The sequence below is a fragment of the Crinia signifera genome, chromosome 2 (genome assembly GCF_055691185.1).
Source record: "Crinia signifera chromosome 2, ASM5569118v1, whole genome shotgun sequence".
NCBI classification, from domain to species: domain Eukaryota; kingdom Metazoa; phylum Chordata; class Amphibia; order Anura; family Myobatrachidae; genus Crinia; species Crinia signifera.
In genome coordinates, this window is record NC_139218.1 from 313,542,512 (window position 1) to 313,672,064 (window position 129,553).

Here is a 129,553-nt window from a genome sequence, read left to right on the forward strand (position 1 = left end):
AAAAGCACAACAAGATATACTTAACATGGAACGCAGCGAGACACTGACAGTAAAAGACAAAAACAAAACCACAGACAACAGTAAAATACTCTTCATCACCCAATACAACCAAGCAGCTGACCCCCTCAAAAAATTCTAAACAGACATTGGCACATCCTGTGCCAAGACCCGGACCTCACTACGCACGTACAAAACAAACTGACAGTAGTATTCAGAAAAGCCCCTGACCTAAAACTAAAACTGACTAAAAACCACCTAAAACCCACATCCATCACACAGACGACCCTGACCATCAGTAAGGGCTTCTTTTACTGTGGGAGATGCTCAGGATGCAAGCAATGCACAGACTTGACTACCAAAAAAACAAATGACTTGGCATTCCACAACAATAGACAGCACATTCGTACATAGGGAACACTTCACATGCAATACCACAGGTGTCATATACCTATTGAGATGTCCCTGCAATCTAGAGTATGTGGGGAGAACCGTTCGGTCTTTGAGTGCCAGACTGTATGAGCATGTGAGGAACATAAAAAGAGGTTTCGATCAGCACAGTGTATCCTCTCATTTCAAAGCCAAACATCACTGCAATCCCAAGGGTTTGCAATTCACCATTATAGAAGCACCCAAGAAAAATTAAAGGGGAGGGGACTTTGCTCAACAACTTGACAGAAGAGAATTATTTTGGATTTTCCAACTGCAGACACTAGCACCCAAAGGGCTGAACATAGACTTTAATCTGGGGACAGTCTCCAGATGATATATGGCATCACCCAGAGAGTAACCACCAGAATACCACATCATCACCAAAGGGGACACATATACACCCTTTAGAGAGATCACTGCCACATCTGTATACCTACACAGATAGCACAGAATTAATACACTGTCCTTAACAACAAATGGTCGACATGGTGTGTCAACAGCTTATGCACACCATGTCGATAATGAACCTCCATAAACAATCCCAGGGCTGCACTCAGAAGGACCAACATATGCACACACAGCATTGAGATTTTCGCTGTACAGAAAACAGACATAGAACTCCATCCAATGAGGTGATCACACGGCCATTCTGACGGACAGCTCCTGGAACCCATGGCCACCACCCACTATGGGGGAGTGACCAACAACCCCTATAAACACGGCTCACCAGCAACACAATGTATCCTTGAGAAAGGCCCCACAAGGGCAGAAACGCGTTGGATCACACACCACAGTATCATCCTCCAAGTCTCCTCCCATCCGGGAGTCGAGCCCACCCTGCTCCACCAACCAGCTCACACTTCCGACTACGCGATCCCCACAGAACCCAGAAGTGCGGCTGTTTGCTGTAGAAGCGGCGTGGATCGACAGTCGGCGTCCTCCCCTGAAACAGATGCCGGTAAAGTCTCCAGGCCGTGGACAACACCGAAGGACCCTCCAGACGGGAGAAGAACCAGCGGGTATCAGGTACGCGCACGGTGCACCGCCGGAGGTGCTTGGGACGCCAGCCTTCGACGACACCCTGTCACCTTCCTTGACCCAGGACTGTCCTCCCCCTTCATGGGCATCCAGTGTTACCACCCCTCCATTTCAGTCTGGGACTATCTGGGCACTGCCCAACCCAGAACTACCAGACTGTTCTTCCCCTACCCCCCCCCCCATTTGCCCCCACCCACCACCACCCCCTCCTCACCCAGACTGTGCATTTCCCTACAGGTGACTGTGCTATCAGCCCGCTGTGTCCTTTAGCCCTGCCTCGGCTATCAACAGCTGCTGCAACACAGATCATACCAGTACAGTCATTTTGTGCACCTTTTTCAATAAATACTATTTTATTTTTACTACTGGCTCACAGACTTGTCTGTTACAGTACGCACACAGTACCCATATATCACACCATATGTATGACAGGGCCTGGTCACCAAGTATTAGCTATAATTCTCTGAGTTGGGACCCACTCGACACAGCAGCCGGCAAATTTAGGTTTGAGCGCCACCATCAACCAATACCAGTATATAAAAAAATGTAAAGCCATATTCAAATTTTAATTCTGCCCACTAAATTTCCCTAGGGAGGGATGAATGTTCCCTGAAGGGAGGGAATGTTCCCTGAAGGGAGGGATCAATGTTAGTGTTAGACTGTGGGAGGCCACAGCCTAACACTAACATTCATCCCTCCCTTCAGCCTTACCCTAATATCCCCCACCTCCACAGCCTAACCCTAACCCTTTCCATAGTGCAGTAGTTTTTAAACTATTTTATACAGTATCCCGGTACCCTAGAGCAGGCATGGCCAAAGTCGGGCCCGGGGGCCAATTGCGGCCTGCCCTGTCATTTCAAGCGGCCCACAGCCTCCAGCTGGAAGCGGGCAGAGCATCATATGTGGGAAGCACAGCACAGGACACTAAAGGTGGGGCCCCGGCGAGCGCGCCTTTACCTTGCTGTCTGCTGCAGTGAGGAGGTGCCGGTCGCCACATTCAGATGTGTTTGGCGTCCTACCCCTGCTGCTGCAATCGTATATCACCCTACTCCACAATCACAGTGACAGCAGTGTTTAGGGAGGGGGGCAGCAAGGGGGAAGCTTGCTCCCGTAACATGCAGAGTGGAGGAGGGCAGCAGTGGGAGCCCAAGCATCTCCTGTCTTTGCAGTGCCTGCTTTGCCTCTCCTTCCTCTGGCTCACACGAGGGGCTTGGAAACATACAGAGAAGGGAGGGGGCAGAGTGGGGGACACACAATGAATGGACATTAAGAGAAGGGGGCAGGCTGGGGGACAGAGTGAATGGGTGCAGAGTGGGGAACATACAGTGTATGGGGGACATACAGTGAAGGAGCGGCAGGCTGGGGGACATACAGTGAATGGGGCAGGCTGGGGGGAATACAGTGAAGGGGCAGGCTGGGGGACATAGAGTGAATGGGGGCAGAGTGGGGGACCATTCTGATGTGATTAATAAGTCAAAGAATGTCAGGCTGAATGGTCGGCCCCCACACATTTACACTTCACCAAATCTGGCCCTCGTCGCAAAAAGTTTAGACACCCCTGCCCTAGAGTAACATTATTTTTTTTACAGCACCCCTAGTCCAAAAGTTTCTTATTGAAGAATTTAGAGAAAGTGTTAAATTAAATAATTTTTCTTTAAGGAGGTTATTTTGGTTCACTCTTTCTGACAAATTCCTTCTTAGATGGCCAAAACCATGTGCACTGCAGGTGGGGCAAATATAACATGTGCAGAGAGAATTAGATTTGGGTGGGGTTTTACTTCAAAGTGAAATCTATATTGCAGTGTAAAAATAAAGGAGTCCATATTTTTCCTGCACAGAAAAAAAAATAACTCACCCAAATCTAATTATCTGCACATTTTACATCTGCCCCCTGCAGTGCACATGGTTTTGTCCATCTAAGAAGGAATTTGTCAGAAAGAGTGAACCAAAATAAACCCCTAAGTGTCATCCTTAGGGTCAGTTATGTGGTGACAGGGCTGCCACTAGGAATTTTGGGTCCCGGGACTGATTACTGCTCTCATCTCCCCACTCATCTCCCACCCTCCCTTAACTTACAGTCAGACTTAGCAGGTCCCAAAGCACATGCTTCTTCAATGCAGGACTCTGGCAGCCAATTAAAATGCAGCACTGGCTGGTGAGCCAATCAGAGCTTGTGTACTGGCAGCCACTCTGGTAGGCTATCAGTACACAAGCTCTGATTGGCTCAAAAGCCGGTGCATTTTAATTGGATGCCAGCGTCCTGCATTGAAGAAGCCTGTGCTTCGGGACCAGCTGAGTGAGAATCGATTGCAGCACAGCGCAGGCAGCATACAGTGGAGGGTTGCTGTGGGCAAAATGAGCTGCCCGGCCTGTGTGGTGAGGGACAGGTTTTGCTTCTGTTTGTCCACATATTTTATGATTGGCAGCCATCAACACTGGTTTCTCTTATCACATTGACTATAATTAATTTTAATTGGTCCTAGACCACTAATCTGTGTCACCCATGCAAGTGTCCCAAGGCACCATAGGGTGCCACAGCACACAGTTTTGGAACCACTGCCCTAGTGCCTAATCTCAACCCAGTATTTACAGATGGGATCTGTTGTAATTCTTTTTGTTGGGATTCCACTGTCAGTCTACTGACCAGGGCCTACAGTGGATGAGGCGTAGCGAGGGCGGTGCCGGTGGAGCACCAGATCCGGGCGCAGGAAGGTATCATGGCGCCAGAGCTGCGCCGGCACCGCCAACTCGCCCGCTCCCCTGCGCTCTCTCTGCCGCGCCGCCGCCATCTCCCTCGCTGGCTCCCGGCGAGTCCCTGATGTGTCTGGGAGACCGTGACACGGTGCTATTTAAAATTCACCTCTCCCGCTGGACCGCTAGCCAATAGGCGCTTGCGGTCCAGCAGCCAATCAACTGGTGGCTGCTGGACCGCGAGCCCCTATTGGCTAGCGCGGTCCAGCGGGAGATGTTAATTTAAATTAGCAGTGAACGTCTCCCAGCCAGGCATCCCAGGCATAGGCGTGCGCACGGGGGGGGGGGGACTAGCCGCAGCCCGGAGCTGCACGGTGTCATCGAGCCCGGAGCCGCGCGGTGTGTGGGGTGGGGACTAGCCGCAGCCCGGAGCCACATCATGAGGACACCTGCCCATAGCCTCACCATGAATGGGGGAGAAGACCCACTGCTGACGCCTTTGCTTCGCACAGGGAGGAGGAGCCGCTGCCATTGTCTTATGAAGGAGAGAAAGTAATGGTGAGCATCCCAGCATCTGTTTGTCTTTGCCCCCAACTCTTCCCTCTGTCTATGCTGCCCCTTCATCCATCTGTCAGTCTGTCCCCCAACATGGTACTTTGTCCCCATCTGTCTATGCTCCCCTTGATCCATCCAACTGTGCTCCCCCTCCCCTCATCCATCTTTCTATCTATGTTGTTCTATCTGTCCATCTTTTCCCCCCCTGTCTGTCCTGTGCCGTATAATATGTAATGGGCATTACAGTGTGTCAAATAATGTGTAATGGGAATCATGTGTGTCAAATAATGTGTAATGGGCATCACAGTGTGAGGCGCAACATCTAATGGGCATCACGGTGTGAGGCATAATGTGTAATGGGCATCATGGTGTAAGGCGCAATGTGTAATTGGCATCACAGTGTGGGGCGCGGCGTGTAATAGGCATTATGGTGTGTGGCATAATGTATAATGGGCATTATACTATGTAATGTCTGTGTGACGTTTAATAGGCATTACGGTTTGTTATATAGTATGTAATGGGCATCATGTGTGACCTTATGTGTAATTGGCATCACAGCATGTGGCTTTATGTGCAATGGGCATTACGGTGAGTGGTATAATGTTAGGCCGCGTCCCCTTTTTGCCACGCAAGAGCCCTGCCTACTATAAATCGGGGGGGGGGCGAAACATGCCCTTGCGCCAGGCACTGTGGCACCTAGCTACACTGCTATACAGTGGTAGTAGAAAGATGGTGACTTCAACGTTTCGACTAAGAGGCTAATTACATACAAAAACTTGATGCTTAAAAAGCAGCTGTATTAAATAACACTTTGAAGTGTTTTTGCCAGAATTTCACATATGTTAATAGACAGAGCTGGCCAAACTGGTCCTTGAGATTTACTAGCACTTCATGTTCACTTCAAGACCCCTTGATATACCTGTAAATGTATAGTAATACTGCGTGTGCATGCGTTATAAGGTTCCAGATTTCTAACAGCAATGCACTGTAGAAAATATAACATACTGTAGTCTTGTGCAGTATAAATTAACATATATACATAATTTGAATGTACAGTCTGGAAGCCGATCCCAATGGAAGAGGTGCAGTGGTGCCCACCAGGGGTTACTCCTGTATCACTGGGGCCAGTCTGATGCTGTCCACAGGTGGTAAGGAAAACATGAGCTCTTGGTGGATCGCAAGGCCTGCTTTGGCTAAAACCTACACTAGGAGTCGATTTACTAACCCTTGGAGAGAGAGATAAAGTACCTGATAATCCGCTCCTAACTGCCATGTAACTGGCGGTGAAATGAAAGGAGGGTGGTTGGTTGGTACGTTAACGCAGTCCATTTTATCTCTCCCAGAGTGTAAATATAGGAGAAGACCACATATGCTTATCATAATAAGTTTCTATAAGTGAGGAATAGAGATAGAACTCCTTATCGTGGCAAATGTTATGTTCACCACACCACTTGTGGTATATTCAAACAGTGAGGCTCGCAGCTAAATGCAGCGGGCTCCCTGCATTAGCCGCGAGCCTCACTGTTTGGGGGAATTCTCATTGTCCTCTGACAGTGAGGGTTCCCCTGGAACATTGAATACGGTGAGCGGCCGTCACGGGCATTAAATACGGCCTGTATCTTGGCAGATGTTATGTTCACCACACTCTGGGCCAGATGTATCAAGCTTCAAAATGTGAAAAAATGGAGAGTGATAAACAGCCAGCCAATCAGCTCCTACCTGTTATGTTACAAGCGAAGTTTAAAAAATAACAGGTATGAGCTGATTGGCTGGTTGTTTATCACTCTCCATTTTATCACTTCTGAAGCTTGATACATCTGGTCTTAAAACTCATTTGGCACCCTGTGTTTCCAACTGGTATCACTTATATTCAACCCAAAATTGTCAGCAGTTCCCGAAGACAAACTTTTGCCTCCAACAGTGTTTGAAATCTCAAAGTGACAAAATAAAAATGGTCATAACATTTTCAATACAATTGTATGGTACCCTAGTGAAAATAAATTGGGACAAGGGTCAATTCTGACACATTCAGAAAACGTAATGCAACAAAGTTGAATATTTGCTTTTAGGCTACCTACAAAAACTGATCCTGACTGAAGGCATTCATTCACATAAATGTTTTAAATGAGTCCCATTCTATTGAAATGTCCAGTACAAATTGATGCAGAAGCAATGTCTGGGAACATTTCAGTAGCATTTTCAATATGTGACCCATGAACTGCGGAACTAATGGTCTTTGTGCTTTCATAAAATGAATGTTTCTGGTCCAGCTAGCGACAGATTGCACAGCTCTGACACAGAATCGCATATTTTCCACAAATTCAAAAGAAATTCTACACTTTGCTACTGCCTACAAAAACAGTAACATTGTGTACTTTCATTACCGTTACCCTGAGCCTGTTCTTGAAAATGTATGAGCAATGTAGGATATGACAGTTCTGAAACTTAAGGCAACACATCTAGGACTGTATTCAGGTCTGTTCGTTTTGGCAGTGTGTTTGCACGGGGACTGATGCTTTGCTACTCTGCATATGCACATGTGTATACGCAGGGTGCGTGCAATACTTGGATCGCTGGGTGCACGCACCCAGGACAGTGGGTGGGGGGCAGAGAGGGGCATGGGGAAGCAGGAAGCCCCATTAGCATATGTGAACGCCCATGAGAACGCTCCGCATTATGCAAATGCAGTTGTTTAACGTTGGCACCGGGGGCGGGCAGCTGACATCACCGGATGTTTTTTACATATGCGACTAACCATATATAAAAAGATATAGGTGGTTCAATTGATTTTGTGTGCTTTTTATTATTAAATGACCACATTTTATTCTAAGTATCTCATTGGTGTATTAACGCTACTTTTTCTTCTTTTTTTCTTGGACAGTAGAATGAGGTCTACAATTATTTGATAAAGGTCTTAAATATGCCCATACAAATCAACTAAAATGGAGAAATTTGAGGAAGAATTACTTCACAGAAAGGGTAGTAGATAAGTGGAATAGCCTCCCATCAGTGGTGGTAGAGGCAAATACAGTAGTACAAATTAAACATGCTTGGGATAGACATATTGATATCCTTACAAAGAAATAAGAAACAAATATGGTTTGAGGTAACATGTTTAAAAAAGGGGCAGACTAGATGGGCCAAGTGGTTCTTATCTGCCGTCAAATTCTATGTTTCTGTTTTTAACTCAACAAATTTCACACCTAATTAGATCTACACAACTTCACGCGTTGTTGTGAACACTGTACCAGCATCAGCCAAATCAAATCAAGATACTTCTATAGATATATATATAGACATGTATAAACACACCAATCTTAAACATCCTTCCACCTTCTATCCAGGACATATGAGAGGCACCCAATTAGACACATTTGTAAAAATGGTGGAGAAGGACATTGAAAAAATACCGACACACAAAACAACACACAATCTTAAAAGAAAAAAAACCTACAGCATTGCAGGAATTACAGGACAATAATTCAATAATTGTAAAATCTGATGATAAAGGTGGAGGGATGGTTATCTTGAACAAAAGTGATTACCTTACAGAGGCGCACCGAATACTGGACAAACACAACCAAACCACTCAGTTTCAGAAAGAATTATAATACATTAATACAAAAATGTCTACACACAGAAATTCTCAGTGAACAAGAATACAAATATATACAGTATACAGTATATATATATATATATATATATATATATATATATACATACACAAACAACACCTAGTCTCACAAGACACATACATGTCAGTGGAACAATGAAAATTCATTACAGACAGCATCAAATTCATACTCCAACATAATTATGTATGGTTGGGGACCAATTCTATTTACAGACCACAGGTACAGCAATGGGAACAAGATTCACCCCCAGCTATGCAAACCTCTTCATGAGCTAGTGGGAGGACCAACAGATATGGGAGAATGGCATGCTGGGGGAGAATCTCTTGCTCTTTAAATGGTACTGTATATAGATGACGTGAATTTATCTGGCGAGGAAGTGAAGCATCACTCATCGAGTTCATCACCTACATTAACAAGAACAGAAACAATATTAGTTTCCCAAGTGAATACAGTAGGGACAGCATTGAATTCCTTGATCTTACCATTTACATAGACAATTCAGAGATACATACCAAGACATTTAGAAAAAAAGTGGATGTGAATAGTTACATCCTTAATTCGAGCGGCATCATCCTAACTGGCTTTAAGCCATTCCAAAGGGACAATTCATCAGACTAAGAAGAATTTGCTCAAAGATAGACTAGTACAAAATACAGGGGCATGCATTGAAGACACAATTTAAAGAGAAAAAATACTCTGAAAATGAGGTAGAACTGGCTCTTGAACTAGAACACAACATGAAATACCATTTATTACTGGTTATTCACAACAAGCTAACACCTTACGGAGCATCATAAACAAACATTGGCCACTTTTCACAGAAGATGAAACCTTAGTGGACATTCTTCCCCAGAAACCAAAATTGATATATAGAAAAGCAGCTGACATTAAGATGAAGTTGGTACACAATCACATCCCCCAAACTGAATGGTTCAAACCATGATTAATAACCCCAAACAACAGAATGTTTTTTATTACTGCGGCACTTGTATGAGATGCAATAACTCTGGGGAACAAACTTATAACACATTTTACATCTACCCAGACCAATGAATCTTACAACATCAAAAACAGATTAACATGTCGCACTATTGCCCTTATTCAGATCTGATCGCAGTACAAATTTGTTCTCAAATGGGCAAAACCATGTTCACTGCAGGTGGGGCAGATGTAACATGTGCAGAGAGAGTTAAATTTAGGTGGGGTGTATTGAAACTGAAATCTAAATTGCAGTGTAAAAATAACGCAGCCAGTATTTACGCTGCACAGAAACAAAATAACTCACACAAATCTAACACTCTCTATACATGTTACTCTGCAGTGCACATGGTTTTTCCCATTTTGAGAACAAATTTGTACTGCGCCCAGATCTAAATAGGCCTTAGTGCGAAACGTATGTGAGGAGGGTGTGTGGTGGACAGCGATCCAGCTCAAGCCACACACACTCCACACCAAAACCGCCAGACTGCCTATGACGCCGCCACTGTGACTGGACTCGGGCACAAACCCTGAGCACCGCTGTGACAGTGCTGGGGGGACAGCGGCCGGGTCCACTCTGGTTGGCTGCCGGGCCATGAGTCCCGATTGGCTTACAAATTGGCGCCATATTTTAAATGGCCACCAGCGTCCAGACTCCGGAGGTGGAGAAGACTGCGCTGCAGCCCCGAGCAGTGGTATGATCCCCCCCCCATCAACTCCCCCTCCTAGCAGAGCCATACTCTCACACTCTCTTTATTTTAAACATAATATACATAATATACATAACATATTTACATAAAGGGGGGGGACACCAATACTTAACTTGCCTCTGGGCAACTGATACAAACTTACGCCACTGACCATAGGGTCCCTCAGGAGTCCGAAGCTGGGGCCAACGTCCACACAATGGTGTGGCTTTTGCATTCAGCATTGCGGATTACAGCTGCAGTCATTGGGCCTCCCAATAGTCAATTCATCAGCAGCAGCCTTGCAATAGCAGCTGTAACAAAAGTCATTACTGCTTAGCATCCACTTCTAAAGCATCCCCAGTATCTGTCCTTAACTAAATGTCATGATTTCTGTATACGGCTAATAACAGATACGATATAGCATTAAAATAAATACTATGCCAATCATATAACCGCGTGAACAAATAATGTTTACACAACTGTATGTATATGACTAAGGGCTTGCCTCACAGCATAGCTGTCATACACCACATCCCATCACTCCCTAACATCCCATAGGCAGGAGCCTAGTTTCCTTAATTATAACTGCAGCCCTGGGACTATTTCCCTATCTCAGTGATGGCATTTCAGCTGTAGATTTCTGTTTATTAAACAATTCTCTGTACTTGTTTCCTAGCACGGCCACAATCGTAAGTAATCGTGTCCCTTAATTAAGGGACACGATTACCCCGATGGACCCGATTTCTTTTGAAATCAGGTCCATTTTGCCGGCTAGGAAACAAAAATCGGGGGCATCGCGTCGGTCGGGACCATTAACATTGGTCCCGACGCGACCGACGCGATGCCCCCGATATTTGCATTGACTTCAATGTTAAAAAAAATTTTAACATTGAAATCTTGTCGGGAACGGTAAAATATCGGGGGCATCGCGTCGGTCGGGACCATTAACATTGGTCCCGACGCGATGCGACGCGATGCACCCGATTTTTACATAGGATTCAATGTTAAAAAAAATTTTAACATTGAAATGGTGTAAAAATGTAAAAAAATGTGAAATGGGTCAATATGACCCATTTCACATTATAAATGTCCCCGTCGTCGCCCCACGATAGACGCCAACCCGAAGCGTGGCGAGCGCAGCGAGCCCGCGAGGGGCGGCGGTACGCGTCCTCCGACCTTTTCATGCCCTACTATCCACTAGGGCGTGGAGTGAGAATAGAATAGTGTGGCGAGCGCAGCGAGCCACCGAGCCCGAAGCGTGGCGAGCGGACGCGGATACCTTCACAGGTAAACGCGTCCCTTCGCGGGCTTCACAGGTGTCCGTGGCGACGCGGACACCTGTGAAGCCCGCGAAGGGACGCGATTACCTGTGAAGGTATCCGCGTCCCCTCGCGGGGCTCGCTACGCTCGCCACGCTTCGGGCTCGGTGGCTCGCTGCGCTCGCCACACTATTCTATTCTCACTCCACGCCCTAGTGGATAGTAGGGCATGAAAAGGTCGGAGGACGCGTACCGCCGCCCCTCGCGGGCTCGCTGCGCTCGCCACGCTTCGGGTTGCCGTCTATCGTGGGGCGCTGTGTAGGCGCTTGAATTTGGGGGGGTTTGGAATTTTTTTCATTCAATCCAATGTAAAATTGGGTCCCAGGGACCCAATTTACATTGGATTTAATGAAAAAATCGGGTCAAAAATCGGTCGGTCGCGTCGATCGCATCGCATGCGACCAAATCGCATGCGATGCGATCGACCCGATTTTTTTCAGCACGACCACCCCGATCTTAATCGGTGTGGCCGTGCTAGGAAACAAGTACCCAATTCTCCTTTGACTTTGTAGACAAGAAATAGCACATAATACGATTTATTTAATCTCACTGGCCCATCCACAATCATAGGCGTGCGCAGCACATTTTATTAGGGGGTGCACCGTCAAAGGAGTTTTTATAGCTCAACCTATGGTGTCATCCATCATCTTTTGGCACTCGCTACAATATAGAAAGTCTCTTAGCCGCACCATAATCTCCTGCCTATTTCATTTTTCATCTTCTAATTACTCTGTGTAACAGTACATGCAAACACAGTCATAAACATATATGGATGACGCAGGTATTTAGTGATATGACAATGGTCTAGTTCAATTAACAATGCAAACACACATATAATTGATTGATGGGCGCTTCTTTAAATGGAATACAGTTCTAAAAAGCAAAAGTCTTTGGTTAAGGGTATTGATAGTATTGTTAGCAGCAGAGGTATTCATAAGGGTGGGCACAGCATTAGGGGGTGCCTGTGCACCCCTAACACTCAATGTGCGCACACCTATGTCCACAATGATATTATTTGTACTGTCCCTCTGGCACCATTCCTCCCTATGCCACTCTACTATAGATGGGTGGCCATTACTGTAATTTATATAATGTGACTGTAGACTACTCGATCATGTGTCTATGACCTTCAACTAACATAGAACAAGCTCATCAGAAATGACTATATAATTCTTCAGCAAATGCACAAAAGTAGATGTATTTGCTGAAAGAAAAACAGATGTGGGAGCATAACATGCAAACAGAAATGACACACTTGACAGTGTGTGGGGGATTTCATTGCATATGCATAGCTGGCTGTGTTGCCTTGTTCTCGGATTTATGAAGATTTGTGAAGTTCTAAGCATTTGCCAGTGGTAACACCAAAGGGTACATCTCACATAGATGTATCACAGGCATCATGTTAAAATATGTTACTTTCTTGAATCAATAATTCTAGTACACTAATTACTTGATCTGTGTGGGTGGATATTTTCTTCTCTTTCCCCCAACTACAAAGACAAAAAGGATTTATTAATAACTAAATATAGACTTTACTTATTGGCAACACTTCTGATTTGCGGTCTTGCAGATGATATAATATATTCAGTAAAATGATCAGTTTAGATAAACTTAAACAATAATTTGTCTAGAAAAAAAATCAACATGTTACATTGATTCAGGAAAACAGACTCAAACAAATGAAAAAATAACTGTTCCAATTTTACCTAAAATGAGACAAACTTTTATTCGTAACATAAATGATCCAACATTAAACAGATTTATTTTTTATGCATTAATAAAAGTTGTGTTCATACATAAGTCAATGTGCAACACTAAATTACTCATTAGAGCCTGAGCCAGTAGCAGTGGCGTCACTTACCTTTTGGACACAAAAGGGGGTGTGGCTTCATGGGAGGGGCATGGCTGAGCTCCCGCTTTGATCACACCAGGGGTTTGGGAGATGCAGGCTGCTCCCAGAGATATATATTTTAATTCTTTCTAGACCAAAGTGAATGAATTGTCTACACACAGGTGATAACAATCTACTCATTAGATAGGTACATGGACCAGTCACAAAGTGCATTACCTGTGAAAGAGTTGTTTTTAAAAAGTACAATAGTTATACATTGCTAACCCACAAAGTAGGACATATAACTCTGAATGGACTAGACCAGGACCCTCATGGATGCAGTTTCCATTTAGGATGTCTTTGGAACTTTATCCAGTCAAGCACACCATGGAACTGGTGAGCATTGATCATCTTCTCTTACATTAGACATCATCGATTGTCCCTCAAATTTGGTCTGGCAAAAACAATATGTTACACACACCAGGGAGTGTTGATGAAGGGTTTTCCTGGGGTACGCCTGGAGTGTGAAGGCACAGATGAAAGGGAAGGACCACTAGGGGTACCGGACAGCAGGTCTTCAGCCGAGGGGCCTCTGGACATCTTCTGGGTAGCCACCCAGGTCTAAGTCCACAGAGCACACAAGCGAGCCTTCTTGCCAATAACAGCCCTTTTCCCATAAGACTGTAAACTTCTACCGGTACTTGTATGCCGCCTGGTCTTACGTCGGCAAGTGGCAGTGTAGACTTAACCCCAAGGGCCCCGGGCAGCTTCCGGTAGGGAGCAGCAAGCATGGAACTACACTGCCTACAAGAACTAACCTAAAACTAAATGACAGGACTTGGAGACAAGGGGTACAAAAAGCAAGAACTGGGATACATAAACTCTGGCAAGTAAGTTGCAAAGACCAATAACAAGAATAAAGGCAAATACAGGAAATCAAGACAAGGACTAATGGGCCCCATACATCAGCAATCACAATTAATGGATTTCCAGATCCAGGGATTTTTGGCCAGATAAATGGATTTTACAATCTATCTGACTTGCCCACACATTACAGATTTATTTCAGTGATCGGCAGATTTTTCCATCTAAAGATTGCATCTTCATATCTGGAAATTGCCCAATCGATTGCTGTTCATAATGTAAATAGATGAAGAAGACGAATTGGGAATGCCCACACATATAAAAAAGATCCGCAGATAATACCAGATTATTAAACATGTTTAAAAACCTGATTAAGCAATCGATTGGCGATTTTGATTGGGATTGCCAAAAGGGGGAGCCCACACATCTAAAATTAATTGTGGCAATCATCTCCATATCTGAAAATTGTCACAATTAATTGCTGATGTATGGGGCCCTTAACAGTGATAACTAAGGTATATACATACACAGAATAGTGTGGCCTAATGCCACGGCCTAAGCACAGGCCCTAACTGGGAAGCTAACCTCACACAACTAATAAGGAATGTCTGCTAATCTCCCTGCCAATAAAGAGTATAACAAAAAGCTAGATAGTACTTGCTTTGCAGGGGAAAGGGAATAAGCAGCCTGGAGGTAGCCAGAGGTAACTTCCCAGGATTCAGGTATCAAGGGATAAACCAGCAGGACCAGATTCAGGAATCAAACGGTAACCAGCAAAGTGAGAGCAGTCTCAAAATACTTCTATAACCGGCATTGGAGCAGCCCAAATGAATCCCTTATCAAGGCTGCTTCCTGTGTGTCCACCCCTGATTAGTAACAGAGAGCAGCTGCATGCTGCCACAGGTGTACTGGCTAATTACCTCCCTGCTGCTGTCTGGCTTCCCCGTTGCTTAGGCAACCGCTGGGGAAGAGGTGCTGCTGGCAGGGAGAGACATGCTGAGCGTCTAGCAACTGTTGCCATGACGCCGCCCCGGACCGGAAGTTCAGGACCGGCAGAGACGCATCGTCCCGGCTGATTAGCAATGCCCAGGACCAGGGCTGCAGGACCCGGCTGCGTCGGGCAAGCGCCGCTAATGCGGCCTCTAACACAATAGTAACAAGACATTCCTGAATACATATACAAATAGTTCTTTATTTTACAACCAAGGGATTTTATTTTACAACCAGAACTATTTGTTTGAACGAAGTCTACGTCTTATTCTGGAAATCGACAAAATAACTTCTATACAAAGTGTGATCATTGCATCTTGTGAATTTAATAATTATAGTTATTGGCTAGGTGATACCGAACAGAGTGCACTCTGATAACCCCATTGTTTCTATACTTGTACTTGGGTTCTCACTAACAGGAGAGCCTTATCAGAGGGGCAGCTGGTTATTTAATAGAATTAGCGCAGAACGGATGTCATACTGTTTATATATATATATATATATATATATATCCTCCACCCATGCTGACATGGGTGCAGGAAGCAGAGGCATTATTCCTACAGGCATAAGCGGGAACCCTGGAGACAGTACACAGCCAGCGGCCAGACACAGAGGGCTGATATTCCTGACCGGATACTAGTCTTCCTCTACACTTTAATATAATGATACGAACAAGGACATGCATATCGCTAACTTTCAGTCCACTCGTAAGTACTGTGGATATTTCAATTTGAGAGGAGGGGGTAATTATAAATGAAAAGCCTAATCAAGGGGTACGGGAGAGAAAAAAGGTTGGGAACTGTTGCGTTAGACATGACTGACTACGCTAACTATGCTGGTCACGGGAACACGAGGCCAATTCTGAAAGGGACTCTACGCTAAGTACGTAACTGCCGCCATGAACCTAAACAAGTACTGATTATTGTAATTCTGGGCCAGTTGCACTAAGCTTCAAAAGTGATAAAATGAAGAGTGATAAACAGCCAGCCAATCAGCTCATAATTGCCATGTCACAGGCTGTGTTTGAAAAATGACAGGTAGGAGCTGAGTGGCTGGTTATCACTCTCCATTTTATCACTTTTTGAAGCTTAGTGCCCTTAATCAGTTACTGCATCTCTATAAGAATCTTGCTAGAATATGTCACTGGACTGAACCACTGGAATGAAATGTCAGACTGCTATGCACGGCTAGCTATTCCCTGTACTTTATATGCTACTGCAAATCCTTTTATGAGGGGAAGGACTTTTCATTACAGCAGGCAAGCTGTCACTCTCATAACAGTCTGTGCATGATATCCAGGATTACGAGTCTTGGACACAGACCTTAAAGTACTACTGTATATAGTGTGTATGTAATAATGTCTCACATAATATTCCTCGGTCCACAATATGTGATGCACTTAAAAACCTTAGCATTGTTTGCTCAATTCCACAGTCTATATTCATTACATAATGTAAATGACCTACTCTAAATATGGTTATTGTAATAAATGAATTATTCTTCACATTTACACCAGAATGACTAATTATGAAGTATTTATTTCACTGGAATTTACCCCCATCTGGTCTCTGGGTATAGATTTTTTATATATATATATATATATATATATATATATATATATATATATATATATAATTTCACTGTTACCAACCTGATTTACAGTCCTCGCTGAGTGCGCTCTCCCCATCTCTCTCTCTCTCTCAGAGTATATAAATATATACTCTGAGAGAGAATATAAATATATGTGGAGCTTGCCCTCCCCACTAGCATTGTGCAGTAACCATCATCTCCCTGGAGCTTGCCACTCACTTGAAAACCTGAGGCTGATTAGCTGGGGTCACTGAAGAGTTCATGTCCTTCTCAAGCACATGAGATTATGTGTATGAGCTGATTTCAGTCATTACTCATATAAACATGTACAATATTATACTTAAGATAGATTTATTATGAAACCAGTATTTAAAGCACACATACAGTATAAGCTACACACAGCAGCACAATGAGTGAATACCTGAACAGAAAACACATATTTACACAAATGCTACAATTATGTGTTGTTGCTATATACATTTGCTGTACTATTGCATATTTATATAATTTCTAAGTTTCCTCTTCAAGAAAAGCCGAGGGAAGAGAAAACGCAGGGCACTTTTGAGGGTGGAATGGAATGTTTTTGTCATTAGGACCCACCCCCAACATAGGGAAACACCCAAAATTCGCAGATCAGCGATGAGGGGCGGATCTAAATGACACAATTGCATACACTCCAACATGACCCATTCCACTAGGTACACAATGCTCTGCTCCTGGACTTCCCTCTTACTGAATGATTGCCATCACCTGTGTTAAAACACCTTCCTCATCAATTAACTAGTACAACACAGGTGATTGCAATCATCCAGTAATCAGAGGGAAATCCATGAGTAGAGCATTCTGTCCCTCCTGGAGAGGGTCATGTTGGGAGGTATGGCTATAGTTTTTTCTCCATTTCCAAAACAGTTTTTGGCAAACTTATTAGAATTAGGGAGAATTGGTGAGATCTTGTGATAACTACAAATACTGAATATGTATTTATATAGTCTACAAAAATATCCCTACTAATATATAAAAACAAAACCTGTTTGTTGCTCAATTACAACCAAACCTTTGAATTTATTGAATTGGCTGGGTTAGAACATAGGCTCTATATTTTCCCATTGTCCCACTCACATTTCCCATTGCTAGGTGCTCGGTATCTACCACCCACAGCACAAAATAGGGAGAAATGTGGTGCCTTCGTTTAGTCAGTATCAAATAGAAAAATAGACCGTGCAGACAAGTCTATCTTAGCTATCTCGCCTGTAGAATGCTTTTTGCCTAAAACCAAATTGCGAGATATTGTAGTCTAAATCTAAAGTACATCTAAAAGTGCAGTTTGCCAAAATCAAATAGTAAAATTTGCATGGAATCGAACCTGAATTGTACCGTGTGTCCACACCTTTAGTCTGGAATTGCTTACATCAGTGTTACAGAATGGATTAGCTGCACATCGTAAAAGCCACAATGTTTGTGGCTCACAGTATGTCAGCATCTGTGTTCAACATGTGCAGGAGAGTGCTGCAATAAACATGTCATGTCTATTGATTCCTGTTAATAATAGATAGTCTGCAGCCATACATTAACTTTGATATACTGTACTGTCTGAGACCACAATTCATAACAGCTGTCAGACCTCACAATGCAGATAATGCTCCACAATGCAAGCACATTCTTAGTAGATACTGGGATCTGTTTTAGCACTGCAGTCTAGCAGATTACTTGCAGCTGCAGGAAAACACTATTCTGCCACCCAGGCTTGCTGTTCACATCGACTTTTAGAGGTACTGGTTTACCAACTTTAATGTTCCTGAGCAGCTCAGACATAGTCACACAGACCACATAATGAGGAGATACTGTATGCAGTGCAGTCAGATACACAGCTATTTACACATGCCAGTTAAGGCATAGACCTTTTTACGTTGTTCAAATCTTTACAGTAAAAATATTACTTTATATGTCAATGTGTTTGCAAACAAAATCTTACCTCCCAACATGACCCTCTCCACATAGGCGAATCTAGAATTATGGTAATGGATGGTCCCAGATCCAGACATAACAGCAGGGGGACCTTTGCGCGGCGCAGCCACGCTGCAAAAAGGGGGCATGGCCTCATGGGAAGGAGGCGTGGCCTCACAAAAAGGGGTGTGGTATTTCACTTTAGACCATACACAGTAATGCCCATTACACATTTTAGAAAACTCCATAATACCCATTACACATAAAGCCACACGCCGTAATGCCAATTACACATAAGGCCACACACCATAATGCCCATTACACATTATGCCACACATCATGATGCCCATTACATACTATATGACAAACCGTATTGCCCATTACTTATTTGCCACATACGTGCTCATTGCTAGGGGGTTCTTGCTTGATGGCACCATAGTAGCCATTACACATGATGCCGCACACCATAGTACCCATTACACATGATGCCGCGCACCATAGTACCCATTACACATGATGCCGCGCACCATAGTACCCATTACACATGATGCTGCACACATAATGTCCATTACACATGATGCTGCACACATAATGCCCCTTACACATGATGCTGCACACATAATGCCCCTTACACATTAAGCCACACATTATGCGTAATGCCCCCACATACCGCCACTTGTAGCGTCCCTTAAGCAATGCCCCCAAAAGTGCCACTTACTGTAAATTTTTATATGAGCCTTCGCTGCTGCTGCAGGGAGAGATGGAGAGCGGTGCAGCTGCTTCTATGGGGAGAGGAGCAGAGCGCAGAGCAGAGCATGCTCCCACTCCCCTCCTGGTGTCCCCTCTAGCCGAGTGGACATTTGAAATATTGTGCGCGCTGTTGTTGTGCGTGACATCGGGGGAGCACGCCGGGCGCAGGCACCACATGATTAAAGGGGGGGCGGGCTGAGGTGAAAGCGGGGAGAAGAATTGGAGCGGAAGCTGCAGGGATAACAGTCATTGACAGCTGGGCAGAGAGCAGGGGGCTGCCCGGCTGTATTCAGAGCACTGCAGGTCACGGCTATTTGAAATAATACCCCTTTCACAACAGAAAATGCAGGGAATATGGTCCCAGGATCATGCAAGGACATTCCCAGGCTGACCCCTTATACTCCAGCCTAGTCCCTGCATTTTCTGGTGTGAGGGGGAGAGACAACCACTCCCCTCTCCCTACCCCCCTTTAACCAACCAGCTATATCTTCGGAACCAACTGACCCATTTACATGAGACCAGTATCATATTAAAGGACTTTTGAGTTGGCTTCGAATGATCCCATGAAACTGGGCTGTTTGGTTCCAGAAAAATCTGGCCTCAAAGAACATAAACAGTCATGAAATTACATTTAAGAAATAAAAAAAAAAAAACGGTTTAACCTCAATATCCCTGGAACCAATTAACCCATATGGATCCAGCCTGGTATCAGATTGAAGGCCCAGCGATTTGGGTTAGACTGAGATCAACCTCGAGCTTCAGTGATGCCGAAGGGGTAACTGGCAGCCGTTGAACTGGGTGGGGGTCGGAATTAGCGGGTCCCATGTTATCCTATAGGGAAAACGTTCCAGCTTTGCCTGGCAGTATCTCTGGTTCCCAGGGGGCTAGAGACACGGGGCTGGGCTCGTTGGAAAGCCCCCTCCCTCAGCTACAAAATGGGTGATCCGGTGCACCCCCGGACCACCCCCTAGATTCGTCTATGCCTCTCCAGGTGGGACGCCATGCTCTGTTTCTGGACTTTCCTGGTAATGTACGATTGCTATCACCTGTTTAAAACAGGTTAATGGATAAGAAAGGTGCTTTATCACAGGTGATGGCAATCATACATTAAGAGAGAAGTCCTGGAATAGAGTATTCTGTCCCTCCTGGAGAGGGTCATGTTGGGAGGTATAAAAAATCCCCTTTAACTTCCATTCTAAAGACATTTTGGTCACGATCTTGCCCGAGCAATGGCTCACACTACAGCTAGTAAGAATATAAATCTAAAATAAAATATCCGGTATCACCAAAAAAACACATATTCCACAGAGTATGGCATTACTAGTTTTAGCACTGCCGAATACTCTTGAATAATGGGGAAGTAATTGTGTTCTTGATTGACAATTATGTACAGTATATTTGACCATCACTGTCTGAGGCACAAACAAAACGGGATACATGCACCAAGATTCCCCCCAGATGTCACAAGAGTGATGTTATTTTAAACCTAATGTGCCTCTTCGTTTACATGGATACTGCTGATCCAGAGCACCTTCAGGTTTATGTACAACTCCTCATTATAATGGCTATGGGTGCATATATTAACTTCCTGCATAAGTAATGGAACAATTCTGTGCCAATGAATATGTATGGGTATATGTGATTCAATGCTGTCAGCAAATACTTCAATTAAATACAGACAAAGAATGTTTCATAGGGATAAAAATATCACTACTGACCATAAAGAGTGTTATTCACTAAAGGGCAGAAAGACAAAAACTGCACAAGTTCACAGATTTCAAAATACTCTAGAGATATTACTGACAGCTTTGGAGCCTGCAAATAACATGGTGCTCAAATACACAGCTACATGTTTTTTGCTCTTTAGGAAATGAAGAGAACATCAACACAGTTACAATTGCACTTAATATTGCTTTCCATCCCAGTCTGACAAAGACGAGTGATGGCTATTTAATCTGTTCACTATTTCAGGTTGTATGGAAATATTACAAACAAACTAAGAATTGGAAATGACATTTCATTCATTCATTCATTCAATTTTCTGTTAATCTCACTTATTTTACTTCACTGAGAATAAAGAATGTCCATCTGTATGGTCTAATGATAGCAATGGTACAGTAAGCAGAAGCTGTATTTTATACTTGCACACCTATACAGGTTAAGGTTAGGTAAGGGGGTGAGGGTTAGGCATTAGCAGGGGAATTAGGCCCCTTTCACACACACACCGGCAGATGCTGGGCGCCGAAAAAACACACGGCCAAGAAGCCATGCCATACACAGAAGTTTATAATGGTCGGGATGGCCACAGCCCGGCAACCGTCCTTTCCAGTAGTGACAGCCTGCTGCAACCGGATGGCCGGGCCGTGACCGTCCCGTGTAAATGGACACAATCCTGTCCATTATTGTGCAGGGCGTGGCTTTTGTCCTTGTGTTGTTTTGCTGCCCGGCAGGAGCCGGAGCGTGTGAAAGGAGCCTTAAGCTGTGTGCACAAGGGGGTGATTTCAGCACATATTGCCAGTGATTTCATGTGCTTTGGGAAATAAATCGCCGGGAGTGTGCGCCCGTTGCCAGCCCTTCATGGTCGCTGGTCGCAGGAGCATGCTCCTCCGATTATAGCTAAAAACTGCTGGTCGCTGGTGCACAATGCACTGTGCACCAGCGGCCAGCGATTTTTAGCCAAAATGAGGTAGAGACAGAATGAGACAGAATAGCTTGCAATTTTCAGCCAAAATCTCTGGTCGCTGAAGAAAACAGTGCACTGAGCAATATATTGCTGAGCGATTTTAAGCCAAAATCGCTCAGCGACCAAATCGCACCATGTGTACACAGCTTTAGGGTTAGGCTGCAGGGGGGAGGAGCTTAAAGTCTGGCAGTATTTAAACACTACCTAGCTATGGCTGGTTTAGGGTGCGAGGTATGAAAGTTAGAGTTAGGCATTAATGGGGAGGCAGATTTTTGGTTGGTAACCTGATCACTGAATCTTGATTAGTTTGGTTAGCAGCCGCACTCTTGGATGACTGTCTCCGTTTGGTTCATAAAGTTTTGTTGGGGGGGGGGGGGGGGGGGTTGCCGCGCTCTTAATGGGGAGGGTTTAGGGTTAGACTGCAGGGGGATGGTTAGCCCACAGAAGTAATAATGTCCATTACAGGTGGACTACAAGTCCCAACAAGCATGTCCCAACATACCAGCACTTGGATAACCAAAAGTGCCACCATACCTGCTGGACTGGCATCTGTAGTTCCTCTGCAAAGGCATTATTAATAAAAAATGCAGGCAGAAATCCCCATTTCTACCTGAATCCTGCAGTAACACTACATAAAACCATCCACAAGTAAATACTGATTCTGTCTATATTTCAATTTTATTGGTACTTTTGCATTACGTTTTTCACATCGTCTCAAAACTAACACACATTAAGACACACATGCACAGAGAGTAAAATCTGATAGTACACTCGTCTCCATTCTCATTATTTACACTTGATTAGGCGAGTGAGGTTTTTTGTGTTTTAAACGTTACTTATTGATTTCTACTGGAGAAGGGGACAAGAATGGCTACGAGGGACATAGGTTAGTATGTATGTGAATATAAGTCTAGTGAACAAGAGAGCTCTACTTTTAATGTTTGGGTGTACTGTCTCTATTGCAATAATTGTTTTAATAGTGGGACTACAGGCTGTTTACTACCCTGCATGCACGTGTTTGTGGTTGCTGGGACCTGTAGTTCCACAAGTAAAAACTATTTATTCTTAGATAAAACAAAAATAGGAGACACAAGTCACAGGGTGCAACAAAATAGTGGTGAACTTATGCATATGGGTATAATATTATATATAATGATAAAAGTGGTTAATACATTTCTTCATTAAATAAGTAGACTTTCAAGATAACCGTGGTATGCTTATTTTGATGAGTGTTCCTTCTTAAGGCATGATGATTCAAAACATAAAGCAAACACATAGAACAAAGGGGGTGTGGCTTGCAAATGCAAGCTCCTTTAATAGACAAATCCATGTGCACTGCAGGTGGGGCAGATGTCACAAGTGCAGAGAGAGTTACATAAGGGTGAGTTATTTTGTTTCTGTGCAGGGTAAATACTGGCTGCATTATTTTTACACTGCAATTTAGATTTCAGTTTGAACACATTTACGATTTACGTTGTTTCAACGAATCTTGGTAATTTTCCGTGTTGAAGTTGTGCCTGAGGAAATCCCTTCTCAGTTTAGTCAATGGTCTGTTTGTCCATACATGTCTAGTATTTTTCATGTTAATTTCGAACATTACCGAGATGCATTTTATGGCCATGAATGGCAATTGGAATGAACATGAATGAAAGTTACATCGAAGAGTTTACTGTACTGCTGAATTTTATTTCCATTTTGTGAGCATAAATAATGCTTGGATTGTTGGAAGGTGAATGGGGTTATATAATCTTTAGCACATTTTCATCATACCTTCCAGTAACACAAAGAGCACACGACAGCCTGAAAATGTCACAGAGTAAAAATGTGACACACCAGAATGGACTGAATATATTCTCTCCCACTGAGAATAGCTGATGGTATATAAATGTCACCTTGTAAGTCAGAGAAAAATAAGACACTTGTCAAAGGGTTCAGGAAATGGACAACAAACTCACTGACACCATACCTATAGCTGTTTCCAGGCTGGTCACACTGCTTCTAAAGGATGGCAAAAGGAGAACCTTGAGTCTTAAGTCTCTAAATAAAGCTGTCCATACACTACTTCAATGCATTGCAGCAGTTTATGGTCATCCGATCCCCTTGAGCCGCCCAGGACCATCCCGGATGCGGTCGTTCCACATGCGATGTAATGCATGCGACCCCATTCCCTGCCACCTGGAGGGGTTTCGAGTTGGAGGTCAGACAGGCAGCAGGTCCGACCTCCTGATCTGAACCGATGCGCACGGGACCAGATTGGATTTCACACACATGAGTTTTTGTTCGACTTCACCTGCTCTGTCAAAATCGGGCCAAAATCGCATAGTGCCTTAAAGGTGTGTTGCGCATCGGGATCGGGTGCTGCATAGTATGGTGTGATTTGCACTATGTGCTTTGCGATTTTGACTATATAATCAAAATCGACAGCACAAACGCAAAGTGTGTACATAGCATAAGTCTTTACTGTGTTAACGTAGAAAGATAGGAAGAAGAGATGTAGGTTGCGCTCAGAGCAGCTCGCTATTAAAGTTACAGTAAGAAGGGTAACACAACACCCTTTGAATTAGAATGTGAGAAAGTGTAACTGTGACTTAGATAGTGAGCGCTGTAATCAAAATAGTAGTACTCCCCTGTTTTGATGGTCCTTTGTAACGCTCCTCAGTAGTCGTAAGGGAGCCGTATATGCAAGAGAAGAATTTATGGAGACACTTCGTGTAATCCTGATAGGTTAATTTCAGTGTTTATACATTCAGTCGGGAATAACCCCTTATTCTAGTGCATATAGATTTGATAGAAATGATTTCGGGGAGTTATCCCCTTTCTAATAACTCACAAGTGTCGGAGTTAATCAAGCGTGTCACAAGATTCTTGGTCTGCTTTGTCCAGGTTATGGATAAAGATGGTTCATATGCCACAACTAGGGTAATATAGTTTGACTTTTATTACATAATGTTAAAATACCAAGTGTAAAACAAGTGGGGTACTCATCTTAGGGGTTCGCAGAGGTCAGCTGAGAGATGGAAATAGCCAGGAAGAAACGGGGCCCCGTTCCCTGGAATGGTCAGTAGTCCTCTGTCCCAAAACGATGAGGTTCCCCAAAAAGGTCAGTCAGCACCAACGTGTTTCGATCTGCAATCAGATCTTTTTCAAGGTGTTGCTGCCTGACTGAGCTGCAGGGTTTAAATACCCTTTCTGTGATTGATTATTATCTAGTAAGTGCAGACGTGAGTTCTTTATATACCATTATTAAGCACGATCAGGGTATAAAAGCTATAAAAACCTCCCTGGAAAAGTCGGAACTAGAACCACAACTACAAGAGTTCATTTTAGAAGCAATTTTATTCATTTTACAACATAATTATTTCATTTTTAAAGGGAATTTTTATCTCCAAAGTACAGGCACGGCCATGGGCACCAGGTTTGCCACCAGCTACGTGAATATCTTTATGGGCTGCTGGGAAAATTAAGTAATCTGGGAGGAAAACCCATATGAGGCAAACCTGGTGTCCTGGTCGCGTTATATCGATGATATTATTTTTATTTGGAAGGGAGATGAGGGAAACCTGCAGTCATTTTGTAATTATTTAAATAATAATATATATAACCTCAAACTCACCTTCATGATTAACAAAACAAGTATCGACTATCTAGATCTCACGATATACATCAAAGATGGTAACATTTGCACCAAAACTTTCCAAAAACCGACAGATTCCAGTACATACATCTATGCTGATAGTTGCCACCATGTGAACTGGCTTTCAAACATCCCCAATGGCCAGTTTAAACGCTTGAAGAGAAATTGCACAGAAATGGAAATTTACAACACACAGGCTTCAGAAATGAAGAAATCTTTCCAAAGTTGTGGATATAAAGAAGAAGATATAGAAAAAGGAATGAGGGCAGCACAAGAAGTAGAAAGACAAGAATTACTACAACCAAAAATAAAAAAGCAGACAAATTCTGACTAATGCTCAACACTATGAGATAGAAAAATTGTTTAAGAAACACTGGTCTATCATTCAGAAAGACCCGATCATCGGGCCCCTAGTGCCAAAGAAGCCCAAACACATCTATAGAAAAGCAGCAAACATAAAAGACAAGCTGGTTCGGAGCCTACATATGGGAGACCAAACGAGGCATAGTTACAACAGATCTAAGGGCTTCTATAGATGTGGACTTTGCATGGGGTGCAAAAACACAACCGCACCTTCAACATCAAAGATAGAATCTCTAATTATCAATGAACAAGAAATCAAAATAACCGAATTCATTACATGCAACACAGCAAGTGTTGTATATGCAATAAAATGCTCCTGTAATAAGTGGTATATTGGGCGAACCTCCCGCCCTTTAAAAACACGTATTGCAGAACATCTCAGGAATATTAAAAAAGGACTAGTAGCACACCCACTGGCAGCTCACTTCAAAAAAGAGCATAATTGTTCAACTCGTAATATTCTAGGATTCTGGGGGATAAAGCAAGTGCAAACCACTGAAAGAGATACAAATCTGGCGAAACGTCTTGCACAAAAGGAAATGCAGTGCATATACAATTACAAAACTTTAGAACCCATAGGTCTCAACACGGATTTCGAACTAAAATGGTTCCTTTGATCTTTTAGCATTTTTATTTTCTCTCACCTTCTTCACAAAAAAATTTTTTTTACCTCTTCCACACCGTTTTTAATGATTAATTATAAGCACTAGATCACTTTCTAATTTAATACAAAAATATATATATGTTTCTCTTTAAATTAGGAAAGATCTCCTTGGTATCCAAACAGGACACTGCCAAATGCATTATTTATTTTGTTTAGGAAACATCCCAATCCAGTTTGACAAGCAGAAGATGGCTAATATGATAACATCGGAGTGATACGGCCAACCAAAAGATGTCCGCCGGGAAAGAAATGAACACACAAATCAGCCAACCAAAAGATGTCCGTGGGGAAAAAGACCGGAGGAAGAAACAAACACATAAACCAACCACAAGATGGCCGCGACATCCATGACAACAAGGACGCTATGCCCAGGACCAATGAGAGGGAGAGAACAAACAGACGGCACGGAGAATACATTACTTCCGCCAGAAACAAGATGGCCGCCGGCCGGGACTTCAGCAATAGTACGCCGCCCGGGAAAGAGCATAAAGTAAAGTGACACACAGAAGAACATGGAGCGGTTACGCTCTCTACATCCCGCCCACAATATACACAGTTGGGAGTAATTTTCAAACACAGAAAGGGTATTTAAACCCTGCAGCTCAGTCAGGCAGCAACACCTTGAAAAAGATCTGATTGCAGATTGAAACGCGTTGGTGCTGACTGACCTTTTTGGGGGACCTCATAGTTTTGGGACAGAGGACTACTGACCATTCCAGGGAACGGGGCCCTGTTTCTTCCTGGCTATTTCCAACTCTCAGCTGACCTCTGCGAACCCCTAAGATGAGTACCCCATTTGTTTTACAATTGGTATTTTAACATTATGTAATAAAAGTCAAACTATTTTACCCTAGTTGTGGCATATGAACCATCTTTATCCATAACCTGGACAAAGCAGACCAAGAATCTTGTGACACGCTTGATTAACTCCGACACTTGTGAGTTATTAGAAAGGGGATAACTCCCCGAAATCATTTCTATCAAATCTATATGCACTAGAATAAGGGGTTATTCCCGACTGAATGTATAAACACTGAAATTAACCTATCAGGATTACACGAAGTGTCTCTATAAATTCTTCTCTTGCATATACGGCTCCCTTAAGACTACTGAGGAGCGTAACAAAGGACCATCAAAACAGGGGAGTACTACTATTTTGATTACAGCGCTCACTATCTAAGTCACAGTTACACTTTCTCACATTTACTTTGTTAACGCTAGTCGCCTTACCTTATACTGGTCTACGGACATTTCATTTAAATGAACACAAAAATGTTGTCCATTTTCTTTGACGGACTTTGAGGTAACATTACATTCAATAATGCTTTCTTTTTCATTTTCATTTTTAAGATATACAATATAATGTAGGTTAGCTTGTGAAAAGCAGAGCTGCCGACAGGGGGGTGCTGTGGGTACAGCTGTCCCGGGCAGCTCATTTTGCCCACTACAACCCTCCGCTGTGCTGCCTGCACTGGGTGCACTGAATGAAGCACAGGCTTCTTTAATGCAGGACACCGGCGGCCAATTAAAATGCTGCACCAGCTTTAGAGCCAATCAGAGCAGCTGCAGGTACATGAGCTCTGATTGGCTCACCAGCCGGTCCTGCATTCAAGAAGCCTGTGCTTTCGGACCTGCTGAGTCGGGCAGTAAGTTGAAGGGAGGGGGAGATGAGGGGACCCGGACTGGAAATCAGTCCCGGGCCCCAAAATTCCTAGTGGCAGCCCTGGTGAAAAGAACAACCTTATGATGTCATACAGTGTAGATCAAGCTGTATTAGTAGTGTACACAAAAATGTCATCATTCCTTGGAGCTCTGTCACCTGCATAAAACACCCGTGTTGTTATACTTTCTTGGAACGCTGTAGTGATTCTCTAGACCTCATATTTTATACTAATCATTGTATATGATTCTGTATTGGTTTGATGTTAAAAGGTTTTTTTTTCTTTAATGCCTGAATTATACAGAACTGATCCAAGGGATGCATTTTATTCAATACTCACACTACACATTTTTACACCACTGACTTCTGGCAGAATATGCAGTAATCATAGAGGACTACTTGCTGAGAGGAGTAGAAGCTTCACAACAATCAGCTATAAATAGATACACACTGGTAGCTCGAGTATCTAATAAAACATAGTCAGGGACTTCTACAGTATGTTTTGAGCTACAACACTGTTTTGTAGTTACCAAACTACTTTTGCTAAGTTGCTCAGTTTCTCACAAACAAGTGACTCATGGTACAGATTTCTTCAGAGTTCTGTTTAAAAAGAGACCAGTGGACAGCAATAGACTATAAAAATATATTCCATGAGAAATTACCAATTGATATACCTGTGTACTAAAAAGGGGATTTTGTACTTACCGTTAAATCCTTTTCTCAGACTCCATAGGTGACACTGGAGAGTTACAGTGGGGAATAGAAGGCGACCACAGGGAGCTTGGGCACTTTAGAATAAATTAACAGTGACTAACTCCTCCCCTTCTACTTCCTCTCCTAGGCAGTCTAGGTATGTGCCCGGAGGGAGCTGGAAGAAAGGAAAAACAACACACTTCCGAGAGGAGGTCAAACATAACATAACAAGTCACACACACACTCACATAGAGTGAAAATATATTTTGAAGGACAGCATTCATAACAGAATGAACCCAACCTTAAAAAACTTGGTAAAACTCAGAATTCAGACTAAGTATAACAGTCACTTATCCTCAGGTTATTGAAACAACCTGAAACAAAACAGTAAAAGGAGAGACAGCGTCGGGTGGGCGTCCAGTGTCACCTATGGAGTCTGAGAAAAGGATTTAACGGTAAGTACAAAATCCCCTTTTCTCTTTCCTCCACTAGGTGACACTGGAGAGTTACAGTGGGGACGTCCCAGAGCTCCCAACAAGGGTGGGATGACGCTGAGAGCCCCTTAACACAGAACGGCCAAACCGCGAAGCAGTTGCCGCAAAAGTGTCAAACTTGTAAAAGCGGACAAAGGTCCTCTGACCAGACCACGTAGCCGCTCTACATAGATCCTGTATAGAAACTCCACGGGCAGCCGCCCAGGAGGTACCCACCGACCTTGTAGAATGGGCAGAAATCGAAGAAGGTGGCACCCTAGAGGAAGCCACATAAGCTTGACGAATTGTCAATCTGATCCACCTGGCCAGGGCCTGCTTGGAAGTGGACCAACCAGGACGCAAGGAGTCATAGAGGACAAATAAAGCATCCGACTTACGTACAGACTCTGTTCTGGCCACGTAAATGCGCAAGGCCCGGACCACGTCCAGCGCTCTAGACTCCTGTGAGTCCTCCCGAAAGGCCGGCACCACAATAGGTTGGTTAATGTGGAATGCCGAGACCACCTTTGGGAGAAACACACTAGAGGTGCGCAGCTCCGCTCTATCCTCGTGGAAACGCAAGAAGGGTGGCTTACAAGAGAGAGCACTCAGCTCCGACACCCTTCTAGCCGAAGCCAAGGCCAACAGTAGGACAGTCTTCCAAGTGACGTATTTTAGTTCACCTCCTCCATGGGTTCAAATACAGAGGACTGGAGAAACGCCAGAACCCATGGAGCAGTAGGAGGCCTGAAGGGAGGTTGCAGCCGCAACACCCCCTGGAAGAAAGTCTGTACCTGAGGAAGAAGAGCCAGCCTCCTCTGGAAAAAAATGGAGAGGGCGGATACTTGAACCTTCAAGGACCCCAGCCGGAGTCCTGAAGACAAGCCCTTCTGCAAGAACAGCAGTAATCTGGCCAATTTGAAGTTCACAGGAGAGACCCTCCTGGATTCGCACCAGGCCACATAGGCCCTCCAGATGCGGTGGTAATGCACCGAGGTAACCTGCTTTCTAGCTCCTATCATGGTTGGAATCACCGCCTGCGGGATCCCTGCTTTCCTCAGGATGGACCTCTCAACAGCCATGCCGTCAAATGTAGATGCTGTAAGTTGGGACAGGTGAACGGACCCTGTGTTAGCAGGTCGTCGCAGAGAGGCAGGGGCCATGGTTCGTCTACTAACAGGCTTGTTAGAACCGTGTACCACGACCGGCGCGGCCAGTCTGGAGCGATGAACAGCACTGTCACCGACTCCCGTCGGATTCTCTGCAGAACCCGAGGGATGAGAGGTACTGGAGGGAAGATGTAAAGGAACTGATCCGTCCAGGGTGCCGTGAGAGCGTCCACTGCCACTGCCTGTGGATCTCTTGTCCGAGCGCAGTATCGGGGCAACTGGTGGTTGTGTCTGGAGGCCATCATGTCTATCTGCGTACAACCCCACCGACGAGTCAAGGTCTGGAAGACCTGAGATAGAAAACAAAATATTTTGAGCGCTGTGGGCCAGTGTTTGCGTGCTGTGTGCAAATGGCTGCCCTCTGGGAGGGGGTTGCCGCCCCCAAAAGGGTTAAAAGTAAGAAGAAAATTACCAGTGGGCGCCTCTTGCACACAAATATGACAATTTATTAAATAGAAATATCATACAAAAATTAATTTAAAACTATGGACACAAAATATACACAAAAGATAATGACATAAGCATAAAAAAGTTAAAAAACATGTGCAATAATGACAGCTGATTTAATATGGTGTATAGTTACCAAGTCCCGGTATGTTTATTTCCCTTTCATATGCGCATATGAAGCCAGGTGCTAATGTCCCGATTTAGGAGGTAAAGATACCAGCGCTCTGTGGGAGTAAATAAAAACTGTAGAATCTCCCAACAGGGTATTTGTAATCCACAGCGGGGGTTTGAACGGCTTTGTAGCAGCAGAAGGAAAATTGATGAGCCGATGCAGTCGACACTTTTGTGTCGATGGAGACGACAGCCACAAATCTTGCTTGCGGGCAGATAATCTGCAGCAGATCCCAATTGGGGAGAAAGAATGCGCCAATGCCCCCACGCCTGACAGTGTCAGATGGTGACAGAGCAGCTGTACCGGCCAGACAGCCAAGTACGAGCCGCTGGACACTATGTCGGGCGGAGGCTGTTAGAGATGGGAGTCTCGTGCGCTCTGCTGTGAGCGTGACAGCCGTAAGCCGCAAGATGTTGTGGTGGCTGTGTGTCGTCTTCGGTGACACACCACTGTTGTGCTTGTGAGAAGATACCAGGGACCGAGGTAAGCTGAATATCGTGGAGCTCAGTACATGAGAGGTTCCTCCAGGTCCACTGGCTCAATGGTGGCAACAGGGCTCCTATTCAAGACGCGTTTCGCCGCGCTACGGCAGCTTTTTTCAATTGAGGATGGAAGATACAGCTGAGTGGGCTGGTCTTATACCTGGCTAGGTGTTATGCACAGGTGTGTATGGCCAATTATTCGTGGCTTCACTATTGGCGGCTTCATTTCCATGTCTCACATTGTAGGTCAGCTGGAGAGATCATTATAGCCTTTTGGCATAGCTGTTTTATGCACAATATCGGTATACTATATTAGCCCATGTATATGTATAAAATATAATAAACATACAAATATTTTCAGAATATAGAAAAAATAAAAAATAATAAGTAAAAATAAAAATAAAAATAAATATAAAATTAAAAATAAACATGAAAAGATGGGTATACACAAATATATGCATATTTTAGTTCTTAAAAGCGTGCATTCCGCTTCCCACTGTATTTAAATGTGTCTCTAGAGTTTATACATTCAATAAGTTTGAGAAAAGCTACACTGACAGACTATTCCTAGAGTGGTTCATCGTGGAGAAAACACCCTTTGATAAAAATGAGTTGCTTTGTATATAACTATATTTATATTATTTGTCACAATAATCCTTCCATTGGTTAAGAAAAAGGGCCAAACAGAACATTGCTAAAGAGCAATATTATATTAACCCATTTGGGCTAGTCCCCAGACAATTTGTTACTATAGATCAGATGCATATCAGACATATCAGACAGGACAAGGGAAATGATGAGAGAAAAAAAAAAAAATCAATCAGCCCAGTGTGGGTATTATCAAAATAATAAATAATAATAAATAAATAACGCGATCTTTAATATTAATGATATAATGTACTAGTAGAGATTACATCACAAAAAGGAAGAACATACATGTGTACAAAAATGAGTGTACACATTTATGTATGCAACCAGAAACAATATTTAAATATATATGTTTTCAAAAAATAATAATAGATAGGTACTCGATATATCAAAAAATCATGTATATATAAATACACCTACTTTGGTGTAGGGGGGCACATACACACCAAGAACGTGTTAGATAGAGTACTCCCTATTCATAATAATACATAAAGTAAATAATGGGGAACATGAACCCCACCATGATGATACATTGAATAAATAATGGGGCACATGAACCCCACCATTAGAACAATCATGTTACAAATGAATCCTGAGCCCATCCCGACATTATAACAAAGTAGATGCCGGTGTGGTAGAAGTTAGTTTATTTGGAATACACATGAGAGAGAGCTAGAGGAGAGAGCCCGAAAATCATTCATTATTTTGATAGAGCATTTTTATCTTTTCTTTAGTGTTCTTCATTTGGCACGGTAGCACTGAATCAGTTAATAATTTCGTTATGCACCTTAATAATAATACTTATGGTTTATCCTTCACTCACTCACACCATCCTACACATATGAGTTTTCTTGATGTCACGGTGGAGGTGGTAGAGGGAGTTTTAGCAGTTGCCGGCTATAAAAAGCCAGTTGACGTTTGTAGCTTTATCCCCTACTCCAGCAATCACAAAAAAAGCTGGCTTAACAACGTCCCAAAAAGTCAAATACTTAGGATAAGACGCAACTGCACATCGGACATTAAATTTTCAGAGCAAATGAGCAGCCTTTTGGAGGAATTCAAAAAACGCGAGTACCCCCAACTTGTTCTTACTGAGGCTCTGGAGTACGCTGGTACCCTAAACCGTAACGAGATCATTGCCAACAGCAATAAACAAGGTCCCAATAGTAGAGCCAAAAAGGTGGACAAATTCAAAAATGGAGATAAAAATAAACTATGTTTTATCTCCAAATACAATGTAGCTGCCAATAAAATTTCTAACATCATAAAGAAAAATTATAAACTCCTCAGCACTGACCCGATACTTAGTGCCAATCTAGAAAAAGAACCAACCATTATATTTAAACGTGCACGTAATTTAAAAAACATCTTGGCACCCAGCTTTTTTAGGGGTTTCGTAGAGAATAAAAGTGGGACCATACAAAGTACAATTATAGGACCAAAGATTACTGGTTTCTTTAGATGCAATCATACTCAATGTATGACTTGCAAGCATGTAGTGAATAAAACCCAGAAAATCACAGCGTCAAATCATGACAAAACTTACAATATAGAGACTTTTATTAATTGCACGACTAATTATGTAATTTTTTTATTAATATGTCCATGTAACACCTACTATGTAGGACGTACTATTCGCCCCCTCAAGACTAGAGTCTTAGAACACAGAAGGAACATAGTGAAGAAAATTACTAACCACAGTGTTCCCCGCCACTTTGCAGAACACCATGGTGGGGACCCCGTGGGTCTCAAAGTGATAGGTTTGGAGCATATAGCTCACACCAGCCGTGGAGGAGACCGCTTCAGGACTCTGTGTCGCCAAGAGGCGGCATGGATCCTGAAGCTACAGACTCTTAAGCCCCACGGTATGAATGAGACCATAGATCTGGAATTTATCTAAATTCACAAATAAAATCACATATTGTGACCTCAGTGTAATACCCTTATAGAATTTATAAATATATAAAAATAAGAATAAAAACATCTCCACTGAAAATTGAAGATGAATTAAGAATTAATAATTAAAAATTAAAAATCAAAAAATTAAAAATTAAAATCTCTTAAAACCTTAAAATTTTTCACCCTAAAAGCGCACACATAAAAATAAAAAAATAAAAATATATATAAAAATATTAAAATTGATAATAAAAAAACACTAAAGAAAAGATAAAAATGCTCTATCAAAATAATGAATGATTTTCGGGCTCTCTCCTCTAGCTCTCTCTCTCATGTGTATCCCAAATAAACTAACTTCTACCACACCGGCATCTACTTTGTTATAATGTCGGGATGGGCTCAGGATTCATTTGTAACATGATTGTTCTAATGGTGGGGTTCATGTGCCCCATTATTTATTCAATGTATCATCATGGTGGGGTTCATGTGCCCCATTATTTACTTTATGTATTATTATGAATAGGGAGTACTCTATCTAACACGTTCTTGGTGTGTATGTGCCCCCCTACACCAAAGTAGGTGTATTTATATATACATGATTTTTTGATATATCGAGTACCTATCTATTATTATTTTTGAAAACATATATATTTAAATATTGTTTCTGGTTGCATACATAAATGTGTACACTCATTTTTGTACACATGTATGTTCTTCCTTTTTGTGATGTAATCTCTACTAGTACATTATATCATTAATATTAAAGATCGCGTTATTTATTTATTATTATTTATTATTTTGATAATACCCACACTGGGCTGATTGTTTTTTTTTCTCTCATCATTTCCCTTGTCCTGTCTGATATGCATCTGATCTATAGTAACAAATTGTCTGGGGACTAGCCCAAATGGGTTAATATATTATTGCTCTTTAGCAATGTTCTGTTTGGCCCTTTTTCTTAACCAATGGAAGGATTATTGTGACAAATAATATAAATATAGTTATATACAAAGCAACTCATTTTTATCAAAGGGTGTTTTCTCCACGATGAACCACTCTAGGAATAGTCTGTCAGTGTAGCTTTTCTCAAACTTATTGAATGTATGAACTCTAGAGACACATTTAAATACAGTGGGAAGCGGAATGCACGCTTTTAAGAACTAAAATATGCATATATTTGTGTATACCCATCTTTTCATGTTTATTTTTATTTTTTTGTGTGCGCTTTTTTTTTATTTTTATATTTTTATTTTTACATATTATTTTTTATTTTTTCTATATTCTGAAAATATTTGTATGTTTATTATATTTTATACATATACATGGGCTAATATAGTATACCGATATTGTGCATAAAACAGCTATGCCAAAAGGCTATAATGATCTCTCCAGCTGACCTACAATGTGAGACATGGAAATGAAGCCGCCAATAGTGAAGCCACGAATAATTGGCCATACACACCTGTGCATAACACCTAGCCAGGTATAAGACCAGCCCACTCAGCTGTATCTTCCATCCTCAATTGAAAAAGCTGCCGTAGCGCGGCGAAACGCATCTTGAATAGGAGCCCTGTTGCCGCCATTGAGCCAGTGGACCTGGAGGAACCTCTCATACTGAGCTCCACGATATTCAGCTTACCTCGGTCCCTGGTATCTTCTCACAAGCGCAACAGTGGTGTGTCACCGAAGACGACACACAGCCACCACAACATCTTGCGGCTTACGGCTGTCACGCTCACAGCAGAGCGCACGAGACTCCCATCTCTAGCAGCCTCCGCCCGACATAGTGTCCAGAGGCTCGTACTTGGCTGTCTGGCCGGTACAGCTGCTCTGTCACCATCTGACACTGTCAGGCGTGGGGGCATTGGCACATTCTTTCTCCCCAATTGGGATCTGCTTCAGATTATCTGCCCGCAAGCAAGATTTGTGGCTGTCGTCTCCATCGACACAAAAGTGTCGGATGTCATTATTGCACATGTTTTTTAACTTTTTTATGCTTATGTCATTATCTTTTGTGTATATTTTGTGTCCATAGTTTTAAATTAATTTTTGTATGATATTTCTATTTAATAAATTGTCATATTTGTGTGCAAGAGGCGCCCACTGGTAATTTTCTTCTTCCTGGAAGACCTGAGGGTTCAGACACCACTCTCCGTGGTGGACGTCTCGGCGGCTGAGGTAGTCTGCCTCCCAGTTTTCCACGCCTGGTATGAAAATGGCAGACACGGCCCCTGCGTGCTCCTGCACCCAGCAAAGAATCCTCTACACCTCTCTCATTGCTGCACGGCTGCGGGTGCCTCCCTGCTTGTTTATGTAAGCCACAGCCGTGGCATTATCCGACTGCACCCTGATGTCCTTGTTCCGGAGGACCACTTCCGCCTGGAGCAGGGCATAATACACTGCTCGCAGTTCCAGTACATTGATGGACATCTGTGCTTCCTCCGGGGTCCACAGTCCCTGGAAGTGGAGGCCCAGCGTGACCGCTCCCCAACCCCTGAGGCTGGCGTCCGTGGTGAGGAGTGTCCAATTGTGTATGGCGAACCTCCGCCCCTCCTGCAGGTTGCTGGAGTTGAGCCACCACGCCAATGATGCTCGAGCCTGATGGGAGAGAGAGATTCGCTGCTGTAGAAACAGGTGTGAACCTGTCCACTGGCGGAGCAGACACAGATGGAAGGGGCGAGATCGAAACCGCCCGTACTGCACCGCCTCGAACGTGGCCACCATCTTTCCCAGCAGCCTTGTGCAAAGGAGAACTGTGACTGTTCGATGCTGCAGCACCAGTCGAACCGCTTCCTGCAGGGACAAGATCTTGTCCATGGGAAGAAATACCCTTCTCTGGACCGTGTCCAGAGTCATCCCTAGCAACAGAATCCTCTGCGATGGGGTCAGCTGTGACTTCTGGATGTTGAGCATCCAGCCATGGGACTCCAGAGTCTGACGTGTCAGGTGGATGTTGTGCAGAAGGACCTCCCTGGACGGAGCCTTCAACAGAAGGTCGTCCAAGTAAGGGACAATTGTAACTCCCTGAGCCCTGAGTATCTCCATCATGACAGCCATCACTTTGGTAAACACCCGGGGCGCAGAGGAGGCCGAATGGGAGGGCTCGGAACTGCAGGTGATAGTTCTGGACAGCAAACCGCAGGTATGCCTGGTGAGGGGGCCAGATGGGGATATGCAGGTATGCATCTTTGATATCGATGGATACAAGAAACTCCCCTGGTTCCAGGCCTGCAATGACAGACTGCAGTGACTCCATCTTGAAGCGAGTGAACCGCAGGAAGGGATTGAGCTGCTTTAAGTTCAAGATGGGTCTTACTGAGCCGTCCGGCTTGGGAACCAGAAAAAGGCTGGAATAAAATCCCTTTGCCTTTTCCGGTTCCGGGACCGGGATAACCACCCCTAAATCCTTGAGCTTCTGAATGGCGGCCTGCAAGGCCCTGCCTTTCTCCTGTGAAGCTGGCAAACCTGTGGGAAAAAAACGTTGAGGAGGAGGCAACAAGAAATCTATCTTGTAGCCTACTGCTACCAGGTCCTTTACCCATGCGTCCTGGCATGAACCGGCCCAAACCTGATGGTAAAACAGCAGCCGGCCCCCCACCCTGTGTTCTGGATAGGAGCTGGGAGAGTCATGCCGAGGGCTTGGAGGTAACCTTTGCATCCAGGATTGGAGCGCTGGCTGAACCTCTGCCTCTTCCTTGGAAGCCTCTGGAGCTAGTAGCCGCTCCCCTAGACCTACCCCTGAATCTGGGGGTGGGCCGAAATGACCGAAAGGACTGCCCTCCAGTAGTAGGAAATGACCTACGCGGAGGAGGAGCTGCAGTGGGCAGGAACTGAGACTTACCCCCTGTAGCCTGTGAAATCATTTTGTCCAGCTCTGGACCAAAGAGGGCCTCACCAGCAAAGGGTAATGCTTCCACCGCTTTCTTGGAATCGGCATCTGCATTCCATTGTCTTAACCAAAGAGTACGGCGAGCAGAAACTGAGAGGGCAGAGATACGAGCCGCAAGCATACAAACATCTGAAGAGGCTTCTACCAAGTAACCTGCAGCCTCCCGTATGTGTTCCACTAAGAGCAACATATCACTTGCCCCTGGGTCTAGAGAAGAGGCCACTTGGGATGCCCATACCTCCATGGCCCTATTGACCCAACATCCCACTTGTGCTGGGCGTTGTAAAAGACCTGCGGCTGAATAAATGTTCTTCAGAGCACTCTCTAACCGCCTATCAGACACATCTTTAAGGGTAGAGGCTCCTGGAATGGGCAACACTGTCTTTTTGGACAAGCGTGATACCGAAGAAACAACAGCAGGTGGCGTCTCACATGCCTTCCTAGCATCCTTTGGAAAAGGATAGGCAGTGAAAAATCTCTGAGACACCTGAAACTTTTTGTCTGGGTGTAACCAAGCCTTTTGCAAGTGTTCATCCAGCTCCTCTGAGGCTGGGAAATATGCAGACTGTTTCTGCTTTTTAGCAAACACTGAGGGACGTGCAGCAGGTCTCACCTCCTCTGTGACATTGAGGGTTAACCTGACTGCTTGTATTAAGTCCTCTAAACCCTGAGAGGGGACATCAGTGTCCTGTATAAGCGGAGCCTCAGGCTCAGCATCGGGCTGAGCATCAGGGTCATGAAATTCACCCTCCTCTAGAGCTGGCATGTCATCATCTGTATCATCTAACAGAGGGACCTGAGGAAACATCCTATTAGCAGAAGCCAGTCTAGGGGGAGGGGGTGTAGAGGAGTCTGCATGCAATGCTCTAGACAGACTCTCCACAGCAGAAGTTAACTCTGCCTGCTGATCCCTGGCTGCATCCCTATCTTGTCTGGCCGAAGATAACTCAGAAGCTAGCTGAGAAATCACTGTAGACAACTGGGAAGCCCATACAGGTATATCCTGCCCCGATGTTGAAGGGGTGGGGGCTGGGGATGCAGCACATGAGGGACATAAAATGGCGCCCTCCGCGTGTGGCGCGAATTTATTGCTGCACTTCTTGCAAGCAATCTTTTTACCAGCCATCATACACTCAGCAATCTTACACAGAAAGGAGAGAAAGATGGAAAAACTGGACAGGAGAGGAGGTATAGAAAAAAGGCAGAGTCTGCCACAAGCCCGATACGCGCACTGTATATAAATATAACTTGCGCCGGCTAAGGGACCTTTTTGGACACAGTCCAAGCCGCCCTGACCTCCTATGTCCCGCTGTGACTCACTGAACCAGGGTCACCGGCACTTCCAGACACCTCGAGGGAGCCGCGGATCACGCTGCTGCTTCAATGGCTGCCGCTCCTACAAAGAAGGAGGAAGCGGAAGTACCCAGCATGCCGCGCTCTCGCTCCTCAGTAATGGCGCTGTATCTAAAAGTGCGCTGCCACGGCATTTTACACTGAATCCCCCGCTAGCGGGGGATCAGCGCTATACTTACCCCTGCCTTAGCTGTCGGGTGCGGCATGCTAACAGGTCCTCGAGGCGCGCTGCAAGCAGCGGCGACGGGGCCTCAGGATTTGTGGATCCTGTAGCCAGGTACTGGAGGCAAGCTGCATGCAGCTGCGACCGGACCCGCCGACAGCGCCCGCGTCGCAGGCAGGTAGGGACAGGGAGCTACCTGCCTGTCCTCTTGCTGATTGTAGCATCATTTACATTAAAAAATATATAAAGCTCAGGAGTGAGCCTTGAACGCACCCAGCTCCCGCAGGGCACATGCTAAGACTGCCTAGGAGAGGAAGTAGAAGGGGAGGAGTTAGTCACTGTTAATTTATTCTAAAGTGCCCAAGCTCCCTGTGGTCGCCTTCTATTCCCCACTGTAACTCTCCAGTGTCACCTAGTGGAGGAAAGAGAAAGCCATAAATACTCTGAATTTACCATTGCCAGGTCTTATAAACCGTTGTTCTGTGTTCTACCCCAAGCTCACACAGCAGGAGAACTGTGAGATATACAGGAAGCTAGTGCAGTCTGGAGGCTTAAATTTGAAGGTGAAATGGAAAGTCAAGAAGTATAGGGCTCACTTTCCTGATGGCTTATTCTATGTTAACAGCTCAAAAGATTGGAAGACAACGTAACCAACACAGATCCAGACACAGATAAAGTGAAATCTCACCATGTGTATGCACCTTAATTGTTTGATTACTACCACGCATCCTCCGACCTTTTCATACCACTATCCACATCGACGTGGAGTTTATTTTATATAGTGTGGCGAGGGGACGCGGATTACTTTACCATGTATTCCGCGTCCGCTCGCCACGCTTCGGGCTCGGTGGCTTGCTGCACTATATAAAATCATATTTAATATTTAAATGGCTGGTGCTTCCTAACACTGGCAACTTTATCTTTTCCCTTGCCCCATGCTCCTATCTGTAGATCTGTTCCCAATACATACTTCATTGCGGTTCCACCACCCGCTTAACTTTGGATTACAAAACCCCACAATATTGTGAGGACACTTCCACACACCATCCTCCAGCGGCTTTACAATCCTGCAAGGTACATGGACACCCTCAATATCGGCTCCACTCCATAGCAGATCCTTCTTGGGGAATCAAGTTTCTCTTGGCATCAAAGAGTACAATAGGAATAAGCGGGGCTCCAATAAGTATGATGCCTCTTTAATTGTCCTTGTTTTTACATGTTTTTAATGTTAATACTAAAGTGCACTTGTTTACCTCATATATTTTTATTGAGTTTTATGCAGTGTTTCTGAGACAAAATTAATAGAATATAACTTGTAATACCCAATTGATCCCATTATTATTACACAGTATCATAATATTATAGTTATTGTTATCTTATAATTATTTTATAGCGTTCCACTATTCTTTGTTTGTTTTTCTCTTTCTCAATAATGGAATTGACCTTCCCCAGTGGGAGCTGCTTGGCACACCACCCCAGGAGGGGCCTGTTTTTTTTTGCCGGTTGACAAATACGTTTTCCACATGTACAAGGCTTTATATTTTACAGTATTAATGCCATATACTCTCATGGGATACGGTCATTAGGTCTACAACAACTAGGTTGACAAGCATTGGGTCGACACCACTAGGTTGACATGCAGCAAGGCCGACATGGCATTAGGCCGACAGTCAAAAGGTCGACATGAGGTTTTTCACAGTTTTTTGTGCCGACAGGTGGTATTTCCTGCCCTACCATCCACTAGGGTGTGGTGGGAGAATAAAAAGTGTGCCAAGCGTAGGGAGGTACTGTGCCCAAACGCGAAGCGAGGGGATGCAGTCCATGTCGACTGTCTCGACATTCGGGTAAAAAAATAGTGAAAAACCCCATATCGACCTTTTGACTGTCGAATGGTCGTGTCGAGCTAATGTCATGTCGAGCTAGACCCATGTTGACCCAATGCTTGTCGACCTAGCTGTTATAGACCAAACGATCCACATCCACTCTCATATTGATATTTAAGTGCAAAATTGTAAGCAAATCTTTGGAATCGCTCTGGTACATAAAGAAGCACTGTGATATCTTCAGTATGAAGAAATATTATTTTGGAAATTACACTAGTCTAGGGAATGGTTTATACCATAAATAAGATGGTTTTCCTACAATTTTGTTAGTGCTAACATTTCAGGATTGTTATACTGTAAGGTCTGAGCGATTATGGGAAAAATCGCTGGGCTGAAAATCACTCACTGCATACACACTGAGCGATTTTCTCTGGGGTGGACGGCTTTCCATAGCAGGATGCTATGTAAAGTTATCCACACCATCACTCATCTGCTGGTAACTACAGTCCTGTAGTTTTTACTTCCTGTCCTGTAGTTTTTACTTCCTAAGGCAGTGATTCTCAAGCTCGATCCTCCAGACCCCACACAGTTCACGTTTTCCAGGTCACCCAACAGGAGCACAGGTGCACTCATTACGTACTAACACATTTTAAAAGATCCACAGGTGGAGCTAATTATTTCACTTGATTCTGTGAGACCTACACTGTATGGCAGGGCTGGGCAACACCGGCCCTCCAGATGTTAGTGAACTACACATCCCAGGATGCTTTGCATTCGTTTTGCTATGTGGCCATGCTGAAACTGATGCAAGGCATGCTGGGATGTGTAGTTCATCAACATCTGGAGGGCTGTGTTGCCCAGCCCTGCTGTATGGGGTTCTGAGGACAGACTTTGAGAACCTGTGACCTAAGGAATGAGAACCAGATATTATTAAGGAGCGAGAATGAGAGATTATTACTACCTAAAGAGCGAGAACCAGAGATTAGTACTACCGAAGGAGCGAGAACCAGAGATTATTACTACCGAAGGAGCGAGAACCAGAGATTAGTACTACCGAAGGAGCGAGAACCAGAGATTAGTACTACCGCAGGAGCGAGAACCAGAGATTATTACTACCGAAGGAGCGAGAACCAGAGATTATTACTACCGAAGGAGCGAGAACCAGAGATTATTACTACCGAAGGAGCGAGAACCAGAGATTATTACTACCGAAGGAGCGAGAACCAGAGATTATTACTACCTAAGGAGCGAGAACAAGAGATTAATACTACCTAAGGATCGAGAACCAGAGATTATTACTACCGAAGGAGCGAGAACCAGAGATTATTACTACCGAAGGAGTGAGAACCAGAGATTATTACTACCTAAGGAGCGAGAACCAGAGATTATTACTACCTAAGGATCGAGAACAAGAGATTATTACTACCTAAGGATCGAGAACAAGAGATTACTACTACCTAAGGAGCGAGAACCAGAGATTAATACTACCTAAGGAGTGAGAACAAGAGATTAATACTACCTAAGGATCGAGAACAAGAGATTATTACTACCTAAATAGTGAGAACCAGAGATTATTACTACCTAAAGAGCGAGAATCAGAGATTATTACTACCTAAGGATGCAGCTAAAGAAATTATCCAGTTTTTTTTTCCAAATCTTAAACTCATTTTTTGTTGCCTCTATATTCATGGAACACTATGCACATGAACAGATTATACTGGAGATAAATCAAAATAACATGAAATAATCATTGTAGACACTTGCTTGCTTGACATTTGCATCAAAATAATCTTTGCCAGAATTTTAGCAAGCCTTTTTTTGTTTGAGCAGAAGTGCTGTGTAGAAATCACTTCATAATTAGGGTTTGTGTTTTTCACATTTTAATAACTATCATGTTTAATAAAATATAAGGTTTGCCTATTATATTCACATGATTACAGAGCAGAAAGGTGATTTTTATTGTACATTTTATAGCTCAGCTGCTGTCTAGATTTTACTATAGTTAACAACCAGCACATGCAAATCCATAAAGGGAAAGCAATATTTATGTTTTATCCAAGCTTTATACATTTAAGCTTTTTAACAGTATTCCATATCTATATGCAGTGTGGATTGATTCGTTATAATATTTCTGCAGGTGTTACAGTAATACTTGTATGATTGTGTCAGGACACAAGGAACAGGGACAGCTATTATAACCACTTCATTAGATTAATTCACTGGAAAATAAACAAGCTCCTCCCTAGTAACAATATGCAAATTTGCATATCTACTTACATCTAAGTATTACATTTGCATAGCTTTGATTTTAGCTAATAATTTATCCTCTGAACAAATTTTATTTCCAAAAACGACATTATTGCAATGCAAATGCTCTGTAACAGCCTCCATCACCATGTTTGGTTACTCAGTAAAAGATCAGTAGCCTTTACAGGAATTCGGTACTTATGTAATATCTGGGCTCCCGTTTTTCTTATGAGACTGCGTGCGCTCGCCACGCTTCGGGCGCGGTGGCTCGCCACACTATATAAAATCAACTCCATGCGTAGTTGGATAGTAGGGGTATGAAAAAATGGGGTGCATTTAACATGGGAGCCCAGATAATACATAAGTACCAGGAATTCAAATGTTTTCCAAAAACCACACATTTTACTAATGCTGTGTACACACGGGGGCTATAGGGGCTGAAATCGCTGGAAATATGGTCGCTGGCGACCATATTGCCAGTGATTGGGAGTGTGCCCCGGCGATAAATCGCCAGGTGCGCGCTCCCGTTTTCAGACGCTTTCTAAATCGCTGGTCACAGGAGCTTGCATTCATGATTTTTCATAAAAAAAAAACTATTTTAGATTTGAATATTGACTTTTACATTTCAAAGTTACATGATTTGACCTTGAATATAAAAAAGTGTACTTCTAACTTTTGTGTAAATAAAATATGTTATACAGTTAAATAAAATCTCTCTTTGGTGTAAGTAGTGCCTTTGGGAGAATAAACAAAAAATAAATTATTTACAACATTATTTTGCACCATTCATGCACTAACCATTCAGCTGCTAACTTCAGACCTGTCTTGTACTGATAAAAAATAAATAAATTAATTCTGTCTCTTTCTGTGTTCAGCTCAGTCTGGCTTCTGCATTGAGAACTAGTGATAAATAGGACACATGCTGATTTCACACCGCAAAACCTGCTTAGACCCGGTATTTAATAAGTTTCTTAAAATGGGTCAGAGCAAGTAAAACCCCTTGCACGCTGCATGTAAATACCGGGTCTCAAGCAGGTTTGCGGTGTGAAAGCAGTTGGCGGAGAATAGGACACACAGTAGCTATGAGATGAGTGCAGTGCGGGTCCCGCTCATTACATATGCGCATTTATAATAACCTGGTCCCACTCATTACATATACGCATAAGTATTGAGTGGGTCCCGCTCATTACATATGCACATATATAATAAGCGGGTCCTGCTTATTAAATATTCACTGCGCTGGGTCCCACTCATTATATATGCAAAGAGTGCTCACTGCTACCTGAGTCCTAAATACCGGTTCAGAGCCGTTCACACTGTATAAAAAAAAAACGGCTCTGAACCATGTAGGACTCTGCTTTTTACCCGTTGGCAAATACCGGTTTTATGTAACCGGTAAATGCAGACTGGCGCTTTCACACTGCAGCTCCATTTTAAAAGGCTAAAAAAAATTGGCAATGTACCAGTTAAGAGCTGCAGTGTGAAAGGGGTATAAGACTTTTTACTCCTGTTCCCAAAGGTATCCCAAAATGAAACATACTTTATGTACAAAAAAAATTTTAAATGCACTTTTTTAGATATTCAAGGTGAAAAGTAACATCATGTAACATTTAAATGTAGAAGCCAATATTTAAATCTAAAGCTATTTTTTATGAAAGCGATGGCACCTTAGTTTCAAAATTAGACCAACATGAAAGTCTACCACAATTAGAAGCAAAGTTATGCTGATGAATAGAGACAGGATTATATGCAACATAAAAAGCTTGAAATATGCATGAAAAATACTTAAAATATGCATGAAAAGTGTTTAAATATGCTACATTAATAATAAAAAAAGTAATTTTAACTTATTTATTTAAAAATCAGCATACAATCAGTTGCAAATAAACCTCAAAAATAGGCCGGCAGCATCTGCAGATGTCTAGTGCTGTACACAGGATTATTTTTCTTCCCGGCTGCTACAGCAGACTGTAGCGTCCTAGGCTCTTCTGGCATTAACTACACGGACCCTTGTCTCGAGCGCCAATGGATCAAATGTCAGCGTAGCGTGTGAGGGCAGAGCAGTGGAAGGTTTCCTCCCTGCACCGCATACTCATTGCGACATGGCATTTCTCTGTCTCTTGGTGTAAAGTCCCAGGCAAAGTTCAGGAGCTTCGTAACAGCATCCGCCCCGACTGACTTTTATCAACATGGATTGGCAGCCTAGAGCAGTGTACATCCAAGGTTCCCCACAGTGCGCACATATTGCCCCAGCCTGCACACTCTACCACTATCTGGCCAGCAGCAGCAGGGCAAAGCAGTGCTGTGACTCGCGGGTGGAAAGGGGGCGGAGCCTAAAACATGCACCATCACTCGATTTTAGGTAAAATATGCAATAACCAGTGAGAATGGGCAAAATATGCAAATGCGTATAAACCTGTCTCTACTGATGAATATTTTCCTTTGATATTGCAAGCATAAATTTTACAAATCTTGTCTTGTTTGCAACCCTGTTGCATGAACACTATCACTGAGGGCTAACATTTTACATATTAAAGTAACTTTGCCATCTATTATCCTACCAAATTTCATGAAAATCTGAGACGGTCCACTTGAAGTTACTTTTTATGTGATGATTTGGCATGGTATGACCCCAAAGCACATTATCAGTATGCCTCCGGTCATTCATGCATTCCCAAAACTTGTGCAGATACAGACATTGCCCCAGGTGCCTCTTCCATGTAAAAACCTCTATGCACCTGTTTTGGGACCTATTCACAGTTGTTGTTGGATGCCCTGAAAAATTAACTCAGAGACTGTGGGACATGGAATTGCAGACAGCTATGGAGAAATCAGGATGTAACTGCTCCTGGCTGGAGGGAATAGAATTAATTCAGTCTTGGAAATGTTAAGTTTGAGGTAGCGAGAAGACATCCAAGATGAGATAGCAGAGAGACATTCAGAGACATGGGCCAAAACCACTGGTGACAACTCTGGGGTTGATAGATTTGAGTGTCATCCGCATACAAGTGATAGTGGTATCCGAAAGAGCTGATTCCTTTGCCAAGAAATAAGGTATAGATTGAGAAGAGCAGAGGACCTAAAACTGAGCCCTGCGGTACTCCAACTGACAGAGGTAATGAAGAGGTGGTAGCAGAGAAGCGAACACTGAAAGAGCGATTAGATAGGTAGGATGAGAACCAGGAAACAACTGTATCATTTAGATCTAGGGAGTGTAGTGTTTGTATGAGGAGAGAGTGGTCAACAGTGTCAAAAGCAGCAGAGAGATCAAGAATGAGTAGTGAGTAATGGCCTTTAGACTTAGCGGTTTCCAGATTAGTCAGTGCTGTGCCAGTGGACAATCTGACTGAAGTGGGTCCAATAAGTTGTGGGAGCTGAGAGATAGGACGGTAGTTAGAGAGAGTTAGCGTCAAAATTGTGTTTTTTCAGAATGGGAGTAATCACTGCATGTTTGAACAGAGAAGGAAATATACCTGTAGCAAGGGAGAGATTGCAGATTTTAGTTAAGGTTGGGATGAGAACAGGAGAAAGAATTTTACTGACTTTTGAGGGTACATCAAGAGGAGAGGTAGTAGAGTAGGAGGATGAGAAAAGTTTTGATACTACTTCTTCAAAGGAAAAAGTGCCAGAGGGCTCAGGTAAGGAATGGAGTAGGTCACTGGTTGCATTTGAGCACAGGTCTTCAACCTGTGGCCCTCCAGATGTTGTGAAACTACATGTCCCAGCATGCCCTGACAGTTTTGGCATGCTCTTATAGGAAAAAATGTGGCAATGCATGTTGGAATATGTAGTTTCACAACATCTGGAGGGCCACAGGTTGAAGACCCATGCATTAGAGCAAACCATCTCATACCGGATGTTATCAATGTTGTCCTTAAAGTAGGAGGCAAGTTCTTGTGGAGGGGGTGAGGGAGGGTATAGAAGCGATTTGAAAATGTATTAAAAAGTTGCTTGGGGTTGGACCATGCAAAGAGATAATAGATTGGAAGTACATTTGTTTGGCAGTGTCCAAAGCATTAGGTAGTGGAAGGCAGTCTTACTGAGGAAGTCACCCAGACTCTGAGATTTACACCACTGACGTTTTACTTTACGGGACTGATTATGTAGTTTTCTTGTTAATTTGGAGTGCCACGGCTGGCATCTAAGCCTGGGTGGGGTGTAATGGGAAGCTGCGGCCACTTCATTGAGGGCTGTTTCTAGTGTCTGGTACAGGTGGGAAACAGCAGAATCAGGAGAGATACATGTAGAAATTGGTGCGAGCTGTTGTTGCAGAGAGGTGGAAAGTTGTGGAAAATTAATAGTGTTAGTATTTCTGTGGGTTAGAGTAGGCATGCATGATTTCAGTGACAGTGAGCTTGGAGTAACGGAGGAAAGCGAGAGCGTAATGAGATTGTGATCAGAGAGAGGGAAGAGAGTGTAAGTGAAGTCAGAGACTGAACACAGCCTGGAAAAAACAAGGTCAAGTCATGAGTAGAGGAGTCAGACCACTGTGAGAGGCCGAGAGAGGAGGTTCGGGAGAGGAGCTTGGAAGCATGCAGAGATTGTGGACTGTCAAGAGATATTGAAGTAACCCAGAATGACTGTGGAGATGTCCAAAGATAGGGGGGGAGCCAGGCAGAGAAATCATCCTGAAATTTAGATTTGGGTAGTCCAGGTTGACACGCATGGAAAAAGGGGAAAAAATCCTAATATAGGGAATTTAACAAATTATGTGAATGAGTGAAGGAACTGGTGGTAGAACAGAGTATGTGAAGGATTAGGACAGTAATATACCTATCCCACCTCCTCTACTGTCACCAGGCCTGGGGGTCTGTGTGAATGAAGCGCAACGGAATCTGCTGCACTATATAAGAAATTAAATAAGAAACTGTAAATAAATGACACCGTTTGTGATGAAAGATGTGCTAAAAATCATGGGAATTCCAGGCGACACAATGTAATGTCATTGTAATGTTAAAATACAGTAGAAATAAGAAAACTTAAAGTGGGAACTGAACCCTAAAGGCACCGCGCATGGTACGCTGTCACTTTAGCCACTAGGGCATGCAGCATGCTGTATCAGAAGCCTGTAAGCTCATTCACAACTGGTGCAGGTGAGTGGCAGTGTATACAATACACTACAGTACATGCATGGTGGAGCTTTACAGTGAGCTTGGGATAAGTGGGACTGAATGGCATTAGAAATGCTTTTCCAAAATGATCTTACTGTGTAAAATGCTGTACAAGCATCTCTTCTGCAAAGAAGTGGTTTCTTTATGTTTCCAATGCAGCTGAGTAAAAGTATACAGATGAAAGTTTGGTCTAAGCGTAACTATGGAGACAGTTGGGGGGCATGGCTTGGTGCAACATGGAGCAGCAGCAGCAGTACATTGTAGCTCTCAAGACTACCCCTGGAAAAATCTGGTAGTCCAATGAGTAAAATGTATCCCCCTTTGCGTGGTACCCCTATACTTTCCTTGGTGGTTGTCTGGCTCTGGGCATGAGCAAGGTGGGAATTGGTGTGCGAGCTCTGTCCTTCTGGCGGGCAAGCAGTAGTGTTTGCTGCCGAAGCTGTTTCCCTGTGATGTGGAAGGGACCCCGCCTGCTTGCCCGGCGCTTGTGGCTGCAGCAGTTAGGAGTGGTAGAAGAGGAGCAAGAACTGAGGGGATTGTGCACAGGACTGCTCACTGCTCTGAGCTTAGGGCAGTGAAAGATTGTAGTCTCCCTGAACTGGTGGAATCTGGAGGAGAATCAGCTGGCTGTGAGTACTCCCTTGTGGAATATAGTGGAGGTGCCAATATAAATATCTGCGAGACATTGATTAAACTTGGAGTTTAAACCCAAGGAGATAATATAACACTAGGGTACAAAAGTTTGTTAAAACAGCACATTACCTGTACATGGCCATTTCTCCAGTTGTCCGTTACACAGGTACTGCCTTGAATTGGTACAATACGGCATATAGACTCTGTTTAACACAATCTATCCTTTACATTCCGGTAAATGTGTATATGATTGAAATAGCTACTATTGCTCTGGAGGCTTGTTAACCCAACCCCAGACATGGTACGTGGACACCTTGGCCGCTATTGCGCAGCCGGTTAGCTCTTTCACAACTGATAGTTAGCATCTCTTCCGTCAAAAAAAACACAGTGACTATTACATTTAAAAAGGATTTTCAGCCGCCAATGCACCTTAACCAGCAGCCTGGGTTCCAGGCTAGGGTATGTAAAGCATTCCCTTAACCACTATGTTGGAGCTGTTAATTAACAGTATAAAGTGATCCTGGAGCCTGGCGTTTATTTGTAAGGCAGGTGCTTGTTGAATTTAATAAAGTACGCAATATTGTTGTATTAAAGGAACTGTATTTACTGTACTGTGCCACTTGTCAGGCCTTGCTACATTACCTGTACATTGTATTCTGTAGTGCCATGTCCATCCACAGCTACTTTGCACTCTACTGTATATATTAGTGGAGCAATGACTGCCCAGTGCTGAAGCAGAGTAATGACATGCTTTGGATCCTCTTATACCTTAGTGAGCCTTAACCCCTTCAGTGGCACTCCCGAGAATTTTCTGGGTTTTGCTCCAGTGCGCAGACTGGAAAAAACTGAAAATTCTCGGGAGTGCCACTGCCTGCGCTCGCTCCCGCCGGGCAGCGCCACTGAGCTGAGCTCAGCGCTGCACTCAGCTTTAGCGGCTGCCCAGCTCCTGCTACGAGCCCTGCCTTGTGCGGGTTGACCTCGTAACGTCATGCCGCACACAGCCGGGGGCAGCGGCTGATGGACTGTCCAGCGGCGCTGCACGGACCCGGGGTTGCAGTGGTGGGGTTTTTCCTTTAGGGAGCGCTCCCCAGAAGAAGAAAAAAAAAAAAACACCACTGAAGGGTGTAAAATGTGCCTTTTTGCAGATGACACAAAGGTATGCAACAGGGTAGACACACCAGGAGGGGTAAAACAAATGATTGATGATCTAGGTAGATTAGAGGAATGGTCAAGAGCATGGCAACTACAGTTTAATGCCAAAAAATGCAAAATCATGCACTTGGGTTGCAAAAATCCAAAGACTAAATATAGTATAAATGGCACTATAATGGAAACTACTGAGGAAGAGAGGGATCTAGGTGTCACTATTTAAGGGGACTTAAAGGCAGGTAGGTACTGTAACAAAGCAATGAAGAAGGCAAGTCAGATGCTTGGTTGCATAGGGAGAGGTATCAGCAGTAGAAAGAAAGAAGTAATAATGCCACTGTATAGGTCATTGGTACGACCTCATCTAGAGTATTGTGTTCAGTTCTGGAGGCCATATCTCCAGAAGGATATAAATACATTAGAGACTGTACAAAGAAGGGCAACTAAAATGGTGCATGGCCTACATCACAAAACGTACCAGGAAAGACTAAAAGATCTTAATATGTATACTTTAGAGCAGAGAAGGGAAAGGGGGGACATGATAGAAACTTTCAAATATATCAAGGGTTTTAACAAGGTACAGGTGGGAGACATTCTTCACAGGAAGAGGAGCCACAGAACACAAGGACATGCACTGAAACTAGAGGGAGGAAGATTCAGGGGAAATGTGAGGAAGAATTACTTCACAGAAAGAGTAGTAGATAAGTGGAATAGCCTCCCATCAGAGGTGGTAGAGGCAAATACAGTAGTACAATTTAAACATGCTTGGGATAGGCATATTGATATCCTTACAAAAAAATAAGGATCAAATATGGTTTGAGGTAACATGTTTAAAAAAGGGGCAGACTAGATGGGCCAAGTGGTTCTTATCTGCCGTCAAATTCTATGTTTCTATAAGGGGTTAATGTGCCATTCTTATGGCACGACTGGGATACCCGATTGGTGTGATTGCAGCAATGATAAGCGTGACTACATCTGTATATAAATAAATAAGTACATCTTAAAAAGTCAAAATATATAGTAACTGCCAAGCATTTAAAAACTAATTAGATTTGTCATAGGAGGAGATTTTTCAAATCCTGGAGAATGGTTAAGTACCGTATATACTCGAGTATAAGTCGACCCGAATATAAGCCGAGGCACCTAATTTTACAACAAAAAAACTGGTAAAACATATTGACTCAAGCGGGACCCTCACTCGAGTATAAGCCGAGGGGGGCTTTTTCAGCATAAAAAATGCTCTGAAAAAGTAGGCTTATACTCGAGTATATATGGTAATAACCAGCCAGCTCTTGCTGTGCTAGAAAAGTGTCAGAAGATTTGTTGGTATTTCCTCTCCAAGATGATAAACCTTACCACAATGAAATCCAAAGACACGGACCTACTGAAAACTGGTGTATATTCTGAAAAATCCACAACTAAAAGACCATTTACACTTCCGAAATTTTAAAAAAACAAACAATGAAACGGCATTATAAAACATGTATATATTTTACTTTACAATATCCATGAAACAAAGAAATAAAAAAAATAAATGGTGGCAGAGTTCATCGCAAAACAAAAGATCATAGTATTATAATAAATCAGTAATTTCCAGGATTTAAGAAGCACAAGGTTCTGGTTGCTTGTTTGTTACAGTAAGTTTGCAATCAGCCTTTTCCTGGTTTAATCCCGATGTTTTTCGCTTAAAAAGACGTAAGCTTAACCTCAGAAGTTCGCTGTCAACCAACGGAGGATTGGTGTAAGTCTGTTTCACAGTTCCCTGGTGGAGGGAGGGAAGGACAAAGATAACAATTGTATCAAATGTATTACAATAATCTATAGTAGACCACAATCACAATATTGTGAGGCAGGAATATGAAATCAAAAGATTAACTTACCTTCTCATTTTGTACAAGCTGCTTGCGGATTGCCAAGTCTCTTCTAGAACACAGAGCTTTACAACACGGTCCAAGATTACTCAGTAAGGCAGCTCGCTCTTGCCTTCTTAACAGTGCAGCCATGTTCAACGCTCCCAGCTCATGCTCAAACAAATTTTCAGCTTCTACAAGTACAGTATGTACAATTTAAGTGCTGAAGTCAAAAACAGATTAGCAGAGAACAAAACTTTTTTTTTTAATGATAACATCTATTATGCAAGCCTAATAATTAAATGAGAGTAACGCTGTGCTCAATCTGATCATCAATACCAATCATTTACACATTTCATTTAGGTCAATAGAATACAGAGACCTCTTTAATGGAATGACCTTGCCTATAAATGCTTGTATATTACTGTAGGGCCATACAAAGACCCACATAAAGACAGCAAGTGTCAATTTCATAGAAAACTACACAACTTGACTGAAAGCAGATTATCAAAATGATTTCCCCCAAATTATGGTTAAATTTAACGCTTTATACAATTCAAGTGCTTATAAATTCTACTGAAAATAAATGAAACATTAATATCTTCATGAATGCTTAAAATAACCAGAAATCTTTAACTGTGTGCATTACCACTCTAAAGAGGCATACACACCTTGAGATGTGTGCAAACATTTTGTGCTGGGCAATTTAGGGTGGGCAATTTCCTGGTGTCTAGATCACCCAGGCACATGCAGCAATCTGTGCTAAGCGATACTGCTGAGCAATTTAGTTAAGCAACACAAGAGGAAGGCTCACAGGGAGAGGCAGGGGAGTGAATCACAGGGAGAGGCCTATAGGGAGAGGCAGGGGAGTGGCCTATAGGGAGAGGCAGGAGATTGGCTCACAGGTACAGGCAGGAAAGTGGTTAAAGAGCTCTAGATCGTTCATTCTGTACACAAGGAGCAATGTGAATTTATGGGGCCTACAAAGAGTGTGATTTCAGCTCATTTACTAATTTATCTGACTAGATCACTTAGAAAATTACACTACATTAATCTGTGTGTAGGGGCCATAGTGATGCGCAGCCGGGTGATGAAGATTCTGCATGCTGGAAATACCTAGTCAGATCGCCAGTCAGGGCCTACCGACAAAAAGCACCACAATGATCCCAAACACTGTTAGGCAACGGCACACACCAAACCACAGCGGCCTCCCATCTGAGTGGCTGTGTGAATTCTCCCAGCCAATCGACGTCTGGCCAGTCATTTAAAAATATTCAGCAACCGCATCCTGCCCCGCCACCCAGCAAAATGCGGCTACAAGCTCTCAGCCGCTGCTCGGAAGGACCCCGCTGTCCGCCACTACGAGCTGACCACCTCCCGCCACTAGGAGCTGTCCGGACCATGACGCACGGGGAGGGAGGTCCCAGTTCGGGTCGCCAGCAGGTCCGACCACCGGCCCAGGTCCGATGTGCACGGGTCCGTGCATCGGACCTGAGCGGACATCAAACTTAGCAGATTTCAGGACCCGATTCGTCGGAATAGGCTCAGTGTATGGCCACCTTAAGACTACGGAGTTTAACATGCAACTTAATAAATGAAAGGAGGCATGTTGTAGACAATAGCAGTAGAGTTAATTTCACAACAAGAAAACATACCATTAGGCTTTTCTATAGCTTGTTGGCAAGTGTCTTTGACCTTAAGGAAAAGGTCAGGTCCTGCTAGACGTTTTGAAATGCCAACTCGCAGTAACACAGCAGCAGGCGTGAATTTTAAGAGAGCAGCACCAGATTCCCGTGGTTCCTTCACCTGCTTGGGCATCAAACTAGACCAATCTACATCAATTACATCCAGAGGATCTGTAAAAAGAACAAACATGATTAGAGTTCAACTTCATTGCTAAAATTGTATTTTGGGTCTTATCCGATCAATCCTTTTCTCTTAATTCTGTGGGGGAGACTAGAGAAACACTGGTGTGTAGATGTTGTTAGAAGAGTCTGGGAACTAAACATTAAAGTTTGACCGTTCAGGCTGCTCCTCCCCCATACTCTACCTCCTGCCCTGAATGACCAGATAACACTGACAACACCCAACAGACAGAGTATCGGAGAAGAGGAAGCAAACAAGGCACCCAAATATGCATTCAGTGTGAACCCAGTGGGCTTGAACCACCAAACACAAAAGCCAGGCTCATAAGGGCTGAAGTCCAGGATTAGCCAAATGACTGCGTTGAGTGGGCTGCTACCAAGTCAAGAACTGGCATGTCTGCTTGGAATCAGGCCAACCACACTTGCTGAAATCATAGAGCACAAACAGAATTGGAAAAGCCTTGGACCTGCGCACATAAACATGGACAGACCCCCATTACTTCCAATGAGATAAGAGTGGGCACCACTAATTGCCCACTGGAAGAAAGGTCCACAAGCTCATGGTTGATCTGAAACGGAGACTGTACGTACCCTGTCCTTATGGAGACAGAAGGCTGAAACATCCTATCAGGCACCATCCCCTCATGGGATTTTGGTTTAACACTCACCGCCAGTAGAATAAAGTTGGGGGCAAATCAGCATTTGCGCAAGTGTTGGCATGCCCCATAGTTAAAGGGAGTGTCACAAAACCACACCCCCTTCCAATTGACCACTCCGCTCTGCCCCATTTGGCACCATACCTTGCAGCCACCGTACAGTAAACACTGTGAGAGGGCAGAGACATGTACAATGAGGGAATAGAGAAAGGACAGGAGCCTGGAAAAAGATGCGTGATCTAGCTCATGATGAAACACCAAGCAAAGAAGCTTGCCCAACCTTACCAGAATTAAGTATACTGAAAAAAAGCAAGCATGGTACGAACACCACCATCTAAAAAAACAGTAAAAGAGTAAAATCCAGATATGGGAACCGACCTGAAGTGAGAAGGTCCAGCCTAAAAAAACACCAAAGGGAGAACTGCATACCAGGCACTACTTAATCAATCTGGAGCAGCTTCTCCTAGCCCCTGTTCTGGACACTGTGTCCATCCAAGGACAGGCCTGCCAACGTGCGTGGTGAATACCTAGGCGCACTGCTAGCCACAAAAAAAACAAAGAACGAAGATCCCTTTGGAAATGAGTGTCAACAATTTAAGCTACATTTACCAGATATCTTCTCATCATCCTGCTGGTCTTCCTTCTTTTCAGCTGAATCAGCTAGAATCTCATCAAGCTCATCATCACTGATTGGCTCATACTCTTCCCCAGCAGCAGAGTCTACAGACTGAACATCTTCAAGTTTGGAAAACTCCTCTTCTGCACCTGTAAATGCGTAAACAGTGGTCACTGAGGTAATGGCTGCAAGCATTCAATTCCAGGTGTACCTAAATGCTACATTTACTATGAAGGTAATCATTTTCAATACATAACACAATGCACAAAAACAAAGACAGGGAAAACAGTGGTTGATACGAAGTGCACAATACAACTGTTTTAAGTATTGAATCTATATAACTGCTCATGTCCCATTAACACCAATATAGAGTACTAGTAAAAAATAAATTGCCTGTATGAAAGATAGACCATCATTAAATTATCTGGTTTAAGCAGTGGATGAAGTGAGGTGCCCACAGGCAGTGTCATGTTAACCTCTGACTGGACTGTCCTCAGAACTGTTAGAGGAGACAGAAAACAAGGTACAGATCTCTCTCTCCTGGAAGGAAAGGACTCTACCAGTCCTGAAACATCCCTCAAAGAACCCACTGTCCATTTGGTGTTTTTTGTAAGACAGGGTTGTTACTGCTCAAAACTGAAAAAAAAAAAAACAGATACCTAGGTAGCTGTTGGGGCGCCTGTATGAGTTGTTAGGCCAGCAGCAATCTAGAGAAGGGATTGTCAGTCCCTGTAGGTAAAAAATAAAATGGAGTGTGGATTGCGCTAGATTGATGGCAGAAGAACAAGGTTGATAGTGTAAATGAAAATATTTTAATTAATACATATAACACTCTTAAAATTGGCATGATTTAAATGATTAAAATAATTGGAAATAACAGGTGGATTTGAAAAGGCTGCTTCCAGTTATAGTAACGTCACCTTGGTGAGAGTCCACAGTAGATATGGGAGGGGGAGAATTTCCTCCAGACTGTTAGTGTGGTGTCCCTTATAGAACTTCCTCCAAACAATAGGTGGGGGTGGCGTTCCTCCCGGTTGGAATATCTGAAGTTGTAGGTAGTCCACTGGGTGACCTGGGTGGGTACTTTAGAGAGGTGGCTTGCCTTCAAATTGGTAGTACCATACCCCGGTGTCACACGAAAGATAGATTGTGGTCTGGTTCTCCGTTTTGGCTACTTGGGTGGAATTTCTCAGGAGTGGGGGGTGACGTCAGCAACCAGCAGTGGCTGGTTGCCTGGGCCAACGCGTTTCGCTGCTGGGTGTAGCTATTTCAAGCTTGAAACAGCTGCACCCAGCAGCGAAACGCGTTGGCCCAGGCAACCAGCCACTGCACCCTTTATACTGCTGTTCCAGACGTCACCCCCCACTCCTGAGAAATTCCACCCAAGTAGCCAAAATGGAGAACCAGACCAAAATCGATCTTTCGTGTGACACCGGAGTATGGTACTACCAATTTGAAGGCAAGCCACCTCTCTAAAGTACCCACCCAGGTCACCCAGTGGACTACCTACAACTTCAGATATTCCAACCGGGAGGAATGCCACCCCCCCCCTATTGTTTGGAGGAAGTTCTATAAGGGACACCACACTAACAGTCTGGAGGAAATTCTCCCTCTCCCATATCTATTGTGGACTCTCACCAAGGTGACGTTACTATAACTGGAAGCAGCCTTTTCAAATCCACCTGTTATTTCCAATTATTTTATTCATTTAAATCATGCCAATTTTAGTGTTATATGTATTAATTAAAATATTTTAATTTACACTATCAACCTTGTTCTGCCATCAATCTAGTGCAATCCACACTCCATTTTATTTATTATTATTTATTATTTGTTACTGCTCAAACCAGAATATTTAAAAAAAAAAAAAAAAAAAACCTCAATGACAGCTGTGCAAATTAAACAAAATACTAAAATGAGTTCCCAGTAATCCAATATCTATAGGAGACGTATGCCAAAATTAAAGGCGCACCTGTAAGGACACAAATCGTCAAAGCTTGGGATGCCAATCCAGTAGCATTTTTTCAATCGTGGGAATTGGGAGAGGGCGGAGAGGGGGTTCCGGCACCTAGTCATGCTCTGCTAGCCGAACCCCAAGAAGCGTCTGATTGGGTGCACAGGTGCTACCCGGCATTAGACTGTGCGTGCGCAGTCTAATACCGAAATCCCAGACATTTTGGGGTTAAATGCCATGATCCCACCAATCCCAGGATTGGCCACCCTAGTCACAGCAATCCGGAACACAGAGTATCTCTACTAATAGTGGCTCAAATTCTCTTATCAATATATATTTATTTACCAGTCTAACCTGGGTCATTTCTTACGTTATTTAATTGCTCCTCCAGCATTTCTATCTCTGGCACATTCACTTCTTTAATACTACTATATGCTAGGGTTCCACAAAAGTATCCAGTCCTCATCTTTTGGTATAATTTACTTATCTACACTAATGTATACTCAATCTAACCTTCCTCCCCTGACTTCTCCATCCCTTTCATCTACTACTATTTGTTACTGACTAGTACCCTGATATCTTCACAAGGATGATTACCTGAAGATAAATATGATAAATAATTTGTTTACCCTCCCTACAGTCTTTCCACCCCTCTCCTCAAATATTCCTTGCCATAATCACAACCAGTCTCTAATTCCAACATGCGTTATATATGTTTCATCCAATCGTTCCTGAGCCAGCCATATCCACCTTTTCTTACTATAGATGCAACCAAAACTGTTATCCATTCACACCACTGACTCAAATCACTTATGTTTTATTCCCCTTCCAACTATTCTTCTAGATTCAACCCATTCTAAACAAGTTAGCAACATTGCTCTTCCATTTCACTGCTACCACTCTACAGATCTCTACACTAGCTACCCATATTCTAAAGAAAGTCATTCAAATTGCTCTTACCTAACTAGACACTCAAAATCTCTACCTTGGAATACTCTTATCCTTAACATGCATCTTGCCTCTTATAACAATTGGTCATGCCTGCCTATAGTTTTACTGTCCCTTAACACATCACATCAGACCATACCCAAAGTCTTCACATTTCTAAATGTTTTTTAAAAGCACCATTTCTTACAGTATGCCCAACACTAGAACAACTGTCCTAATTTCCACTATTGTTTATATTCAGCTGTGACCTTCTACTAGAAGATTCTAAACTAATGAGCTGTACCCTCCTCCATCCTTTGTTCTAATGTCTGGGTTTATGTTGTATACCCTTGTATGTGTTAAGCGGACTACACACGGGGAGATGCTAGATCGCTCAACACACAAGACTGCACAGCGATCTAGTGAGATCGCTTACAAAATGGCCGGGGATCGCTACATGTGTAGGTCCATTTAGTTTAAGTAAGCCCTATTTTCCATTCCAACTGATACTGTAGACAATAATAATACATTATGAAGAATAAATGCACACCCATCTAGTGAATGGGAATGTTCCTTAGTAGTTCGTTTTATAGACCTCTCTGCAACCAGAACTCGTCTATCCATACAATTGATTTGATACCAGTTATTGTGCACTATCCCTATACTAGGTGCAAAATAGTGTGCACTAGCCTTATACTAGGTGCAAAATAGTGTTTACTAGCCTTATACTAGGTGCAAAATAGTGTGCACTAGCCTTATACTAGGTGCAAAATAGTGTGCACTAGCCTTATACTAGGTGCAAAATAGTGTGCACTAGCCTTATACTAGGTGCAAAATATGCATCACACTGCATGGCCTGTTCTGTTAACACTCCCTTGCTGACTGAATGAAAATAACCATTTACAACCCTGTCAGGCCCCAGTTGCCACAAACAAGTTCAATTACGGTTCATAAGTGAGTTTTGTATGTGTGAAAAAAATTCCTGGGGTAAGTCATAGCCTATTCTCCAGTATTTCTGTGACACACAATTTAAAGAAAATCGCGGTACGCTATTCCATTCAGTCACGTCATCATATGGAGTCAAAACAACTTGTGTACAAGGACACATCTGTAGGTGTTAAGAACTGACCAACCACCAGGAGCATACAAAGGATTTTCAATCTAGGGGAGGCAAACATGATAAAAAGCCACCAGGAGAAAAAGCTTTCCAAAACCAAACCATACCAAACTACACATTACTCTAATGCAGTGGTTCCCAACCTGGGGTACTCTGCAGACCAGTTGGGGGTACTTGTAAATAATATTGGTAATGGCAGAAGAAGTAGTTTTCTGATGGCAGAAGAAGTCTCCCATTGCCATGGAGATGAACCACGTTGCATCCCTTCCGGTTCCATCTGCACATCATCAGTGAACTCAGACATCAGCGATCTTCTGCTCCATGTTGACATGGGTGGAGGAAGCAGCAGCATTAATCCTACAGATGTTAGCGGTACCTCCGGAGACAGTTCACAGCCTGCGGCCATACACAGAGGGGCACAATTCCTGACTGTATACTCTTTCACTACTCCTTAATATAAGGACACGAATAACGCTCACTGCCACTCCACTCGTAAGTACTGTGGATATTTCAAATTGAAAGGAGGGGGTACTCAAGAATGAAAAGCCTAATTAAGGGGTACAGGATAGAAAAAAGGTTGGAAACCACTGCTCTAATGCAATAGATTTAAACTTACCATCTGAGCTTTCAGCTTTTTCTACTTTCCGGTTAGTGATCAGATCTTGAAGGCTTTCGTTGTCCTTCTCTAATCTCTCCAAAGTAGTGGTGTTTCGACTGGTGTTATCGTAACCTTTGTCATTATCTCTGTCCTTTGGGTCACTACGTTTTTGCTCTACTATTAATGGGACATCAAGAAGTCGGACTCGTTCTTTCTCTATATTATCAGGGATCAATTTTTCTCTTTCCCTTTCAAAGTCTCTCCTTCTGTCTCTTTCCCTTTCTCTCTCCCGGTCTCTTATTCGCTCACGCTCTCTATTTCGTGGCCAGTCTTTTTCGGCATCTCTGTCCCAATCTCGCGGTCTTACATCTCTCCTCTCACGCTCTCGGTCCTTCTCACGCTCCCTCTCATGTTCGAATCGCTCTCTTTCAGGTGCTCTTTCCCGGCTGTCAAATGACCCAGATCTGGAATGTACTTGGCGATCTGACTCTGGAGAACTTCTTCTGGAACCACTCCTTGAGTCCCTACAATCTATTAACAGAGATCAATTAGTTGTTGATAGTTCTAGCACTACAGAAACATTATGTACTGTGAGATACAACTGGCAAAGATTGCACTATATGAGAGATACAACCGTTATCTGTTGAAAGTGTAAATGATCTCAAATGCTTTTGCATGTCAAATATAAGAATGTACATGACAATAACAAATTATAACAGACCAAATATTGACAAATCGCAACTGTATATTATGGAGGTCACAGTAGTTAGACACAATAGGACAGGCATGGGCTACCTGTGGCTCTCCAGTTTTTGTGAAACTACAAGTCCCAACATGACCTGTCTTACTGCATCAACAGTTGAAGCATCAACTTCTAAATGTAGAACTCATTCACACCAGGAAAAGCAATCAATAGAGGATTAGAAGAGTTGCTAGAGCATACTTACATACTCTGTTGCAGGAGACCACCAATTTTTTTGGGTAGCCCCTCGCACTCCAAGAAGAGTGGGTACCCACTTCCTAGTGAGCAGGATAGGAAGATAAGGCCAAAAATGTAGCTCCATATGGAGGGTGTGGGTCAAGAATGATATGAATTGCCATCATTTGCAGGCTTTACCTTGGCATAACCGGGACCTTATGAAGTGGAAGACAGGCTCAGCCCCCTGAAGCACCCTGCTGCTTTCCCTCTCTAGGCTTTTCCCGGAGAGGGGTATATAAAAAAAAAAAAACCTCTGTATTTCTAGGGCATTTACTGATTCAGAGACTCCATTTATAGCAGTATGTCAAACGCGACACCAATATAAGCAGCATTTGAATAATTTGTTTGACGTTACCTTAAATATGACTATAATAATATCCAGTGGTAAACATTTAAATAAGAAACAGAACAGTTGACACTAAGGCACCAGGAGAAATGAGAACTACTGTACTATAAGCATTCATTTTAAGTTGATTTAGTTTAATAAACCCATCATTAGTATTCCTATGTGCTTTAAACAGCATTTCTCTGTCTCAAAGACACATATACATAGACCAGTGGTTTTTAAACTCTGTCCTCAGGACCCCAAACAGTTCGCATTTTCCAGGTCACCTGCCAGGTGCACTTATTACTGACTTATACATTTTAAAAAAGATCCACAGGTGGAGCTAATTATTTCAAAAGATTCAGTGAGGAGACCTGCAAAACATGCACTGTGTGGGGTATGGAGAACCTAGACAAAAAACTTAAACAATTGATATTATAGTTTTAAGATTACCACCATTATCCTACCATTCCTAAATAATTCTCTTACAAGTGGACCACTCTCCCTAGTAGACTAGTGGGTGAACTACACACCTGTATGCCGTGTTGAGTTTTGTGGCTGCAACCCGACTGCATGTCCTGTATGTGGAATGTACAAAATACAGCTTAACAAATGAATGATAAGACATGCAAAAATTGAATCACACTTACAAGGCCCATACGGACCAAAATTAGATCAATCGATTTTTCTGAGAAGAGTGTTATGCTGCTTATATGGTGTTAACATTTGTATTTACTTCAAGTTTCAATATTAAAAATCACATCTCGTGGTAACAAATTGTAGCATAAGAATGATATATGATCATCTCCATATTAAAATGGTAATAAAACTAATTCTGAGGATAGTGTGAGTAATTAGACTTCATAGAAGATTAATGACTATAGCTTAAATGACGTGGTTGACTAATGACATCTTTAGTTTCAAGTGTTGAGCCAAAACAAAATAACTTACATGGAAAATTTCTAAATTACCTGATGAAGTGCTGCGACTAGGTTCTCCTCTCTTCAGTTGATCGATTCTAGATTTGCGCTCTCCAGGGGGTTCAATGCTTTTATTTCGTTCTCTCTCTCTGGAGCTGCCATGCAATATTCTTTTCCTAGCAGTCTGATCTTCGCTTCGGTGAACAGAATCTATGGAAGGTGACCGCAGGCGACTGGATGTACGACTTTGGTTGCTACAAATGCTGCTGCTACGTTTCTGTTCGGTGAGCTTGCGTGCAGGTGGCTCATCCACTATCAAAGGTCGTGGCTCCTCTTTCTCGGTTTTAACCTTCGTAGGCTTTTTGATGGTTTCTTCTGGGATTTTGTCTGGAATGAAAGCTTCTGCTCTTTCAGGGACGTCTTCATCTGACCAGTCACTGAATGTGGTTTCTTTTTCTTGGACTGTTTCGACCACTATCTTTTCTGGTATCACCTCTGGAATTTCTTCTTTGACTACTGCAACAACTGCAACTGGAGCGACAATAGCGGGAGGTGTCCGAGGGCCTTTCTTTTTCTTACTAAGTTGGACAACCTCTTCGTCAGATACATCAGAATCGCCTTTCTTTCGCTTTTTCTCTAAAGTTTTCTTTTTTTGGACCTTTTTGGGTGAAAACACTTTTATTTCTTCCGGTGGAGGCTCTGGAGCAATTTTTTCAACCACAGTTTCTTCCTCTTTCTTTTTCTTTGCAGTTTTCTTTAGCATTTTCTTCTTTGTTTTATCCTCATGCAGTTTGTCAGTAATCTCTTTTTCCTCTGGTTTATGCGGAACCGTGCTATCCGCATCTTTTGTCTTTGAAATATCAGAATCTATTAAGTGCTCCCTCTGTTTTTCTATTGTAGACACTCGCTCTTTAGTTTCTGGCTCTTCATAACGCCTTGATCCATCTTTCCTATCAGTCTTTCGTTCCTCCTCCTTCCACCGAGTCGGCCTTTCCTCTGTTGTGTGTGCCGGGCTTAGAGAACGAGAGTCTTGTGGTTTGACAACCTGACTTAGAAGTCTGTGTTTCTCATCTACAATCAAAGCACATAAAACACGGTTATAATTTCCACACAAAGCAGTGCAATATTTTAGTGCAAAAACAACATTTTGTGCCATAAACCATAGCAGCCATACATTCACTTTTAAATGTCTGTTTGCACTAAACTGCTAAACCCCCATTGTAGATTTGCTGCTTTGTGCTACATCACATTACTTTTTGCAACATGGCCTTTAATATGTTCCATATAGCCTAGGGAGAAGGAGATCTCGCACGGTATTACCATGTTGACAGATGGCAGACTGTCCACTATTTTTTAACTCCATAAAACCGTTTCGCATTTGTTATATAATGTTGTTGTTGAAAAATGTTGTGTATAAAAAGGTTATATTTCCTACATAAAGGTAAACCGTACAGGTCATTATGATGAATAAAATGTTTGCTTGGCAATTTTCACATTTTTGGGGGGACAAATTTACTTGGCACTCAGAGAGTTAACTTATAGAAAGGTTTTCCCAAACCAGACAGAAAGGAACCTGTAACCATACCCCCCAGGGCTATCACTCTGATGATGAAACACAGTGCAGATTGGCAGACCTAACTGCTAGCTTATGCTGCTTTCCCACTGCCAAGCCGTTTAAATAACCGGTATTTTTAAACTGTATTTAAAACAGTATTAGCTTTCACATTGCAGTAGATTACCGGTTTAAATACAGTTTAAGTACCATTCACATTGCAGTAATACCGTTTAAACCCCTCGTGTCCCCTGGTACCTGTCCTGCCCCCCCGTACCTGCCAGCTGGTACCCCAGTGCCCCCTCCTCCTGCATGATGCTTTCAGCAATCAGTCTGGGACCTGCCGATTATGCCCGCTGCCTACCATGCTGCCCCACTGCAAGGTACTAGCTGCAAGGTACCAGGGGGGGGGGGGAGCAAGCTAACAGCTGGCAGTTACGGGGGGGGGGGGGGGGGGTAGGACAGGTACCAGGGGAGGGGGGAAGACTAGTGTAGGATCTTAAATACCGTTTAAGAGGCATTCCCAGTGCCTAAAAAACTGCTTTGAAACGTGTAGGACTCTGCTTTTTAAACGTGTTGAAATACCAGTTATCTGCAGCCTTAAACATTTAGAAAGGGGGAAAAAACGGCAATATACCGTATAAGACCTGCAGTGGGAAAGGGGCATTAGGGAGCACTGCTCCTAAACCTGCCCATCTAACCCAGCATCAACAATGGAGTATACCCCAGATGTATACATAAAACATATTTTAAGCGCATTCTGCAAAGAAACCATAGACAAAATTATAAGTCTAAACTTTGAAACAAAAACATTCCTTGTTAAGTTCGGACGAATATTGACAATTCCAAAAAGTACCCTCAACAGACCATAGGTTTACAAAATAAATACAGAACATGCGAGGTGTGTGAACATAATTGGGGTTTCATCTAACAAGAAAGCGGATATCAGGAATATCCCAGAGTCAAATCTGTCAATTCCCACTGTATTTAGATTCAGAGTGCAAGGCGTCTATTAGTGTCAACAGATAGGAGAGATCAGTGACAGCTTGCACTACAAAGAAACTTTTTGACATGCTTTAGCAGTCGCCAGTCTTGATCTAGGAGATATATTTGACAATGGAGAATGCATGACAGATCTTGATTTGAATGTACCAGTTAGCACGAGTGGCCGAAATGGCCAAACTCACGCATTCATAAGGGCACACATACATAATGTAGACACTACACAGCCAAATGTAATAACTTTTTGTTTTAGTTAAGATCTTTTTATTCTTACTCTTCTCATCAGCACTGTTATAAGTATCACTCTCGGGAGAGTGATCTCTTCTGCGTTTTGGGGACGGACGCGGGCTTGGGCTGCTTTCATTTCTGTGTCGCTTCCTAGAAGTGAAAAATATTTATGTATATTTCATTCATTTTACAATATATGAATAAAACTACAAGGCAACGCTGTTAAAATGACAAAGCTGCAATATATAGATTTGCACAAAAGGGTGTGATCCTATACTGCTCAACAAATTTTGTATTAGCATTAGAATCATATTAGGTTGTAAATATAGAATCTGACTGCAGCATCATTTTATTCTAGAAAACCAAAAGCTTATATCAAAGGAAATAGTTATTATTAGTAGGACTGATATATGTAGCATTCATTGGAGTGTGAATAGGAGCATTAGTGGAAATTGCTGTGCATTCCTAATTATAAACATAGTTCTTTACAAAAGACAGAGGAAGAACAGTAGTAATTAAATAATCCCTATTACTCACGGCTTTCCTCAGCTAGGCATAATACAGCAAGATGTGCTCCAGTAACTCAGTGACACACCAACAAAATGATATTGCTTTGTAAGGACAACTGTCTGGTTAAGACAATTCTTGTAACAAATGAAAGATTATTCTTATGTTGATTCAATTTGCATTTGCTTCTCTATGGAACATACATACAAGTATGTTTTGGGGTTTTGCTGGGTTCCACAATCTGCATTTTAATTTCTTGTTCTTCTCACTTAACTTTTGAATTTGTTTGCTGTAGCTACTTACATGAAATTAAGGGATACATATGGATGCTAGTCTCTCAAAGGTGGGAATCTCCATAGGATCAGATAAGTATACTTACCCTTCCCTCTGCTCCTCATTAACCCAAACCCTCCCCCAATGCAGCTTAACCCTACCCCCACCCCACCCAACATCCTAACCCTCCCTTCGAAGGGGTGTAATCAATGCGGACGGCGAGGGGGTTAAATGGCGGGGGATCAGCGTTAACAAGCGATCCTCGCTGTTTAACCCTCGTGCCAGCCGCTCATCCTATTCATTGGGCAGTATTCAATGCCGCTGATTTGCCGCTTTTCACAGTGGATGTGTCCTATTTTCGTGCTCCCTGGCAAATTTTTTGACTGGAAAAGTAATTTGCCCTATTCAACGTTCAAAATTCGCCGATGGTGAACAGTGAATGACGGCCAATTCGCCGTCTGTTAGTCACCGTAATTCGCTGCTGTTTTCCAATGGATTTTTCACTGTGATTCGCTGTGTATTCAATGCTAGAATGGCTAATTGCTTTCAGCGTGATTTTCGCTGTGCTTCATCGTGTAGCAATCGCCATCTTTTTAAGGTGAACTGGGATGTTATCTTTTAAAATATAGGATTTTTTTTTTATTTGGTATTCAATATTTTTTTCTGTGAAGGGGCATGCTATTTTTATTCATGAATATATCAAAAAAAAATTTTTTTTTTTTTACACATAAGCCAGCAGGGGGCCGGGAGCCGCTCATTACATATTCATATATTTGATTCACACTGCTCCCTCATTACATATGCGCAGCTACTGCTGCCTGTGTCCCCGGGAGCCCTACTCCCCCCTACTACTTGAATACCGCCCAATGCGGCAGGATTCCCCCAAACAGCGAGGCTCACGGCTATTGCAGGGAGCCTCGATGTTGTAGCGACTGCATACACTGTTTCCCCCTCGCTCCAAAAACCTAGCGAGAGGGGAAACGATGTGTGCAGGGGTCAGTTGAATACTGACCCTGCGAGCTGTGACAGCGAGCAGGCAGCACTGCTCACTGTCACAGCTCGCATAAACCATTGAATACACCCCTGAGTGTCTAAACCTAATCCCTTATCCGGGCAGCCTAAAATAGCCTCCACTTCTAAAGGCGCACGGAAGCCTGTCCCACATACTCACGATCAGTATGTTAACTGTCTGGTATTCCGGGATCAGCCTCCTGACCCGTTTAATGCTCCGCGACCAGCTTTCTGAAGGAAGTCGGGATGCCCATGTCGGTATACTGAAAGCCAACATTCTGACTGCATCCCGAAATAACTTCTACAATGGCCACATGGAGCAGACAAATTGGTACTTTTGTATTAGCCAGGCGCCCGGTACGTAGTTAGCGTAGCAGCGCTGTCAGAAGTAGCGTAGTGTTCCCGCAAGCGACCCTTTCAGAATTAGCACGTGCGCCTCATGCATAAAGTACGTCCTATGCACAATAAAGGAGGCATTTTGAAACCCCCAGTATCCACGCCAGCCCGAAGCGTGGCAAGCGCAGCGAACCTTGCGAGGGGACGCATTATGCGTCCTCCCGACCTGTTCATACCCCCACTATCCACGTCGGCGTGGAGTTGATTTTAAAAAGTGTGGCGAAAGGACGTGGATTACTTCACGGGTTCTGCGTCTGCTCGCCACTCTTCGAGCTCCCCACACTTTTTAAAATCAACTCCACACCGACGTGGATAGTGGGGGTATGAACAGGTCAGGAGGACGCGTAACGCGTCCGCTCACCACGCTTCAGGCTGGCATGGATACTGGGGGTTTGAAAAATGCCTCCTTTATTGTGCACAGGACGCACTTTATGCATGAGGCGCACGTGTTAATAATTACTGATACGCAGGAGCATTTGAGATGCACCTGCATCTCAGACAGCTGGAGTGCCTCTCCGCCAGTGCCCGCATGATCCCCTCTCTGCCGGCGTCTGCCAGCGCAGGGGATCTGGCGGTTACCGGCGCTGTGTGAGAGGCGCTCACTAGGCTTGGCATGGACGCCGGGGACAGAGCCGGGCTGCCGTGGAGTCACTACGCTAGGCAGCCGTTGGCTGCGGCGTCACTACGCTAGGCAGCTGTTGGACTCCGCCGACAGCGTAGCTTAGCCTATGCCTGCGTATGTATGCTAATTGGGCGCCCGGCTAATACACAAGTACCGACAAATTAACCCCTTCCCGACATTTGACGTACATGTACGTCATGGTCGGGAAGTACTTCCCGACATTTGACGTACATGTACGTCATGGCTTCTAACTGTCACTGCGTCTATAGACGCGGTGACAGTTAGGAGATGTCTGCTGTCCCTGACAGCAGACATCCCCCCTCGCCGCCCAGGGGGGGCAGGGGTGCCCCCCCCCCCGGTCGGCGATCGCTGTGATTGGCTGTTCAAATCTGAACAGCCATTCACAGCGTTTCCTGTGTTACCGGCGGCTAAGCCGCTCGGTAACACAGGGATCGGTGGTGATCGGTGCTGTTAAGTACAGCACCGATCACCACCGATGAGCAGCACCCCCCTCCCACCCACCCGGCACTCACCCGGCCCGGCAGCAGGCTCACCCGGCGGCGGCAGCGTCAGGAGCGCACGCAGCGGCAGGAGCGCACGCACCCCCCCCCCCTGCCTCAGCAGCAGCATGAGCTGCATAAAAAGTTAAAAAAAATAATGATAATGAACTGAATTATATATATATATATATATATGTGTGTATATATATATATATGTGTATATATATATATATATATATATATATATATATATATATATATATATACATATATATATATGTATGTATATATATATATATATATATATATATATATATATATATATATATATACATACATACATATATACATACATACATACATACATATATATATATACATACATATATATATATATACATACATATATATATACATACATATATATATATACATACATACATATATATATATATATATATATACACACATACATACATACATACATACATACACACACACACACACACACATATATAAAGATATTCCCGACATATGACGTATATATACGTCATGGTCGGGAGGTACTTCCCGACCGAAGACGTATATATACGTCATGGTTTTAAACTGTCACCGCGTCTATAGACGCGGTGACAGTTTGGAGATGTCTGCTGTCCCTGACAGCAGACATCCCCCCTCGCGGCGATCGCTGCGATTGGCTGTTCAAATGTGAACAGCCAATTGCAGCGTTTTCTGTGTTACCGGCGGCTAAGCCGCTCGGTAACACAGTGATCGGTGGTGATCGGTGCTGTTAAGTACAGCACCGATCACCACCGATCGCCAGCCCCCCCCCCCCTCCCACCCGGCAGCCCCCCTCCCTCCCACCCACCCGGCTGCCGCAGCGCCAGCACCCCTTCCACCCCCCCGCCAGCCGCAGCGCCAGCCCCCCTCCCAAAGCTGGTGACCAAAATGGGGTCACTTGTGGGGGGGTTCCACTGTATTGGTGCTTCGGGGGTCTTGCTAATGCGACATAGCACCCACCATTCATTCCACCACCAAATATCACTCCTTCCCTTCTGAGTCCTGCCATGCACCCAACTGGTATTTTTTGGTCACATGTGAGGCATTGCCGTACTCGGGAGAAATTGGGGCACAGATTTTGGGGTGCTTTGTCTCCTTCATTCCTTCTGAAAATGAAAAATTTTAAACCAGAACTGCATTTTTCTGTAAAAAATTAAATTTTTTTACACAAAAATGCAGATCTGGCTCAAAATTTTTCATTTTCACAAGGAATGAAGGAGACAAAGCACCCCAAAATCTGTGCCCCAATTTCTCCCGAGTACGGCAATGCCTCACATGTGACCAAAAAATACCAGTTGGGTGCATGGCAGGACTCAGAAGGGAAGGAGTGATATTTGGATTTTGCAGCACAGATTCTGGTTGAATGACCCCCGAAACACCCATACAGTGGAACCCCCCCACAAGTGACCCCATTTTGCAAACTACACCCTTCAGGGAATTCATCAAGGGGTATAGTGTACATTTCAAACCCCCAGGGGTTTCACCAATTTTGATACAACTGGGCTGTGAAAATGAAAAATTAATTTTTTTCATTTTCACTGCCCAGTTGTACCACAATTGGTGAAACCCCTGGGGGTTTGAAATGTACACTATACCCCTAGATGAATTCCCTGAAGGGTGTAGTTTGCAAAATGGGGTCACTTGTGGGGGGGTTCCTAACTTTTAGCATCTTATGGTGCCTAGAAACCTACATGGTGCCTAAAAAATAATCTCATAAAAAGGAGGCTCCAAAATCAAGTAGGTGCTCCTTCTATTATGAAGCCTGTGGTTTGGTCACCGTGCACACTAGGGCCACATATAGGATATTTATGAAAACCAAAGAATTGGGGGAATCAATTTTTAGTCACATTTCTCTAGTAAAATCTGCTGTAAAAATGAAATTTTGAAATTTCACCTACACTTTGTTTTAATTCCTGTGAAACACCTAAAGGGTTAACAAACTTCCAAAATGCTGTTTTGAATACTGTGAGGGGTGCAGTTTTTGAAATGGCATCATTTATGGGGGTGTTTCACATACAAGTCCCTCAAAGTCACATCAGAACTGAACTGGTCCCTAAAAAAATCAGTGTTTGAAATTTTCTTGAAAATTTGAGAATTTGCTATTCATATTTTAAGCCTCCTAGTGTCCAAAAAAATGAAAATGAGGTTGAAATAATGATGGCAACATAAAGTATACATATGGTCTATGTTAGTTATTAACTATTTTGAGTGGTAAGATTATTTGTCTCACAAGCAGAAAATTTAACATTTTGCAAATCGCAAAATTTTCCATTTTTTTACGACATTTTGGTATTTTTCACAAAAAACCACAGACTGTATCGACCAAAATTTACCACTAACTTGAAGTACAATGTGTCATGAGAAAACAATCTCAAAATCACTGGGATAAGTAAAAGCAAAAAAAAAGTTATACCCACTTAATGATACATGTCAGATTTGAAAAAAAGGGCTCTGTCAGGAACGCAAAAACTGGCTCTGTCAGGAAGGGGTTAATACTGTTATCTGCAGGGTATGCGAATAAGGCTTTGTTCTTAGTGCCTCCCCCTGATGAGGCGAGAGTTCTCTTCCCAAGTGGAACCATCACAGTGGCTGCAGGTGGTGCCCAGAGACCCCACACAACAAGTGTACAACTTCAATATCACTTAACAGTAAACCAGCAAATATATAAAATGTTGGCAAGAACATACCATGTAATTTATGTAAAAATGCCACCTGCCCTCAAGTATTAATTATATTTGTATAGTTACTGTGGGGGGGGGGGGGGGGGAACTAATAATTATATTTACAATTGGTAATTCTAACATACAATTAAATTTTTTAAGTCAAAACATAATACTCACTTAGCTTTTCTATCATCCTGTAGTTCTTTTGGATTTATTTCTTCCCGTACATCCGCTCTTTTTTCTCTGCGCTCTTCTCTTCCTTTGTCTTTTTCCTCCCAGTCTCTTGGACGCTCACGCTCCCTACCTCGTTCACGTTCTCGCTCTCTTTCACGCTCCCTTTCACGATCTCGTTCCCTTTCACGTTCTCTTTCGCGTTCACGCTCTTCTCTTTCCCTCTCCCTTTCCCGCTCTCGTTCTCTCTCTTTCTCCCTCTCTTTCTCTCTCTCCTTTTCTCTCTCCTTTTCTCTCTCCTTTTCTCTCTCCTTTTCTCTCTCCTTTTCTCTCTCCTTTTCTCTCTCCCGTTCACGAGCTCGTTCAGATTCACGCTCTTTTTCCCTCTCCCTCTGTTCCCTTTCACGCTCTCTCTCCCGTTCTCGCTCACGCTCCCTGACTCGGTCATCTCTCCTATCATCTGATCTATCCACTCTGCGCTCATCTCTCCTTTCTTCTCGTTCATCATCATTTCTTCCCCGATGTGGTGCAGGAGATGTTGGTCTCTGATCTGTCAAAGTAAAGTAATGAAATAAATACACTTTTGCTGATTGCAATCAGAGAAATGTGTGAAAACATGCAAGTAATGCAAATGAAAATCGTGGTATGAACTCCTAATTGAAAGTAAAAACCAGGAAGTTAATTCATTCATAATCACACATCTGCAAATATTCCTTGTCCTTAAGGCACAAGTGTAGAAAGGACAGAATGATCAGAATTGTTATTAAGTCTGGAAACCAAAATCCCAACGCAAAGTTCTACAGCAGAAAAAGGAAATATTTTATAGTGGGTCTGAGTAGTGAACCATAAACGCGTCCCTTCTACACATCACTATGGAATGCATATCCAGTATCAAACTGATGCTAGGTACACACTAGATGAATCCCGCAGACGCCGATTACTAAATTGATTGCAAACACTGGCCAATATTGTTCACAATATCGGTCAGTGACCTCACCCACCCCCCCCCCCCCCCCCCCCCCCCCCCCCCATATACATGCCTCCGCTGACAATATTGTCAGATTAAGCTGCATGCACAGATGACCAGAGGGTCGATAACCTGCGGCCACGCACATCATTAATGGACTGTACACACTGGACGATATTGTTCATATCAGTAATGAACTATCGCCCATGTTGGGGCATGCAATTGAAATGTAAACAAGCAACGCAATATGTGCAAGGTCGAATGATAACATTAATATCATTTATCAATTAAGATTCCACAAAGATGACAACATTTTTATCTATTGTTCCGATCCATAATTATATTAAAAAAGAAACAAAAACAAAACCCCATTTCCTTTTATTTAGTGTCAAGAACATTCATGCAACAGAAGCCAGAACAGGCTGGATTTAATGATAAAAGTAATTGATTAAATAATTTAAGACATTTGAACCGAATTATCTAAATCACAGGTCTCCAAACCTGTGGCCCTCCAAATGTTGTGGAACTAAATGTCCCAGCATGCCCTGACAGTTTAGGCATGCTCTTATAGGAAAAAATGTGGCAATGCATGTTGGAACATGTAGTTTCACAACATCTGGCGGGGCCACAGGTTGAACATCCATGATTTAAATCCTACCAATTTCATAATTCTCAAAGTATTGGCATGTTCGATAGTAAAGGTGGAAATACACTACTGCAATGTATGGCCATCCGACTCCCCCGAGCCAACCGGGACCTTCTTGACGGCAGGATCGCATGTAGTCCTGTCACATGTGATGTATGCCATGCGACCTCTTTCCCCGCCGCCGGATCAGAGGTCAGATGAGCAGTAGGTCGACCTGCAACTCAGGTACGATGTGCATGGGCTGTGCATCGGACCCTAAGGGATGTCAAGCACATCAGATTTGGGCGATCAGCCCAATCCGTCGAGATCGGGTGAAATCGGCCCAAATCAGACTAGTGTATGGGCACCTTAAGTGTAAGTGGGGATAATTTACAACTGCAATGCTTGAGAAAGACTTTATACCTTAATTCATAAGCAATACACTATTTGTAATCTATACTTATCCCAGTAGACACACATGGCTGGCAGCTGGATCTGTAGGTGACCAGCAGCTATAGAGAAAAAAAGGGTGTTGTGCACCCTTTAATGTAACCGTTTCATTTATTTTAATACATGGCCATCCCAAAATGCCTCACTACTAGGAAAAAATAGAAATTTAATACCTACTGGTAATTCCTTTTCACGTAGTCCTTATGGGATACTGGGAATCGTCTAAAGACATTGGGTATTGGGTATCCACAGGAGACAGGCACATCTATAACTTCGAACTGGGTGTACTGGCTCCTCCCCTCGGATTACCCACCCACGAACCAGTTAAGGTAAAACTGTGCCCGAAGGAGGATGAACATAGGAGAGGAATGACATATGTCACTTATGTAATACATATGTGTGAAATTAGTGGGGAGTTTTTACCAGCACACCCGCATTCAACCAAAATAACAAACTGAACTGAACAGTGAGGGCACCAAAACAAGGTGGACTTTTGAAGCAACAGATGAGTATCTGCAACGAGACCCCGCACTGGGCGGGCGCCCAGTATCCCATAAGGACTACGTGAAAAGGAATTACCGGTAGGTATTAAATTCCTATTTTCACTAACGTCCTATGGGATACCGGGAATCGTCTGAAGACATTGGGGATGTCCCAAAGCTTCCAGAAGGTGTGGGTACGTGCGGAGACCACTGCAGTATCCCCTGCCCAAACTGGGTATCCAGTTTAGCCAGGGTGTCAAATTTGTAAAATTTTACAAAAGTATGCTGCCCCGACCAGGTAGCAGCTCTACAGAGCTGTATGGCAGAAACACCCCGAGCAGCCGCCCAGGATGCGCCCACAGACTTAGTGAAATGCAGAGATCACCTTAGGCAGGAAATGCGGGTTTGTTCTCAATTTCGCTCTGTACTCATGAAAAATCAAGTAACTCAGAGTCTCTACGAGTTGAGGCCAATGCCAAAAACACCACCGTTTTCCGTTTTAATTCCACCGTTGATAAAGGTTCAAACCAGGAGGATTGCAGGAAAGTCAGGACCACATCCAGACTACACAGCGGTGTAGGCGGGACAAAAGGTGGCTTAATATGAAGTACTCCTTGGAGAAAGTTCTGCACTTCTGGTAAACTAGCAAATTTCTTCTGGAAGAAGATTGATAAGGCCGAAATCTGGACCTTTAGAGATCCTAAACGTAGGCCCAAATCTAAACCTGCCTGCAGAAAACTCAGGACTCTCCTCAGATTAAATTCTGCTGGTGGAAAACTTTTCTCCTCCAACCTACATATTTCCTCCAAATATGATGGTAGTAAGCCGCAGTCACCGGTTTCCTGGCCAGAGTCATCATAGATATGATAGACATGTGAAGGCCCTTTTGAGCTAGGATCTGCCGCTCAACCTCCAGGCCGTTAAACAAAGCCGCCCTAAGTGCTGGTAGACGCAGGGACCTTGACTGAGCAGATCACTTCTGAGAAGGAGACGCCAAGGCTCCTCTACCAACAGGCTCTAAACATCTGCGAACCACGCCCTTCTTGGCCAATCTGGTGCTACTAGAATGTCCTCCACTCCCTGACTTCGTATTATTTTGAGTACCCTAGTCAGCAGTGGAAGAGGTGGGAACAGGTAAACCAGGGTAATCAGGGCATCTATGGCCACTGCCTGGGGATCCCTGGTTCTTGAGCAGTATCTGGCGACTTTGTAATTGAACTTGGACACCATCAGGTCTATTTGTGGACGACCCCATCGCTCCACAATAGACGCAAATACTTGGGGATTTAGGCTCCACTCCCCGGGGTGGAGGGCGTGGCGACTGAGAAAGTCTGCCTCCCAGTTGTCCACCCCGGGATAAAGATGGCTGAGAGCGCCATCACATGCATCTCTGCCCAAGACAGGATCTTGGAAGCGTTCCTTATGCATGACCTGCTCTCCGTGCCACCCTGGCGGTTGACATATGCCATTGTCGTTGCATTGTCAGACTGCACCTGGACCGCTTGGCCTTGAAGGAGCAATTGAGCCTGCAGGGTCGCATAGTACACGGCTCTCAACTCCAGGACATTGATGTGCAGCTTTGACTCCCACAATGTCCATCGGCCCTGATGAGTCACCGCTCCCCATCCTAACAGACTTGCGTCCGTTGTTAGGAGGATCCAATCCTGAATCTCCTTCCTGCCAGCAGGTTTGGAGCATGGGTCCACCACAGGAGTGATTATCGGGTCTGATGTGACAGGGATATGTTCTTGTGCATCAGAAGATGTGACCCCGACCACTTGGACAGAAAATCCAGTTGGAATACTCTGGTGTGGTACCGACCAAACTGGATCGCCTCGAAGGTAGCCACCATTTTTCCCAGCAGCTGGATACACTGGTGTACTGATACCTGAGGCTTGGCCAGAATCTCAGAGACAAGAGACCGAATGACCCACATCTTCTCCTGAGGAAGAAAAATCTTTTTCTCCTCGGTGTCCAGGATCATTCCCAGGAAGAGAAGGCGACGTGTAGGCATCAGAGAGGACATGGGGAGGTTGAGAATCAACCCATGGTCCGACAAAACCTGTCTGGTCTTGACAATATCCTGTAGCAGGATCTGTTCTGACCTTGCCTTGATAAGAAAGTCGTCTAGGTAGGGAATGATGTTGATTCCCATCCTCCTCAGCAGAGTCATAATTTCTGCCATCACCTTCATAAATATACAAGGAGCAGACGACAGCGAATGGCAGCGCTCTGAACTGGTAATGCTCCTCTATTAGAGCAAATCGCAGGAATGCTTGATGAGGGCCCCAAATAGGTATGTGGAGATAGGCGTCCTTCACATCCAATGATGCTAGGAACTCTCTCTCCTCTAGGCTTGCTATGACCGCCCTCAGAGATTCCATTCTGAACTTGTACACCCTTAAAAAGGGGTTCAGCGTTTTTACATTTAGAATGGGCCGTACCGAGCCATCCAGCTTCGCTACTACGAACAGCTTGGAGTAGTATCCTTTTCCCTGTTCCTCCACCGGGACTGGTATGATTACCAGTGATTTCACCAGCCTTTGTATTGCTTGGTGTAAGATTACCTGATCTTCTGCAGCTGCTGGTAAGCCTGACCGGAAGAACCTGTGAGGGGGAGGTCCTGCAAATTCCAGCCTGTAGCCGTTGGAAATAAGATCCCTCACCCAAGAATCCAGGTGAGAGGCAACCTATACGTGGCTGAAATACGCCAGCCGATTCCCCACCTTGCATGAGACTCATGGAGTGGCCCCCGAGTCATGCCCAGGGCTTGGAGGTGGATGCACTAGGAGCACGGTCCTGTGACCCTGGGCCTGTGGCATTTTTGAATTTGCCACGGCCACCTCTGGCAGAAGAGGAAGGTCCTCTTGCCCACTGCTTGGGCCTGGAAGGCCAAAAGGACTGAAATGACTGAGAAGATTGTCCTGAGAAAGGCTGTCTGGTCTGCGTGGTAGTAGTCAGCAGAAAAGTGGACTTTCCTGCCGTAGCTTTGGAAATGAGGTCATCTAACTCACTGCCAAAAAGCTTTTCCCCTGTAAAGGGAAGGTTTTCAACACCGCTTGGAGTCAGCGTCTGCAACCCACTGGCGCAAACAGAGGGCCCTACGACTTGAGATCGCCATGACAGAGGTGCGGGCATTGATAGTGCCCAGCTCCTTCTGGGCATCACACATGACTTTAGCAGTGTCTTATATGGCGCAGTTTTTCAGCAACCTGCGCTACTGACATGTCCGCCAACAAACCTTCTAGTATTTGAGTGGCCCATGTATGGATAGACTTAGCCATCCAACAGCTGGCGAGGAATGACCTCTGTGAAGCACCACTTGCCATATATATGGCTTTAAGGGTGGTATCCAGCTTTTTGTCAGCATTATCCTTTAGCATGGCAGACCCTGGAACAGAGAGTACCACCTTTTTAGACAACCTGGACACCGAAGCGTCCACAACTGGAGGCTCCTCCCACTTCTTCCTACTGACTGGGTCAAACAGAAAGGCTGATTTGAACCTTTTGGACAAATTGGAAACATTTTTCAGGTTGTTTCCAAGCCTCCTTAAATGTGCCTTCTAAGTCAGCTTGCTCAGAAAAAACAATATATCCTGTATTTCAGCAAGGGGTATATCCAAAACTTCTCTTATAGCCATAATGAGGCGCTCCGGGCCATGCAGAGATGATTGAGAGTCCTGTAACAGAACATCATCATTATAATCATCTCCTGCCTGAGAATTCACATCAGAATCCGGCAACTATCACTGAATGTGTGTAGCTTTAACAAGCCTGTGGGGGAGCGCTCAGAATACACTGAGAAGACCAGCCCACCTTGTAACCTTAACCCCCTGTTTTTAGGAGTTGGTTCAGTACATACACAATAAATGTCAGTACAATGACTGCACAGTGTGACATAATGAGCGATTAGCGCTAAATAACACTTGCTTCTCTGCTGCAGACTCCCTCTTCACCACCTCACCGCTGATGAGTGTCTGGAGACAATAATGGCACCGCAGGGAGAGCAGGAAGCAGTGTTGGGACCCACAAAGTCTCTGGTCCCGCTCCGGGTAAGCCCTGTCCCTTGCAATGGCGCTGGCTGTCAGTATCGCCCGCCTGAAAAGCACTTTATGTGGGAACTTCCCTGGTGGCCCAGGGACTGTCACCTAGCATCTAGTCTGTGACAGGGGGTCTGCGCAGCCCCTGTGCATGGACGTCGCGTCTGCCGCCGCCATCTTGCCGCACAAATGAACTGGGGAACCCCACTGTGGGGACCCCGGTTTTTACTCACCACTGACGTCTTCGGACTGAGTCAGGAGTGTGCATCATGCTGGGGGTGTGTAATGCTGCAGCGCAATGCCAGTGATGACAACAACCCACTCAGGACAGTGGTCCTGCAGCAGGGACAGCTCGGTACCTTAAGAGGCCTGCAACTTAACTTTTCGCCTGACTTCCCTCGAAGCAGGAATGCTGTGAAGACCAACACAGCAAACCCAAAATAATAAAAGAAAATAAACTGAAGACGACAAACTCTCTGGAGCTCCAGTAGTGTGCATTCCTCTCCTGAGGGCACATTTTTCTAAACTGGTTCGTGGGTGGGGAATCAGAGGGGAGGAGCCAGTACACCCAGTTCAAAGTTATAGATGTGCCTGTCTCCTGCGGATACCCTCTATTACCCCAATGTCTTTAGATGATTCCCAATATCCCATAGGACTTTAGTGAAACATCTATCATCAGATGGCAAATAAGTACATAAAACTGATTATTTCTACAGTATGCTTATAATAAGATAAGTGTAACTAGATGACCGGTTCAGCTGTTGTCCCGACTGCCTGGTAGAATTATAATGTATGCGAGCAGGATTCACTGTTAAGTGGATATCCAACTTGCCGCGGCAAATTGCTGCAGCACATGGAATCCCCCACTAGCCTATTCATTCAGATAAATCCACTTATCAAGGATTGACATAAAAATCATTAATTTAAAAGGATATTACGTCCAATGACATTAAAACAGGAAATTCCCATACCAAAAAGCCAGGAACATTATTTGAAACTAAAAATAATATCATGGTACTTTACCTCTCTCCCGACGTTCTCGATCACTGTGTCTATGATCAAATGAAGAATCTCTTCCCTGTTCCCGGTTATCATATCGTTCTCTGTCTGTATAACTGCTTCTTGAATCCCAGTTGTCATGGAAGCTACTGCTACTATGACTATCCACCTGAGAACTTCTCGCCCCCCGACCAACTAATAAAAACAGATGAGAAAAGTTATAACCCATAATCAGACAGGTACAAATAAATCAACATCATCATACTTTGAGGAGAGTTGACGGTGTGCAAATAAATGTCTGCCTACTTCAAAATCAATGTGTCACGGTTGTCTGAATATATGCAGTTACCATAAGCTAGTGAATAATGCATGAAAGTACCTTTTTCTGGAGGCTCTGGAGCACGTCCTCTAGCCCGGCCATTGCGATCATTCCGAACGTCACTTCTGGATTCACTGCGATTGTCACTTCTAGAGTCATTTCTTGTCTCAGTTCGTGAGGTCTCATCTCTTCCATGACTTCGACTGTAGCTACGGTCCTCATATTGATCATCCTTTCGGTGGGATTCACGGTTGTCCCTTTCTCTGTGATCAAGATTGTCACGAGCTGAGCGTGAATCTTTTTGCTCACGGTTTTCTTTACCATCTCTGTAGTCTCTAGTGGTGTCTCTAGTGGTGTCTCTAGTCTCCCGACCTTCCCTAACATCCCTAGGTTCTCTCCTGTCACGATTATCTCTTACATCTCTGCGATCACGTCCTTCGCGGGTCTCTCTATCATCTCTGTGGTCTCTAGTTCCACTTGGTTCCCGATCATGATCTCTATCATCGCGTTCCCTTTCTTTGTCCTTTCGGCCTCTGCTATCTGAAAGACAAAACCTTGGGTTTTAAGCAGCCACTGTTGAGGGGCAGGTCAAACATTTGTGGCAACCTCTGTAAAGATATCAAACACAAAACTCTTTCAGGTACAGCTTGAATGGTGCACGTACCATTCCTCCTGTCATGCCGTCTATCCTGTGAAGCAGATGTTCTCTCCCTCTCGTGCCTCCCCTTTTCTCTTACTGGGGATCGATGCTTGGATGGGCTCCTTCTCCTATGAGGAGAGGAAGTATGTGTAGCATACGGAGAGGAGGACCTCCTGGCAGTCGGCGATGAAGCTCTCTGATAGTGAGGGGATGGTGATCTTCGGCGACGAGGAGAAGGAGAGTGTCTATGCCCAGATGATCCAGACTGTGAAGATGGGGAGTGATGTCTAGATGACACGGGAGAATGATGATGTGCAGGAGAAATAGACCTGAAAAAAAAGTGAACTTTTAAAAAGGACAATTTCTCATTTCTTTTGTGTCTTTTAAATCCCAGTTTATACGCCTTTATATTTTAAGAGGATACTTCTGTAACTCAAAGCTATATAAGATTTCTTCCAGGGATCACAGAGGAAATACATAGAGCCATGTTAACATCTCATATAGTAAGTTGCTGAAGCCATTGAATGTGTTTTTATTTATTTGTGGAGGGGGGGTATTTGGTTATTCTCCTCAAGCGCCCAGCCTCCTAGGAGTGAATCGCAACCCATTGTCTGTGACCCTCTACTACTGAATTGTAAAATGTGAAGCTTACTGTACCTTCGGGAAGGAGAGATTGAACGTTTGTGAGTCGATGATTTCACAAGTACTGGTGAAGATGGTGGCCTTCTCCGAGATGCTGGAGGAGAATAATCTCTTGAATGGGAAGAGTTACTGCGAGAGCGTTCATTTGGACTTAGAGATCTCTTTTGTCTATGGGAGCCCTCAGATGGATCCCTATTTACAAAATGATATAAATCAGAAAAAGAAGATTTAGGTTCTTACCTGGTTAAACAATTAACTTCAATTCCACAGAGGGTACAGGGGTACACTTGGTATAGGTGAGTAGTAACTGGGAAAAAACAATAGCTACTAACCCAAGGCCAGCCAGTTTATGTAGCAAGCCCATGGTGAGAAGTGGGAGGAAGACAAGCACATATGCAGAAACACACACATAGGAAAGGTGCTTAGAGAAATGGTACATAGGGATTAACCACCACAAGCCAGGTATCTGAAAGTGGGCAGTTACACCAGAACGGCCATGATTATATCTGCAAAATAGGCCTGGGGCATAGTCAAGCAGTGCCACCTGGAAAAAGTCTGTTTGGAAGCCGTCCAGTGCCACAGCGTGAACAGAGAATCATATTTCCGGAGATCGCTGATTTGGTCTACATAAACGTAGAAAGCCTTCAGCAGATCCAGAGGATTCCTCTGTGTAAGAGTCCGCAATGCTGAAAGCCAGAACCACAATTTCCTGACTAATGTGGAACTGACACAAGGTAGGTAACCCAAGTATGTCCGCAGAACAGAACGACCCGAATGGAAGATTACAAAGGGGAAACAAGATAAAGAGCTCACGCCGGGCCCTCACCGGGCCGATGCAATTGCAAGTAAAACGTTTTCCATGTAAGACAATGAATGTTCACAACATCCTAAGGCTCAAAAAGTAGCAGACTGTAGTGCCCAAAGAGACAAGCAAAGCATCCATGAAGCCATGGGGTAGCAAATGGCGGCTGTATGTGGAGAAATGTCTGTCTGCTGATAGAGGACACTGGGTGGAAACCAGAAACTTCAGGAGTCTAAGGCCCAAATCCAGACATGCCTACAGAGAGGAAAGAAACCAAGAGAGGTGGAAAAATTTCGTTCTGAAAACACCTGGCTGCACATTGTACCAAATAGGTCCACCAGAGGCAGTGATGAATTTTAGCTGAAGATGAATCATATGACTGGATCCCTGGTGCAGGAACAGTATATCTCCGTAGCTGCTGATTGTGCCAGGACAAAATTATGTATGTCCAGGAACTGGAAGACTCACCGGACAGCATGTTTTGGACTCTAAGAAAGTTTGCCCCCCAATTAAAAACCGGCAACAGAACCTCAATGGAGGATGAGACTTGCCGCACTCATGGCTCCGCAACTGCTGCCCTGATGGTTTATGTAGACAGTCATTGTGCTATTTGACAGCACCTAGACCTTTCATCCCTGGAGGAAAAAGGCAAAGATCCCTGTATACCGCTCTGAGCTCAAGGATACTGATAGGTAAGCTCACTCTCTCGAGCTGCCAACTATCCCTGGAATGTCTGCTGAAAAGAGACCACACCCAACCCTAAAAGGTTTTCACCGGTTTTGAGCAGGTATCAACCTAGATCTAAAAAGGTATACAGAAAACAATAGTGTGATCACCAATCCGTGCGCACAGCAGCCTATTAAGTTTAGTACTGAAAGAAGGTTTTTCTTAACCCTTCACCCATGAATATAGACAAAATTGAGTACACATCTTGCACAGGCGCTTGCAGTTAAAATCTTATTTGCCCCGGGACCAAATACACATGCATATAGAACTTCCCTATCAGTTCCAACTACTCTGGTAATATTAGGAGTTAAACCATTCGGGATTAACTAATTTTTCCATTTATATCATCTCATCTATGCACTTTATTTGTGATTCTATGTCAAAATGAATTTTAACCATTAAAACTGTACTTCACTATGTACATTTTTTCTCACTTTTCTCCATATTTTCGTCCATAAAACTTTGGAGGAGAAAGGAGGCAATAAGATTTGAACTGCAAGCGCCTGGATCCAAAAGGTGTTGTACTTGTCAAAATGAGAGTGGTGTAGCCACCAAAAGAGGCAGTGATAAACCGACCACAATAGGACTATCGTCTGTATCCTGAGGTGCAGATACTTGTTCCACTATATCAAACCTAGAGACCTAGGAACCCATTGTCCACATGCAGTGTGGATGGACACTGACAGAGGAGCGAGAAACTTCTGTACTGTATTGCCTGCATCTTTTCTGTCTTAAAGAAAATCCAAATTGCAACATCTGCTGAGAAGGCATCAAAGTAGATCTGCTCCAATTTATTACCAATGTGACTGTAGCAGAACCACCATCTGACAAATTAAATCTGTCAGGATGTCCGTAAACTGGGCCAAGAGGAAGGAGGGTGTTTAGATAAGCCAGAATTCTTACTTCCTTTGACGAAGGTGCGCATCCATGACCTTCATGAACACCCGAGGGGCCATAGACCGACCGAATTGTAAAGCCCGAAATTGGTAGTGATTGTTGCACATCCAAGCGCTGAGGGGGATGTGTAAATTGGCATCCTGGATGGCTCATGATGCAATAAAAAAAAATCACTCATTTCTACAGAATCTGGGATCTGTAGATACTGGTTTGCGTATCGGCCAAAATGTCTGGTCTCTTGGCAGGAAAGATGTTGACATAGAAACCAGTAACTCTATAAAAAGGTGCACTGGAACAATGATCTAGGTGGTTAGAAGGAAGAAAATGGTCTCCCAGAGAGATGCTGCTTTGCCCGGATCTGCTGGAAAGTCTGTGGAGAAGAACCATAACAGAGGACATTTTTGAAAAGTCAATGAGAAAAGTAGCAGAAATAAGCTAAAGCATTATTATGGCCGTTGAGAGTAAGGTATATGGAAAGACATGAGCCCAAGCTTTTCTCCTTGAATCAGTGAGACAGGCAATGAAGTTAAAATGGTTGCCCAGCATCTCAGTTGAGTTAGAGAGGGGAGACTGCCTTAAATTGGCTGTCTGCAAGAAGTGAGCATGCCTAAAGCTGGGGGAGGGGCTAAAAGGAGGAGCATGCCTCCCCTTCAGGGTGTGGACCCCAAGAACCTGGCCTTCAACTCTATCAGCAGTCCCATTCCAATATGCCCTGAGGGTCTAATGTGCAGAATGGGGTAACCCGGTTCGGACACATACCAGCATCGCTGGTGATCTCCATGCTTACTTGTCCCCTGCGAGCTGCAGATGGCTCCAGGAGTGTGCATTACTGGAAGCGCTGGTGGCCCTGGTCACAGACCCTGTCTCTGGTGCTGCCTCCACCAGCACATGCTTCATTGGAGCAGCAGTAATGGTGTCCTATAGAATGCATTTTACTACCGCTCATTACAATGAAGATGGGGACATGAATCAAATAAAAAGCCTGGGGGAATCACTTAAAAGCAGCCCACCCACAAAAGGTTAAATATTTTACACTGCAAAATATTTTTCTGTTTCCCCTGAGGAACATAGAAACGCCTAAAGTGCACCCACCATTCCACCAGGAATCTATTTTACCAATGTATCCGAGAGAGGAGGGCGATTTCCCGTTTTCTTTGAAGGTTGCACTGCTGTTCCATTTGTGCTGTTTGTTCAACCTTGTATTATTGTTGTAAAAAAACTGGTTGGCCTGGTGGCAGGGTATAGGAGGGATTCAGTATTGAATCCTGGCGGTCGGGATCCCGGCGTTCAGAATCCCGGCGCCGGAATCCCGACAGCCGAAATGCCGACAAGGGGGGGGCGTGGATCGCCCCCCCTTGCGGGCTCGCTGCGCTCGCCACGCAGCGGGCCCGGTGCCTCGCTACGCTCGGCACACTAATTTATTCTCCCTCCAGGGGTGTCGTGGACACCCCAGGAGGGAGAAAGTGTCGGCATTTCGGCGGTCGGGATTCCGGCGTCGGGATTCTGAACGCCGGGATCCCGACCGCCGGGATCTTAACTGCATCCCTATAGGAGAGGTAGATGGGATTATAGGGAAAAATCATTATCTAGTTGGTGCCCAGTCCTTCATCTCCAGTTATACCCAGGTATCCCTGTGGCCCCCGCAGTGGAGAATTAAGAATTATGCTTGTGCATACATAAAGGGGAACACAGGGAAAGTCATTATTAAAAAAAAACAGGACTTTTTAACTCCATTACTAGTTTATTTGGATAAGTCAAGATGTATCCTATCAAAAAAAGGGTTAACATCCCAACAAGCTGCAAAAATCTAAATCGAAAAAGCACCTTAAAGCCCACCCAATTCAGGTGAATGTTTGATAGGGGAAGTAAAAATAAAATGCTAACCTCTGCCTTTCTTTTTTGTCCCTGTGTTTTTCAACTTCTCTTCCCCTCTCTTTTATATCCTTTGGTTTTTCTTCAACACGATCCTTCGTCCTATGTTTATCCTTGTGCTTTTTCAAAGGCAAAACTTCTTCTTGAACAGGGGGAGGAGGACTTGGGGTACGAGGTCCCTTTTTTTTGCTCTGTGCTCCTTTGGAGTGTCTGTAACAATGGACAACTGTTATAGCTGGAAATATAGCAATTCTACCTGGTGAATGCCATTCCTGCACAACACATTACAAGACATTCAATAAAAAAAATGAATTCCTTAGTTTCAACATCCACACTACAAGTCTTTAGAAATGATAAAGTACCCCCAAGCTTGTGGAAATCGCATCAAGTATCCAGATTAGCCCTATAACCCATTATCTCAAAAGAATAATCCACAGAATAATGATTAGTTTACATATGCTTAAAATATATATGGTTTTATGAATTTGATGTAATTACTACAGTTGTTCCCAAACTGAGGGGTAGATTTATTAAGCTCGGTGAAGCGATAAAGTGTCTGGCCTTTATCACCGGCCAATCAGCTCCCACCTGTCATTTTTCAAACCAAGCCGGTAACTTGACAGTTAGGAGCTTATTGGCAGGTGATAAAGTATCCCGCCTGTCGATTTGCTGTAGAAAATTGGCCAGGGTCACGGCTGTCAGGACGGATCGACAGTCGTGACTCGGGATTGAATAACCCCCTAACTCACTTAAGCATTATCTAGAACGTGGATTCTTATAGTGTCTTTAACCCTTTGATTGCCAACGTTGCTGTAAGAGGTCCTCAAAATATCTGCTAAAAATGCCAGCGCCGCTCACAGCGACTGTTCTATTTTTGGGTGCAATATTTGAATAAAGTTATTTTTATTAGGAAATAAAAGTAGTCACAGAGTAATGCACCATGACATGAATATAGTACAAATATATGAAGAGACAAGCGAAACATGTATATTTCTGTACGGTTACTACTATGTCACGAATGTGGAGAGACAAATAAAATATATACCAACAGCATTCTATGAATTTAATGCAATATGACACAAGTCATTTTAACTTTTTTGAACTTTAAACATAATAAGGGAGAGGAAAAAAAAGGGAGGGGGGGGGGGGGGGGAAGAGACGACAAAGGTAGTACACATACATTTAGCGACCCATATTACCGTATGCTTTTAGTGGGATGCTAGACTATGAAAGATGCATGTAGTTATTGGCAGTCCCCCTGCTTACATCACTCAGGGTTGCCGCCACTGGTACATGAGTATCCAACATTAATGCATGGGGAAGTGTGGGGAATCTAACCACCTAGCCCAGAGCTTCCCAAATTTAGGAAGAGAGCCATGAGTTATAAATTCATATCGTTCATGTTGAACTGACATATTTACCAATGACTTCCATTCAGCCAAAGATGGGCCCAATTGAGTCATCCAGGTGCGATACATGCAAAGTTTGGCTAATGAACAGAGATTTAGAACATAGGGCCTTATTCTGGTCGATGCGTAATTTTCCGAATTCTTACGAATGGCGTTTTTTAGCTGTCTGCGCATGCGTGTGTGTGTGAAACGCTATGCGCATGTGCCACGCAAGGTCTCCGTACTCGTTCTCACTAATACCGTACAGAAATGTGCACCGCATTCACTCTGGAAATATGGGCGTAATATGGGCGTCATTCGGAAGTACACAGGGGCGTAGTTTCAAAGTGGGCTAAACTGGGTGTAAACATGGGCGTACACGAGGGTGTGCACTCATTCTGGTAGGCGTGCATTCGGACAGCACACCGACTGCACACGAACAAAAAGGCAGGAAATATGCGGTCTTCATAAGCAAGTATTGCTTTGCGGACACCACTCGGTCATGCGCTAGGCATTCGGAACGCCCAATCAGTACGGCCGCACCTGAACCAATGTCAGCTGAACACAATACAATCCACTCCTTTACTCATTAATTACACTCTTTTCATTGCTTCAATTGGAACCATTGCAGCTTAAATGGACCATTACAAAACACACAAATCTATGCTGAAAGGCAGGTTCCCGTCCGTTCTGACGCGGTAAGACCGTGCAAACACTGTAAGACCGTGCAGAATATGTGTGTGTCCACCGCACACGCAAGGTTTGGATGTCGTCCGTAAACACGCCCTGGTCTTCTAGTGGGAGTCCGTCCGTATGCGGAGGTCCGGTGGGCGTTTCTTCGGACGATGTCCCACAGCGTGGCGTGCGGACCGCTCCGAAAGAATTCGGAAATTTACGCACCAACCAGAATAACCTCCATACTGAGTATCCAATCTGTTTAGATCCCGGTTGGCACTATAATGGATTTAACCTGCATCCAAAAGGAGGAAACCAAGGTGCAGTCCCAAATAAGATGCCAAAAACCCCCCTGCACAGATTGACATTTAGGACAGTTAGAGGTAGCTTGGCCTCTGATTCTGGCCAATTTAACAGGGGTCAAATACGTCCTATGCAAAATAAATAATTGTATCTGTTGGCATCTCACAAGGGAGCTCCCCAGTCATATAAATCTAATACTATAGGCAATTTAACATCAACGCTTACATGAATGGATCGAGAATGAAAATAAAATACCCCACATATAATGTATTATAATAGAGAGGACTTAGTTGGCATATTGACATTATATGCTACATACAGCACATGTGTCATGCTATTAGAATATATCTGAACAATAACGAATAGTTATAAACACAGATTCTATAAAGCGTTCAGAAGTAATGTACTAATAGACACCATGCGCAGATCATATTAATTCAGGCCGCAGCCAGCTGCCTAGCACCCGGTGCGAGCTGGTCCAGCCAGTATGTAATGTAAGAATTTAGCTATGAATGTTGGGGGGTGGGGTCGCCCCAGGTGGAAGGGGACGGGTAGGCATCCTGTGTGCGATCTCAACCGCAAACTGGGAGGTGACTCCATATGACTTCAGATGCCAACTCTCCAGGAATGACTCCAGAGACAAGCCCTTCTCCTTTTCCAGGAGGCCAACAAATCGCACATTATTCCGGCGTAGGCGGCCCTCCATGTCCATAAGCTTATTTTGCATATCCGAAACTTGTTGTGACAGAGTGGAAACCGTTGCTTTCATAGGTTCGACAGTATCCTCTACAGTGGACACACGTGTTTCCACCTCGCCTACCCGTTCACGGATGCGCTGAACATCTTGCCTCATCAGTGACCGGTCACACTGAACTTTATCAATCTTATCAGATAGCCTCTTTTCACTGCTGACAATGGCATACAGGGCCTGCTGAGGGGACGCAGGCAACACATCACCAGCAGGATTCGGAGGACCCTCGGATCCGCTAGGGCTAGATGGGTTATACGTATTAGAAGATGATGAGCCCTGTGCTGCGGCGTTACGTGCATACTTTGCAAGATTAGTAGCTGCGTTGGGGTGATGATGATGTTTCACCATGATGTAGGCGAAAAGCAGCAACAGCAATATATGAAAAGGAGGTTACCACAGTCAGTGCTGCTAATTTACTGTAGAGCTCAATCAAAAGGCAAGTATGATAGACATGAAAGCACTGTGGAGCAGCAGTTATATCCAATAATGCAGCCCACCTCCAGTCAAGTGTTATGTGCTGGCTTGTAGCAGTCTATTCAGCTAGTATCAGGCTGCCCTGCAATCTGCCAGTGAGCAAATATATTGCTAGTATGCAGGACCAACTCACCAGGAGGAGGGTGGTGCTATATTAAAGGCCTCATTGTTGCAGTGTATGGACTGGAGGGCAGCACCATGGACAAAATGGCCACTGGCGCACAGACAGCCCAGGCACCGGGATGCAGGCCGCCGCTCCTATGCAGGGGCAGAGGTCGTGGAATCCCCAACACTCACCCGGCGCAGGATCCTCAGCTCTCTGATGGGGCGGCGCCCGGCCCCATCAGACTCAGGCAGCGCAGGCTGGAAGTTTAGACAGGCGCGGCGGCAGGCGAGACCAGGCTGCAGAGGTGCTGGAGCTGGTGGAACAAGGACGGGCACACTCGACCAGGGGCAGGTAAAACACCCCTGTGGGGTGTTAAGCAGTGTTTTCTGTTCACAGGATAGGAAAAATAGGATGTGTGACCGGGGAGCTCAGCCGCCACGCGTCTCACTCGCTTGCCGAGATTACACCCTTTGGGTGTAATATTTAACAAATCTTCCAATAATTGATTTGGCTGTATTTTATTTATTTATACTAAAAGAACAGTCGCTGTGTGCAATTTCACCAGATATTTTGAGGATGTTGGCACTCAAAGGGTTAAAACAGGGTTTGGAAAGCTCTGCATTACTATTTCACATGCATATGATGGACTACAATGCTGTGTCAGACAGGTATAATACCATCCAAATAATATACCTGTGAATAACAATCAAAAATCAGGTAACTGTTCATTCGTTTGGGCTAAAATGGCTGAGCAGATGCATATGAATTAAAATGTCAGGACAAAAATAAAAAGGTATACTGTAGAGAAGACACTGACCTTGTGGGTAGCTCAGGTGGAGGTGGAGAGGTTCCTGTAGCTGACTTTTTTTCCTTCTTTCCAACAGGATTGCTAGACTTTGGACTGGACTTCCGCTTTGGGGACTTACTGGATTTACTTGGGGATGGGGACATTTTAGCAACAACTTCAAGTGAAATCTACAGAGAAAAAAAAAAGTAAATGAATATCAGAAAAATACAGATTATTAAAATGCAGGTGGCGTACAGAAGAAAATAAAAAGGCATTCAGTATAAAGCTGTATAATCACACTATGGGGGCAGGGCACTATACTACTATCTCCTCCTACAACTAGTTTCCCAATAACCAATACAGAAGAACCCAGAAAAGGCATTCCTGGCAGGGCTGCTGTATGCCACTATATGCTTCCAACAAACGGATTTCACAGAAAGAACAAAACTCGTTGTTTGTCTTAAGCAAAAAATGGTGACAAACTATGGGGATGTCCCAAAGCTGAACACATGGGAGGGAGGAAAAGCTAATCATTTACTAGAGCCTGGAGGATTTTGCTGCCTGTTGCGTTTAAAATATATACAGCATGCTTTAATGTGTGACCCCATTCAGGAGTAGGGGAGACAATTTGTCCCTGTAGAAAATGTAAAATAGACTTATCGAACAGCTATTAGAAATCTGACTGCAACACTTTAAACATGACTCGTTAATGGACAAACCAAATTGGCCAAAAGCAGTGGGACTACAAGGCTTGCAATACTAGGTACGGAGACCTTGGGAGAGCCAGATCCCCCATGCATGAACTTCCTATCAACCAAATAAGCAGAGGCTATAAGGTTGAGGTAAAACTACCTAAAAACAAAAAGCACAAGTACGGTAGCTCTGGGATTTTGTGAAAACTGGAACATGTAAACCTGCATCCATGCCATATAAGAAAAAAGGGGCAAAAAGGTGTTACACATAGCAGGTGTTTAGAGCCTTCAGAAAAATAGGAAAAGAGCCATGTCATTCTTAACACACAAGGAAGATATATAGAGGTGCTTAAAAGTTTGTGCACCCTTCAGAATTTCCGATTATTACTGCTGAAATATGACATAAAAATTACCTCAGATTTTCACATAAGTAGATAAAGATAACAAAATGAAACAAATGAGATGTGCTCATGTTTTATGAAGTGATCCAATATCACATATCTGAGTGGCAAACGTATGTGATTCTTTGCTTTCAGTATCTGGCATGACCCACTTGTGCAGCTATAACTGCATGTAAATGTTTCTGGTAAAGGTTGAATAGTCAAAAATCAGCTTGGAGGAAGTTTACCACATTACTCCGTACAAAACCGTAAAACAGTCAGAGAAATTCAATTATTGTTCTGTTTAGGCGGCCCATTTGCGGAGGGAGTGAATTTCTTCTAGCAAACTTCTTAGGGGAGAGGAAATGTTTGTAAAGTTTGAGGATTAGGCACTCAAACTGGAGTATGTGAGGCCTAACTAGGACTTTAACCCTTTGAGTGCCAATGTTGCTTTGAGATATGCTCAAAATATCCATAAAAAATGACAGCAGCACTCAGTGACTTGTTTTTTTGGGTGCAATATTTAACTAAACTTCAATTACTTGACTCGGCTGTATTTTTGTGTATTTCTACTAAAAGAACAGTTGCTGTGAGGGACGCTGGCATTTTTAGCGGATATTTTGAGGATCGCTCAGCAGCACATTAGGAGCAATTACTTTGCACTGGGATACCCAATTAGCCGCTATAAGATGGTGTGTTCCACGGCACATCAGGGACTTTGTTTCAACAGTCTCTGGCAGACTAAACAAAATCCCTGATATGCGCCGGCTTTTCAGGGCTGCAGTGGTGAAAACGCACATTTCACTGAAGCCATGTAATAGCAGAGGCGCTATGGACTGAATCCCTCATCATGATGACAGTGCCTTAACGGGATCTAAAATACATACAAAAAAGGTTAACATTTTAATCGGTTATCCTGCAGTGACATCCCCGTTCTTGTGCCGGAGTATATCATCATACAGCGCATTTATGCATATCAAGCCTGCAGTAAAAAGAAAACATGCAGCAAAGTGGGGAAAGTGTATGACTGACTTCTAAGAAAAAACAAATTCATACAGAACCATGGATACTAATGTGTGTCACACAGTGGCATTTCACGGTCGCCAATACTGTAGAGGACATTAATGTGAACATCTCCAAATTTACATACATAGAAGTGGACAAAAAAAAGGTACCTCTTTTTTAATTATAATCTCTTCTCGTTTTTCCATGTTCTCCTGCTCCAGTTTCATTAATTCACGCTGGATCTTCTGACGCTTCATTTCCAGAGACAATTCATGGTCATAGTCATAATTGACATCACCATTATCTGAATCTAAGCGGATGTGAAAATGAAGGATTACTGCAGGTTTTTCGATTTAAACAAAGACCATAAGCCATGATAATATAGGAATAGCTTAATTTAAGAACCGATAATAGCAGGCTGAAGACTTCATTAAGACAATTAAATCATTTGCATTCATCGATATAAAACATTTCATCACTAGCATTTCCTCCCGAAAACTGGCATTTACTTCCTCATAGGTCAAAGTGAATATTATATTAAAAACAAAAAAACATTTGAGAAACTGTTCAAACATTTTGGATTTGAGTCTCATTAAAGCCGAACCCAGCATAAGCATTCTAGCATATCACAATTAGTCACCAGGCATGGCACCAAGCTCCTGAATACTGTTATGTTCTCCGCACACTGCTTACATGCTCTTATTCAGCAGCCAACAGATCCACCTACTGTGCACGTCAGCCTGTGGCCATCTCAATGAGAAAGCTAAAAACGGTTTATACCAAAAGTTCTATAATGTGTTTTAAGTACAATTTAACACCTGATTGCAAAGGCAGCTCAACTATAGATGCAAGGCTTATATGCTCCATTTACAGCCACATTGGTATCAGCATGAAACAAAAATTAAATGGCCTTACATCACAAAGCAAGAAAGTTCCCGTGACCCAACATCCAAGGTTACTCTAAATACACAACTCCTGCAGAAACATTTCCACTACTTGCAAAACAGACTAGAACTGTGCTACCTCGCAAAAGTGTCAATGGTTATGTATACAGCTTGCTGTTCTGGGCGGGGAATTCAGCTGTTTTGTGGGGGCGCACCAGAGCAATTCAGTTTATAGATTTCAAAAACAGATCACCAATAACAAATACAATACAATGTTACAGAGAGTTTGGCTATAGTGTTTCTAGCACTCACCATCTTTGAAAACTCATGAAGTTCCTCTTCCCTGCCTGGGGTGTCGCTGTCTGCTGTAGTGCTTCTAGCACAGTGTGGTCTGTATATCAGCACTTATATGCAAACCAGACCTGTGCTAGAAACCCCACAGCAGACAGCGACACCCGAAGGGAAGAGGAATTGCATGGGTTTTCAAAGTTGGCGGGTGCTAGAATGAACACTAGGCTAGAAGCAACCTACTTTAATCTATACTTATTATTACTACATGTACTTATTTATAGTTTGTGTGTATTTTTTTATATCCCATTAACAGAGTTTTAAAAGCACGTCAGGATAAAAAAAAAAGGATCAAAAATTTGTATATAGAACCCAAGCAATGTGGTCCTCACCTTCTCTGGTAGTTTCCCATTCAGCGGTTTCCTCGTCACTTTCTGGAGTTCTTTCTTTAGTAATTTTAATATCTTCCTTTTCTCTGTGCCTAGAAGACTCTTTCTGTAGCAGGAAAATAATGTGAATGATCAAATACCATGAGTATTTCCAAATTACATATTTATGAACATCACTATAATAACTACTACAACAAAGAACCAAATTCATACAAACACATGCAGCTGCATAAATAGTTATGTAGGTTGTTTAACATGGATACAGATATATTTCAGTCATTAAAATGGAAAGGTCAGCAGCAGAGTCCACTCCTGATACAGCAGACTATTAGCACTGCCTGCTGGCGCTTATCCTTTTACCTTCACTGTGTAAATCACTACAAAATAGTTTGAAATTATTTCAATTTACAGCACAGTTTGAATAATCATGTGATTGTGACTGAAATCTCAGATCTACAGACAAAATGGGAAATACCACTGGCTGATTTCTGGAAGTACTTACAGGTGCGGCACTTTCTATAGAAGGGGAATATTTATAGACAGGTGTCTAGGGAACGGTATATATTTGAAAGAATTTGCGTTGCACCTATCCACCCTAGACATGTAGTGTTCCCGTTAGGCTGTTTTAGCGGGGCGCTGCGCCCTGCCCGTTTTTTTAAAGGGCAAAATGCGCCCTGCTAAAACAGCCTGGTGCCTGCCCGACTCCTTGCACGGGGAAGCATAGCGCCGCCTTAGACGGCGCTGCCCGGCGCTTCCCTGGCATCAAGGCACCTTCCCCCTGTGGTGACAGCATCTTCGGCGCGGCCGGGCCCACCCACTTTAGTGACGCCGCCGGGCGGGCCCGCCCACTTTAGTGACGCCGGCAGCCCGGTCCGCCCACTTTAGTGACGCCGGCGGCCCGGTCCGCCCACTTTAGTGACGCCGGCGGCCCGGTCCGCCCACTTTAGTGACGCCGGCGGTCCGGGACCGCCCACAAGTGTGCCGCCGGCTCCCCCGGCGCCCTAACCGGCACAATTTCTAGAGTGAACACTAGACATGCAATATCTTCCCTATATCGGTTATTACAAATGTCTGACCCCCAAGCCACTACTTTTTACTCAAACATAAGTAATATAGATTCCCTTTCCCTATCTGAAAGGGAAAGATTCAGGTTTTTTTTCCTAAGGCACATAGCAGCTTGATTTGTGTACGCAATATAAAATATTGTTGAGATGGTACAGATACCCCTCTCTTCTACACATCATTTCCCTGTCCATTTCCTTCCCCCACTTGCTGGAGATGCCATAAAGATTTAGGAACCATGATGCATACATGGTGGTCCTGCCCCTTATTAAAGTATTTTGTGGAGAAGTAAAATTCATCTCCACGAATATCCTACATACGTCTGTCCCTTCTGACCTGGCCTTTTGGCTGTGGAATCCTTCTGCAACACCTCTGTTCACTTATAAGAAATCATTATTACAACACCTTGGTAATGCTACCTGTGCAGCGATTCCTACTGTCTGGAAATCCCACAGTCCTCCTACCCAACCTGCCTGGTTTCCTCAACTCGAGTATTATATGAATATGGAGGATATTCTCTTAAGCTGTAAAGACAGACTGACCGAGTTTACAATCATATGGTTTCCTTGCTGGATTATAAATCCTCTAAGGTCTATAAAAACTATAGCTCTTCCCTCGGAAGGCTATGATTGAAAATCCATTACTGCTCCGTTTATTCTGTTACATTGTCTTCTATATATTCTCTGCCCCTCCCCCCCCCCCCCCTCTTTTTCTGTACCCATTCTTCTTTTTTTTTTTTCTCTAATTTATTTTAATATATGTCAATACAGATTTATGTGATGTTGGACCCATCAACTTAAATGTATTGGTACCAATACACACAGTTATGTTCTATTTTTTCTCATGTGCCGGACATTGTTCCCTCATATGATTTTGTATCACGGTGCATTTGTATTCTTGTCAATAAAAACAGAATACACACACAAAAAAAAAAAAGACGCACTAACGGCAACAACTGCCCTTGCCAGAGGTGTTTACTTACTCTTGTCTGGTTGTATACATCATGACAATAGGAATTCCCTCAGTCATTCCTAGTGACATGAGCAAACCCCTCATGTAAGGCAAATCTAGTAGCAGTTGATAAGTCTGTTCTAATTTACTTCATTAAAAGGGCAAGGTAAGTGGTCATCCATACCCTAGAAGGGGACGTTTGGTCTTCAGGACGTTTCTGTTGCTCAGACTCTGCTTCCTGGCGCCTTTTTCTCATTCTCTCTCGTAAATCTCCAGTGGGTCTTTCTGGTGACCTGTGAATCGCAAAGATTACATGAGGTAAGGAATAAGCCTGAACATTAAAAAATATTCAAACAAAAAGTAAATATGTATGAAGAATGTAAGTAAAGCAGGGTTGAAGAAAAAACTGTTTAAAAAAAAAAAAAAATGCCTTTTTGGTTTAACTTTTTTTTACTGAAAAAAATGTAATCTTGTTTATAATACTGTGAAACTTTGCTATGTATTACAAACCTTGATCAACCATGTTTTAATGCTTTCTAGCATTAACAATCCAAAGTTATTCCGTGGTATTCTTGTGATCTTCAGCTAAGTAAGCTGAACAGATGCAGTAAATCACATACCCAACAAAGATATATGGAGGTGAATCAGATAAGAGTTGTGCTAAATCTGCCATCAAGCTTTGATTAATGGATTAGTGGTATTTTAAGCTTGGTACACACCTATACAAACGTTGGGCAGTTCTTCCGATATAGAGTGAACGTCCATTGGATTGTATAGGTGTGTGTTATTTATTTACAGTTTCTTATTACAGCACAGCAGATTCATGCAGTGCCGCCGCAGGTGCGTCAACTTATAAACCGCTTACAAAGCTCCTGCGTCGGTCAGAACCAGGAGGTCGCATCTTACAGTATGTGCTGCACATACAATCTCCTGGTCCCCTTACAAAAGTCCCACTGATATACCCCCCCCCCCCCCCTCACATGGGTCAAGGTGGGTCACAGCTGGATAAACACACATCCTGGTTACCAGGAGCATTTTACCCAATCAGCCAGCTAGCGAACAAGTATGTACGCAGCTTTACTCTTCAAGATTGTGAGTGTTAACTTTTGTTAACACTGCTTGATGCTAGGCAGATTTATCACCGCTCAACTGATTCACCTGCCTATATCTTTGTTGGGTGTGTGATTTAGAATGTGGAATAAATACCAGGGATTCCTTACAATAGGCTTTTTTTACACACACATTTGGTTTAAACCAAACAACCCTGAAATAATGCTGATATGAATTCTACTTGTTTAACCCTTTGTGCCATTCACAGCAATATCTACTTGTTTAACCCTTTGAGTGCTAACCTCTGTGAAATGTACAAAATATCTGCTAAAAATGCCAGCATCGCTAACATTTGTTCTGTAAATTCAAATACAAAATGTTTTGTAAAAAAAATATATATTATATTTTCTCTATAAAGTTAACATTATAGGTCATTATGATGAATAAAAATGTTGGCTTTCCAATTTTCACACCTATTGACAAATTCACTTGGCTCTCAAAGGGTTAACAAAGTCATTGAGGAGCGTAAAGCATATACAAAATAGAAATGTTTCCTAAATTGAACATTGATAGCAACATTGAGAAAAAGGAACATTTTAATTTATTAATCTTTTTATGCATTTTGAAAGTTTTAAAAAGAGATCAAATACTCCAGTAATATAAATATTCTGATGTGTTGCAAAAGGCCACAATACAGAAAAAGGACACACTTGTGTTAAGTATACATAAAATACATAAAACACTACAGCTATGAATCAAATAAACAGGTGATGAAGGAAGGATCACACCCGAGCTGGGTACACATTAGCAGACAAAAACCTGCGCTTTAGTAAATATACCCATAAGTATACAGTTTAATATTAACACATTTTGGCATCAACTATCATTTTTAGATCTGTTTACATGCATTGTATTAGGACAGTGATAGTTAACCTTGACACTACAGCTGTTGCTGAACTACACATCCCAGCATGCCCTGCATCAGTTTTAACACAGCCAAATAGTAAAACTGTAGCAGGGCATGCTGGGACCTGTAGTTTAACAACAGTTGGAGTGTCAAGGTTAGCCATCACTGCATTAGGATAAAGAAAACAACCAAAAATTAAACACCGGTGGACATGAGATCTTCAATCACTGCATGAGAAAAATTAAAAGAAAATACTAAAACGTTCACAATTTAACAAATGAGGAACACTTCTAATGAACATAATTTATCAGAATATAAAATTAATAAAAATATTTAATTTAGAAGAACAGGCAGATTGTTTTCATATTGCACTAATTAACTTTACAGTGGTAAAAGTCTGGATGGACTAAAGTTTAGAGAATTCTACAAAGAAAAAAAAAAACACACACACAACAATTTTTCTTCCAGAAAAGATTACTGAATAAAAAGAAGTTCCAACTTGATTTACCTTCTGTAGGAACTACTATAGCCTTTTCCTCTGGGTGAAGGACCGTGTATAAACCTACAGGTGTTACCATATATACAGTTTCCAGTCTTCATCCAATTACGACATTGTGTCTAAAATATGAGAAGTACTAAATTAGTTTCTTTTGTGTAAATATTTATTGTTAAAAGACCTCAATATTTTCATATGCGGGTTACTAGAAACCTACAAGTCAGACAAGAATTTTTTATTTTTTGTTTAAATTTATCAGAAACAAAATCAAAACCATTTACCATGCAAAGAACAAATTATATTTATATATATACACACCGTATATACTCGAGTATAAGTCAACCCGAATATAAGCTGAGGCACCTAATTTTACAACAAAAAAATGGGAAAACTTATTGACTCAAGTGGGACCCTCACTCGAGTATAAACCATGCTTATATAAGCCATGCTTTTTCAGCATAAAAATGTTCTGAAAAAGTAGGCTTATACTCGAGTATATATGGTAATTGGCATTCATAGGGGTCAATTCAATTACCCACAGAGTACGTGAATTAACGTTACAGTGGTAAGTAGATGCAGGTAACATCACCTGAACTCCTTTCGGGGTTAACCCTATGGAGAAGCAATCAAAAATCCACGTCATAAGTACTGTAAGCGTGAAATGCAGCTTCGCTTACTCTCACCAGCAAAGCTATCACGGGTAAGTGGAGTGACCCCTAAGTGCTGAAACAGTTTTTCATACACCGCATACTACAGAAGCATATAGATCAGGCATTGCCAAACTGTGGCCTTCCAGTTGTAAAACTACACATCCCGGCATGCCTTGCTGTAGTTTTAACATTCCCTAATCGTAAAATGGCAAGGTGTAAATTCAAGTCGGCTAAGGGACCTTGAGACGGTACAGGGGAGAAGAGGGGACGGAGAGAGGAGCAAGGTCAGAAACAAGTGACCCAAACGGACCCTTGCAGGCTCTCTTCGCTCGCCACACTTTGGGCACTAAAGGCAACCAGTGGTGGCGTGGATAGTGAAGGAGCAAGCCCCCCAGCCTTGCTCCTCCCCCTGGGTGTGGCAGGTCCTTTAGCCCACTAGAATTTAGCAACTACCATAGCAAAACTGTAGCAAGGCATGATGGGACTTCTAGTTTCACAGCTGGAGGGTGTTACATTCCTAATGTAGATGTAACATAGCTAATATAATGCATCAAGGAAGCTTCATAAATCTTATGAATGCGCCTTAAATTATTTAGACACAAATTAACAATTTAATATGAAAACTGCTTTATACACCACAAAAAAGAAAAAATAAGGCCACAAACACCAATAAAGATGCATATGACAATGGGCTTACAGCTACCACTACTGCTTTGTATACTCTATTTTTTATTTTTTACAAATTTTCATTAGCAGAACCACCACCAGGTCAGTACAGCTGTAGAAAGCCCAACTGACTAGGGGACCAGCAAGGACCCCGTAGATCCACCTACTTGAATTGAACTTAATTTTTCAATTCAACTATATACCGCAACAGAAACAGTAGGCCTGGAGACATTGGGATTGATGAGGAGGGGCACGGGTCCAGCCTGGGAAACCTTTCTACTGTTACTGACAGTTGTAGGTAAAAGCATGCCAATTGGAGGCAGCAAGGTTTGGGTAATGTCCTGGAGGAAGCAGACTATTATGCAACAGTAAAGAGTGCTACCCAAGAGAAAGGAGACTGATGCAATTCAGCATGCAGTGAATAGTGCCGTCCAAACTTAGGGCCTTATTTTGGTTCACTCTTTCTGACAAAATCCTTCTTAGATGGACAAAACCATGTGCACTGCAGGGGAGCATATGCAAAATGTGCAGAGAGAGTTAGATTTGGGTGGGGTTTTACTTCAAAGTGAGAGCTATATTGAAGTGTAAAAATAAAGCAGCCAGTATTTTCCCTGCACAGAAACAAAATTACTCACCCAAATCTAATTCTCTCTGCACATGTTACATCTGCCCCCCTGCAGTGCACATGGTTTTGTCCATCTAAGAAGTATTTTGTCAGAAAGAGTGAACCAAAATAAGGCCCTTAGTCCGCAATGCTATTTTGTGCTCCGTAGTAAAGTGCAAAACAGAATTGTGGCGGGGCAACATTTCAGCACCGGCATTCCCCGTCATAGCAGCACATCTGAATTGAATAGCTCCGGGAGCTCCTTTCCAGCAATATTCACTGTGCACTGAATTGAATGGACACAAATGAACAGCATTCATGGTGGGACCAAAATTATTTTATTGGTATGGAAGGGTATTAGGTAAAATAATTCATAAACATACACCCAACTAAATACAAAAATAAAAGACAATAGCAAATTCGGTACTTGTGTATTATAGTGGCGCCCCCGATGTTGGTCGTGCAATATTTTTATCGCATCGCATGCCATACACCCGATGCAACGCGATTTTACACCACTATTCGATAACAAATTGTACAAGCACCCTAATGGGTGGTTTTAAGCACCCTAATGGGTGCTTACAATGTAAAATGCACCCCCACGCCACCCCCCACTATAAACGTGAACCCGAAGCGCTCGCCACACTTTATAAAATCAACTCCGCGCCGTCGTGGATAATGGGGGTATGAAAAGGTCGTAGGACGCTCGCCACGCTTCGGGTTCATGTTTACAGTGGGGGGTGACGTGAGGGTGCATTCAACATTGTAAGCACACATCCCATCGCATTGTATGCCATATACAATGTCATACAATTTTAAAATTGTATGCCATTGCGCGATATCGCATACCATCGTATGCCTAATGGTATGCGATGCGATGGGCGCCGCTATAATACACAAGTACCGCAAATTCAAAGCAGAACTAACAAGTATGTGAATCACCATTGTAGCCCAAATAAATACAAAACATCTATTTCGGTCTTTAACTGGAATGTGTTGAAAGTGTAAAGGCCTAGAATACCTGCAATTACAGCTGATTTCAACTAAATATTGCATGTATATACAAAGGGAGAGATCTTATTTTTGCACACCTTGAAAACAGAGCCCCATTTATGCTCCTGCACAAGTGTGGAACCATAGGTCACACTGTTTGGTCCGTGCAAGGAGAACAGAAAGAAGTGGTGTGCACTTCTACTGGCCTCTCAATTTATGATGGCAGGGCTTTATGCACCATAAAAATATATGTAGGATCTCAAAAATCAGGTTAGCAAAATGCTCCCATTCAGTTATTCAATGCACAGTTGCTCAGTCTAAAGATTGATTATGTGACAATCATGAGACAGTAGTTCTTTTGTTGTTAGGAACTGGATGAGCTGCGTTACTAAGGATGCTAGTAGTCCCCCACCTTAAAAGCATAGCCAAACGTACTGTATGCAATAGTGTTCAAAATGAGATATACTGTAGATAGAAAACAGACAGGCAAGGAAAATACAGAACATATTATAGAATGTGGGGATTAGGTTCAAGTACTGCAGTCAACAGAAAATCCTAATACGGATATTCAGAAAAACAAGGGAGACAAAACAAAATATATTAAGTACATGGGTGTTGCAATACTCCCAGGATCCAGATCTAATGGATCCAGGTTCAGCAGACATGGAATAAGCCACTGCTATATTGTCTATTGCTCATGTAAGCACTGTGGGGTACCTTCTAAAGATCTGGAGTTCCTTATTCGCCCTTCCTTGCTGCTAACAAGCACTTGGCGGCTCAAGGAAGGGGTTGATGATTCTGCAATCAACGCATTTCACCTATCAAGGCTTTGTCAGGGAAAAAAATTATACATCGATAGCCCGGTCTGCCAGTGTTTTTGTTTGTATGGGAGGCAGCGTAATTTCCACCCTCTTTTGAAGAAAAGGTCTTCATAAGTTCCGCCTGTAGTTTTTGTATGGACATGGGGACTCTAGACTAATGCCCTTGCTTGGGCAGGTGTCAAAATTACGGTCTTCCCTATGAGGTGCTGGGTGGAATCTGCATCAAAACTAACCAGTTTTAAGTATAGTGACATATAAGAAGGCGTGCACACATGCACACACACATAATATGAAGGTGGGGAATGTACAGTAATTGTGACCCAATCTTCTATATATGTCTGGATCTAATAAACTGGCAATATATGGAACTGATGAAAACCATTTTGACTGGACACCAATAGAGTGTGTGGGGGGGCACGTGTTGGTAGAAATATAAAAGCAGGGGTGGTCGGGGATAGAAAGCGAATCACCCCTATGGAATAATAAAAAATATCCTGAATTAGAGAAAATATCGGACGACAATATTTGGCGTCAAAAAAATATTATTCGCATAGGGCAGTTATATTCTAATGGACAATTCAAGCCATTCAGTCACTTACAAACTGAATTTAATATTACAAATGAAAATTTTTTTAGATACCTGCAATTAAGACATGCCATCCAAAGTTAATTTGCAGGTTTAACCATAGTGACTGCTCCCTCACCGATTAAAGTAATGCTACGGAATTTAAATGAGAGGTAGAGTCTCAAGAATCTATACAGCTATTGACTCAATCCAGCTTTCTATCCCGCTGGACCAATTGAGGAAAAAAATGGGAAGTAGATATAGGGCCACTTACAACAGAAAAGAGTGTAATAGGCTCTAGAAAATATGCAACATCTAGTATTAGATACCAATAAATAAATGGTGCAATTCCCCTATCGCCAGGTTATGGGATGAGGACCTAGAGATATAAATGAAAATAAAGAAAAAAAGGGCAATAATAGAATGTATACAGATATGGTGCAGACTGGATATAAGTGCATACTTATTTCTTTTACTCTGACAAGTTTGGATTAAGATTTTCACAAGTAGTTAAAGTAATATGTAAAGGGAGAGGGGAGAGAAATACATATTATGCATGTTTGATATAGATGTGTATATATATATAATTTTCTCTGATTCCTTTATATATTCAATTAAAAATAGACAAAATTTGTACACTTTAATGACTTTATTTACAGATTGTAATAATATTTGTTATAGTCACATGCTGAGATTGAGATGCACTTTATATGAGAATTGGAAGGACAAATATATTTGCTACAGCAATTAAGTAGTTTGAATGAAGCACTTTAATGGATAAATAAAGCACTAGAATGTATTGAGTAGAATAAAGAATGTCCAGTAACAGATAATGCCCGCACCAAATATACGACAGGTAACAACCCACGCACTCTAGATGACATATGATAGGATAAATATATTTCTATAGGAATTAAGTAGTGGAAAGGAAGCACGATTATGGATAACGAAATCACGTGAATGCACGGAATATAATAAATGTATGTCTAGTAACAAATAATGCCTGTACTAAATGTATACAATGTAACAAATCTTTGCCCATACCTAAAGTATATAATACAGTGTAATACATTGAAAAAATCATGAAGGAGAAATTATGACCTATGTAATTGTATGTGCGGGATTTATGTATTGTATGTAATCTGTCTGAAATAATTTTTTATATTTGAAAAATAAAAATAAAGATTATAGAATAAAAAAGTAGGGGACTAGAATGTCAATAAGTAGTTTATACAATTGGTACAGAATACATTTTTATGGGTATAATCAATATTTAACCCTTTGAGTGCCAACATTTCTGATATGTGCAAAATATCTGCTAAAAATGCCAGAATCGCTCACATTTGTTATATAAATTCAAATAAAAAGAAAGGTGTTAAAAAATATATTTCCTATATAAAAGGTAAATATAATGAATAAAAATGTTTGCGTGGCAATTTTCAGACCTATTTTGACAAATTCAAACTCAAAGGGTTAAGGAAGGGTGCAAGCACCAGGTCAATATTGAGGCCTTTTGGGGTGAAGGTGCCCATTTCGTAAATAATTTCCGCTTCTTCTTTTCTAAGCTAAAGCTTGTCTGCAGTCTTGTATCCTTTTTAGTCCCACACATTGAAGAACATTGGGTCGCTTATGTTTTTCTTTGAAGTAAGATGGAAAACTGTGATTTTCCTTTTTAGTTACTATGTCCAGGATGGTTTTTTACTAAGGGTTGCAGAAATTGGTCAACATAGCCAGATAAGTATACCGCCAATGAGTTTGTCCCTGCCACGATGGGTCTCCCTGGTGGGTTCTGCGCATTTTTATGATTTTTGGCAAGTGGTAGTATAGCGGGATGTGTCCTCATACATCACTGTTGCACCTGCACCAAAAAGCTGCTGCCAGAACACCTGGTCCACCTGGAAAGCCTGCTTGCACTGGCTTTCCCTAGATCACGGGGCTTTGCCTATTATAAAATAAGCTCAGCACAAACGCTCAGGACACAGAATATGTGTATGGGGCCTAAGCATTATTCTAAATATGTTTATGCATTTGTTCTTTGTAAAATAAAAAGAAAACAATTGTTTAGGTGACACAGTGGGACTTAAAAAGGACATGTGCATTTCAATTCAATACTGTCTGTATATGGCTATTACATTATCAAAAAGCATAAAGAAAATTTTATGTATGTAATGAATATGGATAGATATATATATTCAAAAACAAGAAGAGGCTGGTTACCACAAGGTTTGACATAAAACTCCCAGGCAATAACTCCTACCACCTTCCAAGGCGCCGCTGGATCTCGAACAGACTGCCGGCTAGCCACCAAGACGCCCTCTGATGAAGTTTGAATACGAAATGCATTAGGGCAGGGCTAGTGACGACAGCTTTCCTTGCACCCGGCTTCTCCTGCTCCATCCACGTTCGCCTACACGCTGATACGCTGCTTGTCTTGGTGGCTAGCCGGCAGTCTGTTCGAGATCCAGCGGCGCCTTGGAAGGTGGTAGGAGTTATTGCCTGGGAGTTTTATGTCAAACCTTGTGGTAACCAGCCCACAGCGGTTATCCGCCTGGTACGAGTCTTTATTGATCTGTGTACCTGCACTTGTCTGTGTTTTAAAATAAATACGGTTTTACACTATGAGGCGCACCTCTTCTTGTTTTTGAACAGATTACCCCTTTCACTCCCGGAGTCCGGAGTGCTTCTTGGAGGTTGCTGCAGTCTCACCACAGACTTAGTGTTTTCTACAATCAGTGGACTGTCTGATTGGTTACAGCTGGTGGTTGGCTATACACTAGCGCAGGTTTACCTATACCTTTGTGCTTATATATATATATATATATATATATATATATATATATATATATATATATATATATATATATATATATATATATATATATATATATATATATATATTACACACGTACACAGAAGCAACACACTAGTGGGTACTTGTGTATTAGCACGGCGCCCACGATTTCCAACTTATGGCATCTTATACAATTTAAAATTGTATACCATTGTATATGGCATACAATGAGATGAGATGAGATTTTAATTTGTATAAGCACACTAATGGGTGCTTTCAATGTTAATTGGCCCCCATATAAGATTTTTAATTGTATAAGCACCATAATGGGTGCTTACAATGTTAAATGCACCCCCACTATCAATGCCAACCCGAAGCGCAGCGAGCCCGCGAGGGGTGGCGGTACGCGTCCTCCGACCTTTTCATACCCCCACTATCCATGTCGGCGTGGAGTTGATTTTATATAGTGTGGCGAGCGCAGAGAGCCACCGAGCCCAAAGCGCGGCAAGCCCCGCGAGCGGCCGCGTTTTACTTTACATGTATTACGCGTCCCCTCGCCACACTATATAAAATCAACTCCACGCCGACATGGATAGTGGGGGTATGAAAAGGTCGGAGGACGCGTACCGCCGCCGCTCGCCACGCTTCGGGTTGGCGTTGATAGTGAGGGTGCATTTAACATTGTAAGCACCCATTAGGGTGCTTATACAATTAAAAATCTTATATGGGGGCCAATTAACATTGAATGCAACCATTAGTGTGCTTATACAATTTAAAATCAAATCTCATCTCATCTCATAGTATGCCATGTACAATGGTATACAATTTTAAATTGTATAAGATCGGGTCCCATCGCATCACATCTCATATTAAGCCTTCGGCGCCGTGATAATACACAAGTACCCACTAGTGTATAGATTTACTAAAACAGACATGCAGTGTTGTTCCCAACAGCAACCAGATTCTAGGCGGTACATTTACTAAAGTGAGTTTTTATTATTAAAGCCAAGGGAGGAGAAGAGGAAAATAAAACTTTTTGGGAGGCACCCTTAAATTACAGAGAAATGTCCTATGTGCAAATACGGTTTTAACATAAACATAATTGGTTTCTTTGTCACAAACAAAAACGCTGCAAAAATATATGAAATAATATTAAAGCTGTATATGCTTATAGTCCAGGCCGGTTTTAGCAATTGAGTTTTTTATAGTGACTCATCTCTCCTGTTTTTATTTACCATGGTAGAGTTAATGGTATTTAGGATTTAAGCCATTGGTCACTTATTCATTGACTATCACGTATCCAGGACGATTGATATTGAAATAATTATGGTTTAATTACTCCCCGTGCCCCTTCCCTCCATACTTCCTAAAGTGAGTTTTTAAAAGTGATCTGATGCCCATAGCAATCAGATTCTAGCTATTATCCTCTAGAGGGTGCTACATAAATGATAAATAAAATTGGACTGGTTACTATAGGCAACATCTCATTTCTAAAAACTCACTTTAGTAAATTTACCAATGTCTTTCTTTTTCAGGATGCAATAAAGAAATGATAGCTAAAATCGTTTGGCTGCTATGCCAATACATCTCGTCTGTTTTAGAAGCTATAGTAAATCTATACTCAGGTTTGCAAAAAGGGATGTACAGTATTCAGATCCCTCTGCTTCCTGTCATACATATGCCTAAAATACACTATATAGACCAGGGCTGGGCAACATCGGCCCTCCGGATGTTGATGAACTACACATCCCAGCATGCCTTGCATCAGTTTCAGCATGGCCACATAGCAAAACTAATGCAAAGCATCCTGGGATGTGTAGTTCACTAACATCTGGAGGGCCGGTGTTGCCCAGCCCTGATATAGACCATAGGATTTGGTAATTACTGAATTTAGTGGTTTCAATCAGACCCATTGCTACAGGTGCAGGCTTCATTTGTAATACAAAATGGGTCGTTCTGAAGTTTTTTTTGAGTTCAAGCTTGGAACTGAGATAGGACTCCACCTTTGCAAGAAGAGAGAATATTGCTCACAGTCAACTGTAAGCAATATTAGAAAGTGGTCTGCTACAAAGCAGAAGACCACGTAAAGTCACAGTGTGGGGTCAAAAACTGCTAAGGTGCATAGTGGGTAATGGTCTCCAACGCTCTGGTGATTCCATAGCTGAAGAGATCCGAAATTCCACTGCCATTTATCTGAGCACAAAAACCGTGCGGAGGGAGCTTAATGGAATGTGTTTTCATGGCCAAGCCGCTGCATGCAAACCTCACATCCCCAAGTCCAATGTCAAGAGTCAGATGGAGTGATGTAATGCACACTAACATTGGACTGTGGAAATGTGGAAACATGTTCTGTTGAGTCACAAATCAAGGTTCTCGGTTTGATACTCAGGCAGGTTAGTCTGGGCTTGTTGGATGCCAGGAGAACGTTACATGCCTGACTGCATTATGCCAACTGTGAAGTATTGTGAAGGAGGGATAATGGTATGGGGCTCTTTTTCAGGGTTTAGGCTAAGTGCCTTATGTCCAGTAAAGGGCAATCTAAATGCTTCAGCATACCAAGATATTTTGAACATCGCTTTGCTTCTAACCTTGTGGAAACAGTTTTCTATTGCAACATGATTGTGCCCCAGTGCACAAAGCAAGGACTATGAAGACATGGTTTGAAGAGTTCGGTGTGGAAGAACTTGACTGGCCTGCACATAACACTAACCTCAATCCAACAAAGCACCTTAGTGATGAACTGAAACAGAGATTGGGAGCTAGGCCTTCTCATCCATCATCAGCGCCTGACCTCATAAATGCTCTACAGCTTGGATGGGGAACCTTCGGCCCTCCAGCTGTTGTTGAACTACACCCCAGCATGCATTGAAAGAAATTTAGCATGGCCACATAGCAAAACTGTAACAGGGCATGCTGGGATGTGTAGTTCCACAACAGCTGGAGGGTTCGAAGGTTCCCCATCCCTGCTCTACAGAATTAAAGGGGGAACCAACTCTATATTAAAGTATATGTATTTGAATACAATGTCATTACAGGGGTATGGATTATTACATAGACAGTCAATAGGTCTACCCCCAAAGGTGAACAGGGCCAAAAGGTCAACATACAAAAAGGTAGACACACAGTGTCAATGTCAACAACTGTCGACATGTGCTCAATTAGTGTAACGCTATTCTCGGCACACTATTATATTCTCCCTCTGTGCCTATTGGGATGACGGCATAGACATGCCTTGCACATTAAAAAATCATGTTAAAAAATATTAAAATATAAAAAAAATCATGAAAAACTCATGTCGACCTTGTCATGTGTCTCCCTTTTTCATACCAATATTTTGAACCCGTCGACCTATTGCATGTTGACCTTTTTCAGTAGGCCTATTGACTGTCTATCTGGAGACACTGTAGATCTATAAACCACAGTGCTGTTGGTGTAATGATCAGGCTTCCAAATAATTTTGTCCATATAGTGTACTTCAGGAACACAAGATTAAGCCAGTAGGTATATAGACCTGCTTCCGCAATTCTCAGCAAATCAAAATCTTAAAATGCATGAGCCAATTAATAATGGCTGCACAGAGCGATCAGTAAGCGCACACACATTCTGTCTAGGTGACGTGCCCTGAGAAATAAACAGCTCATTTCTGATGCATCGCGGTTCCGCAAGAGTGCAGAACTCGGACAGTGTCCTCACAAAATAATGCTTGCTAAAGTATTCGCGACATATTGAAAAGTTTTGGAAACAGGACTTTCTTAATTGGAATTATTTCACCTATAAGAGCTCTCTGCCATATAAAACATACTGGAGCATACAAAAGTCATCCCAGAGAAAATATAGAGAGGCGCTCAACCTCAAAATACATGGAAAATCAAATCCATTAGAAAGCAAGAGTCTAGGGAACAATCCAAGAAATGCACTCTCTCCACCCCTATGAATCTCGTCTAAGTATCCTGTCATGCAAGAAAAGCCTCAGTTTTGCATATGGCCAAAATATATAGTACTTGAATGCACCAATCCCACATTTAGCACAGAAGTTTCCAATTAAACCAGTTACAGCAAGCTCTACTACCACAAAACCAAGCTTCTGCACGCTCCAACACCATCTTACCACACAGATTCGTCAGATCATAAAACAGCAAAACATATTAAAAAAAATTATAACAATGTAGATTGCTGTGCAGGGTCACATTTTTTCACCTTGAGATTAAATTGGTCTCTGCATCATTTAAGAAGCAAAACTAACAGAATATGACCATTCATTTATTTTTGGACAAGTTAAAAAATGCATCTGCATTCTCCTTTTACCTCTGCGCTAGTCCCTGTGCTAGGTCCAAGCCTCTCAAAAACACTTGGTCTACGCGATGTGCTATCCGATATGGTTTTGGTATTTTCTACTGTAACCTTCCGTCGGATTTTTGACATCTTGTTCTTTTTCTTACCTATTAAAAGATAAATAAAAACAAATCTTGAAATAAGTCTCCCCCTAAACCATTATCACTTGCTATTGCAGAAACTTAGAAAATTAGGCATTAGAAAAAAAAATTAAAATAAAAAACAACACACACACTGTGCTGAAACATAAGACCACCGCATCAGTAAAATATTCCAAATATTCCTGTATATGGCAAACACTCCAAAAACAAAACGTAATAAAAAGAAAACTGCTTTGTAACTTTAAGATCCATACACACTGGGCGATTTTGTCCGTTTTAGCGATTTTCCATATCAGAACACTATGAAAAGCCATCCACCCCATTGCATATATGCTGGTAACATAAGCAGAGGAGCGTCGGGGCCAGCGATGATGCGGGAGCGTGCATCAGAGCTCACTGCTGCCCTGTATGTCCTGGGCGGCTTTTGAGCAGAAAGCAGTACGGGCAGTACGGATGGTGTAATAGTTAGCATTACTGCCTCACCGCACTGAGGTCATGGGTTCGATTCCCACTATGGCCCTAACTGTGCGGAGTTTGCATATTCTCCCCATGTTTGTGTGGGTTTCCTCCGGGTACTCCGGTTTCCTCCCACAATCCAAAAATATACTGGTAGGCTAAATGGCTCCCAACAAAATTAACCCTAGAATGTGTGTGTGTGTGTGTGTGTGTGTGTGCAGATGGTAGGGAATATAGATTGTAAGCTCCACTGGGGCAAGGACTGATGTGAATGTTTAAATATTCTCTGTAAAGTGCTGCGGAATATGTATGCGCTATATAAGAAACTGCTAATTAATAAATAAATAAAGACAGAGCAGGAACACATTCCATATTTTAAATGATACTTCAAGGACACAATAATTTATTAATATACTCAAGTTCTATTACAATGTACAAGAAATTAGACATAAATGGGGTGGCTAATTGTCAGCCCCGGAACTTAACACAGAGCAATCCATAGGAATTCTGGCAATTAACACAGCAGAATCTATGAGCTACCATGTAGGGTACCTGACAAACCATTGAATAGCTCAGAGTGCTAAACCCTGGACCATGGTAAATGTTGATGGTAACTGAATCTGCCCCTATATTACCTACCCTGGTCACTAGAAATTATTTCCAAGACATTTTGTTAATATTGTGACATGCTTATATTGAAACACTGGTTAACAGATGTCATAAAAGAAAAACAAATCTCATACTGCGTAGAACTGAACACATCTGGAATACCACACTAAAGCCAGGGGCGCAATTAGGGAGGCCAATCCCGGGATCGGCGGGATCCCGGGATTTTGGCCTAAAATAGGCGGGATTTCAATCCCGGGATTGAAGCGCTCAATCCCGGGATTCGGGGATTACTGCTGGCATGCAGAATACACTTCTTCTTTAAAAGCCGGGCAGCGCTGAGCACCTTACATGGCTCAGATGTGCTGCCCGGCTGCTAGTACTGACCCCCAAGGTGCTGCTGCTGCGGCGGCTGTGCACGGCGCAGCGCGACGTGATGTCAAGCGTCACGCTGCGCAGCCCAGCCGCCGGCATGACGCTTATTCTTCTGTCTGTTGTATTCTGTCGCCCAGCCACCCGGTTGCTGTGCCTGTGCCGCTCCCAGATACCCGCTCGCTGTGTCGCATGCTGTGAGGACCGGAGAAGGTCATGCTGCCTGTCACTGGTGTGGTGTAAGTGACAGTGCAGGGCAGGGGTGATGGGAAGGATTGGGGGGGGGGGAAATAGTTGGGAACAGTGGCATTTTTTTATTAGGGAGGCCAATCCCGGGATCCCGGGAATCCCGGGATTGAGCATTTTTCAATCCCGAATCCCGGGATTGAAAAAATGCCCTGGGATTGGCTTCCCTAGGCGCAATGGAGCGACAGGGGGTAGTTACAAAATCACCGTCAGCCCAGATCACCTATAGGCACTGGAGCAATGTTAATAAAGGAAAGAGTTATCACTATTTCATCCTTCAGTAACATACACAGTGGCGCTAGCCATTTGTCCATGTGTATGCCCCCAAGCAATGGCGATGCGCAGACCCATGTGTCGCCACCGCCCACAGGGAAACGCAGTGCATGCATGGTCTGTCCTGCTAAGGTCGCAGCTTTCTGCCTTTTAGCATAGACAAAGCGCAGCTCCGCACAGATCGCGGGTGTGCAGCAGTCCGTGCTGAAGCACATGGCTCAGATCTCGCTCCCCCGTAGCCCCTTGTGTACAGGGATTTACTATATATAATTTCCTTTACCATATATACAAAACCTGTAGTTATACAGATGGGGAAAAGCTACTCATCAAACTGGTCAAAAGAGTCATCATACCATTTTAAGAGCACACAAAGGGGGGGCCAGTGGTATTTATCTCTAACCAAGCTTTGCTAATACCAACCAAACAGCTACTATTATTTTTTAAACAGTCTGTAAATTGTAAGCTGATTGGATGCTACTTTCTCTCTCAAAATGTTATCTCTTCTACCTTTAATAAACACTCCACTAAATAAGGAAAATTCATATAAACTTTGAAAACTATATGTACAATGTTCACAGCACTTGTGCTAACCTCACAGATGTCCAACTGTGGAAAGTATGAGTTCAGTCTCCTTTTTTAAGAGCCCAAAACTATTCTTTGCTTAAATAAAAGCACAAAACAAAATATTAAGGAGGTATTCCTATATCAAAGTATGGAGAAGGTTAAAGCACTACTCAGCTTATCATACCGCTTTCACATTGCAAAGTACAGTCCAACCCTTTCACATACCTGGGTCGTCCCCCCCCATTATATACAGGGTGACCCAGGTTTAACCCTTCGTTATGCCCACATACAATAGGCAATTCACCTGAAATTTGGGTTCTTTCCCTGCAATCAATCACAGAAATTGCAGGGGAATGAGAGCAGGTCCAATGTAATGCAGGGTTCCATGTGCATCACACCGGCTGCAGAAGCCAGGCAGGCTTGGCTGGGATAGTATGCAATATATTGCATGCAAAAGGTCCATGTGATATAGAGGGCTTGAGGGGAGAAGAATTAGTGTATGGACACCATTATAACCTGGATCAATTGCCCGTTTGGTCAATCTGGGTTATTACAGTAGGTTTGGGGCTTTTGCACCGCACCACGTTATTTGTGCATGTGAAAGGGTTATAACTACACAGGCTCTGTTTGAAAAAGGGCAGATGGTTCAGTGCTTTATCTCTCTCTCCATGCTGTGATACAGTTACCCCCTTAGAGTGATTTTGTGTGCATGGTTCTTCCAAGTGCTCAGTAAGCAGCTTATGATTTCAAATAACATACATATTGAAGCTTTATTCTTAGATAGCAATATTGTATTCCAACTTTTAGAACATTGTAATGTACATTTAATTTGTTTGCCTTTTTCATTTATTACAGTTGGTTTATAGAGAACCTAAATATCACAGTACTACTAGAGAAAATAATGACTCATTCACATCAGTCCATACCCTACTAGAAGCTATGAAAAAACATTTCCCCAGATCTGCAAGTTGCTAACAATAACCACACCCTTCTTTACCCATCTGGGGCAGTATTCAATGCGTTCGGTGAGGATGGCTTTTCCTAGTTGTATTCAATCTAAGGAACAAATCTTGCCGTAAAGAGGATGGCGAGGATCCCTTTAAATGGAGAGGTTTGCCACGAATGTAGCGAGTCTGCTGCATTCTGTGGTGACCACTGCCATTTTAATGGCTGCACTCGCCATTTCCACCTCACGGGTGAGGTGGAAAAAGGGAGGGAGTTGAATACACTGACAGCATGCTGTCGGCACTTCTTCATCGTCAGGGCATTGAATATACCTCCTGATCTCTGAGGATTTAAGTTATTTTAGCAAATAGGTTGAAGAGATATTACACATTTTAGACTGGAATAAAATTCAGAAAACGGGGTACACAAATTTTTTACCATAAGATTAAAAATTTGCTTCCTATATACAGATACACGGATATTGATATGGGAAAAGTTTACTTCAGTTATGTTACAAATGTACATATGTCAGTTTATTGTACCCCATGTCCTGAACTGTTACCTTTAAGGGGTGTACACACGGAGCTAATTTGTGCTATTTTCTAAGCAATCTGACTAGATTGCTTAGAAAGTAAGCACAGATCTCTCCGTGTGTATGCTCCGAGAGATTAAATATCTCTTGCTAACTAAATCAGTGCATGCAGTGAAAATCTAGTCAGATTGCTTAGCAAATGACTGCAAATCTCTCTGTGTGAACAGAATGAGAGATACTGATCGCAATCTCTCATTCTGAACAACTACCCAGCCTTTTTTTGCTTAAGCAAAATTGCTTAGCACAAATCTCTGCATGTGTATGTGCTCTCCATGGGAGACCTTGACACCAGCAAAATTGCTTAGCACAGATCTCTACGTGTGTATGCCCCTTTACACTGGTACTTTCCAAAATACAGCCTCTCTTCCCCACAATAACCATGAAGACAGGTTCATTCATCTGTATGGAATAGGACTTTTTATATGTCACTAATGTAAGAAAAAGCTGTAAGGGTATGAGCTCTTAAGATTTCTGGTACACACATTACATACATCTATTAATGTATTTAAAAGGGTTATGGCCTCACTTTCTCTGTAATAAAGGGGGGGGGGGTGCTATAGAAGTAAATAATAAATTTGTGTTCTGTAGTTTTATGCTGGAGTGGTGGAAGGCTGCAAGAAGTCTCAGCAACACATGATTGTAGGACAAAGTACAGGCACAGCCTGGCAAATACACACACACATACATACATACATACATACAGCCTGGCGCGCACATACATACAGCCTGGCGTGTGCGCGCACACACATACATACAGACTGCCTGGCACGCGCGCGCACACACACACACACATAGCCTGGCGCGCGCACACACACACAGCCTGGTGCGCACGCACACACAGCCTGGCACGGGCGCGCACACACAGCCTGGCGCGCGCGCGCACACACAGCCTGGCGCGCGCGCGCACACACAGCCTGGCGCGCGCGCGCACACACAGCCTGGCGCGCGCGCGCACACACAGCCTGGCGCGCGCGCACACACAGCCTGGCGCGCGCGCACACACAGCCTGGCGCGCGCGCACACACAGCCTGGCGCGCGCGCACACACAGCCTGGCGCGCGCGCACACACAGCCTGGCGCGCGCGCACACGCACACACAGCCTGGCGCGCGCGCGCGCACACAGCCTGGCGCGCGCGCACGCACACACAGCCTGGCGCGCGCGCACGCACACACAGCCTGGCGCGCGCGCACGCACACACAGCCTGGCGCGCGCACACAGCCTGGCGCGCGCGCGCACGCAGCCTGGCACACACGCAGCCTGGCACGCACGCATGCAGCCTGGCACGCACGCACCCTGGCGCGCGCACACGCAGCCTGACGCGCGCACACACAATCATACAGCCTGGCACACACACAATCATACAGCCTGGCACACACACAACATCCCCCCTCTGTCTCTCAGCTCTCACCAATCTTTGCTCGGTAGCGGCGGCGTCCGCCGCCGGCAACAGAGTCCCGTGCCGTGACCGCTGTTTGTCTGGTGGCCGCTCCTGGGAGCTCTGCGGCGTCTCCCAGTGCCGCGGACCGACCGACCGGTCGAGCACGGCGAAAACCGCCGTCTTTAGCCGCCTCCCCGGGCAGCTGCCGCCGCGGCTCCTCCTTCCCCCTCTTCCTCTTTCTCTTCTTCCACCACTGCGGCCGCCGCCGGTCCCGGCCTCCGGGAGCGATCGTGACGCAGCACGGCAACACACTACCAGGTAATAGGGATGAGAGAAGTCAGCCTCAGGCCGGACAAGCGCCGCTCAGCCTGCTGGGAGCACGGAGGCGGAAATGGCCGGGGCGAGCAAGGAGGATGTCTGAGAGAACGCGGGGTCACGCCGCACGCTCGACGCATGCGCACTTTGCCCACACTTGTATACGTCGCGAGAACGAGGCAGCAGGAGGAGGAGGCTGTAGCTAGCTAGGCTTGCTTGCACTACAGCCGGTGGCAATGCATCTCGGAAGCTGACACTGGGCTTGATGTATATTGAATGATACTGATACACACAATGCAGACGACACATAAAGTAACTTTTTTTTTTCCTAATAGGGAGGATTAGAAAACTTACACAACTGAGGTTGTGTCTCATTGTTGCAACCAACCAGATTCTAATGGTGATTTATCAAATCTTGAAGAAAGATAAAGTAACCAATCAGCTATAGCTATCATGTTGCATACTGTGCTTATTAGGTGCAATACCTCCCGACTTTCTGAAATTCAAAATCGAGACCTGCTGTGCCTAAGCCCTAATTGCACCCATACAATGCGATTTGGGCCTGACATTTAACCCAATTCTGGCGGATTGGCCATGAAATCAGCCCAATTTGCATGTGTATGACATCCGATGCGTGGTCCTGTGTGGATCGGAGCCAGAGATCATGGGTGACATTTAATAGAATGAGAGTTTTTCGCACTTTCAAAATCGCCCATTATCGCACTTTTTTAAAATCACATTTTTGCCGCAGATTCGCATATTTAATGAGGTGCGTGTTCCGGAAAGAAAAGTGCGATAATGTGCGAATTTTCGGCATGAAAATGTGCGAATTTTAGGCATGAAAATGTGTAAATTTGAGGTAATGTGCGATTTTGTGTTTGTAAGAAAAAAAAATGTGTGGGTCCCCCATCCTGAGCATAACCAGCCCCGGGCTCATTGAGCCGGACCTGGTTCCAAAAATACAGGGGACAAAAAGCGTAGGGGTCCCCCGTATTTCTGAAACCAGCCCCGGACTCTTGGACCGGTCCTGGTTCCAAAAATACGGGGGACAAAAAATCTGGGGGTCCCCCGTATTTTGAAACCAGCACCAGGCTCCATGCCACAGCCGGGGGACACTTTTTACATAAGGTCCCCTGGCCGAAACATGAGCACCATGGCTGGTTAGCCTTGGACGGGGTACCTGGAGGAGTGGGGACCCCCCAATAAAGGCCCCCCCAGGCTTCACCCGTCCAGGGCTGAAGCCCGGGGCTGTCACCGGCGTCCATGGCCAGTGGACACCGGCCTGATAGGGTTAAATCTGTCAATCCTAACATTGCTTTATACAGGAGAACTACAAGTACCAGCAGACCTCCCCCGCAGGTTGGGACTTGGAGAACCACAAGTCCCAGCATGCGGGGCATTAATGGGCCCGCTGGGACTTGTAGTCCACCTGTAAAAAGAATGTTAAAAGAAAACACACAGAGAAGTATAACTTTATTACATACACATACATACCTCACTTTTACACCAACATACTTACCGATCCAGGATCCAGCGATGGTCTCCCTCCTGCATAGACGGCTCAGCCCGCACTGACACTGCGGGATGTTGGAGCCCGGTGCTGGTTTCAAAATACGGGGGACCCCCAGATTTTTTGTCCTCCGTATTTTTGGAACCAGGACCGGTCCAAGAGTCCGGGGCTGGTTTCAGAAATACGGGGGACCCCTTGCCAGCGCCCATCCAGCTACTCAGTAGCTCCAGCCCTGTGTTCAGTTTAATACCCAATAAGTCCCCTATCTGGCTAGATCATGTTTACGATGTGCAGCCAAGGAGCAGTGGGCGCTTCGTGCAGCACTGAGTTGGTCTGCGAGTGTGCTGTGCTGTGTATCTGTTTTCATCAGTTTAATATCTAATAAGACCACTATCTGGCTTGATCGTGTTGTTTACCACCAGCTAAGGAGCAGTGGGCGATTCAACGGCATTCTGCAGGCAGTGGCAGAAACGCTCCTGTCACTTAGGCCATCTTCCGACGGCATCTGGTTGTGTGATGCAGGGTGAGAGCGGCATCGATGGACTCCCAGAATAATGCAGGATGAGAGCGGCAGTGGCAGACTCCCGAAATAATGCAGGGTGACAGCTGTAGTGGCAGACTCCCAAAATAATGCAGGGTGAGAGCTGCAGTGGCAGACTCCCAGAATAATGCAGGGTGAGAGCGGCAGTGACAGACTCCCAGAATAATGCAGGGTGAGATCGGCAGTGGCAGACTCCCAGAATAATGCAGGGTGAGAGCGGCAGTGGCAGACTCCCGAAATAATGCAGGGTGAGAGCTGCAGTGGAAGACTCCCAAAATAATGCAGGGTGAGAGCTGCAGTGGCAGACTCCCAGAATAATGCAGGGTGAGAGCGGCAGTGGCAGACTCCCAGAATAATGCAGGGGGAGAGCGGCAGTGGCAGACTCCCGGAATAATGCAGGGTGAGAGCTGCAGTGGCAGACTCCCAGAATATAGGACATGCACACTTTAACAAACCAAGCATTTCAGCGACAGGGCCTACAAAACTGTGGCTGAAATTATTGGTTTGTTTGGGCCCCCACACAAAAAAAAACAATTCATAATATCTCCCTGTATAAACTGGCTCTACCATGACAAGATGTCATCGTCACTCGTCATCCTCCTCTGATTCCTCGCCCCCTTTAGTGTGTACTTCCTCATTCTCACAGATTATCAATTCGTCCCCGCTGGACTCCACAATCACAGGTCCCGTTATAATCTCTGGAGGCAATTCCTGGTCTTCATTGAATAATTGATCATTCATTTTTATAAACATCATCTTCTTCACATTTTGCGGAAGCAACCTCCTTCGCCGCTCACTGACCAGGTTCCCCGCTGCACTAAAAACTCTTTCGGAGTACACACTGGAGGGGGGACAACTCAGGTAAAATAGAGCCAGTTTGTACATGGGCTTCCAAACTGCCTTTTTTTCCTGCCAGTACAGGAAGGGACTGTCTGACATGTCTACTTGGATGCTGTCACCAAAGTAATCCTCCACCATTTTTTTCAATGGTGACAGCATCCAATGCACCGACAGTAGACATGTCAGCAATAGTTGCCAGGTCCTTTAGTCCAGACCAGATGTCCAAACCCCCTCCTGCCTGCCCTGCATCCCCACCAGCGGGTTGTGTGGGAAATCACAGCTGTTTCCTCACAGGCACAGGTGTGGGAAAAAATGAAGGAGGAGCTGGGGCTGTGTCACAGTCCCCTTCAGATGACAATCTCCTGACCAGCAGGTCTTTGCACCTTTGTAGACTTGTGTCTGCCGGAAACAGAGACACAACATATGCTTTAAACCGAGGATCGAGCACGGTGGCCAAAATGTATTCCTCTGACTTTAGCAGACTGACCACCCTCATATCCTGGCAAAGCGTATGGAGGGCTTCATCCACAAGAGCGACATGCTTTGCGGAATCGCTATGCTTTAGCTCCTCCTTCACTTTCTCTAACTGCTTCTGCAACAGCCTGATCAAGGGAATCACCTGATTAATGCTGGCAGTGTCGGAGCTGACTTCACGTCTGGCTAGTTGAAACTGCTGGAGAACCTTGCACAACATGGAAATCAGCCTCCACTGCGCTTGAGTCAGGTGCAGCCCTGCTCCTCTGCCTATGTCGTAGGTGGCCGTGTAGGCTTGAATGGCCTTTTGCTGCTCCTCCATCCTCTGCAGCATATAGAAGGTGGAGTTCCAGCACGTCACCACCTCTTTTTTAAGCTGATGGCAGGGCAGGTTGAGGAGTTTTTGCTGCCACTCCAGCCTTCGGCAGGCAGTGGCAGAATGCTGAAAGTGTCCGCAAATTTTGTGGGCCACCGCAAGCATCTCCTGCACGCTCCTGTCTCTACCAATGAAATGCTGCACCACCAAATTTATTGTGTGGGCAAAACATGGCACGTGCTGGAAATTGCCCATGTTTAATGCCCGCGCAATGCTACTAGCGTTGTCTGATACCACAAATCCCCAGGAGAGTCTAAGGGGGGTAAGCCACTGGGAGATGATTTTCCTCAGTTTCTCAGAGGTTGTTGGCGTTGTGCCTCTTCCTGAAACCGGTGATACACAGCGTAGCCTGCCTTGGAAGGAGCTGGCGTGCAGGAGATGCTGCTTCTGTGGAAGGCGATGCATCTACCCAGTGGGCTGTCACAGTCATATAGTCCTTAGTTTGCCCTGATCCACTTGTCCACATGTCTGTAGTTAAGTGGACAGTGGGTACAGCTGCATTTTTCAGGGCACTGAGTACACTTTTTCTGATGTCCCTGTACATAGCGGATATCAGCTGCCTAGTGAAGTGGAATCTAGATGGGATTTGGTACCGGGGACACAATACCTCCATCAACCGTCTAAATCCCACTCCACTGATGGCGGACACCAGACGCACGTCTAACACCAACATAGCTGTCAAGGCCGCAGTTATCCGCTTTGTTATGACTGCTGTCGTATTTCGTCCTCATGGCAAACGACTGTTGCACGGTCAATTGCTTAGTGAAAGACATAGCGGTCTTGCGACTTCCCCTCTGGGATGATGACCGACTCCCAGCAGCAGCATCATCAGTAGTAGGCGTATCGCTGCAGGATCCTCCGGAGGAATCTCGGATAGAAGGGGAGTCAGTCATGCTGGTGACATGGCCTGCAGGACTCCCCCTGATCCGGATCAAGGAGGAATTTGATGAGGAGGGAGTTGGTGCTGTGCTTTTTAGGTGCTTGGCTCCAAAAGGAGGACCAAGGGATTTAGGTGTCCCTGGACTGCTAGCCGCAGTTCCTGAACTAAACACTGATTTATGAAGGGTCTTCAGGTGACATATAAGGGAGGATGTCCCTAGGTGGGCAAGATCCTTACCCCTGCTTACATAGCTACATATGGCATTACATATGTTGTCCGATATCGGATAAAAAACTTTTCCAGACCGTAGATGTGGTTTTATTGGTCCTCTGCTCAGGCATGACGATGGGCTTTTTCATCCCATGGACAACAACTGTTTCCACCCCTGGTGCCTCATTCCCCCCCCCCCTCTGTGCCTCATTTAAGCAAACCACGTCAGCATCCTCCTCGTCAACTTCCTCCACAGCACCAGCTTTATCAATATCCTCCTCCTGGTGTACAACATCACCTTCCAGTGGCGTAGCTATAGCTCCGCAGCCCCCGCGGTGGCGGGGAGGCGCAGAGAACATGTGGGCGCCAGGGGTCTGCGGGGCTATAGTTACCCGCTGCTCTCTTGCCTGCCTTCATGGTCCCGTCGCCGTCTCTCCGTCTCCCGGCACCGGCTCCTGCTGCTATAATGAAAACGGACTCTTAGAAAATGGCTGCCCCCATACTGCAGACAGTTTTCTGTCTGCAGTATGGGGGCAGCCATTTTCTAAGAGTCCGTTTTCATTATAGCAGCAGGAGCCGGCGACGGGACCGTGACTGCAGATTCGGCCGGGCAGGTAAGAGCATCGGGGAGGGGGAGGGCAGGGGGGGGGCACCGAATTTTAGCGGCGGGAGGGCGCATAATAGGTAGTTACGCCACTGTCACCTTCATTATTATAATCTGGAACTAGACTGTGGGTGATCCTTCCAGCATATGCAGAGGGTGTACTGCAAATGGTGGAAGGAGCCACCTCTTCACGTACAGTGATGGGAAGATCCGGCATCACAACCACCGACACGCTTGGACTCTCCTTGGGGATTTGTGGTATGTCTCAGAGGTGGAACTACCATTGGTGCAGCAGGTGCATTGTGTCACATCCACCATGGCTGTCACCCAAGTCCCCTGTGCTGTGCCCAGGTCCTCTATCAGCATGTCTCACACTCTGGCGCTCACCTCTGCTCTTGTTCCTTGTCTTGGTGGGGTAGATGTTCCCGCATGGTGACAGTGGTACTGTGTGCTCCGGTGCCATGCAGGGCATGAGTGGCGTGAGACAAGAACCGCCATGTGTGTTTGTGCCTGGTTAGGCCTCTGTCTGAACGCCGGCAGCTGCGCACGCTCACTGCCGGCTGGATTCTGTCGCCTCCGCTTGCGGCCGCCATCTTTCTGGATTCCTCAGCCTGTACTGTTCGGCTCCACCTCTCCTGTCAATAGGCTATCCAATAGCCGCGCAGCTCACTCCTTAAGTACTGACTGGCCGGGCAAGACCGGCAGTCAGTACAATGATGTCTATGCCTAAGCATCATTGATCTCTCCTGGCTCTGTAGTACTCACAACAATCCTGTGCCTCCGGTGAAGTGTTCTACTCCTGCTGATCGTCTCACTGCTCTCCCTGTGCACCAAGGAACCTGCTGCCGCCAATACGAACTGGACAAGGTTAGCCCCCCAAAGGGGTATTATCTTTATTCTCATTCCCGACGGTTATTATCCACGGTCACTCCTGATTGCAGCTACGGTCTAATCCAGCAAGGACATCAGACATCTTCATTAATTCTTTATCCAATCCTTCAACCAATACTCCAATCCTTCAACCAATCATCCAATCCTTCAACCAATCATCCAATCCTTCAACCAACCATCCAATCCTTCAACCAATCTTTCAATCCTTCAACCAATACTCCAATCCTTCAACCAATCATCCAATCCTTCAACCAATCTTTCAATCCTTCAACCAATCATCCAATCCTTCAACCAAACATCCAATCCTTCAGCCAATTCTTCAGCCAATCCTACAATATTCCTTCCAATTACCAAGCATCATCATATTCTACAATAAAGTATTGTATTATTGACTTTTATCATTGCATAATCTACAGTATACTATTTGTGCCACCATTGCCAACTTGTATCGCAGTATCTTTATTAAACCAGATTTATTTTATCTCATTGCTTCACTCCCTTCTGTCATTGATGCAACAACATTATATTAAAGCACCCAGCCTCCGATACACTCCAGCTGATGCTTCACAAAACGTGACACATTGCACTGGGGCCCATGAGGATGAAGGGGTCCACTGTTGCCACCCACTGCTGTGTGGTATATTGTGAACTTGGGTCGGAGTGGAGCCCAAATTATATTTTTGCACCAGGGCCAACCCCTCACATGTTCCACTACTGATATGTCTTTAGAAGGCAGAGTTGTTTGCTGTGTTTTTGTCGGTGTCAGCTTAACTCTCTTAAATTCACTATAGGGCAGGGGGAGAGGAGGAGGACTTTGATCGTCATGTGAAGCTGAACCACTAGTCATGCACTTAGGCCATGACCTTAGCCGTTCCTTGCCACTCCGTGTCGTAAATGGCATATTGGCAAGTTTACATTTCTCTTCCAACGATTTACATTTATTTTTTCGAATCCTTTTACTGAACTTTGGGTTCGATTTTACATGCCCTCTGCTTTCACACTGGGCATCGGCCTTGGCAGACGACGTTGATGGCATTTCATTGTCTATGTCGTCATGACAAGTGGCAGTAGCTTCAGAACTACAAGAAAGCGGCTCTTCATCTTACCCTATTTTTTTATCCTCCATATTTTGGATCTCCATTATTTTTGTGAAGTTATGTCACAGGACAGCACCACTAGTAGGTAGGCCCCAGCCAACTGGACTTATATACTGCAATAGGTACTGGTCGGCAGGGGCAACAGCAAACTGGAATTTTATTCTGTGATAGGTACTGGTAGCCAGTGACAAAAGCCGATTGGAATTATAAAATACTGCGTTAGGTACTGGTTGCCAGTGGCAACAGCAAACTGGAATTATATGCTGCGATAGGTACGGGTAGCCAGTGACAACAGCCGACTGGATTTATAAAATACTGCGTTAGGTACTGGTCGCCAGTGGCAACAGCAAACTGGAATTATATACTGCGTTAGGTACGGGTAGCCAGTGACAACAGCCGACTGGAATTATAAAATATTGTGTTAGGTACTAGTAGCCACTATCCAGTGGCAACAGCAAACTGGAATTATATACTGCGATAGGTACAGGTAGCCAGTGACAACAGCCGACTGGAATTATAAAATACTGCATTAGGTACTGGTCGCCAGGGACAACAGCAAACTGGAATTATATACTGTGATAGGAACGGGTAGCCAGTGACAACAGTCGACTGGAATTATAAAATACTGCATTAGGTACTGGTCGCCAGTGGCAACAGCAAACTGGAATTATATACTGCGATAGGTACGGGTAGCCAGTGACAACAGCCGACTGGAATTATAAAATATTGCATTAGGTACTGGTCGCCAGTGGCAACAGCAAACTGGAATTATATACTGCGATAGGTACAGGTAGCCAGTGACAACAGCCGACTGGAATTATAAAATATTGCATTAGGTACTGGTCGCCAGTGGCAACAGCAAACTGGAATTATATACTGCGATAGGTACGGGTAGCCAGTGACAACAGCCGACTGGAATTATAAAATATTGCATTAGGTACTGGTCGCCAGTGGCAACAGCAAACTGGAATTATATACTGCGATAGGTACAGGTAGCCAGTGACAACAGCCGACTGGAATTATAAAATATTGCATTAGGTACTGGTCGCCAGTGGCAACAGCAAACTGGAATTATATACTGCGATAGGTACGGGTAGCCAGTGACAACAGCCGACTGGAATTATAAAATATTGCGTTAGGTACTGGTAGCCATTAGCCAGTGGCAACAGCAAACTGGAATTATAAAATACTGCGTTAAGTACTGGTCGCCAGGGGCAACAGCAAACTGGAATTATATACTGTGATAGGTACGGGTAGCCAGTGACAACAGCCGACTGGAACAAGTGGCAGCAGCTTCAGAACTACAAGAAAGCGGCTCTTCATCTTACCCTATTTTTTTATCCTCCATATTTTGGATCTCCATTATTTTTGTGAAGTTATGCCACAGGACAGCACCACTAGTAGGTAGGCCCCAGCCAACTGGACTTATATACTGCAATAGGTACTGGTCGCCAGTGGCAACAGCAAACTGGAATTATATACTGCGATAGGTACTGGTAGCCAGTGACAAAAGCCGATTGGAATTATAAAATACTGCGTTAGGTACTGGTCGCCAGTGGCAACAGCAAACTGGAATTATATACTGCGTTAGGTACGGGTAGCCAGTGACAACAGCCGACTGGAATTATAAAATACTGCGTTAGGTACTGGTATCCACTAGCCAATGGCAACAGCCGACTGGAAAAATATAAAATATTGTGTTAGGTACTGGTAGCCACTATCCAGTGGCAACAGCAAACTGGAATTATAAAATACTGCATTAGGTACTGGTCGCCAGGGGCAACAGCAAACTGGAATTATATACTGTGATAGGAACGGGTAGCCAGTGACAACAGTCGACTAGAATTATAAAATACTGCATTTGGTACTGGTCGCCAGTGGCAACAGCAAACTGGAATTATATACTGCGATAGGTACGGGTAGCCAGTGACAACAGCCGACTGGAATTATAAAATATTGCATTAGGTACTGGTCGCCAGTGGCAACAGCAAACTGGAATTATATACTGCGATAGGTACAGGTAGCCAGTGACAACAGCCGACTGGAATTATAAAATATTGCATTAGGTACTGGTCGCCAGTGGCAACAGCAAACTGGAATTATAAAATATTGCGTTAGGTACTGGTAGCCACTAGCCAGTGGCAACAGCAAACTTGAATTGTAAAATACTGCATTAGGTATTGGTCGCCAGGGGCAACAGCAAACTGGAATTATATACTGCGATAGGTACGGGTAGCCAGTGACAACAGCCGATTGGAATTATAAAATACTGCATTAGGTACTGGTCGCCAGGGGCAACAGCAAACTGGAATTATATACTGCAATAGGTACGGGTAGCCAGTGACAACAGCCGACTGGAATTATAAAATACTGTGTTAGGTACTGGTAGCTACTAGCCAGTGGCAACAGCAAACTGGAATGATAAAATACTGCGTTAGGTACTGGTCGCCAGGGGCAACAGCAAACTGGAATTATATACTGTGATAGGTACGGGTAGCCAGTGACAACAGCCGACTGGAATTATAAAATACTGTGTTAGGTACTGGTAGCTACTAGCCAGTGGCAACAGCAAACTGGAATTATAAAATACTGCGTTAGGTACTGGTCGCCAGGGGCAACAGTAAACTCGAATTATATACTGCGATAGGTACGGGTAGCCAGTGACAACAGCCGACTGGAATTATAAAATACTGCGTTAAGTACTGGCCAACAGGGGCAACAGCAAACTTGATTTATATACTGCAATAGATACAAGAAGCCAGTGACAACAGCCGACTGGAATGATAAAATACTGCGTTAGGTACTGGTATCCACTAGCCAGTGACAACAGCCGACTGGAATGATAAAATACTGCGTTACTAGGTACTGGTCGCCAGTTATGCCGAGAGGGAACATTTCAAATGAGTCTAATTACCGGTAAGAGTCTAATTTTTCCTGACATTAAATAAAGAATTTTTTTTTCTTCTTTAAGAATGTTTTTCTCACGGACAACTTTACTTGGCCCCTTTCGCATGTCATGTCAAACTTAAATGACTAATGTCTAAAAGCAAAGCTTAGACAACCTTCATTTAAAAAAAAAAAGCCTATCGCTGTAAATTGCTCCTAAGATGGGAGTTCCATTTCACATGAAATGTTTCTTTGTGCATCCAATCAGATAATATCTATTATCTTCTAGAATAGTGTTTCCTAACCCTTTTTATCTCCCGTACCCCTTGAATAGACTTTTCATTTTTGAGTATCCTCACCTCTCAATTTTAAATATCCCCAGTACTTACGAGTGGAATGGAAGTGAGCGTTATGTGTGTATTAATGTGTCCTTGTATTAAGGTGTAGCGGAGGAGTAGTGTGCAGTCAGGAATCCGGTCCCTCCGTGTCTGGCCGCTGGCTGTCTACTGTCTTTGGGGTTCCCACTAATGCCTGTACCCCTGATATCTGAGAGCAGCATGGGTAGCTCCCAGTGGGTTGCTGGTCAGGAAAAAGCACGTGGAGATGCTGATGACGCTGCTGCAGACAGAACCAGAAGTGACAAACGTGGTTCATCTCCATGGCAATAGGAGTCTTCTTCCACCATCGAAAGACTTATTCTTCTTCCGCCATTACCAATGTTATTTTCAAGTACCCCCAACTGGTCTGCAGAGTACCCCCAGGGGTACTAGTACCCCAGGTTGGGAACCACTGTTCTAGAAGGTGCTAAATAAATAAGAAGTAGATTCTGATTGTTGCCCATAGCGATTCCTCGTGTGATATAGAACTCCCATCAGTCAATTTCTGGGGGCTGTACTTCAAACTGGTATCTATTTCTCTTTCAATGGTCCTGGTGACACAGCTCAACATTGGGATGTAGGAGGGTCCGTAGGAGCCAGGCACCTATCCTAAAGCTTTTGGAGGGTAGGCTCCTCCCTTCTGCATCCCAGACTCCTCAGTTCGTGTTAGGTGCCCACTGGAGTGGGTGCTATTCTAAAGGGCTGCTGGAGCAGCCGAAGGATTAGAGTAGTTAGGGTTTTTATTATTTTATTAACTTTTACACTAGCTAGGTAGGCACAGTGGCCCTTATTCTGAATCGGACGGTACGGCCCGCGTGCGGCCGTACCGCCGATGTTTTTAGTCTGCACATGCGCAGAGGTCAATCTGCGCATGTGCAGCCCCATTCGCCGCAGACGTATTTCGTCCGCCGCAAAGGGGGCGTATAGGGGCGTGAGGGGCTTCATACCCTCATTTCCCTATGTATACGCACCGCGTTTCATGGGCGTTCCCATGCAAACGCGGGGCGTATGCATGCTAATCAGGGTATGACGCCACTGATGGGGGCGGAAAGCTGACGTCGCCGGATGTCAGCTCTCAGCCCCCATACAAGCTATCACACGGACGATTGTCCGTGTGGTCTCAGCTTGCGGGAGCTGCTGTGGCGTGCGGCCCTGCCTTCGATGGTCGACGACCATCGAATGCAGGGGGCAGCTCCCACCATGGTGGAGGCGTACGCCCCACCATTTTTATGCGGATCGCCAGCCGTCCGTGTACGGACGGCCGTGGCGATCCGTCTCGTGGGCGGGGATTGGTTTGTGCGGCCGGAGCACCGTGTGCGGCTCCGGCCGCACCAACCAGAATAAGGGCCAGTGTGAGGATTCTCACTGAATCCTCACACTGACAGCGCAGCAGGAGCTGACAGAAGCGCGTACTGTCAGCTCGCTTTGCACAGGGGAGACGCTGTCTGGCCTCCCTGTGCAGCGCTTACAGCTTCTTTTAAGAAGCTGCCTGGGCTCCGGAGCGCTCTGAAACCGGCTCCACGCTAGGTGGGGATCATGGGGGACAGGCGCTCCTTGATGGCGGCGGCCATTTTCCGCGGAGCTTACACACTGAGCTCCTGTATGAGAGGACAGCAGTGTGTTACAGGCATGTTCCAAGTGGTCCCCAGCTGAGGGGGAGATACTGGAACTAGGAGATCCTGCAATGGGAGCAGCTGTCTGGGGGTGGTTGGCGCCAATAGTCACGGACCCCGCAGCAGCAGGGACTTGGTCCCTTCCCTCACTCTGTTTTGGCGCCATTCGGAACGCTTGCAGCGGAGCTGAGCTGGCTGACAGATCCTGGCAGAGTGTTTGGATTTCCTGGGCATCGCTTTCCCCACATCTGAAACCATCAGACAGATAAGTGACTGGGTGCATTGGCTCGGTATAAACGCCTGTACAGTGAATGCGCTGTGACTGTGTTATTTTACATCATGTCTGAGCATCAGTCTGTGGTTTTGGGGGAGGGAGCCCTTAATACATTGAGCGCTTGCAGTGTTTGTACACTGAATTTTGTCCCTGAGCAGATGACCAAGGGGGGCTTGTGTATTACTTGCGCTGCTGTGAGACCCATGGGGAGTGAACCCCAGAGGGTAGAGCAATTGGAGCCTGCAAGGGCCAGTGCCCTGGGCAGGTCTGTGAATGCTTTAGTGCAATTGCTGGACAGACAGAGTGATGTCTTGGTAGATTCTCAGAGACCTATGTCATCATCTCAGCAGTCCTCTGGCTCCTTGCCTCTGACCCAGGCAGATCCTGGCTTCCTTCAGGTCATGCAGGATACTGCAAAAGGGATTAGCAGGTTTAGTGAATTACTAGACAAAATAGATGTTGATGCTGTGGGGACCCCTAAAAGGTCTTATTCAGTGCCTTTACTTGTTGCTAAAGAGGAAGGAGAATATGCAGACATTCCCTGGGAGCAGGGTGATGATTCTGAGGATTCCTCTGCCGCAGGGGTGGAGGATTTGATTATTGCTGTAAAACAGGCTTTGAATTTGTCTGTGGAAGATAAAACTCCTGCAAAAGGTGTGTTTAAACAGCAGCGTAAGGAAGCTGTTACCTTCCCTGCAGATGAAGGTTTACAGGATTTATTGGAAGGGGCTTGGAAAACGCCCGATAAAAGGCTGCAGATGCCAAAGAGATTTTTAAGTTTATATCCCATGCCTGAGGCTCATGCAGACCTCTGGAAGAAAGTTCCAGTGGTAGATGCTTCTGTGGCACGTTTGTCAAAAGCCACTGTGCTACCAGTGCAAGGGGGAGCAGCGTTTAAGGACCCCGTAGACAAAAAGCTGGAGGGTAACCTCAAGGCAATTTTTGAAGGGGTGGGCTACACACTCCGCCCTCTGAAAGCTTCAGCCTGGGTCTCTAAGGCCATGATTGTGTGGGCCAATGACCTGTGCACTATTTTACATGCGGATCCTTGTGTGTTGTTACTTGCGGAGAAGCTTAAAGCAGCTGCAGAGTATGTGCTTGAGGCTGAGGAGGAAGCTCTCAAAATGGCTGCCAGAGTTTCCACAGTGTCCGTCAATGCCAGGAGAGTGCTCTGGCTTAAAGCTTGGGAGGCGGATAATGAGTCTAAAGGTGCCCATACACTAGTAAGATTTATCTTCAGATCTGGCTGGTTGGAACAAAAACATGGTTATGGATGAGTGACAGTTTGTCAGGTTTCCAGCATTTCCAAGCAAATGGTCAACTGTCATTTGCTCTCATCCATAACCATGTTTTTGTTCCAACCAGACAGATCTGCAGATAAATCTGTGTGTGTGTGTGTGTGTGGCCACCTTAAGAAGGCCTTAGAGAAGATAGCCAAACACGTATTAATACGTTCTAAACCAGCCGGGGGAGTTGCATTCCCGGATATTGAAAAGTATCACCAAGCGTGTCTCCTTTCCCAGGCAAAGGATTGGCTTACTCAGGACCCCCCGAAACCCTGGGTGTGTCTGGAGCAGGCGGAGGCCTCGCCATGTAGTCTGGCTGATCTACTCTGGATGCCACCCCCCTCCTTCCGCTCACTGCATATTAAAAACTTATCTATAGGGGCCACTGTGAAGACCTGGCACGATAGTCTGTCAGGAAACAGAGATACAACTCTGCCCGCCCCCCTACTGACCCTACGGTCAATGATGTCGCTGATACCAAACTTACAATTGTCAAACTGGTCATCAAGCGGCCTGGCTAAGTTGGGCGACATGTTTATTGATGGCCACTTAGTCCCCTTTAACTATCTACAAGAAACATACAATATCCCTAGGAGCGACTTCTTTAAATACCTACAGTTAAGAAGTTGGCTATCAAAATACCTCCTCCCCCCGAATACTACCCCACGCATTGCCCCAATGACTCATAATTTACTTAGCAACCCACACCAGAAGGGAGCAATCTCTAAGTGGTATAACTACCTGGTTGCTGAGAACAGCCCAACTAAACTTAAAACTCAGGTTCTATGGGAAAAGGATCTCCAAAGAACCCTGCAAGAGGAGGAATGGGACCTAATATTTAAGTCGTGTTTCAGAGTGTCTAGATGCATCAACCATGCTGAGATGTTCTTTAAATTAATACACAGGGCATACTATACACCGGACCGACAG

At 43.9% G+C, this 129,553-nt stretch overlaps 1 protein-coding gene across 3 annotated transcripts; it reads right to left on the minus strand.

Annotated features, from left to right (window-relative positions):
* Nucleotides 1-52,124: 52,124 nt before the first annotated feature.
* On the minus strand, nt 52,125-114,896 carry ZC3H13 (zinc finger CCCH-type containing 13). 3 transcript variants are annotated; one of them, XM_083168970.1, is made up of 21 exons: nt 114,480-114,896; nt 108,889-109,022; nt 97,506-97,615; nt 95,225-95,333; nt 93,031-93,133; nt 91,637-91,776; nt 89,420-89,577; nt 84,918-85,115; nt 80,624-80,800; nt 79,991-80,295; nt 79,387-79,866; nt 79,032-79,202; nt 71,451-71,994; nt 65,288-65,391; nt 62,511-63,530; nt 62,073-62,117; nt 60,254-60,766; nt 55,633-55,788; nt 54,158-54,358; nt 52,533-52,696; nt 52,125-52,414 (listed from the first exon to the last, which is right to left on the minus strand). In XM_083168970.1, the coding sequence occupies exons 2-21, from the start codon at nt 109,003-109,005 to the stop codon at nt 52,253-52,255; spliced, it is 4,977 nt and encodes a 1,658-aa protein (XP_083025096.1). In that variant the 5' UTR covers nt 109,006-109,022; nt 114,480-114,896; the 3' UTR covers nt 52,125-52,252. The 3 variants fall into 3 exon arrangements, with proteins under 3 accessions (XP_083025096.1, XP_083025098.1, XP_083025097.1); XM_083168972.1 differs by lacking the exon at nt 108,889-109,022; XM_083168971.1 differs by lacking the exon at nt 62,073-62,117.
* Nucleotides 114,897-129,553: the final 14,657 nt, after the last annotated feature.

Excerpts from the sequence above, each read along its gene's own strand:
- ZC3H13 (XM_083168970.1), bottom strand. The coding sequence starts at position 109,005 with ATGTCAAAAATCCGACGGAAGGTTACAGTAGAAAATACCAAAACCATA. Across the intron at positions 79,867-79,990 it reads ACGGCATGACAGGAGGAATG|ATAGCAGAGGCCGAAAGGAC; the intron begins GTACGTGCACCA and ends TTTGTCTTTCAG. Across the intron at positions 79,203-79,386 it reads TCCAGAGCCTCCAGAAAAAG|TTGGTCGGGGGGCGAGAAGT; the intron begins GTACTTTCATGC and ends TGTTTTTATTAG.